The 144,179-nt window shown below is 41.0% G+C and overlaps 3 protein-coding genes and 1 long non-coding RNA gene across 6 annotated transcripts; 2 read left to right on the forward strand and 2 right to left on the reverse strand.

Annotated features, from left to right (window-relative positions):
• Positions 1–202: 202 nt before the first annotated feature.
• On the forward strand, positions 203–19,863 carry TM6SF1 (transmembrane 6 superfamily member 1). 3 transcript variants are annotated; one of them, XM_071568687.1, is made up of 10 exons: positions 203–366; positions 2,318–2,421; positions 2,938–3,035; positions 3,989–4,092; positions 4,936–5,018; positions 6,422–6,543; positions 9,274–9,378; positions 11,345–11,437; positions 12,229–12,348; positions 17,996–19,863. In XM_071568687.1, exons 1-10 carry the CDS (start codon positions 275–277, stop codon positions 18,089–18,091), a joined length of 1,017 nt encoding a protein of 338 aa, XP_071424788.1. In that variant the 5' UTR covers positions 203–274; the 3' UTR covers positions 18,092–19,863. The 3 variants fall into 3 exon arrangements, with proteins under 3 accessions (XP_071424788.1, XP_071424787.1, XP_071424789.1); XM_071568686.1 differs by having other exon boundaries at positions 17,862–19,862; XM_071568688.1 differs by lacking the exon at positions 2,318–2,421 and having other exon boundaries at positions 287–366; positions 17,862–19,863.
• On the reverse strand, positions 8,721–56,544 carry HDGFL3 (HDGF like 3). Its single transcript, XM_071568689.1, has 6 exons — positions 55,984–56,544; positions 34,512–34,588; positions 31,144–31,282; positions 29,686–29,844; positions 28,023–28,169; positions 8,721–20,780 (listed from the first exon to the last, which is right to left on the reverse strand). Exons 1-6 carry the CDS (start codon positions 56,065–56,067, stop codon positions 20,775–20,777), a joined length of 612 nt encoding a protein of 203 aa, XP_071424790.1. The 5' UTR covers positions 56,068–56,544; the 3' UTR covers positions 8,721–20,774.
• LOC139678108 (uncharacterized) lies at positions 55,633–61,505 on the forward strand. The gene is made up of 3 exons (XR_011698956.1): positions 55,633–55,707; positions 58,363–58,506; positions 61,416–61,505. It is a non-coding gene; the product is annotated as an uncharacterized lncRNA (long non-coding RNA).
• Positions 61,506–81,375: 19,870 nt separating this feature from the next.
• Positions 81,376–102,164, reverse strand: BNC1 (basonuclin zinc finger protein 1). Its single transcript, XM_071568588.1, has 5 exons — positions 101,979–102,164; positions 89,955–90,057; positions 89,553–89,788; positions 86,409–88,333; positions 81,376–84,381 (listed from the first exon to the last, which is right to left on the reverse strand). Exons 1-5 carry the CDS (start codon positions 101,985–101,987, stop codon positions 83,700–83,702), a joined length of 2,955 nt encoding a protein of 984 aa, XP_071424689.1. The 5' UTR covers positions 101,988–102,164; the 3' UTR covers positions 81,376–83,699.
• Positions 102,165–144,179: the final 42,015 nt, after the last annotated feature.

Genomic DNA, 144,179 nt, shown 5'->3' on the forward strand with positions numbered 1-144,179 from the left:
CTCCGGAGGAGCACCCGTCCCACGACGGCGGGGCAGGGGCGAGGGCAGCGGCCCAAGCCCCGAGGGCGGGGAGAGCCCCGCGGCGCTCCCGGCACGGCTCCGGTTTCCGAGGCGGATTTAACCTTTCCCGCGCGGGGCGGGGAGGCGGCCGCGGCGATGGGGCGGGCGGCGGGCAGGGGCCGGCGGGCGTGCGGGGCCGGGGCGAGGCGGTGCCTCGGGGCGGGTGCGGCGCTCGGCTGGGGCGCGCAGGGCGGCCGCGCCTCCCGCCGCGGCGATGAGCGCCTCGGCCGCCACCGGCGTGTTCGTGCTCTCGCTCACCGCCATCCCCGTCACCTACCTCTTCAACTGCCTGGCGGCCACCGGCAGGTGAGGGGGCGGTCCGGGGGGCGCCCTGCGGGTTCTCTGGGCGGCGCGGGGCTGAGCGGGACGGGGCGGGCGGCGGAGCGGGGCTGAGGGGCGGACGGCGCGGCGTTGCCCCCGCGTCCTGCCCGCGTCCTCTGGGATGCAGCAGGGGAGCGCAGCCTGGGTGCTGATTCCGGACCCTCCCGCTGCCCGTGCCCACCACCTGGAGCGCGTCCCCGACCTCGGGTCACCGCGGCGCGCCCCGGGCTGGCGGTGCCGCCGAGGGGACGGAGCGGCCCAGACGGTGCCGCCCGCGCTGGGACCGGGGGTAGCGGGCACCGGACGCAGCGGGCACCCCGGCCTCCGTTCGGCTCCCTGTCCGGGCATTCTCGAGCAAAATCCAGTTCTGTTTAAAAGCGAGTGGAAGAACTCGCCAGTCTCGGAGAGCTCCCGCAGGCGCCCTGCAGGCACCCCTGAGCCTGCGAGTTTTAACTAATAATGACCCTGTGCCCTGCTCTGCCGAAACACGCGATCCCAGGATAAACGGCAGGTCTAGAAAGGAAAAGTCTTTCCTGATGCAAAACTCACTTCACTTAAAGGTCTGTATGGTACTTGATTGTCCCGCAGCCTGGGTGTTTTGCAACTACTGCACAAACATTTGCTTCATGTTTTTAAGGCTTTGCTACATCTGTTCCTTCCTCATTTTCCTCCTTCTGGCTGATAACTAAATTTTTGGTTTTTCATTGCTAGAGTAATGTCGAATAACACATGCTGATTTACTTGATTCATTGCCAATATTTATTTCAAAATGATAGACTGCAGTAAAAAGTCACTGCAATATTAACAGCTGTAAGGGTATGAAGAAATTCATCACTGGGAAAACAGACTATCAGAAGATTCAAACTGTAAAATAAATCAACAAGCAAGTACTGCTCATCCTGACTCAGAAAGTATGTGTGTACATATTCTGAAATATTTGGTCTTGCAAATTTTTTGCAATAATTTCAGGTCAAGTTTTATTAAGGCTGAAATTGTCATAATATAATTTGTTTGTACACAATTTTTTTTTCTTGACACAGAGTGGTACTATGTATAAAATGATGTACCAGATATTTTTAGCTTATGTTTCTGTACTTTACCGAATTTTCCCCTCCATTTTTTTTCCTTACACAAGCACAAAAGTGAACACTGAGGACAGTCTTAGAGAACAAAATGTAATTTACACATTTAGAACTATAAAACAATTTTAAACTGATTTTCCTAGCTTGTGTTTGGAGACAAATTTGCTTTGTGTCAAAGATTTTTTTGTGCTTTCCACTGCCACCGCTCTACATGCGTTAACATTACAGCTCCATCTCCAGGGAAAAGATCTTTTGCACAGAGCCCACCTGCACTGATTACTGAACCCCTGCAAATGGTCCTGCCTGCTGGGGCCAGAGACCTCTGTAGCACTTCCAGCATTAAACCTCGATCCATCGTAGGTGCTCCACACTGCTACTCCTATTCCATGGGACTGATGTGTTTCATTTTTGAATATGTCATTTCCTGGCTAGATAATTTATTGCTGAGGTTAGACAAAATGGCCCCAATGATCCTTTTTGGCCTTGAAATCTCTGTGGGTTTGCTCTTCACCTCCCATTGGCCTTCTATTTTCCCATGATTTTTGTTTATTTTTGCAGATACCAGTATGAAAACTGATTTAAGTCTGACAAATCTAGACTCCTGGATAAGTTGTTTATGTAGCTATTTTAGTATTTTCCTTTTTTAACTGATTACATGTGAAAATAGAGGCACATAAATTCTGCGGAACTATAAAATGGTCTATGCAATGAACTTTAAAATCTGCCTTCTAAACTACTAAAAGTTACTTTAAGAGTATGTGTGCTTGAGGATAGCTGGTAAGAAAAGGTGAAGAAGCAAAAGTCTGTCTTTCTCTGTCTTTCTTTTAAACTTTTTTTTTTTAATACCATTGCAGTTCCTGGGTAATCGTTGCAGTTGGATTGCTGGTTCTGGTTCTTATTGCTTTGTTGGCTCGTGTTCTTGTCAAAAGAAAACCACCAAAAGACCCACTGTTTTATGGTACGTCCTGGTAGCGATGAAGCTGAATTTTCTGTCCCAAAGGAGTGATTTGCCCACATGCCAGCAAGGTCTGCTATGGGCTGCTGTGGCTCTTGCATTTGCCTTCTCACCTGCAAAAATGTCATTTCCCTCTCTGCCTCCTTTTTGTTGTCCTTTCTTCTTTCCAAGTGATGACTACAGTCAAGGCTGAATAATTCATGTGACCAAGAATAATTCATGTGATGAAGATTTTTGAAAGGCTACATAGTCCTTTCTGCAGCACCTGACTTTCCATGGAGAGTGTGCCTACAGCTCTACAGAACTTCATATTCAGAAAAGCTTCCTAAAACTGTGTTGACTAACCACTAATTAAAAATACTGAGCTTTGTGAGAAAGTCATATTGTGTGTTAAATATCTGTGACCTCAAAATATATGAATCTAGTTCAAAAGATCTCTGCCTGACTGAAATTAGACTGTGAAGCAACTGTGTGATTCCAAGTCCTTATTAATTTTTTCTGTCCTTTTTCTTATTACAGTTTATGCTGTATTTGCTTTTACCAGTGTAGTGAATCTAATAATTGGACTGGAACAGGATGGAATTATTGATGGATTCATGACTCATTACTTGAGAGAGGTAAATAATAGTTTGGCTTACAAATGTAAATAAAATCTTCACTATAAATAACTTGGTGTAGAATTTGTCACAGAAATGTAGCCACTTACACATTCAAAAGGGTCCTCTTAAATTTTGTCATTGACCTGCTTTGTTACTTTTATGGACAAAACCTTCACTGACTTGAAATCACTGATTCATTTGGGAAAAATAATGTACTTTTCAGACTCCAACATGATTTCACTTGTTAAAGTAACATTGTTCTGTATTAACTTCTGGGAAATGAATGGACTGCATATGTTTGCAGAAAGCCATCACCCAGGAGTGGAGTATGGCAGCACCTAAATGGGTTACCAAGAAGAAAACAAAATTGCTCCTTTATTTTTGCCTAATCACTTTACTAAAAGGAATTAAAGCGGAGTTAAAAAAAATGATGATACCAGATACTTAGTCAGCAGAATCTGTTGGCTGCTGAATATCAACATCCACCAAAAATAGCTCAGTAAGAGCTTGATCTGAAAGTCACTGAAGTCATTGAAAAGATTCCATGAACTTAAGCATGAAATGAGTTGGACCTTGCAAGGTTATACATTGTCATCCATATATTCTATACTGTTGTAGATCTCTAGGTTGCTAAGTATATCTCTATTTGTTCCATGCTAAATGTGTCTTTATTTTGTAGCTTTTATCACTAAAATATGGAGAAGTTCTATTTCCATAGAGTAGCAGAGTAATGCTGACAGTCACACATAGGAGTTTTCTCTCACATCTTGCCCCGTATTTTGCGACTCTAGAACTCATTTAATTATACTTGATCCTGCCTGAATCAAATCTGTGCTTGGAAATGTGCATTGTCAGTCAAAAACTCTAGCAATGGATTGAATGAACACCATTTACTTTTCTGAACTTGTTTCTTGCTGTTCTTGTTAGTCTTTCTCTAATCACTGTATCTCTTTAAAATACATGTTCCCCAGGGAGAGCCATATCTGAACACTGCGTATGGCCATGTGATCTGCTACTGGGATGGCTCTGCTCACTATCTGATGTACCTGTTGATGGTGGCAGCTATTGCATGGGAGTAAGTCATCTTGATTTGTGTGCTGTTTACTTTGCTCCCCTTCTCATACAACCTATTTTCTTTTCTAGCAGCGTTTAGATTTTTCTTTCAGGGCGGTTCTATGTCTTAGGTCAAAGCAATGCTGTTAAAATTTCATTACTTTGAGGGGTTGTACCCTCGCCAAGTTACCCTTTCTCTCAGCTGACTAAGCCCAGCAAAGGCATGGAGATGTCTTCACTCTGCAGCAGAGTAGCAGATCTGCATGCTTGGTGTTAATGACAAGCTTAAAGATGATGTGCATTAAAAGCATGTGTGAGAAAAACATTCTGTTTTTGAAATAACAAATTTATGATAGCAATAATGCATGGGTTAGCACAATGATGATCTCTCATCCATGTTAGAGAATGCCATGAAGTTTAAGAGAAAACTGTTATTTCTAGAAATTCTTATGTTTCTTGCAGTTGAATAAAGAATTTGAGAAAATATTCACTTCAGTTCCAGAGGCTAATGTACCTGCTGGTAATAGAAGCATTAACAGTATGAAATTAATTATTGATTCTTTTACAGTCTTGTACAACTTGTGATGTGCAAACTCATGCAGTCAGCCCTTAGAGAAGTGAAACATGACAGCAAATGAGTATGCCCAAAGCCTGTACTGTTCATGTGATAACCTTTAATCTTCTCCCACATGAATGCTGGATTTCTCCATATCACTCTCTCAGAGGCAAGAATCCACTCTTGACTTGTGGTACAGATTTTAAAACCTTTACTTACTAAAATACAACCATGGCAATGAGTATAATATTTGGGGTAGGATATTTTTAGAAGTGGTGCAATAATTACGCTGTTTTCTTTTTTAAACAGACAAAGCTATAGAACCATTGGTCTCTACTGGCTGGGTTCCATTATCATGAGCATCATTGTCTTTATGCCTGGAAATATTGTAGGTAAGGAAGTAATTTATATGACTAACTTTTTTCATGTGAAACATTTTCTAAATTCAGCATTAGGCTATCTATATTTTACTGCAGTCTTGGTTCATTTCTGTAATAATATGAAAGAGGAATTTTAGGAATATCAGTAGAGAGATGCAAGATATTTTGAAGTTTAAATATGAGGGAAGATGGAGACGAGGGAAGAGAAAAACCCTTTTAATTTACGTTGGTCTCAGGGTAAAAAAAATAGCATTGTATTTTGTTATATCTGTAAGGCTTTCATCTAAACTATGTTTAAATAATGAGACAATAAGTGTCTCTTAGTATAATAAAAATATAAATCTTATTTTGTGTAAGATTTTCAGTTTACTTGAAAGTCTGGATTTCCAGCAGCTCACAAGAGGCATCCAAATCAGCTTTAAAAGTAAATTCTGGAAGTTACTCTATTTTCAAACAAACTTTAACATTCCTAGATTTCTAAGGTAAATCAGTGCATAGTTGTGCTGCTAGAGGTGAGGACTGTAATAAAAATATTTACATCATTATTACTGACAGGTGATCCTTTAAGGGCGCAACCCTCCTCAGCAAGAGATTTCCTGTTTAGTTAAGCTTAAACTGATGCAAAGTTGACAAATGCTCAACTGAGGAAAATGTTGATGTGTCTGAATCCTGTACTCAGCTTTAGGAAAGCTCTCTCTGGCCCTGCTTTTTATGGCAGAGGAGGAATATTCAGGGTGCAGGTTGGAGCCAGCCCATTTCTCTTCTTTGTAGGTACACACACACCACAGAGAAAAGAGCAGATTCAGTGTGACAGAATTCTTTCCTCTTCCCTCTAAGGATGGCCAAGAAAGTTGCTCTCAGGAGCATTATTGCTGCCTTCTTTTCTGACACACAGAGAGAGCAGCCACTGTAAAAGACACAGATTTCCCTGATTCACCTGGGCTGAGGATGGCTCTCTGAGTGTTTTGTCCTCAGTACAGGCCTGCAGGAGAAACCAAGACCTTGGAAAACAAGTGCAATATCAGATCTTGCAAAATGGATACGCTTTTTTATTTCCATTTTTTAAAAGAAGGATGCCTCTATTTGAAGCAGGTTGCATTGAGAGATGTCAAAGCTGTCCCACCCTATGGGATTACCTAGTGCAGAGTGACAGGTGGTTTTCCATCTCCCCCCAGAATCCTTGATTTCTAAAAAGGCTTCCTGTCCAACAGGCTCTCCATTACCTGTGACTCTACCAGTAATGAGCATGTGACTTTCAACAAGACATGTGTGTTCCTTTAACAAACAGTGATTTCTAGTGTTTTGTGCTTACATTACTGTCGCTGCTTCAGATTTGATATTAAATAGGATATTTTTTAATTCTTCTGCAACGCAACTTACAACTTCTCATAAATCTCACAATAATTCTTTAACAGGCAAATATGGAACTAAAGTGTTTCCTGCTTTTTTCCTGAGTGTACCATATATCTGCCTCCCCATATGGGCTGGGTTCAGAATTTATAACCAACCTTCAGTGACTCATGACACTCCAGTCAAGGTAATTTTATTATATTTTAATGCTAGCTAATGCTGAAAGCTGAAATATGCTGTTTCTGGTGGGTTTCACAGGTCCCTCAGTGAGCATGGAATGTACTGTGGCTGTTATGACAAGTGCTGTCGGGCTGTGCAGACACTGTAAAAATCTCTATAGTGGAGGACTATTTCATTATGGTGGAATAGAGAAAAAGCAAAAGAATCTCATGTTTAAAGAACCCATTTGTAGGTGTAATTCTGTTTCTACCCTTTATTCAGTTTCTAACTGTTTTAGGTTTTTAGCTGATGAAAATACTGACCTACACCAGCTTCATAAAGCACCATGAGATCCTATAGAAACACCATAGAAAGTATTCTTCTGCTGATGACTTACAGACTTCATGCATTTAATAATTTTTGTATATGCTTTATGTGATATTAGATTTTACAGGTGAGATGTTGTACATAAATTGATAAGAAAATTATTTATACTTCTAATTAAAAGAAGTGTAAAAATGTTTACCTAAAACTCCCCAGACTCTTGCCTTTGAATTTACTAGTTGGGTTGTAATAAGATCAGCTTAGCAATCAAAAAAATGCATTAATAGTTCATGCACTGTATTATTAAAAAAAAAAACTCGCTGCAGTACAAAGCACAGAACAGATCATTAACCCTTGGTTGCTATAAGCAAGTTTATTGCCACAGCACTTTGTATCAGTTGTAAGCAATATAATCAATTAATATTTTTGCATCACAAGAGCTCCTGAGTCTCAGTCAGGTTCATCCTGTAGCTGGAAACATTGACAGAGCTGGAGGATGAGTTGCTATTCCATAGCCAGCAGCAGTCAGTGTGACAGGCAGAGCCCGTGGCACAGAGTCATGCAAGTGATGCACAGAGAGAGATGTACGAAAGAGAACATTCCTCATCCATCCATGATTTTTCAGTAGGAAAGGGAGGTACAGATGTTCATATCTCCTGAAGTTTGCAGAACCGCTACAGAATCACAACTTTAAGGGCAAATCCCTATGGAAGGCAAATTAGGGGAGTCTTCAGGTGCCAAACCTTCTGCTCTCCTGCACAGGTTTATAGGAAACCACATGTCCCATCCCAAAGCAATTTGAATTGATTTATTCAAAGGAGTCAGTAATTCTGGTCAGAAACACATTCTTTAGAGTCATCAGGGTAGAGAAGTGTAGGTAGAGGTAGTGATGGCAATTTTTGCTGTCTGTATCAATGACAACAACCTTTGCATGGACATGGGTGAGGCCTTCAGTTTGTTTTCCTTATACTAAGAACATCACAGAAATGGGCTATAGAAATGACATGATGAACTGCTCATTTGCTGAAATACAGCCACGTCTCCTGTGTTTATCAGGAGCTAAACTGCTTACCTAGGTTTCATATTTTAATTTGGTATATATTTCAGAGAAAGTTAGTGTTATGAAAGGGATGGCCTATGTGATTACAATAGCATTATTTTTGTTAGCCTAGAATTCAGATCTTGTAGTTTTTACTCAGGAAAGGTGCTTGCAAGATTGTTTCTCCTGTTTCAGTAACTTCATTGTGAATATCTTGATCCTGAGTGCTTTTAACTGTGCCCCTGCATCCTAATTATTGTTTTGCACTTTGGAGACATTTCCACAAGTGTATAACAGGAAGGAAATTGGGTTTTTCTTTGCTGCCTGCATGCCAACACACAGCCAATAAAAAGGAAGAGGAAATGAGTAACACATATACATGGGGAAGTTTTCCCTGTGAACTACAGAAAGGTACACTGATGTGTCTGTAACTTTGCCTGTGACTACACAGTGCAGAAAGTGCACCTCAAACTGTTTCCAAGGGGCTTGTAGGTTTTACCATGCAGGCAAAGGGATGACTTTGGTTCTTCCAGACCACCTTGTTAGATATCTATATGGCCTTTGCTACCATAGAGTGTGAGCCCCTCACATGAGGGGGATTCCTGTTGTGAGCTGAGGGAAGGAGGTGCAGATCAGAGCCAGACACAGCGAGAGGTGCTTCAGTGCCCGTCAGAGGAATCCACAGGATGAAGCGGTACAAGAATGAAAGGAAGGTTTTCCACATGCTCGATACACACACACACACACACACACACACACACACACATATTTCATTCTCTATTTCTGCATTACATATTGAGATACAGTATTTTGCTTACTGAACTCAGCAGAGGACTCACCCAGCCACAGAAAAGCTTTTATTTTATGCCAGTAATAGTCCATTAATTTCAATAGTGTTACAAGCTGTTGAAAACCAGCATTCGCTGTCAGTAATGAGATGGACCCAGACCTTTTACAAAGCATACCGGATTAAACTTCAAATGTTTGAGACAAACCTATGTTTCCAAGGCTTTTCTACATATGGACATTCAGGAAAATTAATTTATTCCAATTAACAAAAGACAAAATTTTGAAGACGTTAGTTATGCTGCTTTAAAGCCTTAGGTGTTACTTTGATTTAGGTTGCTTTGAAATGACACTAATCTGTATTGAAATGGCTTTAGTTGGATACATCCATTTCTACAGTTTATTCAGATTGATTTTCCTGCCTACATCCTGTAGAGTCTGAAGTCACCTTTTTAGCTGGGGAAATATTTCTGTCTCTGAAATCAGTGGATAGAAATGATGTTTCATGATGTTTCACCACTTTGCTCCCTTTGTAGTGACTGATCTGGAGTTAAACATACGTCACATGTGGAGCTGGGATGTACCTACTGAACATGTTCTGTGTTGCAGGTGGTTCAGGAAGTCCAGAAGAAAGGACTCTTAAGACGACCAGTAGATTTAATGTTAGCTGCATACCTCATCCTGGCAACGGGGTTTTGCATATTTAGGGGCATGGTAAGTTGAACATACTTTAATACTCTGGCCTCTAATTTTTCAGTCAAACTTCTGAATTTGAGTCTGTATGAAAAAGCATGTACATTGTGGTCAAGGGAAGTCCTGTAACATCTGGGGATCAATTAGGCCTCAGATATAAAAGGACAAATTATTTTGCTTCTCCATTTAGTGCTGTGTGAAGCATGTTCTTCTAAAGGAGGTACACAATCATGGCAGTAAATAGCATCCCAAATGCAAATCAACACGACCTAAAACTGTTTTCATTGGTCTGTTGTTACATTTACAGCCAAGAACATGGAGACAAACCAATTAAAGGAATTTTGTATTCAACAGAAATGCATATGTAAAATTATATAGGAAACCAAGTTAACTTACACTGCATGAGATAAAAATGTCCACCTAAAAGGAAAAAGAATTATTCAAATTACCTGGACAACACATGCTGTTTCTACTTACCAGTAGACAATTTTTAAAATGTTTGCTCTCTTTTAGTTGATTGAATTAAAATTTCTAATGGAAGGAAGCAGTACTGAAAATGCTTTCAAGAGATAAATCCAGTAGCAGGTAAATCTAGTCCCTTGTCAGCTCTAGTGCATTTTCTATCTTAAGCAGAATGAAACTTGTGTACCATTCAGTGAACAGAGCTTGAATGTTTAGGTGTCTTAGACAACGGCCTGCTGGCTTGATTTGTAGATTTGATCCTTTCTAGAACTCAAGTAAGAGGTGGTGATAAATACCCAAGCAACATTTTATCTACCTAACAGAGATTGTCCTTTTGTTGTTGGGCTGCTCACATTAGTCTGCCATCTCCTGCCGTTTCTCTGAAAAACTGCCTCTCAAACACACTTTTTTCTTCTACTTTATCACAGACTGCTTTATTTCTCATAGATCATGCTACTTCAGAGCACCACTGGTATAGGTTAAATCAGCTGTTTCACCTCTAATTTCACTGTGGGAAACATGGTCTAACTTGGTTCTGCAAACCCATTTAATTTCTCAGAATTTTTTTGTTGATTTTGAGCGTGTGGTCATTTCCTTATGTATTTCCTTCACCAAACAGGAACTGCTCTCTGGCCTTACTTATACATACAGAGACCAACTGAACATCTCTGTGTAAGCTGCAGGAACCATGATTTTGTGAAAAAGCTAATAAAACATAATCCAGTATAGTTCATTCAGACCTGCTTCTTGTATGCCCATGTTGGAAAAGAGCAGGAAGGAATAGCCAGTGTTTGTAAATCTGTGTATTTCCCCCTTAGAGTCAAAACTTACTCCTCATCCCTGTGGCTCAGGCACTGATGATGCCATAAACACACAGTGACAGCTGCTGACATGGATTGCTAACTCATTTCAGAATGGTGTTTTTTGTAGTAGTCTTAAGGGCTGCTATGAAAAGAAACTATTTTTACAACCGTGTCTTTCCATGTTTATTTGGAACTTGTTCTTTCTATGGGAATGTAAAATTCAATAATCTCTCCTTTGCTACTCCCTTAAAATGATTACTTCAACTAACACCTGTTTCATTGCATTGCTGTCCATTGCTACCTTGTCCCAGTGCAGCTCTTGTTGGATTACATTCATAGTTTACTATCCTAAAACTGGGTGCTTAACCTGATGTTTCCACACTTAAAGCAATTTTCCATTGGAAAGTTCATTTGCTGGGATCAAAGGCTGTTCATCAGAGCAAATCAATTGCAATTATACTTTTACAACAACACAGTCAAGTGACCAAATTCTCTTCCAGTCAAGACCTTCAGGGCAGGCTGCCAGCACCTCCTCGCAAACCCCAGAGCAGGAGCTGAGAGGGGCCGCATTTCACCTTTCCATTGGTGATCACAAGGATCACCTTTGCAAGCCTTCAGGGCAGCAGTGCTGCAGACTAGTGTATCTTTAGGGCTGGTAACAGGTGTCAGGGTGGCTGGATTTAGAACAAATTGTTCACAGGAAGTTGTAAAATTCTCCTCAGATTGCCCTGGACTGCCCTGCTGAGCTCTGCCGCCTGTACATTCAACTGCACGAGCCCTACATAAAAGACCCTGCTGCCTATCCCAAGCTTCAGGTAAAGCATTGACCGTGGAGCAGAGTGTGTTAAAGAGTGATTTGTAAACTGGTGCAAAGGAGAAGCCATAGGTTTCACAGATGAAGTAATGTTCATGGCAAGCTACAGCATTTCCTATTTTCCAGTACAGCCATTACAGGGTCCCAACTCCTCATTGTGATAAACTTAGATTCAAATTGGTTACTTAGAGTAACACATCCTGATTACTCAGGGTTCTGAACACTTTATACAAAGAGCATTGAAGATAAGGGAATATGGTTCTTCAGTTATGTAGTATTTGAAGTTGCCATTCTTTCCCAAGCCTGGCTGCTGCATGGAGACAGGGCCTCAGGTGGTCAGAGGATGCAGAGGTGAGGCAAGGGGAAACCAAGTACCTCTGCTGGGCCGGTTCTTTCTGGGAAAGGGGTGGTGTGGGTGTATCTCCTACCTCCCAACTGAGAGCGCAATAGAGCCTGAAAAATGGACACCCATGTTGTCTTGGACAGGGAGTTAGGTCAAGCCATTGTTATTGGCAGAGTCTCAAGATGACAAGGGGTAGGAAAATGTGCTGAAACAAAACAAATATGGATGGGGCAAGGAGACAACATCCATCAATATTAGGGGGAGGCCTTAGGGTAGCTGGATCCAATTAATAGTATCCAGGTGTGAAATTCTTTTTCAAAGAAGCTGGAGCTGCAAAAAGGCCTGGGAATCGTTGCTGCCAGGAGTGTAGTTTGAGTAGTCATCTGGCTGATTTTTATATGCATCTCCCTCACAGTGCAAAGCAACTACTATTTCTATTTACAATGCAGATGCTGGCATACATGTTCTACTCAGTGCCATACTACGTGATTGCTCTGTATGGCCTTCTGGTGCCTGGCTGTTCCTGGATGCCCGATATAACCCTCATACATGCCGGAGGACTAGCTCAGGTATTTCTTTGCAAAATGTTCTCTTTTGAATTACAAGTTACTAAGTAGAGACCTATGAATAAATAAAGGGTCCAGGACTTGATCTTCCCATGCAGGTTTTATGCTGATGTAACTCAGATCACCTTTTGTATCTGTTAAAACAGCTTAATTTAAGGGAGTGGAGAATCAAATTTGTTATGTGTCTCTAACGACCACGTTCTTGCTTTAGCAGATTTCTCTCCTTCTGCACAACGTTTTTATTGTGCTCATTTTAATCTTTTTATGCTCCATACACTCTTTAGCTGAGACAATGAAGGAAGCCTGTCTCAAAAGCTGTGACAGTCAACCATGAAAAAAACCCCAAACACAACAAAGCAGCACAATATATTGTTTCTATAACATTTGTTGGCCAACCAGGTAGTTGAAAAATATAAATGGAAAATAGTGCCTACAAATTGCACAAAATGTACACTATCAGTTGATGATGTTGGTCTAACACTGGGGAACTCCTGGGCCACAAACCACAGTAGCCCCCAGATGTGCTTGTGTTGCCAAAGGCAGATCAATGATCACACTTCCTTAACTCATTCCCTTCTGATTCTCTTAAATAAACAACAGTGGTTAATTACTAGATAGTGCTGATACTTATGAGAAGATTGACCAAAACAAAGCAATTCAACAGGAACTGGTAAATGACTTCTGGTGACATACAGATGACCATTAAACAGTTGAGACACAAAGACAATTGATTGGTACTGTACCTAGGAAATGAAATGTGCTTTGAGCATCCAGGCAATGCAGAAAATATGCACATAATCCTACCACAATAGTGACAGGGACACAGCAATAAGTGTAGTTCAAGTACCACTGTTACACAAAGACAGACCAACACTTTGTTTCTCAGGCCTGAGATAACAGTCATAAATACAAACTAAATCCACTCTAACTGCCCACTAAGGATGACAGAGTGACATTTTCTGTTTGTGACCAATTACCACACAGACTAGGATCCTTTTTTCCCTCTAAACAGTTAATAGAGGATCTTGAATTATCAAGTGGTATCAAAACAGAATCTGCAAACATTAATGAGGTTTAGATGCTCAAAACATATCATAAATATTATACAACTGTGTTTAGCCTAAACCTAATCTAAAAAAAAAAAAGGGCACAAACTAGCTAAAGGAGACAAGGCAGTATCAGAAACTTTTCTTTACTGACAGATTACTCAGGTTTCATAAATTCTCCAGACAACCAGGAAACAAACTACCCCTTCAAAGATTTTTTTTAGCATAAGGAAAAGTAAACCAGAAGTCAGAGTGCAGTGACTATCATAACCTTGCAAAATTGCCAGAAAGCTCAGCCTCCCAGCCTGTAGGGGATTTTTTTTAATGTTTCCTGTAACAAACACTTTTTTTTTAAATGGTGCTTTATACCTTTTAGACACTTGATGTAACATTTTGTTGTTGAAGTCTAAAACCCCTCTGTTGTTGTTCTCTGTGGTTTGGCCCCAGGATGTCAATTTACACATTAGATTAACACTCAGAATTTCCCATTTTGTTCTTTAAAGCTTGCCCTGGCACCAGCAAAAACTGTGGGCTGACAAAAACTGATTAAGAGAGCTGTATGTTGCTGTGCACTCCCCATATTTTATCTTGCTTTAAAAAACATTTTGTGATGTTTGGGAGGGAACTTTTTTGGTAGTTTTTACTTTAATGCACCTCAGGATGAACTTCAGTCATCCCCCAACTGAACATGATTAACTGTTTTGACTTGGTGAACTGTGAGCAACCTGGGATGTAAAATGCAGATGACAATGAATTGAGGACTCCTTTTATATTATTTCTGGGGTTTGCTGTTTTGAGGCACAAAACACATTTCCAGGTTTGTCTGCTGTCTTCTCAAGTTGAAACACTGTAATTTATAATTAAAACACACATAGTTACTGAAACACATTTTGCTTCCTGTTATGCACAGAGGTCCAACAAAGGTCCACCTTTTGGTGGAAGCAGTGGGCACTGCTCCCTGGGAATGAACACTGCTCCTACAGATGGGGAACGTGGAGATTTTAATTAGTTTTATTTCTGTAATTTTGATGTACTTTTTACAAAAACAAGTCACAAAATACCATGTGATGCATCTAAACTAAGAACCTCCAGAAGTGCCTACTAGCCTTTCACACACAGAGACATATTTATTGTTTTTCAGAATTACATATAACTCTCAACTTGAATTACTGTTACTAACATTTAGACTCCAAAACCAGTTATGACCCAATAATTATTAGTTTCTGAAGCCCCAAAAGGAGCTCTTTAAATTTCACATGAGTAAAGTACCAGGAGCTCTGATTACACAAAAGGGTTGGAACAGCCTCTGAACTTGATGAAATTGGTATTTCCATAGGTAAGTGAGCCACATAAGAAGGGATGAAGAGCCACAGCCTTGCTATCCAAAACCATTCCATCTCATCAACTCTTGGTAGCCCATTTCTACTTTCTCAAATTTAGAAAGTTTTCCTCTACTGCCTCTCTTAGTAGTTTACTTAACCCTGCAGTTTTTGGTGGCTGGTTTTTGCAGTGTCTCTTGTCTATAAGGGACCCTAAACCCAAGGAATATATTTTTCTAGGTTACTCTCTCCCAGCTCTGATGGCTTTCCTTAGGCTCAGGAGAGCTGGTTCAAACCTTTCCAAAGTTACAGTCTTTGCCTGATTTTAGTCAATCTTAAAGAGAAGGCACAGAGTGAAGGAGGACTCCTAAACTGTTTCCAGGTCCTTCTCTATCCCCAGCTGGAGGGCTTTATTGACTGCAGGGTAAGAAATATTTCAAGTACTGCAACAAGGCAAAAAATACTGTAAAAAAAAAACAAATCCAAGCTACATTATATGGACAAGAAGCTTACTGAGCAGCAGGCATAGAGGAATTGCAGCTGTCAGGCTGGGCAGTGCCACACCAGCACCAGGCAGCTGCCACACTGCAAAGGTGCCATCAGCAGGTTGGCTGAGGCGCTGAGGGCAACAAAGGCTGTAGGTTACACGTGTCAGGCTGCCCTAGGAGGTTACCTGCACCACCTCATTTGGTTGATTCCTCAAGCCAAGGTTTAGGAATTGGTTTGAGTCTCCGAATTGTCCACTTGAAGAGGGTTCAATAACAGAAAGCACCAAGGAATGGCTTATTCGCTGGGGTAACACAGCAGAGAGGTAATGCAACAGACTTTTGGTTGCTCTCACTCAGCACAGCCCCAGCCTGCTGCACACAGGCCCAGAGCTCTGCAGGCACTCACAGCTCTTGTCTTACTGCTCCAAAGTGCGGATTTGGTGCAAGTCTGCCTGGTGCTTGAAGGAAGAGCAGGACTGGGCTACTGGTGAGTGAGAGATCTGCTTTTAAGACACATCTCCTGCCCCAAGGGGGGGAAAAAAGAGGGGAATAGAAAACAAAGGTAGCAGCAGAGAACAGTCATGAAAGTGAAGCACAAAAGATTGAAGACATAAAACAATTTCCACAGAGGGAAATCAAATAAATTAATTAAAAAAGTGACTTTAACAGACATAAATATCCTCTCTGGTAATGAAAGGAAGCAGCAGTGTGTTCCATTGAAAAACAAGTCTAATAAACAATATCTTCATTATATATATTGCATCACTGGCTAGTAAAAATCTTTGTGGGCTACAGACAGGACCACATGTTGCTGCTTTTTGGTTTTACAAAGCTCAAAGCTCACTAATGTGCCACTGTTCTTGTAAGAGACAAGACCACACAATAAGGCTTAGATACTCAAAGGCATCTTGGAGTCTTTGAGAGTTCTGGGTCTCTCAGAAGCATCCCCTTACAGTTCTTTCTGACAAGGTTTATAATGAATTATTAGGAATTTACTATCAACTTCCTATGATGCATGGCTGGCCACTCTCAGGGACAGGCAGGCCTCACAATCCTCCACAGAGAGCAGATAGTTTAGTGTCTTATTCACCCAGAAGAGACTCTAAAATGCTTCCACGAGGGTCTTAATGTCCAGGCAAGCACCAAACAGACCATACCTGCTGCAGCCTGGTGGTGGCTGGTTACCTGCCTGGGAACGTGCTGCCTCAGGCAACAAGAGGGCTTTGGTGCTGAGCATTAGTGCTCTGGCTGCCTGGGCTGAGAGAGATCCCCAGGCCAGGGGAGGTAGCAGGGACCTCAGCAAGCCCACCCAGAAAACAAAGGCAGGTCTTGCCTGAGACAGGTGAGAACAAACAGGCTGCAAGAGACAAACTGAATTAGGAGGCCAGTATAAAAAAACTGCTGACAGTGTGCCCCTGAGCACCTGTTGGCTGTGTAACAGCTATTTGCAGAAAAATGCTAAGAGGCACTCTGCTGAAGCGTGTTTGTATTTGATTTCCTTGATTATTTCATTTCCTGGCTCAGGTTTGCTTGATGAGCTCTCCCCATTCAGTGGAGGTGGTTGGAAGCACCTGAAAACCAATTTCATTTAGTTTTGCTGGATGGTCTCAGCATAACCTTTCGCTGGGGTGGTGTATTGAAACACCTGCACTGTATTTCCCTTTCTGCCTTGCTGTGACCAGAACTGTCATGACTTCAAAATGACTCTTGCTGAAGCCAGAACAGAGGAAGTGATTTAGCCATAGTGTACTCCTCTGTGTTCCTAAAATTCTGGTGTGTCAGTGTTTTGCTTATGATCAAATTGATATTTATCTTCTCAGATCTCCTCCACTGCTAACTAACTAAATAATAATTTTAAAAATTGGACACCTAATAGTTAATGTGAATGAGCTGTGGCTTGAAATAGCAGGTAACAAACAGATGGAAACAAAAGACAGTGACTATCCTGACACTTCTATCTTTAAATGTTTGTTTATGCTAAAAATATGCTTCAGGCTAGCAAGCTTGTCTGTGCCTATAACCTTCACTGCATGCTCAACCTATACTTCAGAACCACCCCAGCCCAAAGGCCAAATACTGCAGAAATTTTCTCAAATCATCAGGAGTTCTGGGATCAGAATCTCGAACACTCTGGATTTAAGAATAAAAAAACAAACCCAAATTCAAACCAGAACTAACAGAGCTTCCAAGATTTTACTTTCTAACTTCATCCAGACTGAGTGTCTGTCTGCTCCCACTGAAGCCTAATGCAACACTCCCAGGCAGGTGGGTGTGAGTCCCACCCCTGTCTGGGAGCACAGGGCTCTGCAGGGATGCCACTGCAGTGGCCAGTTGCCTGGGGAAGGACTGTGGACCCTCTTGCACTAAGTATGACCCAGAACCCAAAGGTGCAATCCTATACCTGACTTGTCAGTGCCACAATGTGCATAAAACAAACTTCCTCCCATGCCATTAATGGTTCCAGTTATGCCTCTTATACCAAGATATTAATGGTTTTACTTTAGACAGTATTTTTATACCACTGTGCAAATGGATGACAGATAATTCTGGAATAAAAGGGCTGGCTTGGAAAATGTCACTGGAGATGCAGCCTTGCATGCAGATTATGCCATCTTTCCAAAATATACATCAACTTTACCTTTTTTAATATATACACACCACAGGCTCAATTTTCCCATATTGGTGCTTCTCTTCATGCTCGAACTCCTTACATCTACAGAGTCCCTGAAGAAGCAAAAGAGTTTTTCCTGATATTGAACATAATGTATGGGATTCTTCCTCAGCTGTTTGCTTACAGGTGTGTCAACAAGCCAGAGTTTTTCATGAAACCAAAACAAGAAGAAAAAACAGAATAACAACTGTTTTCAGCTCCTCTCCTTGGCTATGTATATAACTGGGTTGGGATGTAACTGAACTGCTCAAATGGAACCCAAATGAAGCATGTAAGATGTGTAAAATTGCACAACTGTGTAAAGTTGCACGGTCTGTTTTGTTTATCCTCCTCAAAAAGGGAAAATAAAGACAACTGCCTTTAGCACCATTTCTCAACATTGTGACTTTGCGTGGCAGTGGATTGCCAGTTCCCACAGCTATTTTTAAGTAAGCTGCTCTGACAGTTTTAGAAATACTGCATGAAGTTAAATAATAATAATGATGTCAGTGTTTAGCCTCCGCACGCAGCAGAACAGCAGTGCCAGCAGTCCCTGCACAGCTACTGCGGAACATGAAGGTCAGCACTGTGAAGCGTGAAAAATTAACATACATAACTCTGTCACATGCACATGTTTTATTTGTCAAAAAGTATGTCTTGTGGGTCAGTCTTGTTAAAAATCCCAAGAAATCTTTAAGAAGCAATCAACTCTTATAGTAAGACTCCATATATGATAAGCAAATCATATAGTTTTGTTAATTCTCTTAAGGATTCACCTCTGCAAGGACTGCTCGTCTGCCTGAAGCTGAGCAGGTGCTCAGCAGCACCTGTGGGTTCAGGGCTGTGAACCCCTGGGCTCACACACGATGTGCATTTTCAGAGAGGAGGGGTTTTGGCTGTGCTCTCTGCAGCTACTTGTGCTACTGCTGTTGGGTAATAAACAAGCAGCAGCAAACACAGCAGCCTTGGCAAATTTGGGCAGCTTATGTTTCTGTTTGCAATTATGGGCTATTTCTATGCCTTCTATGTGTATTTATATTAAAAGCAGTACACCTAGTGCCTTTCTCATGTTTGAAATCAGCTGATACATTTTAACTGGAAACGCTTTATTTTGGGATGTTGACTTCTGGGTGTTTTGATTGAAAGAATTTTTAGTTTTCTGCTTAAAACTAATAAGTAACAAGAAAGCATCAGTTCATGTGCCTTTGTGTAGACCCTCTGCACGAGGGACCTTCAGAGCACTGGGAAATCCAGGCTGCGACGGTCTCCTGCTGAAGGCTGTGGTGCGATTCCCAGCAGCACTCAGAGGGGAGAGGCCCCAGGTTTTACACCTCCAGCCAAAAGGGCAGGTCCAAAACAACCACAGCACATCTCAGGCAATGCTTGTAGGCACCCAGCATCCCTGGTGCAAGCTCCTTCCATGAACAGTACACTTGGGGATAGCTCCATCCCAGTGCATCCTCCCAGGGAAACAAACCCAGAGCTGTCACAGGACCTGCTGGCTCACGAACAGGTATTGGAGCCTCCGATGTTACTTCTGATGTTTTTAAAGAAACTTTGAATACATTCAAGGTGAATTTAATGACCTCCCATTATCCAGAAAAGGCAAAGTACAGAAAAAATAAAGATCTCACCTGCACTTGTATCTATTATGGTCAACTCATGTTAACAGAATGTTTTGCTTTAATACTTGACTTACATTAATACCTCACATTATTACACGTATGAAGCCAAATATGACGCTAACTTAGTTGCTTACAACCTCAAACCTTACTCCCAATACACATTCCAATAAATTTATTCTGTAAAAACAATACATTTTTTTGTTTCCTTTTTGTTTTGTGTTTTTGTTGTTTTTTTCTTGTGTGGTTTTTTTTTTTTTTTAGTTTTTTACAGTAAACTCATCAACTACAAACCTTGAATACGCAAAAGATGTTCCAAGGACAAGCATAACAAGGATTGATAAAACCAGACTAAATATGTTTTCACAATAAAAGCTGGCATAAAAATAAATAAAAATCTCTATTATCACAATAGCAACAATAATGTACACAGAGTAATGGATTGGAATGCTTACTTACTAGTCTAGTTCTATTTCCAAAAGGAAAAAAAAAGCCAGAATGACAGTATCCTTTTTTAAGCCTTTCATTATTTTAAATTGATGTTTTGTTTTGGTTTCCCATAGGGTTCTATATCACAGTAAGCTTAAAATTGGAAAGCATCCAAATGAATGATTTCAAATTGTGTTGGCATTAGAAAAAATCCTTGTATTAATCTAAAGAAACACAAAAAGACTTTCACTAACTCCACATATAGGAACTAAGTCAGATAGTGTACATTACATCATGGTTTGGAGAAGTATTAAGAGTATAACTACCTAGGTACTTCTAATAAGGAAAGGTATTTTATTACATTATTGAACTTGGTGGTGATCTCAACTGAAGAAGAATTTTTCTTTTATGTTGTAAACTGATAAAAAATCAAGAAAATGGATATAGGGAAATTTAAAATTATGTTTATATGTGGAAGATATTGTAGCATTGTATGGAGGGGACTCATTTCTAAGATTTAGTTGTGTTTAAAAAACACTGATTTAGAATGGTATCATTTGGAGTTACACCTTTTCTGTCTAGAAAAGGAATCTAAAACATGTTCAAGTATGCGTTATCTTCATAAACCTCAGCCACTGGTAAAGGGCAACTTCATGCAACCAAATAATACGAAAATCAAAAAGTAACCCTTAGAAAAAAGGGTAAAAATGTCATTTCTGCAAACACAACAGATAGGAATGTGAATAATGTGCATACAAACTGGGATGCTGTTGATGGTACTAATGAACAGATGTGGTGACTCATATCAAATCCAAGACAACCAAACATGTAACCTTCTTGTGTTTTCCCTTAATATTCAGCAGTCATTATGTTGGTTAAGTCTGAAAGAGAGAGAGAAAAAAAAATTACATTTAATGTAAGAAATAACATGCTGCAACAAACTTGATACAATTAACATCTTATTCCCACACTTCACAGTCACAGGTACAAGTAAACATCTGGTCTGTTCAAACAAATTTTTTTCTAGTGAAAATGGCTTATGTTACATCAACTGAATATACCATTACAAAATATTAAAGAACGCAGTTTAAAAGTAAACATTTAGGGCTTTACTCAAATAAGCAGCTCCAGTGATATATGGGGGTGGGTTTTTGTTTCCCCAATGACTCCATTATGAATCTTGTAGCACGCTTCAGGCACAACCAAAATTTGCATTTTTCCACTGCACTAAATCACTGATGGGCTTCTTGCAGCAGCTCAGGCACTGCTGCATTGCTGGATGCCCAGCCACAAGAACACCCAAACACTTAGCAAGCATGAGGAAAGATGAATGGGATCAGCTAAGGGATCCCTGATATTAATGGGATCAGGATCTGAATGTCCTTGTGTGATCACATCAAGTACCCCCAAGTCTTGGTTTCCTCACATTGAACAGAGAAGGCAAAGCTCACCTCCTGGCACTGTGATGCACTACTTTACCCAGTAACATGACACCATGCAGTGTGCCATGACTGCCCAGCCCTGGCCAAGGCATCCCTTCTCCTTTGTAAAGAATTCAGAGCGTGAATGCTTGTCCACCCACACCCTGACACACAGAAAGAAACACCACACACAAGCAGCATGAAGAGACTGTTATGTATTTGGTGTGATCATCCAAGATAAAAATCACTATCCAGGAGTAAGTGTGTGTGTGTGGGTACCCGTTAAATCCACTGGGGATGATGGAATTTTCATTTTGCACAGGATCCCAAGGAGGATATGAAAAGAAGGCATTTTAACATCCCTGCACTAAGTGCTTGTTGCCTAAACTCTCTCCTGCTCTGGCCCATAATACCTGCTGTGTGTGATGCCACAGTGACAGCAGACTTGCCTACCTTGCTTCTCTGGCTTAAGAGGACAAGAACATTGGCACTCTGGGATCCTGATCTGGTTGTTGCACCTCTGAGCTATGGCTGTGTTGGTCAGTCCAGTCCTTCCCTCCTACGATAAGTACTTTGCAAACAGTAAAGTAATGGAAACCTGCCTTTTCCATGTGGGAGGTCCTGGTACATCCTGACTTATGACACATGATCAGGGGTAATTATAAAACGCTCAGGCATGCAGTGATGACTTAGAGGAACTGCCTGAGCCCTGCCTCCCCCAAAAGGTGTAACCCTGTGCTGCTCATCCAGCACACTGCACTTCACTGACCTCTCTCCTGTAAGTCAATGGGACCATGAGATCATACTTACAGATGCTTTGGAGATGTGGCTTGGAGGGGTTCACTGCTGTTTCTTTGCCTTCTGATGCAGATACCCATTAAAATAACTACACATGATTAGTCAATCAAACCTTGCCTTCTGCCAAAGTTCTCACTGACAGCTGCTGCCCAGCACTGACAGGCAGGATGGGTGGTGAACAGTCCATCCCTTAAGTGTCACTGTCAGATCCAGTACGGAATGCTGTCCTTCTGGAGTATGAAACCTTTGCACTTATTAACAACAATTCCCCTCTAGGCTAAGGCCAGAAGCTTGGGTAGGCATCATTCTTACGTGGGGTGTTGAGAATATTAATACTTCCCACTCTCTGTCAGATGTGGCTGCTGGGCCACAGTGTGGCACAGGAAGGACAACAAAGACCCAGGTATGCAAATCATCTTCTAGGGCTGTCACAGTTCCCAGGGCCATCTTCCAGCACAACGCACACTCGCAGGTGCCCCAGAAGCCGACAGGTCTCTCGTCCCCAGCCGCAGAGCCCCCGGGCCGGAGCTCCCTCCCCTCCCCTGCGGCACCGCCGGGCTGCGCCGCAGCCGCCGCGCGGGGATGCGGCAGAGTTGAGCAGCTCCATGGTCTCCATGGTTTCACGTCTCTTCAGAAACAGATCAGCTCTCATCATCTTTGTTTGAACAAGTCTCTCGGCTTAACTCTAAGCCGCGGTACAGCGTGTGCCGCGCTGACCAGCGCTACTGCACACAAAGGAAATGGCACAGGGTCTGACTGACTCCAGTGAGAAATTTCTGCCATCAATAAAATGACACGACAGAGACACAGAGCAAAGAATAAAACAAAATCCACAGTCTGCTGTGTTTTTTTTCTGGCACTGAAAATTCCTTCCTCAACAGTGACTGGCAACTAATTCAGCCATTCTGTACTTTAAAACACTGTCATTGGATGGGCAGAAGAATAATTATTTACTTAAAAAAACATTGTTATTCCACATTGGTTTGAGGTCAAAATGCTTACAAGATTCAGTGTACACAGAGATGCAAATATTTCATCTATCCTGGCTGCTTTAATCTCAACTTGCATTCAGACATGTTCCTCCTGAGTTATGTTCCATGGCCTTACCCAGCTGTGTTTTTCCTGAGCTACTGGAAGGCAGCAGACAACACAACTCTTTACACAAGAGACTATGTCTCTATTTGATTTTTACAGGGAAATTTTACTGTGCTATAGTTAGATACATTTTTTTACAAATGTTATATTTTTTGGAGGGGTAGCTTTTAACTGGCCTCATATTGCAGAAAAAAACCCCAGACAGTTTCCATTTTTTTGAAAAATGCCCACAGAAATGCTTTTACATTGAATCGAGCCAGAAATGCTGTGCTTTCAGTGCTATTAAACCCCCAAAGCTGTTATGCAGCCTGACCAATGTTATTCTTGACAAGTAAGGAAGAGTGAAGGGACCAAACATCTCAAAACCATGTGAGAATGCACAGGGAATTTTGTTTCTCTGGCCACGTTGGCCATTACATTTGTCCTTCACAGCAGCAACTGGGATTGTTGCTACCCCAGAAGAACATCATAACAAAAAAGCCTGGACACAGGCTGTTTTAAATATATTCTCCCAATTGCAATAGTATCAGATGGCAGTAATTTTGGACCAGACTTTGATGCCCTTATTCATGCTGGCAGTCACCTCCACAAATAGATCCACTGACTCAGTAATGATTGTCAGTGTGAGTAAAAGGATCACAGTCCTTTACCCCACTTTAATATTCAGGCTGTACCAGGAGGAAAGAAATGTATTTTATTTCCAACAGATCTACTATTTCTCAAAGACAGTAAAATCATTCACCTCCTGACAGGCAACCACATGCATCTGTACACCATGAGAATGCCTCCTTTACCAACCTGCTGTCCAGACTGTAACTGCAATAGTGAATACCAAAAGGAAAACTTGCCACATGCCCTGTGTGCTGACCCTAACGCTCAAACACTCTCTAATAAGGCCAGAATCACAGCGAGCTTTCAAACATCACTATGTGGGCATCCACAGAGTAAAAGTAAAAAGGAACTTAGGTGTTCAGTTATAAAGATTCAGAGTTATGCTAGACAAGAACTAAAGGTACAAGTCACCAGAGATTAAATGTGGAATGGAAATGTGCTGCCATGAATCCACTCATTTATGAGCAATTTTATACCATAGAAAGTAAACAACACAGAGCCACGAATACCTTTCCACCAGAAAATTCTGTTATGTGGTATTCTGAGAAAGCCAAAGCAATTTGTATTTAACAGCAGAGGATGCTCGCAGGGAGATTCTGTGACTCAAGACTTCAGCAAACTCTGGGATGGGCTGTCTTAGCTAATATATTATTAGTTAATAAATATTTGATGATTAACCCCTGAGGTTCAGGCTCTGCATCTTTCTCGGGAAGGAATCAGCCAAAGAACAGCAGTGAGGGAAAGAGCTTGAGGGAAAGAGCTTGAGAAACAGGTAGTGACAGGACACAATCACCAGCTGTGGCTGAGGCTGAGGAAATTAGTGTCTCTTTCTTGAGGGTGCCTGTACTACTCAAGAATAGTTGAGAAACTAAGGGCTGGAGATAAGAAAAGAAAGCACCTTTGTCCACCCAAGGGAGAAAAAAACCCACAAGCTGAGCCCTTGAACAGTATGAAATTTGCTGAAAAAAATATAATAGCTTTGAAAGTACTTTTATTTGCTCTGGGTTTGAGTCTTTAGGAAGCCACACCGCATTTTCAAGCTTAGCTCTACCACCTGGAGGTTAGAAATTTCATTAAAAAATATAGGTGAAGATGCTCCTGCAATCATTTGACTTCAGCCGTTAGCCCTTCAAGAAGATCCCTACAATGCTGAGGGTAACAGTGTGATTAAAAGGCAAGATTCCCTCTGATCTGAGAAGGGAAGATGTGTCTTCAGCCTGCAGCCCAGGTATTAAAAAAGGTAGTTACTAACTCATTAGTAGTAGTAGTAGTATTAAGAGAAAAGCTGCTTGTCTCCTTGAGGCAAACCTTGCACGGTGCAAGGCCTGGGAGCTGCAGAGCACGGGAGCCAAAGGCACTCACAGCATCGGGGGGCCCTCCAGGCAGGACCTTCTGCACCCCTGCCTTAGAGGTGGCCCAGTCTTCACATCTTCTAAGCTTTTAAGCAGCCAGTCACAGTGGCAAAACCAGGGCAATGAAACGCCTGTCCTAAAGATCAGGACCCTGAAGTCCTGTTTGGTTTGTCTCTTTGCCTTCATGGTGCCTTTCTACAACTTCTTTCGAACTAGACTCTGCGCTGGTGGGTGTCAGCTGCCCCCCCCGCGCTGCCCGGGGGGCAGGTTTGCACCCCGGTGCCCCTTCCAGCAGGTTCCTGGCGCCCTCTCATGGCCACAGACGCGTCCAAGTGTGGCTGGATTTGGGGAGAGAGGAGCGGTGGATACACAGCTACTGTGCTGAGCACTGCAGGGGAGGAGGTTCATCTTCCTCAGACCGTGTGCTATTGGTTCACTGCTCTTCTCACAAGAAAAATTGTTTTAAAGAGTTCATTATCTCATCTATGATGGTGTCTTTTAGCAGACCAAGACATTCTTCTGAATTCAGGTATGTGAAGAAAAGGACCACATGCCAACTTTGCAGGCTTGTGTTTGTCTTTTTTGACCTCCTTTTCTACAGAAGAGAAGTTCAAGTGTGGTGGGCTGGAGAAGCTCAATGCCCTGCAGATGAGCCCTGATGGGTGTTCATCAGGATGTGGTCACAGGACAGCTGGCCCTGTACCCAACTCACCAATCCAGACATGCTGTTTAACTCTGGCTGTTTAACACCAATTGAAAAAGAAATCTGATTACTCTTTCCCCTAGTGCCTCGTGTCTTATAAAACTCACCTCCTAAAAAGACACCTGATTTGGCTCTGAGGAGCAGGAGATGGAGTGTCCCCTCCTGGTCCTGAAAGAGAATTGCACTACTGACAAAAGCTCAAGGAAATGCTGAAGATTCAAATGTAAAATGCTGATTCTGCAGCAGAAATGCCCAAGGTAAAATATTTGGATCAGGATGTGAATTTGTCCCAACTTAGTTCTTTTATGTCAAGTTGCCCTTCAAACCATCTCCTCATGTCTCCATAATCCATACTACTACAACTCCTCCTTTCCCATAATGCAAGCCCTGGTTAGAGACTCATTGTCCAAGTGTGATGTCAAGGCCAAGTGCTGGGGTTGCAGAAGTCAGAGCAGAGCCCCTCCTCACATGGATATGACAGTGTTGACTGTGAGTATTTCTGCGAGTTGGTGCTGGCAGGAAGGACACAGATTGTTGATATTTCAGTACAGAGGCTAAAATAACTGCAATCCTGAAAACACTGAGGAAACCACAATGTTCTAGCCTGCTGGAATCAACTTGCTAGTGGTTACAAGCTTGTCACACACAGAAGGAAGAGCTGTATGAATGTCACCAGCCACAAAGCCAACATCCTATGTGACTTTTAGCCACTTAGTCTGTGACTGACCTAACTCAGTAAGGATTTTGTCCTTACATGGAGAATGTGCCTGAAGTTCACGGGCTACTGTCACTGCTATTGTCACTGTCACTGTCACTGCTATGATTACAGAAAACACAGCAGGCCCTTCTGAACCTCTTGCAACCTCAGATGGACCTTACTAACAGTTTTCTCACTCAAATGAATTAGATATGAAGTGTCACAGAGTTCACAGAATGTGGGCTACACATGCTCTACACATGCCTGACCACACTCACCAGCCCCAGCCTCTGACATTCCATGGGTGAGGGGCTGGAACGGCACAGCTGGGCAGCGTCTCCTTGTGGTCAGTCTCTGGCTCAAGCCAGCGGCTTGTCCAGAGTGAAAGGGAGACCCTTAGGGCGCATTATCCTCCTGACCCCATGAGCCACCTACTGAAGTCTTCATAAAGCCAAGAGCCACAAAACACATACACTGCACTGCAGAGAAAGGAAGCTCTGGGAGGGGTCTTTTAGAAGAGAAAACAGCAGCTCCCCAGGGGTTGTGCTGTGAGAAAGGGCTGAGGTTGAGCATGCAGCTGGGTGCTAAGGCACCTCAGCAGTGTCAGATGAGAGCCTGTGCTGGCTGGCCTCCTCTCACACCTGGGGATTCATGTCACTCAGCTCCTGTGACAGCCCAGCCCAGCTGCTGGCCACGTGGCACAGCCTTGGCATGGTACAAGGACTAGTTCTGAGCTGAAGCTGTAAGTGCTGGAGCAGGGAGGCTTGTGCTGCCTCAAAGGCTCAGAAATAGGAGGGGTTGTTAAAGGTGGCTGATGATTAACCCCTTGCCATGCTAATCCCCCTGCTCAGCAGCCTTCCTTTCTTGTTGTGGTCACAACAAAATAATACTGATATGAACACACAACTGACACAAACACACAAGGAGATTGTATGAAGGAGCTCCAGAGCAGACTATATATCCCCTTCTCAGAAGGTCAGAGCCCAGGACACAGATCTGCCCTGAAACCACAGTGTGCAGAGTCTGCAATGTGCACATGAACCTTCCTGAACTCCAAAGAGACAGTGGGACAAAAACAAGTGTAAAAGGGTAAGCAGGCTCTCCCTGTTGGTGAGCCAACATGCATTATACAAACAGTCTGATTCTGCTCTCACATCAATTTTGCATCATTCCAGCTCATGTTTTTCAGTACCTCCTCTCAGCTGACATCAAGGCAAGTGTTGGAACAAAAATAATACTTACAGTATCTTTTCTTATTCAGTCATATCTCTAGAGCAAAATTTGTACCAGGCCAGGGACCAGGTCCAAATGTCTGTTCCAGACACATTCTGAGCACTGAAATGCAACCCAAGAAGACTGTGTGTGGTACACACAGGACACCCCTGACTCCAAAGCTCCCTGGGAGCAAACTGCATGGGAAGTGAATGACATTAACAGAAGATTACCCCTTCACTGGTTTTCTGCAAATCTGAAGAAGTGTTTCTTGTGTCATTGCCTGCGTCCCCAGCATCAGAGCTGCTCTTATTTTCTTCCTCTTTGCAGTCCTTATCATCTTCATCTCCAGGAGATTTCCGTGACTGCTTGGAGGATTTCTAAAATGATCAACAACAAAAGTAAAATTAAAAAATTTCATTTCAGTCATAGAAAGGCACTTCTGAAATACAGGTAGAATGCTATCTGATCATGTGGTTCCCTGTTCAAGGTGAATGGTGGGGAGGATATGTGGGGTGAAAAGCACTTTTCAGGTGAAGTAGCTGGTGTTACTGCCATCAATAAAGTAAAAGGAGAAATGCTGTGTGTTCAGCACAGGTTGGCAGCAAAATTGACTGAAAGACAGACACAGTAATAGGAGCTGGGTATTAGTGTTGGGTCACCTGTAGGTTTTGTTAGTTAATAAAACAGATGGTGCCAGCTTGACAAAAGTTTTGATTAAACACAGAGATGTAAAATGAGAATAACATTAGCAGAGCTGCTTTCCATACTTTTATTTAGTGCTGTCAGCTTTAATATATTAACATTAAAGCCATGTGGAGCCAATACATCTTTTCTGCTCTCTTTATGTTATGCAATTCTACAGTACAAAAGGATAAATTGTGGCATTAAGCCACCATTTTCCTACTCCTCAGTTTGTCCAGAGTCTTCTGGAAAGAAGATAGTACACCAGACCTGAATTTCTAATGGAAAACACACAGAGGGGGTGAAATTACTTAATACATTTTGTTCAGTAGAAGAACCACAAAAATTCACTCTCTCCCCCAAACTGAGCCTGGATCAGATTGTTTGCTTGATTATTCTCATTTCAATTAGTTTTCCCTTTCAGAGAAGAATAACACAAGCCACACTTCCCACAAATTTTTAAACAAAGTACAGACCTGGAGGCACACACAGAACCAGAAATGACCATAATGTCACTTTCACCCAGGTAACAAGTAAAAAGTCTGTCTGAACCCAGAGATGTCACTACTCAGGTGAACACCTTCACCAGCCATTGTGGAAACATAACTCACAGCTTCCTGATCTACATTCTTACTTAAACATTATCTGGGTGGCAGGTACTACAATGTAGGTCTTTTATTACAAATTGAGCACCCTACTCCTTGCTTACTGAATTAGTCCCTCCTCCTTCCCATTCTGTGTGTTGTATTGAAGTATTTTACACTCAGATACAAGAGGAGCAGCTGAGCACATCTGACCCTACCAGGTCTTTCAACAGCTCAAGTGCTCACATTGGAGATGGGATAGGGAAGCTTGAATTCTCCTGGACAGAAACCAGAGCTGAACTCTGACTCCCAGGGGGCACACTCCTAAGGCTTTTTTTGTTCCTATCTAAGATGACCAAATCTATCAATCCATCTTTGCACGGATTTTCTTTCCAGTCCTTCTGAACTACTTCACATTCTTTCACCAGCTTCTCACAGTGTGGGCACTAGAACAGGGCAGAGTATTTCCACTGCTCTCTCACCAAGGCTGTCTACAAAAGCAAGAGCACTTTGCCTATTGGAACACCATTGCAGTGGTACTGAAATCAAAATGCTAAAGAAGGAAGAACAGATTGCCATGAGGTGGACAGTAGTGCATGGATAACAACAGGAAAGCTCAGAAGATAACCTTTGAAGTGTAGGATTTTTTCCGTTTTGAGCCAGCTTTTTCATTCTTTCTTTTTCCTTTTCCATCCTCTTCTACCCGATCACCTTCCTCCTCACTGCTGGCATCTGCTGTATTTCCACCTTCTCCTTCAGTCTCTGATGAGCTCTGTTGTTGAATTGCCTTTAAAATAAACAATAATAACATAAACAACAAAAATATTGCTAAAATCTATTGTTTAACTTTTGTTCTGTACTGAAGATAGAAATACTGGAAATGGACAGCTTGCACTTTAACTGGTATAGTCAGGAAGAGCCCAGGTTACTCTTGCAATTATCAAGTAAATGGCCTGCAAAGGCAATTTTCTGTCACCACTTGAACACAGTTATCAGATGCAGATTCTGGGATAGCATGTTCTGAAGGGTTTATACAGAAACAGAAGATCCGATAACAAAAATGTGTTTGCTGGAGAACTAAGGGCTGGTCGGAGGAGAGACCTGGCATGTTTAACTTTGGGCAAAACTACGGAAACTTTTAGACTTTGTCTGTAATAGGAGAGACTTATTCAGGACAGAAGATGTTTGTTACATGCCTGTAAAGGGCAAGATCTCTGTGTTTTGAAAAAGCAAACACTGGGCCAGAAGGCTGAGTGCTCTTTGACAGTCCATCTCCCACAGACTATTCACTAAATTTTTTTTTAAATACCCAAGTGTATGCAAAACATCTGTAGGGCTGAAAATAAGAAACAGGAACTGAGAGGGGCAGCAGCTTTTCTGCAGGTGGTCTGTATATCTGGCTTGTAAGGTTTTGTGATAATAATGTAATAGGTGTTTGCTTTTTTTGGAGGCGATTTTTGCCTTCAAAGGATCACGTTTTTTTTTAATGAGAAAAGTTCTTTGTTTTTATACAGCCCATCAACTACTCTTCTCCCCCTCCAGCTTCACTGACTTGCTGCTCTGGACACCCAACAGGGAGAGCTGTTGTACAGCAGCAACTGTCTCCTGACAGCAGCTTAACCCTCCACCTCCTCACCCCTCTCAGCTTTGGCAGCTGTGTCTTACGTGTTATACATTACCAATGTAAAAATCAAAAGTGTAGTGACCTTAAAGTCTGTGTAAAATACACTAAGCCTGATACAAAAATAAACAGCAGAAAGAAGAAGTCAGAAATTATTCATGTTTATACTGGAGCAAACAAAGCCTTTCGTTTTTAATTCAACTAAATATGCTGCAGAACTTTTCACTTCACCACCCCAGAATATCATAGAAAGCAAAGGGCTTTGCAGTACAATTAAAGTTCCATTTGTCATAGAGTGTGAGACCATAGTTGTCCTTACATCACACAATTATCAAAGCTGTAAAACTTTCTTGCTCCACCAAAACCAGGACCTTCCACACTACTCACACAATGTTCACATTGACAAGAAGTCTTCAAAGAAGAAAGCAAGAAAGATAAGGAGGAGTAGATGTGAAAGTCATTTACCTGATATCCAGTAAACTTTACTCCAGGGTTGTTTTCTATTTCCCACAGGCCTTCATTAAATCCTTTTCGCTTGTTCGACTTCCCAAACTTATCTTTATATTCTTTATATGGGAAAAGGTCTTTGGGCCCCAGGAACGCCCTGCATTTCAACAAGGTAACATTCAAAAAAGGATTAAAAATCCTTTTCTCCAAAAAAATCAAAGCATTAACAGTGCAAATGTTATCCCCATTCTTCTGCTCATTCCGTAATTTCTTTTCCAGTTTAATGTATTTGTTTGTTTGTTTGTTTATTTATCACACTGGCTTTGAGTTACTGCTGTGAATCTGATTTAATGGATTGGCTCACCATCCTGATGTTTGGTGTAGTAAAATCATCTCTAGAAACAACTAAACCATGTCCCTTGATTATATTAACTACTGCTGGAAACTGGCACTTAAACAGTTTATGAAAGGAATTATATGGCATAATTGCCTGTGATAGAAAGGGACCAAACTTCCAGTCTTAGTGTTACAAATCCAGAAAGGCCTACAAATGTCATATGGAAAGTTAAAGCATGTAAGGTGTGCCTGGGACCCATGGGCCAGAATTTATCCCTGGTACTACAAGACAGAAAAAGCAGTGGCATTTATTAGTTTCTATACTGCCAGTAAGCCTGGAAGCTTCTTTTTTGGAATAAGCCCCCCACACACTAGATTCTGTGCAAGCACAATAAAATGCTCTTTCCCAAAAATCTTGTAATTTCATTTAAGACAGAAAACAATGGATGAATATAGGCAGATGAGTAATAGAAGGAAACAATGAGACACACAGGGTGCTTGTGGCCAAATAATTTTTTAGACAGCACAGCAAAGGAGGGATTTTGTGCTCTGCTGCTGCCTAAGTCAGCTACACACTGGACCAACTAATTTCAGGCACAGGCACCACAATGAAGGGAAAAATAATTACAAAAAAAAAAGAAACAAAAAGAAGAGTGATGTTTATCCTGCTTTTTCTACATCTGTTACAGTAAAACTTGAAATTCATCTATAAAACTGAAGAAAGTATAACTTTCTTTTTGTTGGATATCTACATCTACTGCATTCTATAACATGGTATTGAGATGGCTGATCCCAAGTTAAATTAAAACACTGAAGGCAAAAAGACCCCTTCATTGCTACATGGGAGATTCTGTGTCATCACTGAATGGAGCTGAGCAAGTCACAGCGTCCTTCACTATAATCGCTGTCCTCCTTCCCTGATGATTCTTGCAATTAACATTAACTCTCTCGTCTCCACTACCATGGGATGGTGGAGCTCTAGAATGTACAACACATTTACTGTTGTAACCTCACCACAAGGCTGGGAAGTTGCCCTTTTTTGTAGATGGGCTTCTGAGGCACTAAGATTTGCCCAAGGTCAAACTCAAACTGAGACTGGAGTACAGAGGAAAACCCAATGCTGTTCAGTCTCAGTCTAATACCTTAATCACAAGATCATATTTCTTCCTTGCTGTAAAAATTATTTCAGATTAATGCCTGGTTTATGCCCAGCATTTATGAATGTGCAAAGTTCCATTCACTTAAATCGTCCCACTGGCCAAGCAGTTTGCCAGTACAGAGCCAATTGGTTGCTAAAGGCATCAGATGCTAAATCCCTGAGGAAAGAACTTCCCTCTAACTCCACATGAGTGTGGGATCCACACACAGCTGGCTCACTGAGAAATATCTCAATTATATAATTACAAAGCCAAGAATGCATTTCTACCTGAAAGTGATTTCCCAACTAACAGATGTCACGTTAATATTAAATACTAGAGTAGAGCAAGGGATCTGAATAAATTATGTTACCTGTGCTTTTTCTAATACTAGATGTCTCCTTGTTGTCAACAATACATGCAAACAGTTCTAACTCAAATAACAAAGGAAAACTGTATGAAACTTACCATGAGCTACCTTAATTTAGCTCAACAGTAATGTATGGAAATGTTTCTACAGACTTTTATGTACAGTAAACACTAAAAACCTGTCTACCTCTTTGTTTGAAATACATTCATTGCCACTGGGAGAGTATAAGTTCCCACTGCTCTGCTATAAAACTACAGAGCTGCAATCCACAGTTCATTTTTAAGTTAGGCTTTTTAAATTATTAAAGTATTAACTACAAACTGCTTTGCTGTTTCAGATGCTACAGTCAGATCATGGGCTCACAAAATCCAGAACAAAAGAGACTATCAGTTAGGGATTCATTCATTTCAGAATAAAAGTGGTCAGTGTTTTTCCCCTAATATGTTTCTCAAGAATAATGTTTTCATTCAAAAAGTAATTGCATTTTGGTTTCCAATTTGAAAACAACTAAATTTATTTGAGCTTCATTATTTTCAGATTATTTTGTGACACTAGTAGTAGACCATAATATATTAAAATATCAGTTTGTTTCATTCCAGCAATAGGAAGAAATATTTTAACTAAAGAGAGGCTATTATAAGCTTTATTAAGCAGAAATGGCCTTTAAAAGTCTTTTTAAATAAAATGTGATGTATGAGCTATGGGGTCTATCATGTTCCGGAATAATTTAAAAACGTAAAAAAAATAATAAAAAGTAAATATTTAATACAGCTTCAAGACTCTAACAATGAATTTAACATATGATTAGAATTTCATTTTTTTCCAGTTTTAAAGGAATTCTAGAAAACATATTCTCTGCATATCAGAAAGGAAAAGTTTTAAATCTAAACTGTTTCATGCAAAATGGAAACTGTGATTTTTTTTAACCTACCTTTAGCTATAGAGATATGGACATTATAATCTTGAAAGTCTGTACTTTGTAGCAAATACTATGAGCCCTGGCTTCCTTTCTTTCCCTATGAGCTCAGCCAGCTTGGTTCTGCCCCTTCTGTGAGCTCCATCCTACAGTACCCCCAGCACAGAGCTCCCAGGAAGGCACATATTTCAAAGCTATGTGAGGACTGTGTAAGACTCACAGGTCTGCTTCCTTTCATTACAAACCACCAAGCGAGTTCTCACACAGGCCATGAACTCAAATGCGTCCAATTAAAACAGCTTGATTTCTGCTATCAGACACATCCAAGTAAAAAATGTTTGCCTCTGTCTCTGAGCTCAGATGACCCTTTAATAAATTCATGCCAACACATTTCTTTATAGGCAACACAGGCTTTTGTGCTTGGAGTACCCCATGCAGGCAGCAGCATTCCCATCTACTTGCAGGTTTCACTTCCATTTGTTGACACAAATGTGCTGGGCTCATAGGACCTATCTCTAGGCTCCCAGTGGCTTCAGTCAGGATTTGTTCCAACAAAATCAGTGGAGATGATGTTAGTTGCACTGGAAGGAGACATTTTCAAAGGAAAAGATCACATTCATTCACTTACGTTTCATGAGTCCCAAAAAAGAAGATGGGGTATTTATTTGCTGGAGGCTTCACAGCTCCTTCAGGGAGTTCATCAATCTGTAAGACAGGAAGCAGTGGAAAAAGGATTATTCCCAAAAGTGATGTCCTTCATCCAAGAATCCCTACCAAGCCATGGAAGTGCTAGCCCAGTTATCCTGCAGCCCTGGGAGGTCCCACTGTGTGCTGGGGAGGGGAAGGGAAGACAGCTGCTGGTTTTTCAGGCAGGCAGGTCACGCAAAGTCAGCATAGGACTGAAGTACTACAGGGAGACAACAGAAGACCCAGGAGCAGACACAATGTTTTAATGATTTCATGGGCATTATAATACACAAAAGCAATAAAATCAAGTCTGCTTAATTTCAGTGTTAACTTCAGATGCTGCCTCATCAAAGGCACTGAAGCTCAGAGGGTAATCCTGCCTGTCTCACACAGCCACCTCAATAACTTCTGCAATAAATGGGGAACAGATGGTATCTCTGAGACTGCAGCTGGAAAACCGGACCATCTCTCAGTAGTGCTCAGTGATGATGGTGGCACACAGTGTAAAACGCATGATGAATGCCAGGGAGTAAGGCCAGGGACTTCTCTTCCCCTGCACCATCCTGATAACTGTTTTTGGTCACTGCTCCCATATGTACTCTCTCTCTTCTTTCATGTTTTACCCCTGTCCTCTTATTCCTCAAGATACAGCTGCAGAGAAGCGAAGGGAGGGATGGTGAGGGTGTTCTCCTGAGATACAGCTGTTATTAGGACAAGCCCTCAGGCTGAGCAGTGCCCAGACCCCTTCTCCTGATGTCTGAGTGAGAGTGTTGGTCGTGAGGCAGGCGGTGAGGCCCAGGACTCAGTCTTGCCCATATCTAATTTTGCAATCCTCTGCAACAGAAATAAGAGAGTCCAGGTGCCTACCCACATAAACCAGAAACACAGCACAGCTTTAAATAAGATCTAAGAGCCTGCCTCCCCAGAAATGGCACTTCTGAGCATATGTGGGTGTATGAAATTAAGTGTCCAGAGAACTCTCTGACTAAGAGAGAGCATAATGAATCTAAGTATCTAAAGGGCAGCACCAGTGAGCAGGTGAATGGTTTGCTGCCTGGTCTAAGGCCACTCAGCCTCAACACAAGTATATCAAATCCTGCCAAATGTCACTGCAACTGAGAGCAAACTGCTGACATAACAATGCTATACAAAATCTCCTCCTCAGCAGCACACAGGGATGAAACCTGCATGTTTTCACTCAGGAGGCCAGGCCCACATGTGCTTTCCTTTTCTTGCCAACAGATCCCAAACACCGGTTTCTTGTTGATTAATAAGCAACAGATTGTTTTCAAAGGACGTCCTCTTTCACTGTGAAGCATCTGCTGGCTACGTAGCCCTCAAAGGAGTATGAGCTTTTGTAAGAATTCAAATCCTTTTGGTCTTTCTGCAAGGACACCCCTTGGGGATGGAGAAACAAGAGCCACATATGGAACTGTAACATCACAGTACTCCATTCTGCAAAAGAAATGGATGCCTATCTTTTAGGTCTATGTAGGCCATTTTCTGAAGATTCACCAAAATCAGGGGATCTACGAGCACTTCCAAACTGTGCCCTGTCTCCTTCCTGTGGCACAGCTCAGAGGAGTGGATGGTGAGGCTCTGGCACAGTGGGCAATGTGTCACTATGCCCCCACTGGCCAGAACAGTCTGCTGGAGACAATCTGTGATGGTCAGAGGTGTCACATGCATTCTGGACACAGCAATTACCCAACCTCTTTTACTTAACAAAGCTACCCAATGGATACATAGAAGAGGAATGTATTATTTAAATCCACATTGAAGGAAAATACAGGCTGGTGGAAGATGAATGCATGCATTCACCTTTAGCTCAGCTGTGTTTAAGAAGGAACTGAAACAACATGACAAGCTTTTTGGTGTCCTCTTCCATCATCAGGAATACATGGAGGAAAGACTGTCAAAGATAGTATGTTAGAGCTCATTATTTTCTGATGTTAACTAGTTGTTTTTTAAGTAAGTGCCCATAATGTTACTATTTGCTCACTAATTCATAATTTACATAGATTAGACTATAGGGGTGATAAACAGACTGCAGGGGAAAAAAACACCAGCATCTCCCACTTTGCAGAACATTTTATGCCTCCGGAAAGATGGAAGTATCTATGTGTCAGACCAAAAAAGGCTGTGCTGACAGTTTACCAAGTACAGGGGTAACACACCTCAACTGCCCAGATGCCAGAGCCATTGTCTACTTTATTACAACAAGGAAGTTGTGCAGAAACCAGACCCTCGAAAAATGAGGACTCCTTTGACTGTGATGAACAGTGTCTGCTGGGACTTGAGTGCAAATCTCATTTGGCCACTTGAAACACGGCGCCAGTGCCGGGCTGCACTACAGAGCAGCCCAGTCCAGTTACTGCCTCAGCCCTTTCTGAATTTCTCACGAAACACGGTGAACAGCTGTAAATGATCAGTAAAGGGGAGGAATGAAGACATGCTTAGTAGGGAATGCTGATCAGAAGGGAATGGGGATCTTACATCACACAACGTGCTATGCTCCAAAGCAGCAAGGATCTTCTTCTAAGCAATATTCCAAGTGGACTTAACCCTCCTGTCTTATTCCCAGCACTTAATACTGTCAGCTAAGGAGTAGCACCAAATCAATAAAGGACAGCACACACATCTGTCACGTAGCTCACCTGCTCCCCATTTCGTGGCATATTTCTTTATTCATCCAAGTATCCCCTCTGACTGTGTATCATCACAGGAAACCATAAAAAAGCTTTTCATAGCTTTTGAGAGTCGGCATACACATACAAATACATGCAGTATAAATCTGCACTAAACAGCTCAAGGATAGACTGTTAATGCTCCCACTCTAACATTTCACTCTGCAGCTGAGGTCAAGACTTTTCCTGCCTTCACTGATGTTGCTGTGAGCTCCCCAGCTCTCAAGCTTATGTTGCCAGTACTGTAACAAGGTCGGATATGAGCTGAGGGTGTTATCTTAGGGCCATTTAATTCTGTGGCATAAACTCCAGGGAATGCTGTGAAGGATGAGACTTTCTCCGCCATTAGGAAAGATCTCTTCTGGTTTTACCTGTTTCACACAAACCCCTGCATTAGAGACTGTGAGAGGAGAGCTTTGTACAGTCCACCCACTTCCAGAGAAGCCACCTTATCCCTCTGTGCATGTGGAGACCCTAAGTGCTTGTTTAGCTGCAGAACAACCCCAGCACTCCATGATGATTGCTGCTGTTTTGTTGTAGCAGAAAGCAAGCAGGACAAGCAACCATACTGCAGCCTCCTGGTGCTGCACTCAGCCACAATTTATTCCCATTCTACAAGATATTTTGGTTAAATATGCTGCAGATTTGGATCTGATATTTTCCCCCGTATCAGCAAGATCAAAGACAGAGAGAGGGGGAGGAGGGAGAGAAAGAGAGCGAGCGCATGAGCACGAGAGCAAGAGAAGCACCACTGCTTCAAACCAGGAACAAAAGAGAGAAGTGCACCCATACTAGGACACAGTGTGGTAGTCACAGAAACCTCACTAATGACTAAAGCATCTGTCTATCAGAGAGTCAGACTGCGACTGCATTTTACTCGTGGAAGGAAACAAACAGATTCTAAAGTACCCGTCATAACCTGCAATCACACAGAGGCTCCATCCCCGCCTGAACCAGAGCAGACAGAGGGCTGAAGCTGCCACAGAAATCAGCGAGAGCAGCGCATGGCGTGCAAATCTGATACGTGCATCAGCAACACCATGGGCAGCCGCTTCAATTATGGCTAAAATTAAAGCAGGTGGTTTCAGATTTCGAGTTTTATCCCCTTAGCTCCCGTTGCTGTCATCTGCTTAATGAATAACAATTGCTTTCTTTTTGCACAACCTCAGCGGAGCTGCACTGCCCAGCGTTTGTTTGCCAGTCAAGCAGCAGAGCTTTAAAGATGTAACTGCGGGGTTTTTTTCAGTAAACAAATGCCAGGCTTCTAGGGTCAAGAACACTGAACAGAAAATCCACTGGACCTCTCAAACCAGAGCAGGGCTTTATCTGGCAATGTTGCTCTGTCTGGCGATGTGCAAGCAAGCAAGCCGGCAGGATCCCCCACCGCAGTTACAGGCGAGGATGTATTTGCAGCCCGCATATTTTGCTCTCGGTGGTGCTGAGTAATTGCTGACTGCTCAAGGAGTATTTGGCGCTGGTTGTCACAGGCGGCTTGGGCAGTGCCCGCACTGCACCGATCCCTCCCGGGCGCCAGTAGGTTACGGACCCCGGGACAGGCCCTGGCTGGGTGGGCTGCGCTGGCACTGCGGAGCCACAGCCCAGAGAGTAGGAGACAACAGCGGCTCCCAGAAGCACAAATCGTCCCCGTGCCTGCCTGTGGGATAACGTGGGCATATTCCTGACAGGCGGAGGAGCTCCCTGGGAGGGCTGGTGCAGAAACAGAGGAAGCTGCACCCCCTCCCGGGTGTTCCGCTCTGCAGAGCTACATTCCCTGCAAAATGGGAAACATGTCTCTCTGAGCCACGGAGGAATCGCACGGCTTTGTCCCTGCTGTTCCGGGCACAGCAGCTTTCTGCGGAGGCTGATGTTGCTGCAGCAGTCGAGGTAGAGGCAGCTCTGCCCACCAAGGCGGAAGGGCATCCCAGATGTGTTTCCTTCCACTCGGAGGGGCAGCAGGTGTCATGTTGCATGGCATCACAAAATCTCTCTGCTGTGAATAAGCTGCTGTTCAGAAGCAGGAATTCCAGGCCGTAAGGGTGGCTTTTGGACTAGACCTTGTTCTACTGTGCTCCAACAAAATTTTACACTGATATGAAACAGGTATAATGCACAAATAGTGATCAGATCCCCATGTACAGAAAAGAAAACTTTACATCAGCATGCAGAAATGCTTATGTGGGCACAGAAACCACAAGAACAAGTCCCTTTATTTTGCAAAAAGAGGGAATTAAAGCTGCAGAGCAGTAATCACTGATGGTTTTGACATACTGTAAATGCCTTTGATTGGCAAAAGCACACAGAAGCATTGCTGAGATCAGTATCTCCCACTGAAATCCCTGGAGTCACTGCACAGCAGGCGAGCAAAGGCCTATAGTATTTTTGCTGGAAAGTGGTTCAAGTTGCTTATTATTGCCCAACACATGCAAGCAGCTTGATCTTTTGCAGTTAGCTTATTAGCAGAACTCTAGATGGATAAAAGCAATACTCTTCAAAATCCATTATTAAAATAGGATATTTAGCTTTTCTACAATGTTTTTATTCCAATGGATTTATTATGCTTTTTAATAGCTAATGCTCCTGAGAGTCAGCAGTATGGCAGTATTTTTTCTAAGCCATTATTTAAAATACTGTTCGGTAAAATTTAAAATATTAATTTTTTTCCCCAGAGGATCCCAAAATGTGAAAAAAATTAAAAATCCAACCTGCTTCAAGCTAAAAAATGTGACTCAAATTCTGTAGTACTTAAATTGAAGAGCAATCCGACTAAAGCTGATTGGAGACTGCTGACTGTTTCTCTCATTTATCAGGACTGATATTTGAAGTAGAGCACAACTCCCCAGTGTACATCACATACCTGAGCTGCTAGTAGTGTGGAATGCTGGCATATGCACTTTTGTACCCATTAAAAAAGATTACCCTGTGAAGGGTAAGACTAGAAGCAGAATCCAGCTTAATAAGGTGGAATTGCACAGCTACAAAAGTAAAAATTAAAAAAGTCTCTGGGCATGGAAGAGTGCCACCAGCAAAAACAAAGAGCAAAACAAGATTAAAAACAGCAGAGCATACTTTTGAGCACTGCTGAAAATGGCTGAAGGGTATCCTGCAGACAGCCAGAAATGACAATATAAAGACATCAATACTTCCTTCTTTTTTTTTCTGTGCATGCTCAGGACCTCAACGAGATAGAAGACAATGAAGGGTTAGTTGGAGTCCAAACAATGCTGGCAGCAATGTCTCACCAGCAAAGATCAGCAGTCTTGCAGCTGAGTTCAGCCCCTTTACATCCCTAATTACCAGCATATTTTTAAGACACAAAGTTGAAATACACTTTCTGCAGAGCTGCTTTAATCTCCAATATGAAAACAGGGCCAAAGCTTAGTTCTGCCTGACTGGTATCTATATGCATGACTTTGGAGATAACTGATCTGTTCATGTGATTCAAGTCCTCTGTGCACTTTCAGGGCTGGTGGACAGAAGACTGTCAGAGGAGGAGACTCGGGGAATACAAAGACTAGTCCTGTCTCTGCCAGTGGCCTCTGGGATGACCTTGGCCACATCACTGCATCTCCTTCAGTCTCACTTTTACAAATGGGGACTGTGGGACTGTTCTCCCTACAAAACACTTGAGGTCCATTGCTAAAATAAGAGGCATTACTAGTAACACACACTTCAAGCTCTGTCAGAGTTGCATTTCAGGTTACCAAACTGAAATCCTCCCAGGGGGCACACCCCAAAGTTAGACTGCTGCAACAATGCTGCATGTTCTCCAAATGAAGTGTTTTCCTGCCACTATGATTGAAGCAATGGTGCTGCCACTGGGATTCTTTTTCTCCAGTCTGTTTCCTAAGGAAAGAAAAGGATGTGATCACACTATTCTCAGTCTGACTTCTACCTGCAATAACTCAGGGACACATCAGACAATTTTGCCAAACCAGAGAAAAGGAGAAAGCCAAAGAGATATTGTTTCCCCATGTTTTGTGATAAATAGGCTGTCCAACAGAAGATGGGCAGACAAGTAGTCCATATGTTGAGAGACAGCTTGCAATGCAGGCTCAACCAAAACATCAGACACTAGCAAATCCACATAAAGGCAAGTCAGAGAAAAATAAACTTCTTAAGTTTCATGGCTCACAGAATTACTTTTTATTTGTGTATGGGTGGGGAAAGGTTATTTATATTAAACAAATATTGCCAGCTCTGAGGCATTTAGCATTTACTTTTCTTCCCTTTAAGCACAGTAAAGCTTAATTCTCCTTTTTCTGAATTATTTCCCAGATATCAAAATATTGTTTGCAATGTACATCCACCCAAGCAAAGCAGAGTGAGTCCACTAACACCAAATTCAAGCAATTTTTGATGATACAATTTGACCATTCTACTTTACCATCCTTGCACAAATGGTTTTGTCTTGAAATACACAAGTCTGCAAGAAATGCTCATACAAATATGTGTTAGGAAGACAGACAGCAACTGGAATCAATTAACCAGTCAAGACATCAATAAATGAGAAATTGTAGGGACTGGACATTCACAAACACGTATTTCTGTCCTGCCACTCTCTTCTTGCAAGCCAAAGGGACATGAAAAGTCGTACAATCTTCCTCCCCAAAGTGCTCAGATAAACCCTGCCACCTTCTGTATTTCTGCTAGGAGGAGGGGATGATGGTACCAGAACTCTTTGGACTGAGGAATAATTTTTGGCTTTCCAACTAGAATTTTACTATTTCATTGATTTTGTTTGTTTTTAAGGAAGAATGTTATATTCATGAGGTAGGATTTTTTGGCCAGTCAACTTGATTGAAACCTTTTCAATTAGATGCAGCTGGCCGAGAGCGTTGACATTTGGTCAAAAACACACAACCAAGTTTATACTTGAGGCTCATTTGTTCCACATATCCAAAGCTGCATATTCCACTGTCCAAGCTTTTATTAAAAGAAGTGTTGCTAATCCTTATACTCATATTGGCATGCTTAAAGCCTAAAGGTAAGCAATTTTCTGGAAGTTGTGGTCTCCTAGAGTTGGCTGGCTTAATTTACCATTTCTTTTCCAATGTAATTTACTCCCCCAAAAAGTCAGTTAAAAAAAATTGGATTGACACAATATTTCCAGGGTGAAGAAGGCAGAGCGTCCCTGTGCCGTATTTGGTCCAACTTCCCACAAAATACACAAAACCCTGTTGACACTACACCTTGTGGCTAAAATTGTTTTGGGTAAGGAAATGTGATTGATGGAGACAGCAGGTCCCAGAAGACAACCTCCAGTTTACGACAGGGTGGACACACACACACGTACTAGAGACAGAGAAGGTGGTGCCCTGGGACTCCTGAGCAGGGGAGAGGCCTCAGTCCCTATTTTGGGACTGTGGGACATGTCTAATCACTGAGCATCACTGGCACACAGGCCAAGTATTTTGTGATGCAAATGACACGTGTAACAACAGCATGTATGCAGTCTTGGGGGGACAACAAGAAGCAATGAAATCTAATTGCAAAGGCAAGGAAATAAGGCAAAGCAGTAATTGTGCCAAGGCAGGTTTTCCTGTTTACTCTGCTGACAAACTGTGAACTCATACCTGCAGAAAGGCTCAGTGTCTCACAGACACTAAAAACCTAACAAGTGTCTGTAAATAATTGTTTCCATTGCTCCACAGCCTCAGCCACCATCTACGGCACAAAACAACCAATTAACTCCATAGACTATTTTGCCACTATGAAACTTTTGCCTGTGTCTACTTGGTCACTAAGACCATGGAATGAAAAGAGATTGATGGAGTCAGAGTAGTCTCTGTGCAGCAGTTGGGCCCAGCTTTGGTACTTTTACTGGGTTTGCTTTCAAACTCTGCTCAGGTTTCCAGGAGCTGTCATTACAATGTCAAATACCTTCTTTGCAAAGTCCCTCAGTCTACGTTAAACTCTTAGGAATTTTAATCTGTCTGCCTAAAGAGACTCAGGAACAAGTTTTTCCAAGCCAAGTCATACCCCTCCCCACCTGCCTGTTTTTCTGCTTCCAAAACCTCAGAATGAGAGTTTTCATTTAGTTTTGACTCAAAGTGTAATGTTGCTGAAATTTACTTAGATAGTCCCTAAAAGCTTAACAACCTTTTTTATTAAAATGAACATTTTCCTAAAAATAATAATAAAAAAACTTTAAACCCCCCCAACTCAAGTAGCAGCTCATACACAAAGCACTCCATTATGTACATGCAGACCTATGAACTTAAACCCTAATTACTAAACCATGTTAGGAAAAAAATAAATGAAATAATGAAAACATGAAAGAGAAAAAGATGTCTTTTTAGAGATGTAAGTGGCATTAATGTCAGAGACAGGATGAATACATCAGTGTGGTAGTGACCAGATTTGCTAGGGTGGCAGCCCATTATTGTGAGTAGTATTAAGCCTGTGAATACTCACTTTTAATTCACATGGATTAATCATGGGCTTGAAGTTACCTATGTGTTTATATACTTGTAGAATAAAAAGTTACTTTTTAACACACTTGCTTTCTATCCAGTATGTTAAACTGAGTATGATGTGTGTGTATTTTGTATTACTCTCAAATAACCTCTCAGAATACTGAGTTGCCATGAACACAAGTAACCTACAAAAGCCAGTAACTCCGCTGCAGTTGTGTTACAGAAGTCACCAAGTTTACTCCACAATCTGCTTTCTTCCTCCAATTTTCTCTAACTTTGCTTCTCTAAACAAGACCAAAGACTTCGAGCTATCACTGTTTCTCATTTTTATACCAGACTTGGAGGGTGCAACCAGAAGATTAATTTTAAGGATACAGGTTGTCAAGGAACAAATTACACATGTGGAACTGTATTAGCTATTTTCCCACATATATTAATATTAAATTCTTAGAACACTTTACCTATGAATCAGGAATGGCCTCCATACTAAGCACGTTTTAAATTTAGGTAACCATTTTGTTTTAAAAAGCAACTATAAGGAAACAGCATATTATTCAAAACTCATATTGTGCAAATAAATGGGAAAAAGCAAATTAAAAAAAGTGGACTTGGTTAGTGATACCATATCTGGAACTAGGAAGAATATTAGGGAACACACCACATACAAATTTATCTTGGGATCCAGACTGAGTATTTGTATACACCTGACACAAAACCAAAAGGCTTTCAGTCAGTATTCAAAACTTTAATTCTGTCACTTGCCTTTACTTTTTAAGGCATTGGTGAGGACACATAATGTGTCCAAACCACGCTCCACAGCCAAAGAGTTTTAGCTCACACTGCTTTGACCTGTCAAGATCTGCAATTCTGCCTCACATGTAGCACTCATGATGGCATCCTTTTCAATAAATCTGCCTTGGCACCAACCCTGACACCCCTCTCATTATACTAGGCTGCTGCATTGCTGACATTTGACAAACAAGTAAACTAACACCATCATCCAGCAGCAAATGTTTCAGAAAAAGTATACGCTTCACATTAAAAAATTGTTCTCCTTGCTCCCACATCTGCTGAAGAAGCTGGCATTTCTTCTGAACATATTGCCACTAAAATCTTTATTATTATGGGCTTCTAGAAAGTTAACAGCTAGAGGCTTGATCATGCAAGCACAGCTGGGCATACAGTTTGGCAGCATAAACAAAGCCATTGTCTGTGGATGATCAGATCCCATCCAGCACAATAACATGGCAATTATAGACACAGGTGAATCCATCCATTTGTAAGGCAGGAGATGGCATAAAGCATCTTTTAAAAGATAAGAAGAAAACATTTGCAGCATTTTAATGCTGAGAAGTCCCTTCTGACAAATGGATCTTCTCTAATCTGTTTTCATCTTTTAACAAGGAGTTCTTGTCATTGTACCAGAAGTACCAATTCACAAAATCTGTTCACAAAACTGCCCCCTACCTTAAAAACAATAAAAAGCTCCAAAGCAGAGTGTCTCAAATAAATGCAAAGAAAACAAAATATGAACAAATAGAATAAGCTTATTACTGTGATATTTCTTTGCAGACATTAATATTCTAATCACAAGGCTTAATAACTTTATTAATGCCACCTTCTTCTACCAGCTGTGATAGAAATACTGACTGTGACAAAGAAAAATACAATTTGCACAAGAGCAAGATTTTGAAACGGAACTCCCAATAAGAAGCAGCAAAAGGGATACCTGAAAATGTGCACATATGTGAGTCACCTGATCCAGACACCATACGAAAATAATTATCTTTTGAGTTTGCTGCACCACTAGTATCTTACAAAAGCCCCTGGTATTTGGAGAGGCACTGCAGTAAGGAATGTCATCTTTTATTTTTTTCTCTTTTAAGATGAACGTCTGCCTTCTCCCTTAGGCTCTGGTCCTACTTTATGTTTCTACAGGCACGGCAGCACACATGTAAGCAGTTTTATTGAAATCAAGGATTCTTTATGCAGTTGAACTCATTCAGTGCCTTTGGGATATAGTCTTTAGAGAGCAAACTCACAGGCTAGGTATCATCTTCCTTCCGCTATTCCATACAACCAGGACAGCAAACCTCCAGCCATGCAGAGGATCTGTGCAGGGCTACTCCTGGAACACATGAAATGCCCAAGGCTGTGTCTGCTGGGGCATCATGAAACATAGCAGTAAGAGGACACTGTTAAGAATACAGGAACCTCAGCTCTGCAAACACTTCCATATGTGATTAATCCTGAATGAACGCCACTTAATTGGATTCCAGATAATAGTGTCTGAAGAAATCCTTACAGAAATACAAATTTACACTGGCTCAGATGGAAACTGTAACATCTGGGCTGAAAACCAACTAGCAACTAATTAGTTTAAGAAAAAGATGACAAAAACATGCCACTACAGTAGGACACAATGAGATGTCTTGCTTAGATGTATTCCCTGCCAGGATCTGCCTCCCATAACACATTTTTTCATGTTCTGGAAGAGGTGTTTGGGATAGCAAGGTGGGAACCTTTGCAGATATTCAGACAAAGATAGTCTCTTATGCTCGTAGGTGTGTATGCAGAAACAAGCAGTCACTTTCCTACCCTCAGTGATTGTAAACCCAGTGACAACTGACTCACAGTTCTGGGTCTGTGAGAAATACCAGCTGCAAGTAAACTGAAATTCAGCCTGCAAAAGGAAAAGGCTAACACATCTGGGAAAAAAGACTGGCAAGTAAAAGAGAGAAAGCTGGAAGTAGCAATACTACAGTAAGCCAATGGTGAACCACAAGATACATTTGAACAACCAATGTGCTGCAAAGGTCAAGGCAATCTGCAGCAATCCCCACATACAAACACACATCTTGCCAGAGAGAGGGCAGAGAAATCCACGTGGTGCAAGCACACTCAGGAGAGTGATCCAGGTCCTGTGCAGGACATGGCCATACAGGCTGGGAACACATTGGAGGAAGCTGAAGGAAAATACACAAATATTTATGGCAATGCACACCCCAAAAGCAATCAATGGGGCCCAGTGGGATTGATTACAAACAGTGCTGAGTAACAAATTTACCCCAAGGAAGGAAGGCAGGCCATGCATGGACAGCTTCACTTTTGCTATGGAGTGCAAAAACACACCCTTCCATGTCTGCTGGCTCTGGAGCTCCCCCTAAGCCATCATGCTTGGGTGGTCTCCGCACAAGGACTAGGAAAGAGAAAGGCAGAACTCAAGAGTGGGAGGGATACAAATCTCCTTTCAATGTACAGTGCTCTGCTTTCTGGCACCACCTTATGTTGCTTTGCTAGGACAGCGAAGCCATGGCACATGCCAGTCCAAACATTTCTCCATTGATGTCTCCCTCCCTTATTCCCACCTCACAGCTGCTGCAAGGGAAGATACTCATAGTGCCATAGGAAAGGGTGAACCATAAGTGGCCTACATCTAAACTTTTCCCAAAGGATAAGTGGAGGACGAGGTGGAGGAACTGCCTCCTAGTTACCAAACAATAGGTTAGGGACTAGGCTCCAGGAATGGAGGCCTGAAATCTCGTTTTCCTCATATGGAGGAGATTCCAGATGAGGAAGATACCCCATCCTCCAGGAGCTAAAAGAAGGGGTTCACAGCATTGCTTTCATGGAGACTTGAATGCTGTAAAACATAAGATTTGTAGAGCTGAAGAAAAACTAGCAAAAAAGAGCTGATTGAATTCAATTACTTTGTATGCAAAACACATCAACATATCAAGGGAATAACAGCAGCTCCAGAACTGTTCTTTGCAATGATAGCATTTGCTCCTCTATCTGCACTTGCCTGCTTCTTCCACCTGTATTGCATCTCCAGACTGAAGCTACACATCTCTGTAAGGTCACCCCCTATGTTATTATTTTCAACATGAACTTTTATTTGGTACATTTAGTAATCCAGTCTGATACGGGACTGATTCCCAGAAATGGTTCACATTATTGGGCACTTGTGTCTTGAGCTCTCCCAGACTTCAAAGTTTCTTCTACTCGTTGCCTCAGTGTGGTTTTTTTTCTCTGTGTTGTAAGTGGCTTCACAGGTAGGTGCCTTCCAAGCCCAAGGAGAACAAAGTTAATGACTTTAAAGGCTGACACGCTGTTTCCTAGTTGACATCAGTGACACCACAGTGATGCTTGTAAGGGCCCTACAGTCTGGAATTTTTTCCTTCTTCCCTGGCCCTATTTACTCTGCTGCATGTAAGATACTTTGTTAACTTATGGTCTTAAAGAAATTCTTGATGTATGATATTCCTTGCTCTGTTTTTCCTCTTTTGTTACATTATGACTTCTATTGAAGCAGCCAAGCCAGAGCTGGCAAACAGCCTTTCTCTACGTTTTCTACACATTGCTGCAAGGCAAAATAAACAGTTGTTTCCAGTTTACATTGTGGGGTTACAGATGTATGCTAATTAACCTTTCAGTCTGCTAATGGAAAGCTGAAAGAGATTTAAATGTATTTTTCTAAGGCAGAGACCAAAGCCTATGGACACCTGTCCTTTTTTAATGCTGGGCTTTGTGCTGCCCAGAGCACAGTACGATGTCATCTCCTCCCTTTATGTTGACTCCAAAGGCATTTTCAGATTTCAGCAGAACTTTACAAAAGACCAGGAGGCAGAGATAACATCCTTCTGAAATTCAAGGACGTTATGTGTCTTTTTGGAGCGGCAATGATGCCAAGGATAATATTTGGGTTGAAGGATGGGGAACTTCAGGGGCAATAGGAACTGCATCATAACATGGGAACTTCATTGGTTTGTTAAGATGCTGCAGTATTTACTCAAATTTCTCACCTTCCTTTTGTTTTCTAGAACAAAACATTAATATAAACAAACAAACAAAACAAACTCCCAAGGCCAGGTCTCATATACACTTCAGGCAAAAGTATTATCAAGCCTGTCATATCAAATAGTCTGAGTAGAAGAAAGAAAAACTGGAAACGAATCTGCAGTTTATATCCAGTTTCAGTGTCAGGTTTAGAACTGGTTGCTACACAAATGAATGAAACAATCTCAATGTGCAAAGCCAGTACTGCAGAGACCTTCCCAAGAGGAGGAAGCAAGGATCTGTTTCCTTCTTTAAGTTTTAGAAGTTTTACCTCATGATTCTCTTGTTTGCCAAATATTTCATGGAATCTTTCAAATAACTGTTCATTATTTTTGCTACTTTTGTGCTTCAGGCAAAATACTGGGCCCTTCTCTGTTGATGCCTCTGTTGGAGTCCAGAGTCAACTGATGTCCTACCATGGCAAGGTGCTACACCTGTTTTAAGCATCTGATCTTTCCCGTGGGAGCCTGTGCACCTGTGCACAGAACAGGTCTGTGTATACACACACATCAGAGATACAAGATGACACAGGGGCAGACTTGAAAAGTACCATGGTACCTAAAGAAACAGTGAAGTACTGATAGTCATCTAATTCCTAACACCTTAAAAAAGTTGGCTCCACAACCTCTTCCTGCCTGCTCCACACAAACTCCTTTCCAGTGTTTGTTGCTATATTTATCACCCAAATTACAGTATTACTGAGAGGCCTGAGGCAGGCTTGTTCCCCTTCTGTCTCCCGAGCACACAGTGGAGAGGTCTTTACTGCTCAGACACCACCATTTCAAACAATTAAAATGTCCAACCTCTTCACATTGTCATCACTTCTCCAGCATTATCAGGAAATCCTTTCATCTGTCCTCAAATGACAATTCTATAAACTTACTGTCAGCAACCACTTGCTTACAAGATTTCTATTACCCTAAATGCAGGAAGACTTATTAATGCATTATTATGATGGGAAAATCAGGGAACAAAGAGAGCAAAGACTGAAAATGCAGTCTTCATTTTGCTACCTACAAAGAATTCATTCCAGCTGGGGGTCCTAAAAGGTTCTTTATGCAATAATAACAAGAAGAGATCTGTCAATTAATGAGAGGAAACTAATATTTCTCCTATCTTTTTGTAGTAGGAACACACGGATTGACTTGACAGGCTACAGATTTCACTGAAAGGGGCACCATTCCTTCAGCCAAAACACATATCCAATGATTTCCATGAGATCAGTTGATGAAAATTATTCAGTGGCTTCAAAGCAACAACAACAAAAAAACCTAACAAAAAGTCTGTAAAGCACAAGTATGAAAAACTTTAGTTTCTTATTGGCTCAAAACTTGTGAGACAACTCTCTTCATTCTGGGTTAGCTTCATTTGGACTTAAAATCGTGACACTGCAGGAGAAAATGCATTCATCTATTGTCATTTACACAAAAAGATCGGACTTGAACATTTGGGGCTAGTTATTTAAACTCATTAAAGAGGGAAAAAACCAACAGAGGGATTTAAAGAACTGAATTTTAAAGATGTTTTCCCATATACCCCTTGCCGCGCTAACAATATACACAGAACATCTTGGCCCCAAAATGATTCCTTTGCCAAACAAGAGCAACTGGAAAGTTTTTACTCTAAGCTATGGTTCAACTTTATATAAAAAAAAGACATTTTATGTTACAATCCTTGGACGGAATCTTGGTTTAATTCACACTTTAAACTGAATGCAGGAGGACTGAGGAAGACCATCAGCTGCTGAAGTTCCCTACTTTCCAAACACTAGGAAAATTCATACTTCACTCCTTGTTACTTTTGTTTTAGGAAATGAAGGAATTAGTACCTGAGGAGCTGATGAAGTCATTGAAAAGGCACTCACACCTACTCTAGAATATGACCAGGTATCTGCAAATAACAGTTTAAATGATTTCTAAGCAACATATGTCAACCTGATGCAGAAGGTTTAGAAAGTAAAAACAATTCCATAAAGGACTGACTGCCTTAAACACGCCCTTTCCTGATGCACCACAGCAGAAGTCATGGGAGTGCTGCCTGAAGAAGCCACGACCTCTCCATCAGTTCCCGGGATAAGACAGACCTTTGCAGTAATCATCAAATCATGTCTCATCTCAGAAAGGAACAAACAGAAACCTGCCATGAAAAATTGCTTGCAGATCTCCCAGGACTAATGTATGAGTGAGGTACATAATTAAAGAGGGAGGGAGGCTGAAGAAGCCGAGTTGGTAAAGGAGAAGTCACAGGAGACTCATATTTATAACACGGCAAAAGTGAGGTCATAAACCGGAGCAACCAAATGGGAAAAAGGAGAAGCACATGGTGAAGGACTGGACAGGTCCCAAATGGCCAAGAAGAAAAGCTCAAAAGACTGCAGACTGAGTTTTGGCAGAAAAACACAGAGAAAGATCTGTTGTCTATTTCTGATGGACTCTTTGAAGTTTTCTGGATCTAATATGATTTTTGTCTGTCATTCTGTGCCAAAAAAGATAAACCCTGCCAGGGAAAAACCCACCTTCCCTTATCCTTACACTAATACAAACCCAAATGGTCTGTTTTAAATATCAAACACTTAAAAAGCAGAATCTTTCTTCTATGATGTGTTTGAGATTTTGATATTTTCAAGCTGTCATACCTGCAATTATAACAGACCAAAGTTGTTCTGGATTAAGTACCTTGTATTTTACCATTTATATTTATGTCAGAAGGTAGGCCTTGGTCCTACACCTACAGCTTCACCACAATCAACCCACCAGCTCCAGCCATACTTCACTGAACAGGATGTGATTATCTTTAAACCCTTCCCTTGAATTATTTGAGTTCATACTCTCAGGTGCCTTACTTTCATGCCTTGTTGGATGGAGAACATAGTCAACAACACTGAAAACAGGCACTCAGCTAAAAACTATCATGTAATCATTACATTTATGATGCTCAGCCCACCTGAGACACTACTTCCCATTAAAGTGACAGCATTTACTATGTATTACTCTAAGCAATAGACAGAAAATTTTACATCCATTTGCAACTCTAATACATTGAAGGGCCCCAAATACCATTCTGCCATTGCTATTGGCAGATGATTTTAATAGTGACATTCATATAAGAATAGCTAGCTAACTAGCAAATTTGGAGTTCAAGTATGTCTTAACTCCTAGTAACAATAAAAGAGCTGGATAACAAAAGCAGAAGTCAAAAAAATAGGAAAGTCACCCTCACAAGACAGTAATGCACCTTCATAACATTTAGTGTGACACCAAGACTTTAAAGGCCATGTTTTCCTCCCAACACAAAGTATTCTAAACAGATTTAAATATCCTTGTGTTTTACACTAAAATATGTTGTCTGACCTGCTTGGATCTTGTGTATTGTCCTAAACCAACTTTACCATCCCTACACAAACTACTCGTGTTTACCCAAATACAAATAGTTGTCTCCCCAGCTTTACAATCCTAGATTTCTGTATCATAATGGCATCAGCCACTTATTTGGGCATGTTCTTATTTTATTGAGGTCATTCGAGACTTTTTTTTCTGTTCTCTACAGTTGCATTAGCAGCTTCCTTCCTATTTTTAAATCAGCTGCTAATTTCAGCAACTAAGTGCCTATTGTTTCTTCAGGGTCACTCATAAAACAAACACAATTATTGATCTTTCTGAATCTACCACTAGATTTTCCCTTTTATCTCATCTGAGAGACTATTCAAGGGGCAATTTCTCAATAAACCAGGACATCTATCCCAGATAAACTAGGGTATCTGAAGAGACAGATTCTTCTGTCTGTGTGTGCTAATACAGCTCCTACCAAAGCAGTAGCCAAGCAACTCATAAACATTAGTGATTTTGTCTCCACTCTACAACTTTTAAAAGGGAAAAGTGTTGTTCACTGTCTTTTACCAACAAGGAAGTAAGACACAGAGGGATTTAGTGCTTCAAAGGCAAAGACCACTCATGAAATGTACGATGAATTGAATTCTTATTTTCTACATTTTAATCACAATGGCATCTTCCCTCCAGTTTTGTAGGCACTCTGGAGACACTATTGCTTGTTTGCTGGATTACAGCAACAGATGACCTGGACAGTTGGTATTTATTCTGCATTTTTGATGAGCATCTGAAGACAACAAACATCAGAGACTAACAGAAAAATCATGTTAAACCAAACTGTTGCATTTCATCTATCATTATTACTAAACTTCAATACAATTCTTGAGCCTAAACCCTACACCTACTTGCTGTCCTTCAGTCAAGCTAAAGAAAATTTTGCCTTAGCACAAGAAAATATGATACCAAAATGCAAAGCAGCCCTTCCAGGCAATGAGGCCTAAGTGACATCTTTCAGACATCAAGTGTCTGGCCATTACCACTTTGGCCAAGTGTGGCAAATTTGGTCCCTTTAAAATTAATTCTAGACCAATTCACAAAGAAACTTCAAGTGCAGTTTGTCTGCTATAACACATCATCAGTTATTAGAAAAAAATGTCCAGCAGTTCACTGGTGTATCATCACTGTCTAGGCACTTTCAGCACTGTTTCTCTCTCTTTACTCGCAGGGATGGAAGTCAGTTTTGCTGGTCTTGCTGTTGCTGAACACTGGATCAACATACCACCAAAGAGAGAGGGTGGGCAGCTAATGGTGTAGGACTAGAGACTGCTGCCTGTCCTGGGTTTGTCTGCTGTGCTGGGCCACAAGTGTGACCCCACCCAGAGAGAGACAGGAGACACTGAGTGGGGTCCAGCTCTTGTGCTGCAGCCGCTGAGCCTCTGGGATCTGCAGAACCTTCTCTGTGTGATGTGACCCATGCAAACAAAAATACACAGCTGGTCCTGTGCCAGGTGAGTTATGTCTGTGTGTTTCAATAAAGGGCAGACAGAGTACTTCTGTCCTGCTCTAACACTTCTCAGGTTTATTAAACACAGTTTAAGAAGTTTGTTCCTAGACAGGAAATTCATGCCAAAGGTCTCAGAGATGCCAAACACCATTTGGTAGGGACAATAATACTGCCATTTAAATGTATTGCTACTCATATTATTAAGCCACTGTATTAGCATGAAATATGTAAGTTTTTATGAGAATACAAAGATCAAACACACTAATTGCATAACAAATAAAGAAGTAGCTAGAAACCACTCAAGGATCTGGAAACAAACGAATCCTCTCGATAAAAGGCATTCGTTAATCAGAGTATCTGAGTTGCATTCTCAATTCAAATATTTTTCTCCTTATTTGTACGCAATAGTGTTTTCTGGGAAACAAAATAAAGACTAATGTCCCCAGGAGGTTGTTCCTTCACTTGAGGAAGTGTGCATCAGGCAAAACTTGGCAACCACGATGAAGAAAACTCTGGGTAAAGATAGCACAAACTATAGTAGGTGAGACAGACATCAGACTGACCTACCATTAAGTTGTATGCAACTGCATCACAAGTTACAGGAGCACATTCTGTGCCTCTTGACACGGATGAACGAACACCCAGCATTAATGGTCCCCTGACCTGACAGCTCCCTTCCTATCCCATGGTAGACTCTGGGCCCTCTACAGTTTCTGCCTCTACTTGCTAAGTTATGTTAAAACTAGAGACTACTTTGCCTTCACTTGAACTTTACATCCTGTTAATCTGCACAAAGGAAGTGAGCTATGTGAACAGCACACCTATTTTTTCCTAGTGAAGATGCACTTTGTTGAATATTATTGTTATTCAGATATCTATTTAGTAACCCAGTCAAAGGCTATGACCAGCTGAATAGCATATAATGATTTTTTGAAAGGAAAGAAAACGCCATTAAAACGAAAGGCCCCGTTCTGCTTCTAAGTAAACAAATGGGAGTTTTGCAAAGGCTCAAAAAGGAAAGGGATTAACATGCTTCAACGTGGTAATGGTCTCAACTGTTCACATTAAAATTTTCACAGTAAATTAAACCATGACAGAGGTAGCAAAGAAGTCAATTTTCAGTGGCTCATGCTGTTCTGCTGACATAAATTGCCATTTTTTAGGTAGTATATCCACCAACTGGTATAATGATAGAATTATAAAACCACAACCCGTTGTTGATTATGCTCAGCCTTTTGCATGCTAATTTTAGCCCACTCTGCCAAAATAATTGAATGCAACACCTTATTTACAGGCTTCTAGATATTTAGCACCCTTTTGCTATTCTTTTTTCACCAACCTTTGCTTAAGCTTGTAGTGTTGGCCTTCCCTCCTTGTACAGTGTCCCCTGTACAACACCACTTCTCCTGCTTCTTCAGTTCTGCTCAGGACACCTTTCCAGCACTTATACCCACCCTTTTCCAGGGCTTTCTTGTCAAGGATAACACTAAATGTCAGTTCACCTTTATCCTGCTAATCAATGTTTCCCTGCAGGACCTTCACGCTCTTTACAGTCCCATAAAGACCAGCAACTTGCCTTGACTAGAGAGTGATGGCATGAAGCACCACCCACCCAATCATCCCAGTAAGACTGGAGAAGACAAGTAAATACAGACTCACTGGCTGATGCCTGCCAAGAGTTCCCACAACACGTGTTACTCAGTGAGTTTACACAACAGTGACCAAAGAGGAGAGAAGGGATGGGCAGTGTAAGTGTGCCAGGGTACGACCCCCTGGAGAAGGCTCTGCCCTGGGTTATTGTGGCAGCACCAGAAGAAGATGTTTAAACACAATCAGCGCTTATCTGACCGCCAAATGCCTACCATGCCTTTGCATCTCAGTTGTATCATGGCAGCATAAAACAAAAAATGACAAAGGCCTATGAAAGAAAGTCAACCCAGGGAAGGGCAAGGTGCAGCGAGAGGCCCGACACCCGACCCGCCCGGGTGCGGAGGGTGGCACCGGGCTGGGGCTGCCACCGGGCAGACCCGTGTCACTCTGCGAACCTCCCCGCTCCGAGCCGAGCCTTCCGCGCCCACCGGCCCCGGGGACACCTGCGAGTTGACCCTGCGCGTCGGCCCCTGCACACCTGTCCCTGTCCCCGTCGCTGTCCCTGCCCTGCGGTGCCGGCTCGCACCGGTGTCCTCGCCGGGCCGCGCCGGGCCGGGGGCGGCGGCCGCGCTGCCCTGCCCCGGGCCGCGGGGGCCCCTCTGCCCCCCGGGGTTGCCGCGGGCCGGGGCGAGGGAGGGCGCAGAATAAACAGCATCGTTGTCATGCGGGCAGGGCTCCCGGCTCCCCAAGCCTCCTCCCCGCGATAACAACCCAGGTACAGCCCGCGCTCGCCCCCCTCCCTCCCTCCTCTCCCTCCTCCTCCTCCTCCTCCTCCTCCTCCTCCTCCTCCTCCCGGGGGGCCGGGGAGAAATCTGCAGATCAAAGAAAAGATGCACAATAATAGTGGGGTGGGCGCGCACCGCGGCCCCCCGTCTGGCGGGGCCGGGGCCGGGCCCTCCGGCGCTCCCTGGTCGGGCCCGGCCGTGCCTGCCCGGCGGTGCGGGGCGAGGGGGCGGCCGTGCGGGCCGGGCGCCCCCGCCGCGGTACTCACCCGGGCCGGCCAGTGCGGGTACCCCTTCATTTTGGCGAACACCAGGTCTCCAGCCTTGTATTCTCGGGGCCGCGGACGAGCCATCGGGAGCCGCCGCGGGAGCCGCCGTGTGTCCCCCCGCCCTCCCGGACCCCCCGCCCCGCGCACGCCGCCCCGGGGGCAGCCGGGCGAGCCCCCGCGGGGTGCGATGCGCCCGGGCACGGGGCGCAGCCGGGAGCGGGGCCGGGCCGCGGGCGAGCCCCGATCTCTCCGGCGGCGGCGGCGGCGGCGGCAGGAGGAGATGGGGTGTGTGTGTGAGTGTGTGTGCGTGTGTCTGTGTGTGTGAGTGTGTACGCGGGGGAGGGGGAGGCCTTGGACACAACCCCAGCAGCCCCCGGTTCCAGGGAGCGGGCTGGCCGGGCGGGGGCGGCCGGGGAGCCCTCGCCCCGCGGCGGCGGCGCTGCCCGCGGCCCCCCCGTGCGCGCCGGGCTACGCCGCCCGCTCCATCCCCGCCGCAGCCGCCGCGGCCCCGGGAATATGGAGCCGTCTCCGCCGAATTACTCCTCGGGCAGCGACCGAAAACAGGATCTTCTCATCCCCCCCAGCCCGCCCGCGCCTCCCCCCGCTCTTTCCCTTCCTGTTATTTTCTAGGTACACAGATCGGTTTCTATGAAAATAGGAGAGCAGAGAGCGCTCCAGTCCCGCCCGGCCCTCCCTTCCCCGCTGAAGCATGACATGGTTCTTTATGCGCGCCCGACATGGAGGCTGCGCGGCACGGGGACCCGGCTGGGGTTTACAGCCACAGCTCTGGGGCCCGGGAGTGCCCCGTGCCCCCTCGGCCTGGCCCAGCCCGGCCCCTCGGGGTGCTGCAGACCCCTCTGGAGCCCTCCCCGTGCCGCCAGGACCTGGCCCTGAGCACACCCCGTGCAAGGGCCTGCCTCCCAGACACAGGGTTTTCCCAATTTCTGTACCCAACCCCTTCCCCACCGCCAGCCCCTCCACCTGCGTTAAAGTAAAGCCCACGGCCACCAAGCCATGGACCTCGGAGCTGCACAACGGGGGCTCCCTCTCGCAGGGATTTGGAATCTGGCACTTGCCAGACGATGCCAGTTTTTACAAATGTGCACCCCTGTGGAAGGGAAGCACTAGGAACTCACAAACCCCAAATATTGCTGCTTTTCCCATAATGTTACCAGTTCAGTTGTAATGTGCAGGCATCAGTTATTATTGACAGTTGTAATACTGAAGTATTGTCTGATGAAAGTCACCTGCAAGGTGGGCTGTAAGTGGAAAAGTTTAGGACAGGTTTTTCTGCAGGTCTGGCTGAGACTGTAGCAGTGAGTTCCCCTACCACTCCCACATTCAAGAAAGCAACTGTCCTCTTTGGCTTTAGGGAGACAGCTCAGGCTGGGTGGTTCTCTGAGTCCCAGGGAAAGCACCTGGCCACAGGCAGTTCCTGCCGATGAAGAAGGAAATAGATGGCTGAAGATGGAGAGAGAGTAGATGGACCATAGAGAGCACTTCCAGTCTGCAAGGGCTGGTAATGGCAGAGAAATAAGACAAATAAATCCTTCTTCTAGCACCTGTTCCTGGGCTGGAACAGGACCAAGAATAGTCTTGCTGTTTATGGTATCCCCAGATGTGGGTCTGGTACCCAAATGCTGCTGTTGCTAGTTTGTAAGTCAATAAAGTTTGTCACTCTGGGTCATAAAATGGATAAGCAGTTCCCTGCTGGTGGAAGCACTCCTGTAAAGTCATTAGTTCAGGTATCAGTAGCAGACTAATAATGGGAAAATAATTCCAGAAAGCCAGATAAACATTTAGATGTTTAGCCTGCACTGTGCTCAGTTCTGTTATCTGTTCCTGAATTACTGAGATCAGTGACAGGGTTGCCAATGCAGCCACCTTCAGTACAGACATGTGGCCAAACAGCTCACTTTCACTTTCACATCAAATAGGATATTGTATCCTTTTAAATTGATACTTAATTTCAGTTTAAATTCTTAAGACAAATGTAATATAAAAATCTCGGAATATAGGAGTTGTGGACTCAGATCTGAGTCTATCCAGAATAATCCTATGTGCTGTCTTACCTCCCATACCTATTACCAGCCTTACTTCCAGAATACTTACTAGAGAGGTGGAGCTGCTTTTTTTTATATGCATTATTTGCTTTTCATCTCAGATACAAGTAGCTCTTTCTAGTACCTTACATAGTGACCTTAAACCGGAAAGGAACAGGATGTATGCCAAATTCTTCCAAAAGGAAACTATATACACACTCATGCAACAATGTATTGCTGATGTCAAAATAGCAATATTAAGAGTAGATATAGAACTGAAATGTCATTGCAATTTGAATATTTTTACTTCCTTTTGTCCCAACACTCATGTCTGCAGAGAATGCAGTGAACAAATGATACAGTCTGCAGTGAAGATAATCACATACTAGAGCTCCAAAGAAAACTCATCCCATGGACATGCAAGGACGCAGCTCTCTTTTCCTCTTGTGAATAGACCACAATGGATAAATGAGTTGCTAAGGTAAGAACTCTGCTCAGGTTTGGCCAGCTGAAAACTCTTAAACATTCTGCAGACAGTTCCTCCACCAAGCCATGATAAAGATGCTGGGAAGGATGGAGAAGAAAAAGTAAATTTTCCTGCTGATAAATGAAAAACCAAATCAAATGTTTCACACATTAACAGCACAGAAAAGCACCTCAGCACAAAGAGCAAAGGAGCTTTGTGGTGTGCATAACCCCAAGCCAGTCATCACAGCAACAAAGCCAGAGATCTCCTACTCTGTCACCTGTATTCTGTTCCTTTCTTTTCTGTTACAAAGGGAAATTCATCTACTCCTTCTACACAGAAGTGGGAAAGGGGAATGAAGAGAATTTCTTCCAAACACTTCAAGAGCAGTTTCAGATCATAACAGTGACTGGAGGGGTGAAGAGGCTTGCTAATACATGCACTGCATGGACTTAGGCCAGGTCCTAAGTTTGCAGAAGGCAACAGCTCTGTCTGCTTTAGGCACAAAGATCAGCAGGTCACAGATGCAACAACAGCATGTCCTTATGGAGCAAGGGAGGGTCTCTCCTTCCCCCTAAACTCCCCAGAGTGATAATACCAAGTTCTCTCTCATCTCTCACCCTAACAGACAGGTGTTATATAACATTTCCAGAGCAGGGCAGTGTACACAAGTACGAGCAGGAGGTAAAGGCAGAGGTGCAGCAGGACAACGCAGGGAGGTGGCAGGGCCAGAAGCGTGGTCAGTAGTGAAACCCTTAGTCACCCAGGAGAGACGGTGTCTGAGTTTAACTATTATGAAGTCATTACCACATCACTGAATTTTGCTTTCCCAATAATTCACAGGAAACCATGTTCTTAAACTATTGAGAATCTTTGAACTAGTCTGGTCACTTCTCCCCAGTTCATATGAGGAGAAAAATAGCTACACATTCCTGGTTGAAAACTTTCATAGTGAAAGAATTTCATTGATTCAAAAGTGTGGATCAATCTTCAAGAAGAGAGCATGCAGACATAAAAGGCCTCATTTCAAAAGAACCCTCCAAAGTCATGAATAAATTTTTAAACATACCTAAGTTTTGCATTAAATACTCCATGATCATGATCACCTATTTGTATGTGAACTATTCATGCTGCTATCTTACACTTGCCATTTTGTGAGAACCTGCCTACATTGTGTCTGTTGAAGCCGCACAGATTATTACATTTGCCTCTGACATCCCATCCCTGACCGCCTTACAATTTTTGCTTTCCCTGCTCAAATCTCTTCTGAGATTCTGCAGCATGGACCCTTGCACAAATAACTTTACTGTTAGATACTGAAATAAAATTATTTCTTTTTACTTATCTATCTATAGATGGTACAATTTTCTTTCCTTCTGCATTTCCTTTTCCTGTATGTAAAAATGTGTCAGTGATGATTACAATGATTAGTATTTTGCCTATGTCCACAGTAAGCTAGTGCTTTTCTGTTAAATATTTTAACAGGAAATTGTTCTGGATTACAACTGAGCCGTTCCCCTGTGTGAGATGTGTCTGAGAGTACTGTCTGAAATCACAGAGCTACTTCATGTCAGGCAGAAAGAGGCCATGATGGTGTTTTATGTCCATCCCAACATGCATGGAAAGGCACTTGCCATGCCCATTAGGATTTTCTTAATTACTGGAGATAAGAAGATCACTAGGGCATCTCAAGCCTTCTCTGTAATAAGCTTAGAAGGGAGAATAGTGTGTATCATAGCTGGAGCAAGTTATCTGTACTCAGTTTCATGAATCTTCTTATGTGATACACTCCTAATCATATTAAATTAGACAATCTTTAAGGTGATTGCTTTACATGTTGCAGAGGTGTGAACATGTATCCTAGAGGCAGAGGAGATGGAAGCACTTCAGTTTAAAATTAACTTTCTCTCTGGTTGGTGGCTTTCCACTATAAGCTGGAAAGGTTTGTATGGGATGGAAATGTTATTAGCAAGCATATATTGCTGCCATTCCCTGTTCTCTACAGGCATTTCAGCTGAAGCTACAGCAGGCAAAAGATGTTTACAGTCAGTGCTGCTTAATACTCCAATTCCAATTCAAACCTCTGCTTTTAATTGGTTACATATCTTTCCTAATTTAACCATTAGAACTGATATTTTCTATGATGAATCAAAGCTCTTCTGACAATGACTGTAGAAGAAATAATTTTAAAATTGCCAAATTGCCAGGTACCATATAAATGTAGCTGAATTACAAGAGTTTGAAAAGCATTCACAGACACTCAATAGGGATTGATAAACAAGTCTCATGTTCTGTCTGGACTAAACATGCTTTAGGCTACAGTGAATGTGATTCAGCTCATGACTGGAGATGACTATGGAAGCAAAGCTCATGAGAGGGAAAAGTGCCTGTCTCCCTATGAGTACCTCAACAGCACCAGAGTGGAGTGACCCAATCGACATGCAGAGAAAAGGGAAAAGCTGGAAGGAGAGCAGGAGTTAAAGCCTGGGAAGGATGGGAGAAGGCAGAAAGTGATTAAGAGAGAGAGGTAAAAGCAGTCATGAGTATAAGAACACAATGATTTCAGAGTATCTTAGTATATATCAATAAAACCCACACATTATCTACCAAAATTCTGTGACCCAGTACATCTCATTCTCTGCTGGCAGCTTCTCCACACAAAGACTAATGACCTGTACTGTGCTGCCAGTTGGCTCATCAGTTTATGTGGAAATCCCAACACTGAATTCAAAGGTATTGCACTCTGTGATCTGCCAGAGTCTCTAAGTGGTAATCAGACTGAGGTTTTCTATGCGGGGAAAAAAAAAACCAAATCAGAAGGAGATTATTAAAGATTGTATCAGAAACCTTTCAAGAAACCCGAGTATTTCCCAACATTTGACAACCTGACTTTGTAACTTCACTGTTTGAATTTTCTCTTGCAGCACGTGAGATGCTTTAGCAGCCATTGATTGAGAAAGACTCATCAAAATCTAGTACTTCCATAAACATTTCACATGATACGAAGATTATCTTGATGGACAGAAGTTGCACAATGTACTTTGCTGTTCCCATAATTTTAAGTGTTTGTTATAGATGTCATTCATTGCAATGAAACTAGTGATTTCTCATTTCTATTTGATATACTAATCTGTAAAATGCCTCTTCAAGTGGCCAGGTGAGAAACTCCCTCTCTAAAGCTATAAAGCTGTAATACCTAAGAAAACCTGCAACAGACATTTCTCCTCTGAGGAAATATTTTAGATGTGTCATTTAAAGCCTCAAAGATTTATTGGGTGAGAAGTATGTTGAGAGTTGAAGGAACAATAAATTTAATACTAGATTCATGACACCCCATCACAGTTTCCCCTCATAAATACAGAGAAAAGAATTCTCTCACATGCCCTCTGGTACATTCATCAAAATGCCTTTTGAAATGTGACTTAATGAATAATTACATCCCAACATGGACAACAGAACATATTTTTTTAAGGAGATTTGTAACTTCACTTTTGTGTCACCTGAATGACAGTGTCAGAAGCCAGGAAACAGAAGGAAATATTGTGGCTAGCATGGAACTTCCAGACATTGTTGCTGCTTTGCACCACAAAACCGCCCTCAGGGGCAGCAGTTTGATGTTGGGATGTACCTATTGCTCCAGAACTCACACTTCCAGAACCCAAGCCCTGAATCTCATCTGTACTGCAGTCTGATATGTAAGTGTTACCACAGAAAAAAACAGAATGAATAATTCAGTCAGGAGTTTCTTCCTGGATAGCCTAGCATCAGCAAGAGTTCAATGGAATTGAAACTGAATGACAAGAATGTCATCCCAACTCTCCTGAAATCAGTAGAAAAACACTCAGCATGCCACTTCTGAAACTTTCTTCAGATCATCCTTCTCTGTCCCAAGGTCAACATCACCAAACTCTCAGTTATTCAAATCAATAAATTGGGTCTTATGCTCATCTCCCTCCACATCTTTTACCCAGGCCATATCCAAATCTTCCTATCTTACTTCTATGAGCAGTTTTTTGTTCTCTGTGAAGGTACTTTTTCCAGATATGACCGCTCCAGATCTTTGTTGTTCTCTCCCATCACATACCCTCTTTCTCCAGTCCATGTGAAGCAGTGCCTTTGAGGATATGGCAATTCTTCATAATCACTTCGCTTTGCTCAACAGTCACTTGGGAACATCCTCTTCCTGTCATACCTGTGTTTTACACCTTGTCTTCACTGGACTGAGCATCCTGATGCTTCCTTGCTGTGGGTTAACCCCAGTAGGCAACTAAGTTCCACACATCCCTGTGTTATCAACACCATTTTGGTCTCAATTAAAAAAATTAGCATAATAGAGCTACTGTGAAGCAAATTAACTATATCTTGGCCAAACCCAGAACTTTTTTCTCACCTTTCCACCCCAATCCTTCCCCAGACCTGCTGCCTCATCCCCCTCACTCCTGGATGGTATGAGTGCTCACTGGGTTTGCAGACATTGAGGACAGTCCTGAGTCTGTCTGGCTGTGGTGATGCTGAGGGTCATGATCATAATGAAAACTGGCATGAAGAAATTTCACACAGGGATGTGGATACAGATGGTATAACACCTGATGGGCTTCAAGGGAAGTAAGCAAGTCAGGCAGAAACAGGGTAAGTTATTTTGTCTCCCTCCCTCATTCCTAACAAATAAGCACTCAGCTCTCTGGACAGCCACTCCTTTCCTCTTCAGGGCATGAAGAGAAGCTGGAAGGGGGGGACTGAAGTGGCTGAATCCACCACCACCACCACAGCTGGTCTGAAATGCTATTACTTCAGCCACTGTGAAAGATCAGCACACCACCCTGTGCAGTGCGAGAACTGGTTCCAGCTGGCTCCCGTAAGAACTTCTTAAAAGCACATTTCTTCACACATTCCAAATGCTCACTACCTCCAGATCATGTTTCTTGTGATGGCCTGCAAGACTGCCCCTTCCCACTTACATCTTGTCATGTGGCAGCCACATGTTGATTGTTTCCCCATTAGCCACACCAAACCTAATATCCTGCTCACTTATTTGTCTCTCAGAGATCTCCTGCCTGTACTCCCTGCTTGTGACATGTCCTTCTCAAGAATCACAACCTCATTTCTTTTGAATTCCTTCCTCAAAACTTCATCCCTCCCAGAAAATCTGGGACAGTTGATTAGCTCTACCATGACTCTAATGGGTAGGGGTTAGCATAGGAGCCTAGAATCAAAATGCTACAGAGGATGAAAAGGTCGTGAATAGGAGGAAAGGAAGTTAACATATTTAATAACAATTAAGATTATAACAATATTACCTTGCCAGGCATTTCAGTGATCCCTTTGTTGTATAATGCATCCCTTTCCCCACAGTCTGACTTTGTTTTTCTCAAGACTGCCCTCTTCAAAGAAGGCATGATTTTCTTCTTCTGAGTTTGGAAAGTTATATGTTTATAAATAATAAATATAAAAATAAAAAATCAAGGCTACTGCACTTGCTAGCAAACAGCCAATATGGACTAGGTCTCTGAGAAGTCAGAAGTCTGTTTCTGCTACTGTTTGTGACACTTTATCTACTTTGGATGCGGTGAAGTTGCTCCTGATTTTATCACTGAGAAACCGTGTTGCTAAAAACACAAAATCTCAGTAAGATACAAAGACAATATAAATATCACAAAAAGTTTTGCAGAGACAGTATTATAAGCCAGGAAAGGTACATATTTCTAGAGAAGTGACAACATTGCTATGTAATTAAAACACAGCAGCTTGGTAAGGAAATGGCTTGTTTCTGGCCACTTGTTTATTTTCTTCTTTAGCTGTCACTTATGTTTAAGTGGATGCTATCTTATTGAACATGAACCCTAGTTCAAACCTTCCCATTGAAGTTCAGAGAACTACAGTGTTTCAGAAAAAAATGTTTTCAGAAGAAAAATGATACCTATCTTCACTGAGTAGCAGCAAGGGGCTTAGTACATTGCTGGAAGACAAGCATAAAATATTTAGGCTGGTTAGTATTAGGAAAGTCAAAGAGAATATTATGAGATGAAGCAGCCAAACAGAATTGGCAATGATAGTCTTATAATGGACAGGTATTAATAGACTATTTCTCCCACTGGACATGCATGATGCTCCTGTCTCAGGCAAACCGCTCACTGAAACTTTCAAAGGGCATATTGCCAGTCCAGAGCTGAGCAGGGACCTTGGGACAAAAGGATATCCAAATCTTCTGTCCATTCATGTAATGCTTGTGGTAATTGCTTGTACTGCATCCTCCCTCTGCAACTACATGGGGCCTGACAGCTTGCTGTGCTGAGCAGATACCGGTCCTGCAAAGATAAAAGTCAGTCTTTGTTGCCTGTGGCCCATGATGCCCAAAGAGGAGAAAGAGTTTGAACACTCGCAGCTGCTTTTTGTCATCCAGTGATCAACAGTGAATTTCTGGAGCATGGCTAGCAGAGGAGTAGTAGAAATGCAAGAATTGGTACATCTGGTTAGGAACCACAGACCTTTAGTTAAAATGTGCTGTCTCACAAGCCTTGGTTTAAACAGAGCTCTGGACTTCCATGTCATTTTGGACCCTGCCAACAGGAAAAGATCTACTTTTCCATACAAGTCTCAGGCAGCAATAGCACACAATTGAAATGAGCTGCAGTTTGCATCCCTATGCAGTGTCTTCCTCCGCTCACTACCAGCCGTACAGGACAGTCTTCACCTTACAATGATGGCTTAGGGAAGTCACAGGATGTAGACTTCAGCAGCCAATATAGAAGCATTTGAACCACTATAAGCTACTTACCTAGATGTCAGTAATGTCCACATAATATAAAATCAACATTGTTCTCAGGGGATAAGAAGAATTGAGATTCAGGGCAGTAATATGAACAAGTAACAGCAGGCTGTTCTATAACCACAACCCGTAAGTTGCTTTACATCTGGTACTGGCCCTTATATAAACTTTGTGCAATTTGTTTGCCTGTTTGTTTCAGCAATGGGACTTTAAATGGACAGGCAAAAGATTGTTCCATTTATGTGCCCATTTCCCAAAGTTAATAAACTGACAAATTAAAATGAGGCATACAAATTAAAGTGAGGAATTAATTTCTCAGTAAATATGCAGTTTACAATAGTTGTAGTTGTACCAAAGGTCATTAGGCCAAAGGCTCTTGGTCCAACTTTGCTGGCAGCAACAGAGGAAATAATTTGGTCACTGTGTGCCTGATGTGCCCAGTCCTCTGCTACACAGGGCAATGAAAGGAAAAACACTCACGCAAGCCTGCTGAGTGTAAAACTCCCATTAATGCTGATTGCTCTCTTGCATAACCAGCAAGATCCTGCACTTCAGTTCTCCAGACAGAATTTCAATCTTACAAATACTATGTAGTTCTGCACATTTATAGGCTACTAATGAAAAACTGGTAGATTAAATTTATACTAAACATTACTTACACTGTATGTATATATATATCATGTAAAATTTTATGCAGGAAAGTATATCCATACACACAGAGCTGATGTAAACCCTCAGATATTCCTTTATTTCACTGAATATGAGCTCATTTTCTCTCTCACACACGGTCTCACACACACACCTCCCATAACAAACCTACTGGTTCTCACTGATCCCGAGCATCCCTGAAGGGCTGGGCACAGGTCCAAAGAGCTGTCTCATAGTAGATCACTCTGCCATATGTTTGCCTTTCTATACAAACATTTGCCAGGAAATCTATCACCGTCAGTGCAGCACCATCATGTGACATGATAATAAAAATGTTTATGTGCAGTCTCTCTCCGTGTTTTGCAGACAGGGAAGTATCTGTAGGATGAGGATACTGCTGTACCCTCTCTTTTAACTATCACATATTTTTTTTGGCAGTAGCTTTGATCCTCTCAGTGTTCTTCTTCTGTCAGTTACCACTCTGGTTTAGATTAAGGACAAAAGCTCCATTTCTCTCATTTTTCTTAGTGAAATGCTTCTTCAAGCTCCTTTGTTTGAGGCTTGTGTTTCAAACACTGAAGAACTAGGGCTCTGAGTCCCTAAATGTTTGCCTTCAGATTCACAGCATGTAGTTCATTGCCAGGCATGTCAAAGGCTGTTGCCCCACCACACAGCATGCCCAGCTCGTGTCTTCCACTGAATGGGCAGTGGCATTTGGAGATCCTGCTACAGGAATGAGCAGAAGCCAAGTCAGAACATGTACAGTTGTTATTACTGCAATTGAATCTGGGTTATGCTGTGATGCTCCCAAGGCCTGGAGCTGAATTATTACTCTCTGTCCCTATACTGACTGAATCACTCAGAGCTCCTATAGAAAACTCCAAGAATAAATGACTTGAGTAGAACAAATGTTGTAGAAGAGACACCTCCACATGTAAAATCCCATAGAGGCAAACTAAACATTCTTAGTTTGAAAGACTGAAGATGTGATCTCCTGGCTTTGTGTCACCATGCACTGGGATATGTCTGTGCAGTGTCAACAGTGGAATCTCTACTGGATTCAGTGGAGCCTTCCCTTTCCTGGTTAACAAAACTGCTGGGGGTGGATTTGCTTTTAAAATGTTAATTTATTCCATCTTTAAGGCTTAGTCCTAATGCTGGGCTTTTGTTTTCTGGACAGTCTGAATTCTTCATGTAGGAGAAAGTCTCAATATGGTTTCATTTCTAATCTGTAAAATCTACACAAATCACACAACTCCTCTATTACAGCACACACACATGCACACTCACTGACACATGGCTTTTTTTCTACATTTTGGTGGGTTTTGCACTAGAAGTCAGGGGGGCCCAGCTGAGGGCTCCTGCACTATTTAAAAGGATACCACAAGGCTGTTTTAGTGTAAAAGTAAAAACAGATGACACTATGTGAAAAGGGTGTCTCACTGGCTTGCCAAAATCTCTACAATTGCAAAACTCATCTATGTATTTTTTAATACTTGTTTCTGTGATCATTTATAACATAAAAATGCTTTTAAAGTGGCCCCCAAAACAGACTTTCTAAACATTTTTTTTTGTCTGTTGTACTTCTTATCATATTTGTAGTGTGAAAGGAAGATAATGTTGGCTTTCCCTGAAGTTGGTTTACTTTGAGAAATGTATGTACTATGACTCTTACTTTCCTTACAATGCTAATGATGTGCATGGCAGGTAAAAATACTGATAAAAGCAATGGGCATTTTTAAGGAGCTGATGGTCTACATGTTCCTTCCAGCTGCAATATCAATTATTTCATCAGGGTTGAGCACAATAGTGTAGGCAAACTTTTCCCTACTGTTTGATCCTCGGTGAAATAATGCAGGCAATTTGCAGCTTTGTACTGACTATCCTAAGCTGGTTACGTTTCTTTATGAACATTGCCTGTAGTGCCAATTCCTATCCAAAAATGTTCAAATTATTTCCAGTTTGGATTATTAGACCTTTTAGAATATTTTTGAGGGTGACATGGAAGGCAAGCACTCAGAACATCTTATTTATATTTATTTTTCTCCTTTGACACAAAAATGGCCACCAAACTGCTTAAGTTACTTAAAATGTCAGTGCATATTGGCAGGCTCACAGGGGTAAGCAATACAAAACTCAGTTCAGGCATGGTTTTGGAAATGTTATGGTGGAGTGTATAAAAAAAAATCAGAAAATTTGTTTTGCATATGTCTAGCACAATAGCTCAGCAAAGCATATGCCAGTAACAAGTGTTTGTCACAAAAGCCAAGCAGCTCAGGAATTGCTAAGATACATCTAGAATTGGTGCAAGAAGTTATTTGTCAAATAAGAAGAGGCAGAACATGAAAACTGACTGAGAAGGAATGTTGAACAGTAGTTACATATAGAGACTGGACTTTGGGGTGGGCTGCTGGATGAAAGAGCTTTAGGCCAAGATTATCTCATTTCTTCTTTAATCAGAAAATTGGTGACTCTGGATATTCTTTCAAAAGAAGAGAGTTGTGTGAACTGAACCGGTCCACAAGTATTCAGTATTGGCTGGTTTTGATCATAGGAGCAGAAATGTGTTTGTATGAAAATTAACTGAAAGAAACACTAGTCAACAGAATGATAAAACACTACAAAGCTGAGATTTCTGAACTGGGCTTTGGTCTGAGGATAAGTCAAGAAAGTTTTGGCAATTTTTTTTTTTTTGAGAAAAATGGGAATTCCACTGTGAAGCTTAAGTTTAGAAATTAATATCTGAACCCTTCCAAGAAGTCTCTCAGACTGCCACTCACACTGAAAAGTTCACTACCATTCCTTGCACACATGGCCACCAGCTACATTCTGCTGAGTTTCAAGCAGAGAAAACTGTAGTTGTAAATGTCCAGGGAAACTGCTGAAATATAATCCATGAAATATTCGTACTATGCAGCTGGTGGAGATGCTCTGTTTGAGCACACTCAAAAACTTGAAGTCAGTAGGCATCTTTCCATCAACTAATAAACTTTGCATGAGGGCCACTTCATAGCATAATTAGCTCCAAATTGCAATGATTGTACTGCTTGTAACTGTACCATAGCAGTCTAACTGATCAGCTATACTTCTAGATATTTTGTGGTGACTTTTTACAAATTTTGGGGAGGAAATAACAGCACATACTTATGAGTTGCAATTTCCATTAGAAGTGTTCTTTTATTTTTGAGCTCGAATCCTATTGTCAGGAGACAAACTTGGGATTCTTGAATAATGTCTGGTGGTCACTTGTGGAACCTCAGGGACTTTGCTGGTTTGTTGTTTCTGGTGCTGTCCCAGAGCAAAACCAGTTTCCTTTTCAGAAATGACAGCTACCAAATTTTGCAACCTAATGGAAAAAGCTATTGGGTCAAGTCTTGCTTTAGCTTTATTCAACTTGCCCTGAGCTGAGAACTGTCAGTGTACTGAGAGCTGCACCATTGTGTCCAAAAGCACCACAACTATTAATAAAAGAAAGCATCAGTGAGGGAGCTTCTGTAGGACAGACCAGCACAGGGACTGTGACTTCAACATTTTACTGACATTTGTTGATGCAGTTAAAAGCTCTCTCTGAAGCTACTTAGCACATGGTGGTGTTACTGCCATGGTGGACTTGCCAGAAGGACTTGTCCATCTGGGCTTCCTCCTCTCCCTGCATTAGCTAAAGGTGCATCTCCAGCACAGCTACTGCCAACACCACGGACTTGCTGCTGTCTGCCAAGACACTGCTGGGTCAAATGGACTGCTTCTTCCCAGAGACAGCTTGAAACTGTTGCCACTGTTACGCTTGTGTACAGATCCAGGTCAGATAGTTTATCTTCTCTAAAGCGAGTCAGTCATTCAGCTCTCATAGAAAGGACACAGAAAAAAGCCACAGAAAAATATCTATGCTGCTGTTAATGTAGTCCTTTCAAGGCCTCTGACCTTTCTCATCAGGAGGGTTTTCCAAGCTTTGTTCCAAAACAGAGACCTGTATTTCCCTGAAGTACTGAACAATTTCCAGCAGAGGTCTCTGCCTACTAATAATTCCAGTTTGCCTGACGTGCGTATGCACCGCAGGGTTCAAAAGTCAGTATTAGGCTTTGTCTTTTCACAGGAGTAAGAAATAAACCCAAGACTTCACAAATCTGAGTGCCTGGAAAATCATCATCTATTCTGCAGGGCAGTAATGCCCATCTGTTACATACACAGAGATGATCTCAAGAAATGTTTCCTTATCTAAGTTATTTTAAATAACTCTCTTGAGGTTTGCACAGCATGTGTACCCTACCTACCAAACCCAACATGTTTCAGAGAATTTAAGAATTAAGAGCCCCTTACTGTCAGATAGTTCAGAGTATTATTAAACTGTAAATATCACACTTCTGCAGGTAAAACAGGCAAGGTCACGTGAAACAAGGAAAAGAAACTCCTCCTACCCTCTCAGAGTGTACTGGGATCCCTACGTTGAAATCTAACCATGCTCGGGGGGAACTGCTCCAAGAGACATTTAGCTTTCAGGCTACAATCTCTTTGCATTTCCTCTGATTCTAATGCAAGTGTACCATCTGCTTATCAGAAAATTATTTATTTTTATGCCTACACTTCCCTGTCTTTATTTTACTTATTAATCTACTTCACTTGCATGAGATGTACTCAATAAATGCAAGGTTCTAAAAATAAGGATTAAACATTTCTACTTTTAGGTCTGGTCTCTAATTGCTCTGTGCAGCACCTTAATTTACTATGAAGCATTTGGAAGTCTCAAAGAGAGGCTCTTTTGAAGCTCAAACAACAGCATCAAGGCAGGGCAAGTTCCCTTCCCTCACCTCAGGAAAGAGTTACCCTGTGCCAAGCCGTTTACTGGTGTGTATGTTTTGTTACAGCAGAGAATGGTGTGACATGAGAGTCTTGCAGCAGAGCCACCCCTCTTTGCCCAGCTCACAGCACAACCACAACTGCTTGTGTGCCACACTGCACTGAGTACAACAACAAATGCTGCAAATGGGTGCTTACCCTGAAATCTTCTCCATAAACATGTCCTGATGTAGTCTCTCAACTGTGATGTGAAAGGTGCACATTCCCTTCATCTCCAGCTGTTCAAAAGGCACAGCTCTGTATCTCAAATTGAAGCAAGGCCAGTGACCAGTCCAGCACATCTGTGTCAGCAGCACCAGCTTCTTTAAAGAGAAGATCACTGGGCAAACACCACTGGAGCATGTGCAGGGTCTGATTCTACCTACTGCAGTGGGGTGACTCACAGCAGTGTTTGTGGGGAATGCCTGAAGAATCACAAGCCAATTTCTTAATAGCTGTTATTCATGCCATAAAATCTAGCATTATTGGATGGTAACTCTACATGCTTACATGTTCTCACCCCCTTCCACAAAACATTACAAGTTGGGGCATTGCAGCAGTACTGGAAGCTGGGAAAAATGCTGAAAACAAATTCAGCCTTAGAACACAACAAACAACAACTGCAAAATGAGAAAAGGTATTAATGCTCTTTGCAACACACCTGGCACAAGGCCTACAACTTACCTTAACACAGGAGCAAAATTTACTGCAACCTACACCACCGTAATCATACTGGATCCATTAAGGTGCCATTGTATGGATGTGATTGCAGGCCAAGTATTCCAGCAGCACCGTCATTCACTGCCCAGCCTTGGCTCCCTCCCTCCTACTGAGGCACAGCTCACAGAAGTGTGCACAGCTCACAGAAGTGTATGTATTGAAACTTGCTCAGTGTCCACTACTATACCAAGTCCTCTGGGACAAAGTGAAAGAGGAAGAAATGCTTGTGATTTAGCACAAGGAATTTTAATCAAACGGCAAAAAGTTCCACTGTGTTTCAAACTGAATGTTTTAGTCAAATCAATGCCTGCACCTGTCTTCTGCTTATAATTCACCATGAGACAGAAGTCCCTTGGTAATCTAGTAGAAATTCTTGCAGTCCTTTGAAAAAAAAACCACTTGCAACTCAGTAGTTCTTTGATTTGCAAACTCTGGATAGAATTTGATCTATGTTTCACTGCCTCTTTCCCAGCAAATACCCACATTCCAGCTAAAGTTGATCCTTGTTTTGTTAGTATTTCCTCTGATTTAAGATGGTATGCTGATTTTTTGGGGAAGATACCATAATCTTATCTGTCTTGCTACCTTGCATTTAGCTGAAGAAATGCCCTATGATTATGATACAGGGGAGATGAGAAGCAGACCTGGATATCAGGGTTCAGTTCCAGTTCCAACACTTTGCAGTTATTCTTCCCTCCTACACAGCTGTTTCAAGTCTGGACAACAGCATAGATAAAACTCCCTCCTCTCTCTACCCTGTCAGATAATCTAACTGAAAAACCCTGCAAGAAGCTACAATGGGAGAGAGGATTGTCTGGGAACAACACAAAGATTTCATTTGAAGGTATGGATGTTAACAACCTCTGAAAATTACCTAGAAGTCATAACAGAATCAGAGACTACATCTGAGAAGATTATCCTTCCCTTCTCTGAAGCCAAGGACACCAATATCCTCATTTACACCAAGAATGACAAAGACTGTTTCATTAACACTTCTAAAGCTCTGCAGGGACCACACAAATATCCCCGTGGTCTGGAACAGTAAGTACAATTGATCATATCCCCTCTTTCTTACTGCTTTTTTGTTAGTTTTCCATAAACATTCTATTTTGTCCCAAAATGCTTTCCTGAGCCAAGATCTTCAGACCAAGACCATTCCAAAATCTGACATTAGGAAGAAATGAAACAAGAGGCAAGGAAAATGAACTCACACTACAAGATCAAAGGCACATTTGTCATGTTTTGTACCTGAAGAAGCTCAAAGTGAGTCTATGGGATCACAGATTAAAGGTCTGCCTTGAGCTCAGCTATTTACTGAATTTTGATGCATGTGAGGGACCAGGATGCAGAAGGAAAGTATCAAGTAAAGATGAGCAATAGAGAAAGAAGAGAGAAGATGCTTTGGCCCTGCTTTGTGTTCAAAAGAGGCTCTTATGTTCATTGCACATGAAAGAATTGGAGACTAAGGAACTCCCTGTCCTTGTTTAGGTCTCTAACTAAGAGTTAGGTCCCTCCTTTCCTGCTGCTCTAAAATTTATGGCATTTCAGTAGCCTACAGCTACCTTCAAGGGATGAAAATAGGACAAGAACGGACCAGGGACCCAGCAGAATGTGAGGCATAATCCAACAAGTAAAGAGAGTTTATGGGAGTTTTTTCTTGGCATGTGGTCTTTTTAGAAAAATTCCAGCATATCAGAGAAGTTCAGAGTCTTCTTACCACACCTTTCCCCCCAACATCTATCCTTCTGCTTTACATCTGCTATCACAAAACACTTAAAAGTGTCTTTCCATCGAGAAAGATTGCCACTGGCCTGGAAAAAAAAGACTTTTCCCCTCTACTTATTGACTTCAGCAGAGATACACATTTATTATGTGAGAGGAAAATCTGAGAATAACAGAAGACAGAAACAGAAGTGCACAAATTATCCAAGATCCTCATTTTTAAACTTGGGATGTGGTCCAGCTTTTAACAAAGCACAAGAAAACAGCAACAAAAAAAAAAAGGTCAACAATAGAAAAAACCCCATTGCTGAACAGTGTGGAAAAAAGAGGAAGCCACAAAATTACAATTCTTTACTCTCAGTTAATGAGATCTCAGCAATATTTCAGTAAGTGCAAAAGAGAACTCACATTTATTCCACCTATCAGATATTTGGCACAACACTACCGTTATTTAGCTGTTTTACAAAACTGAATGCTATTAATTCAGTTACCTGCTGGTGCAAATTCAAGGCTTTCAACTGATGAGACAACAGAATTCCAACAGACACTGTCAATTTCATGCATGATAAAGTTGCACAGACAGTATTCATTTCTAAAAATTAAAAAAAAAATACACTTTTGCTGTGTACTGCTACTCAAAGTTAGCACTTTAAAGTGAGGGTCACCTTTCCAGAGCAAAAGGCATGAGGAAATAGGAGGGCAATGATTTGATTACATGAATAATCTTTCCTTATGTCACAGTCCACATGGGAAAGATCTCAGAACAGAGTGCTTGAGTAAGGATGCAACACTGGGCTTGGTTTTCACACTGTAAACAACAGATAAAAATGGACTATCAACAACACTCGGAATTATAATGTATTATGTTTTGGCCTGGCAGGCTGGAGGAGTACAATGATGAATATCTGAGCTTTCCCAAACCACATTTACTGTCATGTGCCAGTGGTAGCAATTTCTTTATGTTTGGGTCCTTTTTTCTCACAATTCTAATTCCCACTTAGCTTTAGATTCAGGACTGAGTTTTCCTTTCATTTAATAAAATCATACTCTGAAGTTTTGTACTGGTGCAAGGAAGCCACAGAGCTGCTAAGGAGAGTGCGACACTTTGTGTCAGGACCCTGGGTTGGAAAAATAGGATGAAAAGATCATTGAATTACACTGAAAAAAACCAAAAGCACACTGTATAATTGTGATACATCTTAAGCCATGAGGTTTGCAATGAGAATAACCTGGGTGCCTGCTCTTGTATGGATCTGGGCACTAGTCCTTAAGACCCAAAAAGGCTTCAAGTTGAAACTCACCCTAGGATGGACACAGGGTCACACACCTGCATCCAGACACTTGGACTGTCCTCCAGATTGAACACAGCTCCTGCAAAGCTTACAACTATCTTGAATATCCAACACACCCCTAGCTATTTCTTTCATACAGTAACCTCCTTCTGCTAACAGGGCAGCATATAATTATTTTAACAAAACAGCAAACTGTACTTGTGACTCAGTCCTGGGACTTCAGAGATTGCAAAGTCAAAGCTCTGGGGAGGGAGCCTTCTCTTCCCAATGTATGTTTCACTTGAAAGCATTTTCTGTATGCAGAATTGAACATTTTTTATCTTAATTTGAAATGCCCCAAGACTCTGCTTTGATGTTAGGTTAGGAAAAAGGTGCGCTCTGCTGTTCACAGAATTTGTGTAATTTTGGGATTTTCCACTTACATCCATGTTAAAGCACAGGGGAAATCCATCTAAGAAAGAACTGTGATTTCACATATAGAAACTTTAAATATAAAATGAGGAACCGGAAATCAGAAAGATATCTTTTAGTAATGCATCCCTACTTCATAAGGTACTCTGAATATCAGGAGCAGGGCACCGAGCAGGGCACCAAGCAGGGCAGTATTTCTCCTCTGCTCTGCTAAACCGTGTTCTGCAGGGATTTCTGGGATAGCCTGTACTCGCTTTAGCTTGCAGGATTCTTTGTGGTATTTATATTAGTGCAAAAGTTGTTGATGTAATGTCATGATGGTGGTCTTCTACCCAAATCCAACATGTAATTCACGTGATTAAACCCACAACTTTTCAAAGAAACCTTGGCATGCTTTTCTAGAAGGATATGCAGACTTCTTGAGTTTTCGGTACACATCTGAATGCAAATATGCATGTTTGATTTCCCCTGAGTGCTCTGTGAACAGTTATTATTACTGACCTGGAAATTATTCTACTTTCCTTATTTGACTATTGTTTTTGTCTGGGTTAATGCATCACTGAAACCAGATGTGCAACACTGGATATATTTCCATTACTTAACATGATCATGTGTATTTACTATCCCCATGTTTGAAGTAGTAACAGTTGATTTGTGCTCTACATTTCATGATCTTGGTCTGCTACAATGACCAACAGGCCTCATAAGACAAAATAGAGGGTGTTGTAAGGAATCCATGTGAAGTGAGGCATTGCCTGGGATATTCCTGCCATGAACCGCTTGAAACAAAAGGAAGGAAAAGTTAGATTTTATACAGGCATCTACCATGTGGCAGAACTAGCATCAAACTCCCATGGTTAGCAATGAAAAGGCTGGTCTGGCCAGTTCTAATTCCAGCCAGAAGAGTGCAGCAGGATGTACATGTGCTGAATGAGTCCTCACAGGGCAGAGTCAGAAAATACCTCAAAAAATTGAAAAATCACCCCCTCCCTGACATGTAAAACAAAGTAAATGACAGTTTAACAACAAATTGCTTTCTTTCAGTCACAGAGAAGGGTAACAGAAAGGAATTGACAAAACAGTGGCTATTACTCTTTAGCTCTGAAAACAGAGTACTTTATATTTCTGTAAACAAAAAGATTAGTAACTGAGGAAGTGATTGTCTGTGAATGCTGAAGATTTTTTTAAAATAAGGAATTAAAGAGGGAGTATAACATCAGCCAAAAACTACCTTTGCAATAATCTTCCATAGGGACATAAAAAGAATTTTATAGAACTGAATTCTTAAATGTTCTGCAATATCACAGCATACATCCAAGCCTTTATCAGCTCTCCAATTATGTTACTTTCACAATTTTCTTATGAGGTTGGAAACTACTGTTCTGACTGTGGCATTAAAAGCCTCTGCAGATCTTTGCTTAATTTTAAACAGAAAGTTACGAGTTATGGCTGGAGTTTTCCTGCAGGTCTCCTGGGCTCCAAATCAGACCAGTCACCTGCAGATCGCCCTTCCTCTCCTCTGCATGAAGAGCACGTACCACACTCACATCTGCTCAAGGGCACCAGCAAGAAAGCAAAGACTGTGTAATGCAGGGCTGGCAGCTCTATGTGGGAACAGGCATTGGTTGTTTTGGTTTCTTGTTTCCAGCTGAATTGCAGGGTCTGAGTAAGGGGAAAACCCCCATGCCTTTACCATAAAAAGTGTTGCAAATACTGGGTGAGAAATTGAGGCTGCTTTCCGACTGTATCCTAAAAGAGGGGTTTTTTTATAGAATCTAACAGAATACAGGAAAAAGAAATGAGAGTACCCTTCTCAAATGCAACAGGGGAAGAGAAAGTGAATCAGAATACAGAAATTTCCCCTTTCATTTAACCATGCAGGTATTTCTCTATTCCTCCTTCATCTCCCACACTGGCAGTGGCCAGTGGCATCACCCACTCACTGGCAGTGGCTGCTTACACCTGCATAGCTTCCAAAATGGGTTCTACTCCATTCAGTTCCTACTGTTTTCTTCAACAAAGATCTCCTCCCTTTCTGCCACAAATAATACTCAAGAAGGAACTCCTCATAAAAGAGGCAACACATAAAAGTGCACAAATGCCGCCCACGTTATTAGTCACTATGTGCTCCATGCACTCCTTCCCTCTTTGGAACCACCCTGTGGTTGCTCTCCAAATTACAGCCCTCAAATTTCATTCCCAGCTACTGCTCTTCTTCATTCTTGTTTGTGTAAGATAAGGCTGAGAAAAAATAAAAAGGTGCCTGGAGAATTTTGTCAAACTCCACAGCAGTTGAGAAACCCAAGTGCACCATCCCCCCGTGCCCTGGAACAGAAGGAGATGAAGAAACAAATAAGGATGGGCACAGCAGAAGCACTTCCTACTCTGTCCTTTGTATACAGAAAGTAAGAGCAGGGGGAGGCAGATTACTGGGAAAGCAAGCTAAGAAGATGGTTTCACTCAGTGAGTTTGTCCTGCATATGTCCAGGAAGGCAAAAGGGGCTCACAGTCTACAGGACATCAACAAAAGCTGAAAGCTCTGCACAGTGAGTTTCTGAAGAGAGAGAAGCCTTCATTTTTGCAGGTATTATTACCAAGCCCTGCACTCCCTTACACAGGATAGTATTAGGCAAGTTGCAAGTTTGGACACTCCATTCAAGCTGTTTGCAGCCTGAGAAGCCTGCATGTACCTCTCACTTCCACGTGGCCTCTCTGTGCTCAGGAATCCAACGTACGGTTTATATCATCCCACACAGAGGTGCAGATGTTGGCTTCCCAGAGCAGCAATAACATGTCTCCTCTCAAGTAAGTTATGTTGTTTTCCTCCCGTCTCCTCTGAAGTCACTCTGGCTGCTCCTAGTTCTTCCACAGCTTTATACACCACACACTCTCACATTTCAATCTCTCTGAGAATTTTTGGCTGGAGATTGTCAGATGTCCTAAGGCATATCTGTCCAGATTTTGCACTTGCCCAAACTGGCAGAGCTCACCCAGAACTAGAGTTTTGTATCTGCACAGGATCTGTCTCATGCTCTCTTACTAGCAAAGATAACACTAGTACAGTTGTTACACTGCTCATGAAGAAATACAGCTGCAAACTAGTCATGTACAGTGGAGCTGGGGGTGTAGAAATTAGCACAACTTATTTGTTCTTTTTAGTGTTACATTTTGGCCTGTTTCAGTAAGATAGCAGTTACAAAGCAGTATAAACAGCCAACATGAGCCTATGTACTCACACATGTAAGTAACAATCCTTGTTGAGACATGATTCCAGTATTATATGCCCTGTTCTACAGAATTCATTGAAATTATTCCCAACTTATATTACCATAAATGAAAGCAGAATTAGGTTTAACATGAATATGCAGCCCTATGCATATGCAATTTCACTATGTACTGATATATGTGTGCATAAACTACCTGTGCATGGAGTGCATATATATATACTGTCATTCTTATAAATCAGCAGATTCAAATATGGTATTTTCCTAGAAAACAGCTTGTATAATGACTATAGTTAATAATTTGGGAATTAAAATGAGAACTCAGATTGAAATCTTTTCGTCTGCTCAGTTTTACTGCAGTGCAAGTTGCTCAGTACAGATCTTAACAGTGATGTGTTACTTGCATCTCAAAGATCCTCTTTTCTAAAAAATTAGGAAGCCATTGCAGCTTATTGCTATGACTGAATGAATGTAAAGACTAGCTGTTTCTGAATTTGAATGGATAAAAAGAGGAGCTGAAAATAATCGCAGATAGTTCAGTTCATCCTTGACAGTCACCTCACTGGTTTTAGGCTTCAGTGAGAAGAGCAGACTGGGCTTCTGGTCTTGAGAAACACTATTGTGGTAGGAGATGTACAGACTTGGAATGAGTAGGAAATGTGTTACACACCTTGGAAAACTTAAAGTCTGACTCAAAACCTGAAAAGTCAAGGCAGGGAAACTTCCAAAGTCCTGAGTTCTCTCACTCAGTACACAGCATGTGCATCTACAACCTTTTTTCAAGCAGCACATCAATGTGCTTTTCTAAAAAGTGGTAACTAATTCTTCAGTCCAACCCTGACAATTTCTCAGACTTGCAACTACCTGTGGAGTGTATAGTCTTCCCTGAGTGCCTCTACTTACATTTGTAAGCTTCAAAAGAGTGGTAGATGCAGAAACTAACAATAACAGCAATATTATGAAAATAACACATTACGGAAATCCCTACACCGAGCAGAAACTGTAGAACAAGAAGACTGGTGATCAAATACTTAAAAGACAGAAGCAAAGAAGCAGCTCACACTTAAGATATGTTTGGATTGGCCTTAATTTATTGAAAAGGAAAAAAAATCCTTTCCAAAAATTGCAGACTGATGCTCATCTATGGTACTCCTTACAATCCAAACTCATTAGAGTTTTCAAGAGACTTCAGCAAGCACAAGTTCGACACACTCAGCAGTCAAAGAAACTTCTCTGCTTATTAAACACGTGCATCTGCAGGCAACAATGGGTAGCAATTCACAGTCAGTTCTACCAGTTTAGGACAGGAGCTACAGAGACAGGATATAAAAGGCTTCCATGAAGCTTCAAACCGGTGCAGAAATAGAGGAAGTGCTCACCAGAGAAGGACTGTCACTTCTCAGCGTTACCTTTCTTTTACCTGTTTCTAAAACACATGTGAGAGCTGCAGGGAGTTCACAGGGAACGGAGCTGACAGGGCTGGAGCTTAACAGGGTGATGTTTCAACAGTACATTTGCAAGTTAGAAATGTCATATAATCCAAGGAGTGCCAAAAGGCACAGGGAGCTGGGGGAGAGGGGGTGAGGGCAAGGGGAAATGAAAAACCAGTCTGCCTCCAGAAACATGCTTGTTGAGGTTACATGGAAATCTCTCTAGCCAGCACTCTGTCGAGAGTTTTCCCAGTTTTCCAAGTCATTCAAAGCTGACTTGATCACACTGTGCATACTTAATCCAACTTCAAACCTTTTCCTTTTATATATTGTCTTGCCCTCCTCTCAAATCCGGAGCACTGGCAGTAAAAGCTGCTCTGAACAAAACCTTTGATCCAACCTTCTCCCTCTTAATGCACTGTTGTCTCCTTCCCAGTTCAGAGTCAAACTCATTTCGGCTTGGAAATGAATGCTCACTTGCAGGCTGAATGGAATCCTTATGGGCTGCATCTCAAACTCCAAAGGTGTTTTTAGTTCAGCTGCTTTTCTTAAATCTATGCTTATTGAAGTTGCTTGTGAACCCTTTTCAAGGAGGACCTGGCACCCTATTTAAAACCCCCTGGACTAAGTCCAAGTAGTTTAGCTGTTTTTGAGGCTTCCCTATTCAATGCAGGGCATCAGACAGGTATTTTCAGAACTTGTTTCTCCACTTTGCTGGATTTTGCTGTGACTAACTTCAGTAAAGGTTCATTAGAAACAGCCTCTGGTTTTGCTGCAGTTCTTTTCAAAGTGCTTAAAAACTGAAGCTATAAAACCAGATCGCTTACACTCCATTCCAAGTAGATTTCTGCAAATACTCCTGGTAAGTACTATGACAACTCATTTTCCAGAGCCATGTAGACTTTCTATCACAATTATTCAAAATACCTGTGTTCTGAGACACTGGATGCTCAAACAGAGTGGCTACCCCGCAGTGTGCATCTGTGCCTTCTCCTTTGGGGTCACAGAAAGATGACAGGGTCTAGTTTTTGAGGCTTTTGTTTTCTAAGGAAGAAAAAAAAAAGATACAAGTAAAAAAATGAAGCAACATACTTGAGTAGCAAGGGTGGGAACATCCAGGGCCAGTTCAAATCTCACACAAAGATTTGAGCCCAACTGCACATACTCACAGACCACAGATGTAAACATCTCTGGAACTAAGTCTCAGTCATAGGGAGCTGCTTCAGCTTTCCAGACCAACTCTGAAAAGCTCCAAAAATAATGGTACTTCTATTCTGAAGTTACTTCCTTCAACATCTGTGGTGAATATGTGATACTGGCTGCTATAAGTATCACACATATTTAAAACTAACAGGAGATGTCAAGGCTTGGTCCAACCACATTGTGGTCATTAGGAGGAGGGAGCTACACAAATGCTTCATGAGATACATATGCTGTTCTGGGGGTGCTAAGGCTTACTCTGCTCTGAGAAATTTGCCATCCTGTTCAGATTTATGAGAAATAACAAAAAAACCCTTTACAAAATATAAAGTGGGCACAAAATATCTATTTTTTAGCACAGTTCTTGGTGATATTTACCTTCTGTTTAGCTGATGGCATCTAAACTTATCTCTACCCTTGCCTACTGCACAAAAGAAAAAAAAGTTATCTGGCAACATTTATTACATTATTTCTAACGGCTCATTAAAAAAAGACACTTCCTTATTACAGAATATGAACAGTTGTCAAAACAGTGCTCTCTACAGATGGAGTGTGTTTTCAGAGTTTTTTTTTAAATAAAAGTTAAGAATAGTAGTATTTTCAATCACAAAAGCCTACTTTTCTGAATCAACCAGAGGCATTATTATTTGTTTTTATTAACACATACAAAATTATTAGGGTATACAAACGTGTTTCCTTTTTTTGACACAGTGAAAACTAAATAAATGGGCATTACAGCATTAGTTTACATCACATTTTGATTCAAAAAAACACAGTTTGTGATTAAACAAATAAGTTTATATATATATATTTAAGAAAAAGCTTGAAATAGCTGGATAACAAATAATTGATTTATACTATCAAAAGGCTGGGAGCAATTGTGTCTCCTGTGGTTGTGCCCTTAGCTTGCACACTGTGACCTCCACTGATATGAGTTTCTATTAAAAAAACAAAGAGAACAACAACAAAAAACCTCAACAAAACGAACACCACCCAACTCCCCCCCAAATACCCCAAACACCAACTCCCCCCAAAACACAAAACCTCAAAGCAATGGCACAACTTTCCGCAGGATAGTAACTTTTCCTGACAGCTTCAAGCACAAAAGAATTATTTTAAATATCACATAAACCTACAGTAAATTAAAAAAATAGAAGATTACTTTACACAATGCATGGAAACCATTTCTAGTGAGCACAAACATTTACAACTGTGTCAGGATTTTTCCTTGCATAACCCAAACTCACACACAAACCAGTTTTCAAAAGAATTAGTGAAATATTCAGTCCACTTTGTTTCTTTTATACAACATGAAATGGTTACAATACCATAGTATTTTTTTTAGAATAAGTTAAACATCAACACATATGGCAATAGCATTGTTCTATTCTTTCTACATATATCCCAAATTTCAGTCTATTTTTATTCAGTCACAAAATAAAGACTTAAGATCCAGTTATACTGGAAAACTAGACTAGTTCTAGAAACAACAAATACTGTAAGCACTTTGGTATAATATGTACAGATTGTGCTGTCAGTGTCATGCTTGCATACTGGAATTGATCAACAGATTTCCAATGGTGAATTAAAGTAAAAAACGTACTGTAAGACTTGCCTTTTTATTTCTTTTCCTCTTTGGAAATGATTCACTCAAAGAAGACACATCACAAGCACACACACAGCATTTGTATGATGTGACTACAAATTAAATATTAAAGTATTTTTTAAATACAATGCAAGGCCAGTCTTCTTAAGTGCATAGAATGTAATGCAGAATACTGTTAGTTACAGGGGCAAGAACAAAGATATGAAACATTTTAACAGATATTGAACAATGTTCTTATTAAAAGGAGGTGTGAATAGGCATTCTTCTATTGTTAAAAAGATCAACATGTTTTATCCCCCACTGGTAAGAGAAACACTAAATGCTGAATCATGAAACATATCTACTGCATCCATTTTATCTCTTTCTTTCAAAGGCTTAGAATTGCACCTTCAGACTGTTAAAGCAGTTTGGATATTTGGTTATGGGCTTTTCCCTCCTCCTTTTTTCCCCCATTTTTTTCTTTTCTTTTCTTTTTTTTTCCAATTTATAACAAAAGCTTTTCCCTTCCTGAAAGTGGAACTCAAAAAGTGCATTTTAAATTAAAGGGTCTAATTTCCACACCCCTCCTCTCTATTTTATGGATGCATTTGTTGTGGCTTAGAAATTTTAGCTCAACCTATTAATTCTTTCTATCACTATAATTTATTAGAATGTCTCAGATTTATTCAGGCAATCCTGCCCTCCTCTTGCAAAACAAATAGTATTAAATTCTAAGAAATCCAAAATACTGCAATTTCTATTCAAGGGAAATGCAACAAGAGTAAAGACTGCACAATTTTCAGAAGATTTGGACTGTATGCAAAGTTGTCCCAAATTTTTCTCTATTTTCTCTTTTGGATTTTGGGATATAGTAACCTGCAAATATGTTCCACTAATACTGCAAGTGAGCTTCAGACTAAGGTCTCAGGAACAAAATAGTAGACCCAAAACTCTCAAACCAATCAGAGGAAACTCACCCCAATTGTTACCCTTTTCTTACATAGCATAACAACTCATTTAACATATAAACACAAGGGATGATGGTTCTAACTTGAAGCTCCTATTTTTGGCAAATAATACTTCACAGGTATCAGAAATACTTTAGTTAATGTCTCCATATTTCTCCCATTTCTAAGATGTCTTCTTTTCCTTACAGAAGTTTTAGCTATTCAACATCAACCCAAACAATTGCACAAAAACTACAGCACCAAACTTTTGGTAACTGAGACTGCTGGAGAGCACACACAGGAGAAAAGAATTTGACTGTGGTTGTTGAACGGGCGAGAAGTCAAATGAGTTTCAATAAAACAAATGTTAACACATTCCTTAATTGAAATGATTAATTCTTAGCAGAAATAAATTAAGATCAGTCTGATCTTACTCTAAACTAGTTGGTGACCCAGCCAGACTTTTGTGCAGATTGGGGTTTTGACTGTGCCTGTTCCGACTGCGAACAGATGAAAACATTGTGTTGCAACCTGGGACTTTGCATTTGTGGAGCTGGCGGAGATGCACAGTTTTGTAATGAGCCCTGAAAGTTCCTTTATTACTGTATGTTTTTTGACATATATGACAAGTTATTGGCAAACTGGAAGGTAAATTTGTAAAGTTTTGATTAGCTTTCTCAATTAAAGTAGAGTCTTGGTAGAGTTCATCATTAGGCATTAGGCTGGGTCCTTCACAGCTTTCATCACTATCATCCAAGGCCATGGTGCACGTTTCACTTCCTCCATCAGAATCCCAAGAAGAATGAGCACTGCTCTCAGATTTAATGCTGGAAGTAGTGCTTAGATCCAGAACAGCTCCATCATTTAATGGATCGTATCCATAACTCTCAGAACAGGGTTCTCTAATTTTGCTCATTGGAAAAACGTAGCTGCCTGTTCTGTTCATTCCTTTGAAGATTACAGAAGTATGTCCAACATGTTGTTTTAAAGAGACATCTTGGCAAAACTCCTTAGCCATGTCTTTCAAGAGGTATGTTGCATTGAAATGGTTGTTGAATTCCAGTGTATCTTTAGTCAGAAGCTTATGATGAAGATTTAGGTTTGAACTATGTCTAGAAGAACAAAGACAAGCTTAGCAAGAAAGTGTTTTGCCTCACTTAACAGCTGTTTCAAAATGACCATTAACAAAGAAAAAAATCAGTATTTAGTAGCATGCATGAACTGTATACTTCTAATCTGACCAACTGCCACACTGGGAGTGCACATGGACAATTTACACATGTGACTGGGTTTCTGAACTTGCTCACACGGGGATGTATCAATTAACTCCACAGAAATCAGTGTTTCAGATTCTCTCCTGCATTGTGGACAGCTGTCTGCTCTGCTAGATCTAGTGCTGGGCCTAAAAGCGTTGGGGGACAGACTAAAAACCTGCAAACTGAACTGAGATCAGAGAATGGGCTGAGAGGGATAAGAAACAAGATTCTTTTGCAATGGACAAAGCAGGAAAGGAGTGACACCTGAGTCTGCAAAACTGTTGATGATCTCAAGTACCACAACCATGTGCCAGGATGCAGCTGTACCATCAGTACACAGCTTTTCCTTGAAAAAAGGTATACTGAATTATATGCAATTTGCCACGTTCAAACGGGCATCCCTGGATTCAAAATCACCCAAACATACAAAATCACTACTTCCCATTGAATACTATCAATCAGCTCCTGGGAACTGCCAGGCTCTGTCTAGAAGATTGTAAGACTGGCAAAATATTTGTTTTTCCTCTTGTCATCATGGTTTAATCAAAACCATGAAAAGTTCCAAAAGGCACAGAAATATTTCGCACTTGCAGTCACAGTACATTAAAGTCTAGAAACTTCTGCAAAGTTGTTCCAAACAACTATTGTTGTGTACAAAGCTTGTGAACTTTCTTCTGAGTTAACTTTGCCTTTTTTTCCCCTTAAATAAACCATCCTCCAAAAGCACCTATGTTAAAGCCTATCTGAATATATTGGTGTGGGAAGGAATTTGTGGCATGTGGATGCAAATCTTACTGCTGGCTTTCTTTCCTGTGGCCCATATCGCAATTACAGGGAGAGGAATTCACATCTGGGAAGATGCAGGCAGCAGACCAGGGAATGAAGCCCTGCCAGCAGCAGATCAATCTGTGCATCTCAGATGCAGCGGCCAGTCCTCAGAGACCGGCCCATCCTCTCTCTGGACTGCATCAGCTGGCTCCAGCACTCCTAGCAGATTACAGACAATCTAAACCTTGTGTCACTCCGAACTACTATCCAGGCGTGCTTCTTGCAGCCAAAAGTTGCTTTAACACTCTTACAGAGACTTGGAAAACTTACAACACTTTGTTGTACTTGAATAGGTTTGGTACCTATCACTGACGGATTCAGATACACAACTGCTGGTGAACAACAGAACTTCAGTTCTTGTTTCTCAGCCTACATGCAGAAGGCTGAAATAAAATGAATGCAACACAGTACATGCTGCTCACAGGACACTGAATCAAGGCTGTGATATAGTTTAGGAATTAGTATGTAACCTCACAGAGAAGCACTAATGATGTGGACACACACCAGACAGTGTTAGATGCAGACTACCACTGCATAATGCTACTTTTATACTGACAAAAGACTAATCTTGCTTTTCTTATGGACTTCTTCTCACCAGGCTGTTGCAAATCCTTGAGCACAAGCAAGGACCAGGGCAAGTGAAGATACCCTGAATTGATCTCATTGCTTTTCCATTAAAGAACATTGTATGCATTAAAATATACATGAAAGTACATATTAAACATGTAAGTCCACACATGCATCTACTGGAAAATTGCTGAATTCATACCCTTGTGGCTTTCTTTTTATGTTCTAAAGTATTCTTTCAACTATTGCAGTCTTTATCAGTTATGAAATTTCCATGGCTTTATTTAATACCTTGTAGTCTAGTGGAAAGGAAATGTTTCTTTCAATGAATTTTCATTTCATGAATGTTCTGATAAGCTATCATACCTGTTATACGAGGATACACAGAAAATATTTGCAGGCTCCATTCCTCAAACACTCATTTTAATTTCAAGTTAGGCTCCATTGTGATGGTAAAATAAATACAATTTTGTTTATAATTTTCTTACCTGTCTCGACTTCTACGAGAAGGGAAAGCAGCATTACAGCCCTCAACTGTGCAAATATGCATTTCTTTGAGATGTACATTTTTAAAATGCATTTTTACACTGTAAGGGTTTTTAAAAGTCTTCTTACAGATGTCACAATGAAAGCGGCTTTCTTCCTTCTGAATCCCTAGTGCATGTTGACTGACATGATCCATATCTTTAGAGTCTTCAAAACAAGGAATGGCAGCACCCCTGTTTGACAAAGTGCTGAAAAAGCCCCCGGTCAGCAAGTGGTGTTGCAATTCAGGGCAGTCATTTTTAGGAATCCTGTGCTTTGACTGCTCTTTAATATACATGGGGGGTTCAGTCATTGGTTTTATAACATCATTGTGGTGCTGTTTTGGATCTTCATATATAATCTCATGGGAAACTATTTTTAATGGTTGGTTTTCTTCTGGTTTAGCCTCTTTCTCACACTGTTGCAATTCATTCTCAGAGATATCCTCGATGTATTTGTTATTTGCCGCAAAGACAGATTCAAAATAATTTGGGCCCTCTACCCCAGAGAGAGATTTCCATGAATTACCTGAATGGGGGTGCTTTTCCACCCTGTCGGTCACTCGCTTCTCTATCTTATGCTCACAGGTCTCAAGCTCTCCATCGCTTACCACTTGCAGACGTGTGTCATCTTCAGAACTGGCAACATCACTACTTTCGTTGGGTGTCTCAACAGCTTCTTTCTCTATCTTGATCGGCATGCTCGATTTTCGAGACTTCTTCTTGGGGAGCACGTCAAATGGCAATTCATTTGAAACAAGCTGCTCTGGTATTGAGGAAGAAACAAGGGGCAGAGAAGGAAGAGTACCTGGAGTGTTAGCAAGCTCAGCTGGTGTGACTGGACTACGGTAAAAAGGAAGAACAGGCTGTACTGTCTTCAGGTTTGGAAAGAGAACACCATTATGCCCAATACTGGAAAATCCAGCCTGACCTTTTGAATCTGTACAAGAGCTGGCATAGCTGGATATAGTTCTGCTATCCGGAGTTAAAATTGTAAATTCTGTCCTTTTACTGTCTCCAGGTCCAGCAATGGTCAAACTATTTCTCAGATCTTTATCCCTGTTATTTCTATTCATTGGCATATGAAGTCTGGGGTTTGGATTTGCACTGTGACGATTTCGGCTGCGCAAAGAGCTAAATACCATATTGCAGCCCTCAATGGTGCATTTGTGCTTTATCTTCAGATGAACAGCATTGTAATGTATTTTCAAAGTACCTTTGTCATAAAACGTCTTTTCACATGCAGTGCAGAAAACACGCCCTTTCCTTGGCCCAGCACCATTTTTTTCAACGGATTTAATTTTGTTTTCTGGAGATAGTGCTGCCATTTCAAGCTTTGCTGCTGTATTATGTGAACTGGATTCACTTAAAAGGGCATCATCTTCTGTTTTAGTGACATCCAGACCATTTATGCTCCTCTCATTTTCAACTTGAAATGGTGCAGAACTAGAAGTTAAGAAGCTGCTTTCAGAAAATGGTATCTGAAGATCTTGTTTGGTTTCATTGCCATGGTCTTGACCTTGCTCAATCAAATGTCTTTCTGGTGGTGAACCTATCAAGGGTGGAGGCACTGGACTGAAAAACTGAAATGGCAGCATGAAAGCCATGTTATTGACAAGGTTCTCAAAGGGATGAATGTTGGTGGGACTCATTTTGTCCAAGGAAGTAGAAAAATTAGGACTGTGTGGATTGCAGCTCTCAATGAATGCCCTAATATCCAAATTGGCAGTAGGTGGTGGTATTATAATTGATTGCCCTTCTTTCTCTTGAATTGCCATTAACTCTACAATGGACTTAGTTTCTCCAAAGCGAAGAAACTGCTGCAAAGTAGCCAGTTCTTCTTCAGTGGTCATTATGCTCCAGTGATCCAGAACCTTTCCTGAAGCGTCCTAAAACCAAAAATACATTTAAATGAATCACATATCAATTAAGGCAAATGAAAAATGCCTCTCCTCAAATCTCTCATTTTTTCAGGGACTAAAATTTCATCTCTAGAGAAATGATAAAAACATTCCATCTAATGAGATTAATGCCAATTCTGTGCTAATTTCTTCCAAATTTTACCACATGGGTGATACTGTTTCTTTCTGAACTGACAGTAATACCTTCCAATAAACTATTTTTTCCACAAAAATTAAGACACGTTATTTGAACAACAGTTAGTATCCTGTAAGTACAGACAGCAGAGATGGAGCAATCAGACCAAGATTTAGCTCCTCTTTTAAGTCAAGTATTCTTTCATTGCAAGTTTAATAATCTTCCAAGCAACTAAGATCAGAGAACAAATGAACCTGTATTGATCTATTGCCAGCGTTCACAGAGCACAACTGTAATTACACTAGTGTTGGAGTTCTTTCAAACTCTAGCTATGCCTAACTTTTCCCAATAACTACAATAAATATTTTATCACAGAACATGTATTTGATGGCCTACTGAGATTTTTCACAGTGCATGTAAGAGTTGCTAAGATGATGAAGAATGTAACATTATAAATTTTTCATGTGGTAGAGGTTCAAGGTAATTGATTCCATATTTTTAATCCTAACACTAAAAAGCAAGATTATCAAGACCATTAAATATTGATTCGTGTCATAATGTAAGATCATAATGTTACTCTACATAAAAGGTAACTTCCATAGCAGCAAGGACTAACACCAGTGCAAGCACACGGGCCCAAATACATCCCTGCTGTAGCTCCAGTAAGGTCAGTAGCATTACACCAGAGATGAATATTTTCCCTGGTGTTTAAGATGATGGCAAGTTTATTTCTTGATATATTATTCTGCTGTATGAAAGCAAATTCACTGTTTAAATAATACTGGAGAAAATTCTGAAGCCTTTACTTTGGTACATTCCCAGTAACTTTTTATCTTTGCATACCTTTCTTCACAGATTTGAGCAAGTAGGAAGATTTCAATTAAGTCTGACCAAAAAGAAGAGAGTAATGACCAAAAATCCACCCTTGTCTTTTCTGGTGTTACGCCTGTACAGGTCTATTACTGCCTTTCAGATGTGCCATGCTGTTAACACATTGTAAACCACTGAGAAGATTAAGCTAGAAAAACTACTTAACAATCATATTTATATTAAAAAAGCTCCTCTGAATACCTGTAGCACATATCCACGTATATAATCCTGTAGTGTCCAGTCCAGAGCATGGAGAATCTGTATCACCTCTTCCTGCTTCAGAACACTGAAAAGCCGATCTAGCAGAATTTTAAGGCGCACAGGAATGGCTTGGGTTCCGTATAACATGAGGCTACTGATATCAAAGACAACATTGGATTGAACTATTTCTACTTGGCTTGATGGGTAGAGGTTGGGAATCCTTAATTTGCTCAGGGCTGAAAATAAAAATCACAAAATATAAATAAAACTTGAGTCACATGAGAGAGGTAAAATTTAACGTAACTAATATTGCAGTGGGAGGGTTGAGAGTTGACACAAAAAGCATGTTAGAGTGAGGAGGATCCTAAATGGTTTTCTATAGATTGCAAAAACAAATATTACCATGTGCTACCCATCCATGCCGGCACTGGTCACATTGTCGCTGATTTATTTTCCCAGGTTTGAAACATTGACAACTACAGTTCACGAGAGTGCATCGGATGGCCTGGAGATCAATAAAAAGGATGATATGTGATATATAAGCACCATTTAGAGTGTGCAGATTATACACAGACAGTACACCTATAAAATCCATATGAAGATAGAGTTAATATACCAGCACGTACCTACCAACATGCAGTGTAAGTAATCCAGGCAAAACTGGAGTTATACAAGACTATCTCTGATGAAACAGAATTGGTCACCAGCTGCAACACCAGAATATTACAGAATATATTTAATGATATACACAGCAAAACTTCTGTGGATTTATTTAGGCAGAAGGATCTTTATAACACTTTAAAAGTGCCAGAAATTATGCATTCATCTAAGCTATGATGCTCATGTATGATCACTTTTTCAGGAAGGTTTGAAAAGAAAGATATACTGAGGAAATGTCCCCCTCTCTTGCAGTCTTGCTGGAACTCCATACTGCAATATAGGAAGATGTCATGCCTTACACATGCAGGATCCACATGGAATAGATGTATTCTGGCAACTACACCAGAGCTCCCTAATGCTCCTCAGCAACAAACCTCACCAAAAGGTACCGCAACTCCTCAAAGACTAAACAATCACATTTTGTAAAGGGAAATGCTTGAAAGCAAAATAGAGCACACAGAGAGCAACCAGTCGCACAGTTCAAGTTGTGCATCACTTTACTCTCACCATGGTCATGTATAATGTAAATCAAATTAGTATTCAGATATCCCTAATCAACAAGGTGATGCAAACTTGCTTCCTGGAGTACATGCCTTCTACTGTATGTGCCCATCTGCTGGAGAAGGCAAACAGACATCTTGGAGGTCCCAGTTAAAGCTCTGTAGACCAAAGCATTTTAGGATTCTGCATTGCCTGGTTTTGATACTGAGAACAGTTCCCACATAAACAGAATATTAATTAAGGGAGGCAGAAGAGGACACTACATACATAATCCTACTACAAACAAGCACGTTCACAACATTTGGATGTCTAGTGCTTTATAGTAATGGGTTTAGACTGAGATTTTAAAATCTCAGTATCTGGCTTATCCAGAAGGTGGTTTACATGCAAAACTCCAGACTGCAGTGTTTGGTGCTGAGATTCATCTGTATTTCAGGGATTGGAACAAGTGGAAACAGGGCTGTAGAAATCTCTGAATCACTTTGCCTTTAATCTTTTAAAGGAGACATTGCAAAACACTGAATTCTTGAGAAAAGCTCTATGCTCCCCATAAAGTCGTAAAACACACATCAATACCCTGCACAGTGTGAATTGCTTCACTTTAATGGAGGATGTATTTTCACTTAGATGCTAAAATACTTCCATATAACAATAAAAAACCATACCTTTCTTAAAGAAAGGTTAGAGAGGAAAAAATATGTAGTTGGCTGCTGATTTACTTCTATCACAAGACATCAAACAATAATGCAGTTCAAGCCTTCTACTTCTGTTCATACACAATATTCTGTAACTTGTGTGGACACAACACTTTCCACAGGCGACCCTGCTAGGTTTGGTGAGCTACAGTGCACTCCATAAATGCAACTTCTGCACTTCCTTCAGACAAATTACAAAGGAGTGCTTCCTTTTTCTGCAAGAAGTAACACAAATATGCACAATGAAAAAAGCTGTCATGATGATAAGTTAATTGAGATTTCAAAATTTTTGTCATTCCTTTTCTTCTGGACATGTTCCACAAACCACTGACCTTTAAAACTATTTTTTCTACTTAATTTTTGTACATACATAAGAAAGGTATGTCACACCAAATTTTGCAGTTTTGTGTAAGAGCTTGTATATGGTAATGTATTTATTTTGCTTTCGCATGTATGTGTAGAAGACTGCACATCCAAAAACCACAACAAGTAAAAGGAGGATATTTTGTTTTACATACATGAAAGTGGCTGTTAAAAAGGGAGTAGAGTTCCCTTCTATTTTAAATATTGAACTGATCCCCTCTAAAGTCAATACATTATTGCTTCTGAAAACTAGTCTTACACATAGTTAGCTTGCACATTGCTAACATATCAAAGGTGTACCCTCAAATCAGGGATCTGTCACTGACTTAAAAAATTACTTGAAAGAATCCCTAAAAGAAACAAGTGTGATTTTCAGGTTTGTAGCATTTCCCTTCATTTGCGCCTGTCATAGTCTGTCTTCTAAAACTTTTCTAGCAACATTTGGTTTAATATAGTCACAGCAAATGTAGAACATGGCAAAATTAACTTCTAAAATAATGAGTCACAATTTTAAATTGTCACTCACTGTACAACTTAAAAAAGTATTTGTAAAAGATGCACTTTGATTATCTCCAAAATTCACTTATATCAGACTTTAATGAAGAGAAATGTAGCAAAACTTCATGACAATAATACCCTTGCCTTTGGCCTGTTAATCCTCAATACGCCTATTCTAAGGTACTGTAATTACATCAAGTCTTTTAATAAGCTTTATTTTCCCAACAAGTGGAATGTACACACAATTTTATCCTACAGAACAAAGGACAACTTTCTGGATTGCATACATGTAAAGCCTGAAAATTGTAATTAAAGGATTGGAAAAGGTAGATGGAAATTAAAGTGGAATTTTTTAAAGTACAAGCCTTTTGTTCACATCATTCTTTAGTTTCATTCTCCAGAAATACAAGGTAGAAGTCTAAAAAAGTAAGTCTTACGCTGTCATCAAGGATCTTGTTACTGCTTTCCAGTCACACTCTCCTCCACAAATGGATCTTTCCAAATCCATTTTCAGCTACACTTCTTTAATTTTTTTTTTAAAAATAGAGCTGAAAATTCTGATCAAAATTTTCTGTGGTTTTACCAGTGTGACTGTGGGAATGAATCCTGGACTTTTAAAGACAAATGATTCCTCATTACAAGAGACACAGACCAACCACTGAACTGGCCACCGTAAAACATCCAGCTACTACTAATCACTGAATCTTAACCTCTCCTGCCCGAAAGCCACTCCTGCTCACAGCTTTGTTCGCAGGTATTGATGCGGCTTCGATTATGCTTCAAAAGTTACGGAGCGTTTCTTTGCAACCCACTCCCAGCCCTCACAGCTAAAGAAAAGCCCAAGCTAGTGGGACACACTCATTCTGATTCTGGGGACATAACCAGACTTCATTTCCTAAAGCAAGTTTGACACCATCCATGCACTCCCGAAGCCTTTTGGGACCTGAGCTCACTTGCAGCACACAGCAACAGGTTCAGGAAAACGCAGCAAGAGAAGGGCAGTGTAAGTGTATCAGATCTCATTCAGTGTTAAGTGGGTTCTAGTTTAACAGCACTTTGGCTCGGGAAATAAATTAAAAAGTAAGCAAATATTGAAGTCCCTATCAGGACTGAGGTAGAGATCTTTGCTCATGCTGGAAAGCTGGTCTGGCTCTGTGCACGCAGTGACACCTGCAAGTGCAGACACCAGAAAAATAGAAGAGCAAGTCCCAGGTTACCCTGGTGGTATTTATCCTCAGAAATGCACAGATCAGCATTTTGGCATTTCCTGGATCTAAGAAAAAACCTTGTCTTTTTAGCATAAGGTTGCTCCCCACTTTGGAAACTCCTGCCTTTCCTCCCCCCCCAGCTACTGCCATCACCTGAAGAGCTCAAGAGCTTCCCTGCTCTGCTATGAGGATTACCAACAAAATGGCGTAGTTGATGCCAGGTTACAGGAACAAATTTTGCAGGCAGGGCTTAGAAATTCCTATCAGTTTAAAATGCAAGTTTGAAGCTTGAAGAAGAAATAGGAGTTACTTAAAACAAGTATATGAGAGAAACAGTCATTACATGAGCTATAACAGATACTGCTTTCCATGGTCTCTATTGAGAGCTTCTTGCAACAGCCACATCTCCTATGGCCATCACACCATTTCCCAGAAAAGGGAATCCCACTGAACAAATCTAACCCACCATGATACACACTCTGGTGAGCACAAATCCCATGGGAAAAACTGGGACATGTCCCATTTCTGCAAAATAAGACTTTCAGTGGCTCCACAGTAAGGATGCTTATGGAAGAAGAGGCAGGATTTATAGCAGGGGAAGAAATAAAATTAAACATGGGACATAGGTCTGGTTATTTGGAAATATTTTCTGGCTTTCCCCTTTTGAAAGATTTGCAAGGGAAGTCAAGCGCTGGATCTCTCTCCCACCTCTTAAATTAAAAGTACAGGCCACAACTGACTCAGAGTCCAAATCCAAATCTGTGTGCATCTTTTAGTAAAGAGAACAGTAACTATAAGTGTGTGTCAAGTTGTCTTTCTATCAATTTTTCCTTCCTGTTTTTACTGTTATCCACCAGGTTTCTTGTGTTTGCAAAGTTCAAGTAAGTCTTCCTTTTTCATCACTGAGTTACCTTTGATTACTTCTGTATTTAAATCCTTTGCACAGTCTCTGAAAGCAGAGACAAATTAAAACCCTCTTATCTTAAGCATCTCTGTCAATACCACACTTTTCCACATCATACAATGAGCAAAGCTTTGCTTTGTCCATTGTTTGTCAGGCAACTTTTGCCACTTTCCCTAGGGACATATTCTGCTGATAACTGTCTGTCAGTTTTGTCATGATTTAAAACAAGTTCTCATTTTACATTTTGTCCATCTTATTTTCACTGTATCACAACACAGCTGTGCTTACCCATACCAGACTAATATTTGGCTTTTTCTCCATCCCATATGTATTTGTATCCCCCCATCCACTCTGTAGTACATATTTAGCCCTCGTGTCTATCCTTCCTGAAGACAGACTTCAGTTTTACATACACTGTTTAGCTCCCTATAGTTTACTGAAACTAAAATATATTTCAGCATATGCGAAGTACAATCACAAAAAGTGCTGGGCTGCTCTGGATGGTGCAGGTACTTTATGTAGACATAGCCCAACAATTTGGCCTAAAATGCACATTAGTATTATATCTGCCAATTAAGCACCTTATACTTCTAATTGTTCCTTGAAAGTTTCCATGTATTCCACATTTAATAAGGCTCTGAATCCCATCTGCCTGTAGAGACCATTAGGAGGGCCCTTGCAGCATCTTCAAGGAAAGGCTCTGGGCCATTTTCTTCTTCCTGACATGCTCACTTCAAAGAGGTAACAGGATGCCTGGAGGATGGACAGAATATGGAACCCCTTTGCTGCCTGTGGGGAGGACACACAGGGAATGGGGAAAAGGGAGCAATTGTGCACTAAAACACACCCACGTGCACAGGTCTGACAGCAAGGTCCCTTTGAGAGTTACTCTGCACCAAGACTTGGCCCGTGCTACAACTTGCACATGTTCTGCTCAGGATTGTGGTGGTTACTTCTGCCACGTGTTTAAGGTCCTGCTGTGTTCCCCAGGACCACAGCACACACCCCCTGCCTGCCTTTCACAGCCTGAGCCCCTGAAACAAAGGGCTTTCCATTCCAGTACATTTCTGCCTACTCCAGTATATTTGGTTGTTGCAAGTTCTGCTGTTTCTATAATAAAGTTTAAAAATACTTAAGACTAAAATAAACAATTACATAAAATTATTAAAACAAGAAAAATGCCCTTCTGAGATTTCTAATTATACTGGACTGAATTTCACACATTATTTCCACAGTCTTATCTCAAAAAACCTGTTTCTTACAAAGTAAAAGCTGCTAATACAGTTATTTAATAAATGTCACTAACAACAAACAACTTTCATGAGAAGCAAACAATCCTTACAGCTTGTTGTATCCAGAAAACAGTCTGATATCTTCAGTATTTTGAACTGTTAATTAAATAAAGTCAAGTTGTACTTGGATGAGACAGACTGAAGAGCACCCACCTAATTGCTCCAGCCTTGTCCATTCAGACAGACATGTTTAACATGCTGGCCTAAGCTGATTCATTTGACAAACTGCCTACTAGTAAAATAATTTAGCAAAATTTTTTTCTCTCCTCCTGCTTAGGAGACAGATGGGGAAGGTGGGCCACAACTTGCTTCTTACAGTGCCACTAAACACAATGTTACACTCACAGATCAGTCCCTAAGCTGACGATGACTCCTTGGTGACTGGGCTGGTTTTCATTCACACCAACCACCTACACTACCAAGCTCAGGAGCTACAAAAACCTTTGAAAAGCACAGACAAAAAGCTTTTGCTCCAGAGGCCAAACACGGATTTAAGAATTGAACTTAACACCTATTGTACTGAAAATTTTGGCCAGTGCTGATACCACTCAACTCCCACTTACCTCTTCTCTGTGGGGGAATTATGTTATGATTTCTCTCCTAAAAGAACGCATAGGCCACAAGTGGAATACATTTTCTAGATTAGACCATGGAACACAACCCATTAATTATCTGGCTCCTTATGTATATATTCATCCTGTTTATTTGGGGTCAGATACCAAAACTTGACCTCCTTTTAAACAGCCACAGCCTGAGAATACACGGGAACAGAGTATTTACAACGCAAATCCTGCAGCAAAGCTGCATCAGCCCATCACCCTCTCCCTCAGCGGTCCTGAACAGAGCCAGTCTCAGCCTAGAATTTGACCGAATCTCTCTCTTGTGGGTGCAGCGGAGCACCTTGAGCTGAAATGCTAAACTATCCTTGTAATAATTGACTAAAACATCTCAAAAACATACAAAAAAGTGGGGGAAGTGAAGAAACTCAGTAAGGAAGTACTACCTTCATAGGATAGCCCCAATCTTGCTTATGGATTTACAAGGCAGTTCGGGCTGGCTACTGAGTTACGGACCAGGAGTCCGCGTGTCGCCACTTCGCTAAGGTTTTCTAACTGAGAAGAGTCCTAAGAGCGAGGAGCTGAGGCGGGGACAAGCACTGAGCACAGCCCCTCCGGCCCGGGGGCACCGCACCGAGCACAGCCCCTCCGGCCCGGGGGCACCGCACCGAGCACAGCCCCTCCGGCCCGGGGGCACCGCACCGAGCACAGCCCCTCCGGCCCGGGGGCACCGCACCGTGCACAGCCCCTCCGGCCCGGGGGCACCGCACCGAGCACAGCCCCTCCGGCCCGGGGGCACCGCACCGAGCACAGCCCCTCCGGCCCGGGGGCACCGCACCGAGCACAGCCCCTCCGGCCCGGGGGCAGTGCGGGGAGGTGCGGGCTCCGGCCCAGGGCGCTGCGGGCCCCAGCTCGGGCGGTGCGGGCCCCGCGCAGCTCCGGCGGCACAGGCAGGAACTCGGGGCAGGCTCGGGCACTGCACAGGGAGCGAGCACAAGGAGCCCATCTACAAGGCCAAACTTTAATCACAGCATAACTTGTGGGATGAAAATCACTCCTCATGCATGTCACTTACCCTAAAGGGCCCCTTAGGGCAGCTCTTGTTAATGGCACTGTCAAAATAATTATAAAGAGAGAAGAATGTGCATGTGTGTGTGAGCACAACACACTCAGGCCGCTACTCTTTAAACAAAAAGTACTGGACAGCAAACCTTAACTTTGCCATTCAGCAACACACTTGTAGATAGACTGGCTGATGCTGTAATTAATCTCAGTTGTTAACAACAGGTGAGTGCTGACAGACAGTTTGGTCCACCCCGGGGACTGTATTTAGAGCCTCTTCTACCGTTTGGTTTGAAAATTAAAAGAAGAAATACAAATTGAGAAAGGAAAAAGAACACATTCTCATTATCTTATGGTTGCTATTTACTTTTGATTCTAGAACTGACTGTGATGCTCCAGTTCCCACAGCATACCTGCCCTAGCCGGCATGGGTCAAACATTTTATTGGTACTAAACAGAGTCTATCACAAGATATTAAAGTAACTTCCCTTTTTAATAAATTTACAGGAAAAATCATTCTTATTAATGGATTTAAAAAATGAGCAAAAGATTGCAGCTTACTGATGAGAAAAACTGGTCAGGTTTAGGGCTAAAGTCACTGGACAGAAATGGCTTGAAACTTCTTATGATAAAGCACTAGCTGGTATTTAATTTAACAAATACATTGTGCACATACTACTTGTCTCTGCTGACATGCTAAATAAATGCTGAAACTACAGACCTAGCCATGAACTGCGTCACAAATCACAGAATCAGCCGAGTTGGGAGTTTAGTCAAATCTTTAACTCCAAGCCCCATGTTAACAAGAAATAAGTGTTATTAACACAAATGCTCAAATACCAGAGAAATGAGGAATATTAGTATAAATCAACCACAGGACTTTTAAAATATGTCTTTAACTATTTTTACCTAGTTTATAAAATGTTGTATGTGTGCAATGTGGGTGAGTTAATGTTTCAAAGACAATTCTAAATTTTCCAGCTCTTCACACTGCTGTTTAAGTCTCAAAGCCATAAAATATGCATGCTTAAATCTCTTCCTTTTTGCTGTTACAGAGCAAAGACAAAAAGAATAAAAGTAACAGCGCTCTGAAATATTTAGTGTTACACAATTCCATTTAATGCAATTTCATAAATTTTAAACACAAACAGTATTTGTACACATACATGATACTATCTGTGGTACTCTAGTTATGCAATATTTTACACAACAGTGTAGCTCCATTGGTAATTTCACAATTTAAAACTCAGTATCCCTTTTTACTGAACACAGGTGAGGAAATTTTTAACTGGCTTTCAGACATCAGCTACTGTCAAACAAAAAAAATACCGATTTCTCACAGATAATCCCCTATATTTGAAATATGAAGTAAAACATTTGCATTTTTTTTCTTTTTTTCTGTTTGTTTAAAGAAGCCATTCTACCATGGTTTTAAAGTGTGGAATGAAAATGTCATTGTTCTTTACTGTAAAATGACTGAAGTCTGTTAAAAACTGCCAATTTTCCTTATTCCCTCAATAACGTTTTTTCTGAGTCTGAATATTGAAATTTCAGTCCCTAAGCAGATTTTTTAAAATGGCCACTAGCAACAAAATAATAAGAAATAAAACCTTAATTTAAAAAAGTGATGACACTTGTTGTAAAACTTCAACTGTAGCATCTCCTAGGTCAAAACCTGCTGGCTGCCAGTACACAGGAATTCTGAGAGTTCCTGCACCACTGAAGCCAGAAGGGGCAGGAGATGACCCAGAGGGCAAACCCCGTTCTTCTTCCTTTCATTTGATTGATATTTTGCTGGAAGAATGAATTCAGGATCCATACCAAAACTTTAGCTCAAATCTGCATGAAAAATGTTTACCTAAATGCCTAATCATACAAAAAGTGCTTTTAAAACATGTGTATATAACAAAAGCTGTAATCGAAGATAAAATAAGAACATTTCTGTTCTTATCAGAGGTATATTTAATATTATCGTAATGAAGGCTTTATTACTGCAAACCAAACAAAGCACTGGCTTGTTGGATTAGCAATGGAGGGACATGCTCAATGTGTATGAACAGGTCTTTGAACTGTGTCAGGAACAGACAGGGAAGCTGGAAGTCAAGACATTTGGTATCAAAAGGCCAGGCCTTGCTGCAGCCTCAGGAGTCAGAAGTTCATCTTGGCTAAAGTACGGCCTGTGAAGAGGCCAAACATTTGTAATAATTTTATCCTATTTCTGTGAAGATTCAGCTCTCCCACAGGTTTGGATATGCTTGCAGTTGCCATTATTTTTAGGGTTCTGAATAGGTTCAGTATTCAAAAAAACCCCAGAACAATTACTTAAAAAGAAATCAAGCAAGCAAAAGTCCATATGTATTAGGTATATAAAAAAAGTATTTTCCATAGCATTAGTTACTTTTTTGCATGTTCACTTACTGTTAGAAGTCTGATTAAGCTGCAAACTTCTCAAAACTCTAGTATTTCATTCAAACAGAATTGCACAAGTATACTGGTTACAAGGAAAACCTATCAGCAATATACACAGAATGGTAAATAATTTAACTGAATATACAGTATGTGCTTCAAAAACCCGTATTTTCCCTCTTTCTGTAAAAGAAGCAATTAGAAAGGTATTCTTCAATGTATATTGTTCTAATCACTGGTACAAGGCAAACCAACACTGTTGTTAGTACTTAAAATAATGTTAGCCCCCCCTTTGCCCCATGACCTGGAGTGGAGTGAGACTCCCCACCTCCCACTCCTCCAGCACTGAGAGCTGAGCCACAATTCCAGTGTTTTAAAATCAAAAGTACAGAAACAGAGTCTTGTCTAACATAACACTTGCATATTTTACAGCAAACTGAACTATATTTTCCAAAAGGATGTTAAAAATAGAAGCATATGATCTTTTCCCACCCAGAATTGTATCCTTACAATTAAAGACTATTAGCTGGCATCCCTTTTAACCGTCAAACTCAGACAGTGGCAGTTCTATAGCCACAAAGAGAAGCAGTAAATGAGAAGAACATGTTGCTACACTGCATTTGAGAAAGTTTGGCTCCAAGCTATGCACTGATTAATATCAGATCTCCTTCTTTACTTGCCTCTTGACAATCTTGTCACATCTGGCTGACAAATCCTTACAAGCTTATCCAAACCAAGGCAGCCCAGATCATGCTCCGGGAGTAGCTTGAAGGAAGCGGCAACACCAGCCATGCACTGATGTGCCATCATGAAACTAATGAAGCTGACTTCACTTGCAGACTGCAGGAACACGAAGAAACACAACATGCCCCAAGGTTTTGCAACATAACGCAGAGTTAGCTCACCAAAGATAAGACAATCAGCTCCCGAGGTTCAAGAAGCCAAGTAGTTACACGAATTACAAAAAATTATATAAAAATTGCTTGAATGACAATCTCAACTAAACGAGCACAGTAAAATCCAACTTTAGATGAGATGTGAAATTTGACTGTTAAATGCCTTTCAAACAATGGTTTGTTTTAAATTAAACCAAAACTATTTTATTTTCTCTCTCCCCCCTCCTCAAAATATCAGAATGTTGCCTGGCTCCCAGGTTATTAAACCTGAAAAACATTTAAAAAAATAAAAAAAAGGAAGACAGAAAAAAAATGAAAAGAAAGGAAGGGGGGGAAATACTGTCAGTTTTTATCCATAGGATTTTACAGAAGGATAAACCACAGCCTGTGTATATCAGTAGTCCTCCCCTGGGTTACTGATCTGCCCTCTCCTCATTTTTAAAGCAAGAATTTGTTACACAGAGGACTGGAAGTATTTGACCAATTAATAAACCAGAAAGTAAATGCTGTATCTTAAACACATCTAACAAAACCTCATTATGTATGAGCTGACAATTAAACCATGTTTGTTTTTCTATGTGATGAAAAAAAATCAAAATAAATTAAATAAGAAGTTAAATGCACAAAAATACAAGACACTTAATTAGCTCAATGTATTTAAAAATCCCATACCCCCCCACACACACATTCGTACTTGCCCCCCCCCCCCCCCCCCCTCCCCGCCCCAAAATACAAACAGACTGATCCTAAGAAAAGAATTACTGGCCTTATTTTCTGGATGCTAAATAGTCAACAATAAATAGTATATAAAGGTCATACGTTAGATTCCACTTTAGTGGTAATTTCTAAAGAACTTCATAGTGAAATTACATTGTTGTGTGCTCTTCAGTGCATTTGTACGTCATGATAATGATAATGTATCTGCTTAAAGCACTTGACTCAGAGCACATCTGAGTCACAAATCACGGATTTTATTGCTATTAATGTATGTTGAGGAATCGTACAATTAAACATTGTCAAGTATTTATGATTTACATGCTCCTACTTCAATTGGAAAACAATTACATAAGTGATGGCTCTGCTTATTATAATCAGCCTGCAATTCTGCATTACTTACTGTAGAACAGAAAGTCATACAGTTGTTTACAGTGCACAGCAGAAAGAAAAACTGGATTTTTTACAGAAACTAGTTTTTCACTTTCCCAGTATCTTTTTGTAATTAAGAAATGGAGACTCCAGCTCCCTACAGCTCTCATCTCCATTGTTCATTACCCAAAACAACATCATTGCAAGATTTTTTTATATCTCCACAGTGCATAGCCACAAGTAAAAGTTGCACAGTAAAAACATACATTCATATAGAACTGCAAAGAACTTTCCTTACCTCAGACATTCTTACTGTGCTTATGTTTCCAGAGCTATAAAACAGTTTCCCATTCCCTCAGTGAGTTGTACAAAGAAGTACTGGAAACACTCCTGCCTGTACAAGTACTAAGGCAGAACCATCACACGCCTCTTTACTCTTGTCTGACTCTGAGCACCTCAAGGTCTGATGTATGCTCAGGCTGTGCACAGGGGAGTGAAATAAGATCCTCCCCCTTGGTGTTCTCCAGACCTACAGTACGAAGTTGTGTCTGCCTCTCACCTCTGCAGCCAGCTCTCACCTCGCTGCCCCGCAGTGCTGAGCTCCAGCGCGCTCCTCCAGTCGCAGGGCAGTCCCCTCACAGCTGGCTGGAAGAGGGCATGACACTCATCTTTCACAGAGATTTGATCAAAAGGAGTCACGGAGGCTTGAGGCGCTCCTAATGCAGTGCGAGGAGATTCTACCTCTGCTCTGGCAGCCTAAGTAATGCATTAAATCAATGCAGCTGACCTAAGGCCTATTACAGGTTTTTTTTTTCTTCTCAGAGTGTACAACTATCTGCAAATAAGCTCTGAGGTACCTACAAGTAAAATTACTTATTTTTAGTGTCAAAGTGTTGTTTTTCAAATCGCAGCTGCTGCAGATTTTTTTTTCTTTTTAAACATTTGCAGGTCTCAAAGGTTCACTGAGTGGGGTGTGTATTTTTTAAAGCTAAAACATTTCCCCTTATCAACTAACTTCTGAGTTAGGGCTGAATTTTATTTCTTTTTATGAAGTTGAAGCTTCTTATTAACAGAAGTACAGGTCATAAAGACAGGAGAAGAATTACTTTCTAGTAATTGGGCCAAAATCTGGTTTCAGTTATTCAGGTGTTGGGTTGCATTCATGAGTTAAGCAGGATTTTTGTCATAGTCCTTTCTCACCTATTTAAAAAAAGAAAACAACCCCCCAGGACAAAACACTTCTCTCCCCTTTCTCTACGCTACTTTTAACTCCTGTAGATAATTTCTTTGTACTCTCTAACTCAGGAATACCCTGGACTATACCAGACAGACATGAGCAAATTGCACTGCATTCAGAACAAATCCTTGTAGGAACGTACCAGGACAACATTTGACCAGATGAATACCTGTAATCCCATAGGAAAGGCAGCAGGAAATAAGATGGCTGTAGGGAGAAGACAGCTAACATATTATTATTGTTGGTTTATTAGTTGTCTTCTACTAATCCTATTTACTATTTGCTAGATAAATGCACAATGCTTAAGGAGAACCTAATTTACATTTAGCTAAATAGTGGAGTACGCTTAAGGTTAAGTCCATGGCAGTAACTAGAAACAGGTCAGGATAAAGCCAATGTGATATCAGAAACGGGTCCTACAGAGCATGACATGCTTGCCTAAATCCCTAGGTTTCTCTACTCTATACCTTCTTTCTCCTGCTAAACTATTGAACAAGATGGAAGAACAGAGAGGAGGATTTAGTTTCATAGAATGGTCTGCCAGATACTTCTGGGAAAAAAACACTGACGTGCGAGAAGAGTCAACCATCAGTGGTGAATCGGTCCCTCTCCAACAGAGCAGCACATGGAGGCTCCAGTGCCACCTCTGGCCTTGGGCACTTCTCTCTCAGGGACCCAGGACAGTTACACACAGATTATCACTGGTTTTGTCAACTGTGGGAAAAAGTATCTGAGAACTCACAGCCAACATCATGTTATTTGAGGTTATTCTTAACAGCAGTGTTTTAGAAGCATCTGTTCTGTGATGAGGACAAAATCTAGCTGCTCTCTCAAGATAACTCAAAGCCAAAGGCACACCTTGTTACTAAAAGCATATTTCCTTCTTAATGAAATAAGCAGAGATATAAGTAAAAAGGGCTCAACCTGACTGAGAACTCTGCAACAAAGGTGGGAAGAGTGGCTTAAGATTACATAAACTGCCAGAAGCTCTGCATTGACTTCAAAATGATAAGTGACTAAAACTTAGATGTGTGGAGAGCTGCTCTGCCCTCTAGCCAGTTCCCAGGAAAAACCTATTTACTAGTTATCTGCCATTCGTCTGGAAGATGATAATTCTTTTAAAATGGGCTAACTATCCATAGCAAACAATTTAAGACTAATTTACTTTATTAATTAATTATCTACTAAGAGTCATTTATTTTAAGCATTGTTTTCATTATTCAAGCTTTTTCAATGAATATTTAATAGGAACATATTCCTGCCTTGCTCTTTTTAAACTATTTACTATTTCTGACTAGCATTTTTTCAGTGTTTTACTATCTGTGCACCTTTTAGCCAAACCGAGTGATCACCACCATAATGTGACGTGCAAGGCACAGTTTGTATCTACAGGTAAACTCCGGAAGAAATACTGGCATATTAACAGTGTTTTCAGTAATTTCAGCTGATTCATAGTTCAAGCTTGCCTGTACAGAACACTTACCAAGACATCTCTTGCAGAATAACCAAAATGGAAACCAAGGGTGACTTCCATAACTCTTTTTCAAGCAACAAAACCTAATGGAAAACCAGCTTCTCATGGAAAGAAACCAGCGCTGGAACAGGGCACCAGCCTTGAGCCAGAGATGCTGGGCTTCACCTGGGGCTCTGCCACTGAGTTGCATTTGACCTCAGGCAAGCCACTTAATTTCTATTTCCTTGCTTCTGAATTATTATTTAATTTTAAAAAATCTATTTGAATTCTCAGCTTCTTGAGGAAACTGTGGCACCTCATTGTGTTCTAAGGGACAGTGCTGAGGGCAAACAAATAGTCCCCAGGGCTGAACCCCACGTATGCCATAATGTAAATACCTAAAATCACAGTGTAACAATGCAGCCCAAGGAAAGCAGTTTTCTCCTCCCACCTGCCCCAGCCTGTTCCTCCTTCTCCATGTCTCAGCGTGTGTGTTCTGAGCAGCATGAAGGTAGTGAGATGAAGGGCAGTTTGTGAAGAGCTAGAACTACTTAACCAAATACAAGAGTATTTATAGTTTTGAGAAGAGCTACAATACATGGAACTGACTATAAACAAAAAGCTGATGCTCTTAACTGATTTGATTATCTATGATATTTTAAAAATGGGAATTAATTCTAGGGAATCACTACAATGGCAACTGAGTGATATAACAAACTGCAATGGAATTCACAGGAAAAGATTTCTCCTGACTTTTAAATTTCAATCATGACCTGAATTTTTGATTCCCAAAAATCATTCTAAAAAGAGTATCAAGAAACTAATCAAGCACTGACTAAAATGCTGGGAGTAGGTTTGGTCTTGGCTCTGTGTTCTCTGGGCAAACGGGTATGTAAATCCTAAATTCCCCAACCACACACTACTGCTTCACACCAGAGTCAGCTGCACAATGGCCTTACCCTGCTTGGCCTGCATTCCAAACACACAATACACCATGTCCCTCTTACTTAAATCAGTGCTGGCAAAGATCTTAGCACTAATTTAATGCTTTGCTCGCTTATTGCCTTGGAGAGATGTGTGGCTTAAACATTTCACCTCTCAGAAGACACATGAAGCAATGATCAGCCCAGTGATCTTATTGCTGGGTACTGGGTCACCATTCAGGGAGAAGAGCCAACAGGAGTAGGAATTGCTGTCCAGGACTGAAGTGACACAAGATTTTGGGGAGGTAAGAAGGGAAACAGAAAACAGACCTTGAAAATAAGGAGAACTGATGTCCTGTCAGCAAGATTTAAAGACAGTTCTGTGTTTCAAACAACTCACAAGTTCAATGTTTTTTAAAATTTAACAAATCTGTGTGCATGAAGATGAACATAGATTTAAACTTAGTGTGCTGCAGCATAGGTTTTGACCACTAGTCAAACTACAAATAGGCCTGCTAAAGGCATGAAGTACTTGGTAAAGTTTTCTAAAATCTGTTGAAAGACATGTAGGGCACTCCAGTTCTCATCTAAGCAACAGAGAACCCCAAATCTCTTGTTCCCTATTTCCAGGTAAGCTGATTTTGTAAGGTGGCCCAACCAGGTAAAACTGAGCTATAAAGCATCCAAAACTATTTTCCACTAACAGTTTAACCAGAGTTCATGTGTTTATCCCCATCTTGCTGTTGACAGCCCATTTGGTGCAGCCATTGGACATACTGAACCCAACAAAAATAAATTAGTCCCTGTATTTGAACCTCTGCTTCAGCAATAATTTTCATCTCAGTGCTCACTGCGTTACTTTCTTCTGTAGCTGAAAATAGTAGTGAAGTGAGAACAGACCATTACAAAATGCTAATATTTAAAGCACTGGTTATGGCGAACCCAGAGACACAATCAATGCCAGCACCACTGACCCATCCCCATGAAACTGATTCCCCACTGAAAGTCACTGGGATCGAGAACTCTGCCCATTAACAACTACGAAAAGACCTGCCTGGACAGAAAGTTTCTTTTTATGATTTACTAATAGTTGCTTTATACCACAATGTACTTTCCTCTAAAAAGTTTGAATCTATAGCACTTTCTCATCTAATAACTCTCAGTCATTTGGAAACTCACTGGTTGTTCCTATTGTTTGTTCTGTCTTTTTAACTAAGCTAAATTACCTTTTGCCCATTTGCTTTGTAACTTTCTGTACATGGATTTCAATACATACAAACAAAGACTACAAGGAAAGAAATTAGAAAGAGCTTACATAGTGATATTATTGGCTTTAAAATGTTCTGTAAAGCAATATTCAAACTTAGGAACAGAACTTCACAACCCAAACCTGTATTTGTCACTAACACTTGCAAAGAGGCCAAAAAAGTATCAAAATTGAAGTTGTATAACCTCTAGAAAGATATTTAAAAATACAGAAGTAGAAACATTTTCTATATATATGCAGTGAATATTAAGATTGGAATAGTTGCTACAAAAGTAAGAACCCCAACACATTGGTATCCAAAGTAAATGTATTTAAAGTGACTTGCCTGAATTAGAAGTTTCAGACATGCACTAAAGGACTCTTTTTACTCCCTCCTTATCATCCTAGGCTATGAGATAGAAAACTAGCTTAATTTTTGGTTCTGTTCTTTCTAAATATTTTTAACTGCAATGAAGCATGCAGCTCCTGTTTAAATGGATGGCAAAAGACTGCATCATTTTTTCATACACAAATGTCATATGTCTGAGATACCCACCCAGCCAGAGAGATGGTTCTAAAGAGATGGGAATGCTGCAGTGAGGACAACACCCACAAGGGCTCTTGGCAGCTCAGCCCATCTTTCTTTGCATGGTCGGTCTAGTTTGGGGTGGGCTTGCACAAAAGTGCCCGCAAAGAATAAGAACCTCTGGAATAGATGAAAGAGAGTATCAAGTGAAATGCGATTTTCAAATATTATCTAATACCAAACAGTAATGGGAGTCAAAGTCTTTCACTGCCAGAGATTAATGTGAGAGCTGTATTGGCTACACATTTCCCCTCCTGCACAATTCTACTGACTGCTCTCTAATCTTATGAGTCCTGTGAGGAGTTTAAAACATTTAATTGCTAACTCTATTATTAAGGAATCTACTTTGTCAGACTGCAGCTCCTAACAACGTTAAGTCTCTTAGAGCAAATCAGTTTTGATACTGGTGTTTCTCTGAGGTGCAGCATTTAATCCTCAAATTACAACACAAGTTTTAACAGGCACATTCTGCCTGTCACCAAGATGTAGTAATTAAAAAAAAACACAACCCCCTTCCTAACACTAATGGTTTATCACAAGAATACCAGTAATTTCAGTTAAGATATACAGATGAACCAGGCAGAAATACAATGGGGAGACAGTCATGTTTTTGCTATCTGATTGAAAAGGCTGAGACAGAATTCCAGAGACTTAGTGTTGTCATAAGAGGAACAGTCAGGAACCAGGACTGTGCCCCTGGGCCAAAGGGTGTGACATTGGGCCAGAGGTGTGTCAAAGAATGAAATGCCTGCCATAAAACTGGTAGCCACTTATATTCACATGGGTAAAGAAGAGGAGAGCTGGCAGTGTGACACCTGAAACAGTAATGCCCTTGGGGTTTTTTTCCTAAAGACAAAAAAGTCCTACCAATGCAGGAGACCCTTCACCTACTTTGTGGAGCTTTGTATTAATTTTCACAGCCTCCAGCATTTTCCTTCCTTTTGATTGTGGGTTTGTTTTTTTTCTGCTCTCTTTTTTTTCTGTCCTTCTTGTTCTTTAATACTAGGTAGTGGTTTTTCTATTGTTTAAACTATGGCATATAATAACCGATGAGTAACAGTGCAGTAATACCAGTGGTGGCAATTTTGTTGTTTCATGGGAGTGTTAGAGTATTAGAGAGATGACTAGGACATGTCTCAGTGGCAGGCTGATAAAATGAAAGATGAATTTTCCCTGCCTACAACTGTTGCCAAGTTTAAATCATAAACATCAAACAGGTTACAGGACACCTTTTCCCAGGCAATAAAATAAACAGCAAACATTCTATATTTTTAAACAAATTTTTGGATGAAGAATTATTGCAAAAAAAAAATTACTACTGTTTATCTGATGAATATTGTTTTCTAAGCGCATAAGCTACAAATTTCTGACCCAATGGTTGATTTTAGCAACCACACCTCAAGTGCTGTTACTCCTGGGACAATCAGTGCTTCTTATAGAGGCATATTTACCAGCTCTCCCACTCTGCTGAAGTGTTATGCTTTAACCAAACCTTTTATTCTCCCTTATCTTTTCTCATCAAAATCCTCTTCTAACTGATTGGGAGGAAATTTCAGTTCCTATTTTACAGTGACATTCCAAGAAGACTTCCTTGAAAGGGTCACCCATCCTCCACTTAGATGGCTTTAAAACTGCCTCTTTTTCTAACTTACTCCAGACATGTGCCTGTTCTTTCTATGTCTAAAATACATGCTGAACTTTTGAAGTTTATCCAGGAGTGAAAGCAGAAGGTGTAGCAATGTCCTGGGGTAGCATCTGACTACCCCCTCCAACCGGGATAGCACATCGATACCAGGATGGTTTGCAGAGAGCTGGTTTTAATGGACAGCTCCCAGGTGACACCAGACAGTGCTGCCGCAGCAGCTGCAATATCATACATCCTTGATTGAACTTTGATTAATTTTCCAGACCTTCAGAGCCTGTGGCAAAAGGATCCACAGCGGTAGCCGCAGCCATTAACTCCATCTTTTGTGATTTCTCCTTCTTCATTATGTTCGGGTCTTGATTGAACTTTGTTCCAAGTTAGTAGCTTTTGGCTATGGACAAGGGAGATAAGAGTTTAGAAATGGAGGGAAGAATAATATGTGAGAAACTTGCAATGAAATCTGGCTGGATGGTTGGTGGTAGCTTTCGATATACCTTGATGATGTGAGTGGCATTAACAAAAACGTTGGAATTCTGGCTAACACTAGTCTAAACAACACAAACCATCACTTTATGCAGTCATAGTGCAAATGTATTCCAGCATTTGTGCACAGTAGATGCTATTTTATTATGCTTAACCAATTCAAAGTTGAAGCATTGACATAACAAATAAAATTAGCATTGCTGGACAAAGTCCGAACTTTACAGAAGCACTTGTTACAATAAATTAGTCTTAATGGCCTCTAAAGATGATTTACAGAGTTTACTGCTAAATGGTGCAAGCAACTATCCCCCTGCTGGTATGCTCAATAGGACAAGTTTACACTGTTGGGTCAACCTTGTGTCTGTTATACACTATCATATCCAGTTTCTTGGAAAAAAATAAAACTGACAATACTGAAAATATTACACTGAAATTTTCCAAAAGATCCTTTAGTTTTCATTACATTTCTCTCTTCCCCATTTTAGGTCACAGAATATCTAAATACATGTCTGGTTTTCTTACTCTTTTTACAGTTAGTGCTTGAATCTACCACTGTGATACATTCTCAGAATTGCTCATTTCTAGTTTTATTGCTTTGGTATTTGCCAATGGTAGTCTATAGAAATTGTATGCAGAGGTGGCTGTAGTGATCTGTAGAAATTTTTGCCTGAACCTAGAGAAGCCCTTTCAAAGCTCCTTTCAAACCTTGAAAACTGAAATTTACAGATGGGAAAAAAATATTGAACTATTAAGGGTGATTCAAAATCCACTATGAATCAAAGATATACATGATGTTTCCGTAACATCTGACACAATGGGGCTTTGTCCCTACAAGAGGCCTCTGGGCATTCCTGTGATACAAGCAATAATAGATTCGTCTCTGTGAAGCTTTGAGTTATTGTGGCACCTCCAATAGAGGCAAGGTCTGAAATAATTTAAAACCTGGAAATAAGAGAAACCTTTTAAAAATAAAACACATACACATATACATCTACGTACACACACATATATAAATAAATATAACTTTTCCTTGCTTTAACCTTTTTATTCATTGCCAAGAAAAGCTGGCCGAGGAATCGGCATCTGCCGTGAGCTCTCATTTATTTTCCAGTGCTGCCTTGCCCCATTGCCCAGGCAGCCTCCGCACTTCCCCTCCTCTCATCCCCTCACCGCTTTGCCTTCCTCTGAACCCAGGATACAGAGCAGCCTTCCAGCACAGAGCCCTTCTCCGCTTACAGGCTTTCCAGCCCCTTTCCTCCTTCTGCCAATCCCTGTCTCACTCAGCTTTCTGACAGGAGACTGCTTATATAGGAATAACAGAATCCCTCTTCTACCTGGTACTTTCAGGCAGCACTAACAACAGACTTTTATACTGGAAATTATCAGCTTAAATGTGTTCAGACTGGAGCTAAACCCCTGTCAGCTCAAGGTGTATCTCTCTGGGTGATCTGGACACTAGACTTGGTTGAAGTGGCTGGCATGCTTACCTTGACAGCTAGCAACTTTGGGAAGTAAATAACTTACGGGAATGTTTGAATGTTGCAACAGGTAGAAGCAATTCAAGAAACACAAAATTGCTGTGAATTAAGTATTGCGTTGCCACCTATTGAGTTCCTAAAATTTGAGCATCCATGCTTCCTGACATGCACTTGAACAAGCACAAGCCTAGTTTAGGGTGAAACCAGAGCTGCCCTGTTAGTAACTTTGAAGCCCTGGACTGGTCACCAGGGCTTTCCCTCCATTAATATCATGGTTTAAAATAATAGTGAAGTATGCATAGCACGAAAAGTGGGAAAGAAGAAAAGTGCTTCAAGACCAACCACTTTTTAGTGGACATTTGGGAACTGCTTGGAGGAGTGCCAGGGCTAGAACAAGGTGCGAAATCATACAATTATAAGAAGGGTGGCAGGTGTAAAACAGAAGTCTCTTATGGAGCAGTGGTTTGGGGTATAATATCTGCAGGAAGCTGACTGCCAGACTGACACAGCAGTGATTGAAGAAGGAGGCCTGGCAGGATTACCACAAGGAAGTAACGAGCCTTCAGGTATACTAAACACACACATGGTTTGTGTGAGTTTTCACAAACCTCCTTTTCTCTTTTATGCTGTCCCAGTGTTAAAGTAAGCCAAGCAGTGACGGTAAGAAGGAGCCTGAGGCTCCTGGAGAGAAGAGCTGAACAGTCACTGCCCTATGGGATATAAAGGTGGCTATACTGCAGCAGACCGTGCCGGAGCAGCATGGGGTTAATGGCAGCCCAAGATTACTTTTGATGCCTTTTTCAATGGCTGGGACAGGTGTCCCCTCCTGCTGAGGGTCTCCACAAGCTGAAAAACTTTATCCTACCTTTGCACAGCCAAGGTGACTTGTGTCACTTGCTTGAAGGGAGGCAGGATCAAGCCCTGTAGCAGGAACTGTGAGACACTTTTATTAGTCCAGCCACATGCCTTGCTCCAAAGCCCCTGGCTTATCATAAATTTTTCTGCATTAAACTCTTCACCCAGATATGGCTCTACCATACACTACTTGCTCAACGGATTATTAAGAGAATATTCTTTTTGAACTGTCTCTTCTACAAACAGGAGATGCAGCTGGTGTCCAGCCTCTGTGACTTTTGAGTAAAGGAGCACTAAAACTCTACTTTGATCAGACAAAAACCTGAATAGGAAAGAAATGCTAAATTCAACATAAATATTTAGTGCTATCTTCTTTTGAATCAAATCACGCTAAAATGAGGCCATGATACTGTCAGCACAATCTTTGTTAAAAAAATTGTTGCAATTTCAAATAGAAATTAAATACCTAGTGTGATCTTTAAATATCTTTATAGTAAAGAACTACTAAAAGAAATGCCATTTTATACTCTGAATATATTCAAATCCTCATTGGTATGAATCAGTTTAGTTCCAAGAAATGCAATTTATACTAGATCTGTAATGAATTCCATATACCTCTGAGCACATTCTTTTCCAGTAACTTGAATGTAGTTTATTAAAAAAACACCAATAAAACATCACAATCCTCACTGTAAGCATCATCTCCCTTTTACAAATGGGTAAATTTGTGTTTTAAACAAAATTACAAAATGAACCTGTGACAGAGACAGCCTGTCAGTCAGTTCTGTGCCTTCATCCTCCTCCCAAGAATAGCACTTTCTCACAAACTCCATTTTAGCAAGTGAGTGGCAAATGCTGTTTATGAAACCCACAGAGTACAGGTACAATTCCTGCCTTTACAAACTCTTCCTCTATAGACTTGGAAAAAGATGTCTTTGTGCCAAACCATCATATTACACTGGCCAGTCATGAGAAACAGCAAAGGCTTAAAAAAAGTCTTTTATTTAAAAAAAAGGGCTTCTTTAGAAAGCTCTGAAAACTCATTTCTAGCCATAGAAATTGCCTATTCTGTTTATCAAGATACTTTTTCATACTCCAAACTACGTTATCTGGATGACATTCATCGTAAAGCATGTGCCTCACAGAATATGAAACATGTGCTTACAGGGAAGGAGGGATGCAAGTTACTTTCGTACCCAGGTTTTATGATGTAAATAAGTTGCTGGAAAGCAAGTTTGTGACAATGCCAGTATTTGGAGCTTCTTTAGTCTAATTAGAAACTGCCCTACACAGCCCAGCCATTAGCAGTGGAACATGCTGCTTATTTTATGTACCAATTAAAGTGTTGCATCGCACCTTTGCCAGTCATAATTACAAAAACTGGCATGACGAGGACAAATAAACAACAGTTGTGAATAGGAGTACAGCCATACCTAATTTATTATCTCTCTAGTAAACAAATGCAGTTTGAAATAATGAGCACTTACCAAAGACCTGCAGTTTGCAAATCTCAGCTGACTAACAGCCATATCCAGGACTGAAAATTACCCACTGGCCCCTTACCTTCTGTACCAAGCTCTGAACACTCAGCTAACTTTGAAATGTGCCTGACAAATAAATATAAAAAGAACAGTAATCTTGGGAAAAGACAGACATCCATAGTAAAACCAGCATTCACTTCTCCTCTCTGAAATCAAACGATTCATTACTAGAAAGCACAAGTATCACTCGAGTGTAGGGAATGCAGAAGGGACACCAGGCCCAGCATCCTGCTGTGCTGCCTTAGGCAACAACACACCCAATTACCAAAGCCAGTACCTGGCATCAAGCACTTAGGGCTGCCTAGCAGGAGGGACATTTGCACTGATCTCCTTTTAAGTTGTCTACAAATAATTATTTTTTTTAAATTACAAAAATTAAATTTTTAAAAACAATGAACTTGATTTTCACCTAATATTGACAGTAAAAAGACTGGCAAGTTATTTTCTAATTACAAATTGGAAAGAACTATTTGAGTATCTCTTGGATCAAACTGCTTAGTCTGTATCAAAAATATTTAATTTCAGATTCAGATGGTTTCTTTAAGCCTAAAAGGATTGTTACTGTTTGTTAAGTACTTAGGTGACTCGTGTGTCACTTTTAAATTTTCACTTTACAGATGAAACTGCACAAAGGATGCCATTGAACCTCCAATTAAAAACCCAAATGAACAAACTTCAACCATGTGAGAGAAAGGTTTTCTCTACCTCTTGCAAAAAATTTGGCTTCTCATACAATAAAATCACAGGCCCTAGGACAGCACATATTTAAAACTATGTCTTATTTTAGCTATGAGGAAAGGCATCCAATAGATCTTTGGCAGGCCTGCAGACACCAACTAGCTGTGCCCATCTACCACCCAAATCTAGCTCTGGAGAGACCAATTAAAAAAAAAAAAACATGTTCACTCAAATCCTTGCTTTCCCTGATCCTGCTGAGTAGGATTTCATTTATCAGGAGGGGAGGAAAAAAAAAAAGCTAAAAGAAGATGGCAGTCCTAGCAAAGTGTACAACTTCCCATGTGCGAAGTAAACTGAAACCATATGGGAACTGAATTGAGACCAGTCATCATTACTGAGGTTAAAGCAAGACAGTAATCCATCCCATTTTAAAATTATCTGCACTGTATTTTGCAAAATCTGTTCTGCTGTGCAATGATCTCATGTAGAAGAGTGATGAGCCACACGTTCTCTGTGGAACAAGGATGGTTTATAGCTGAAAAACACATTTTTCTTATCTTTTTGTATGGCAACACCAATTCACTATCAGAACAAGTGTCATGTTTCTCTGTTCACTTATATAGCCATACAAATGATTTTAGGCACTTCTTTCAATTACACCTGGATTACTAATGATCTATTAAGAATAAGTGAGAACAACAGGAGAGTGAACTTGAAAGTGAAGCAAAGCAGATTTTGGTGAACCATTAAATACCTTTATGCTTATGCTCACCCATTTTACTATCAGGAACATACTTTCATCACTTCCATCAGGAATACATTGAGGACACCAGGTTTTTAAGTCTGGAGACAATAGCTGATACTGACTACAAAAGTACACAGGAAAAGGGAAACAAAAGCACTGAAGAAAATAAATTACCCCACTGATGTATCTGACTTGCAGGTTCACTTTATTTATTTATTAGGGCTTTTTTTTTTTTGGAAGTTCAATTGCCTCTCAGTGAAAGTTCTTTTTTGTTTTATATATGTGCTAAAACACACATACACACACTCCCATTTTAAAATAAATGGTGTGCTCCAAAGCACACCCCTAGGCAGCTGTTTGTACCCCACAAAAGTCAGCATTCCTCTGACCTCCCGACTGTGTCTGTAAAGGCTGCTCCAAGGGATGGGCATCTATTTTGATCTGCTGTGCCACATTAACAGGCAGAGGATGTGCAATCATTGATCCATTTCTCAGTGTCTGACAAAGACAGGGGACTTTATGAAACAATCTGACTGTGACTCATTTCAGATTAGCTAAAAGAGATTGGGGTTTTTGGCTGGAGGAGTATTTGGAGGACTGAGAAGGAGCAGTGCCTGCTATGCATATGCACGGACTGTTCTTGGCTTGCAGATTTATCTGCAGCAGGGCTCGTCCAGAGAGCTGCCTGTTTATGACTGGGGAAGAGACCCTGCCGATTCACCTTGCCTTGGTCACCTCTGTGCAAGATTAATGCAGTGCATTCTTCTGAGCTGGGCTGAAAGTAGAGCAGGTGCAGAAAAGCATCTGTTTTCCCCCGGAGCAGAGAGAACCTATGTGAGCAGGCAACACCTGTGCACCGGCCATTCGCTGGGTTCGGAGGCTTCCTGGAGCCACTCCCTGCACTACCAAAAGTTTCTTCCAAGTCCCGTGTAGTTCTAGACTCAATCCTAAGTGATATCCTTGCACTGAAAGTACTGTCACAGCTATTAAGATCTGCCAGGAAGCTCTTGTTCTAAGACTGAGGTAAGATCTCCTGGGACTGGCAGGCTCTCAACTAATAGTCTCAGCCTTTGAAATTCATTCCCTTTGGCAGCTTCCCAAAGCCTGATGCTAATGACCTTAGGCATGATGCAAGACCTTTTAACTGGTGTAATTTTATTATTTTTTTTAATTTCTGAAGGAGCAATGCAGCCAGACATTTCTTATCTTTTGAGCAAGGGTCCATTTCAGCATTGCAGATAACTACGTAACTTCTGCAGAAACATTATCTGAATCAATCCTACATGTAAGGGTCTCTTGCTCATTAGCATTCAACAACACAAGTTTTTGAATGGTTCTTTACATAAAAATATAAGACTTTTTAAGGCAAGTTTAAGCCCAAATACCTTTGGACTTATCCCTTTATTAGTCAGTTTTCCAGGGAATTTGGCCCAATGGCTTAAATGCCGACTTAGGATCATATTCCCAACCTTCTTCCAGGGCAGGTGATATCATCTCTCTTTCCTCCTTGCTGCCTGTGCAGCAGGATCTGCCCTATTGCAGAAGCAAGAAAGAACCTTGGGCTGCCCTGCTAAGGGCTGTTTCAGAGCCAGCCTTGTGCTGCTGTGCCATCAGTTAACTGCTTGGGAAATTTTGAAAACCATACATTCGAGTGAATGAAACTTGAGTAAACTTTTTTAGAACAACAGTTTCCTGACTTCTCTGATAATTAGTAAGGATGAACAGAGGATATTCTGAACGTTTATTCTGTCCAGGCTTCCTCTATCTCCAGGGCAGAGGGAGAGGCTCCTTCTGTGGGTGTTTCAAAGCAGGAGCCTAATGCAGATACCCTGCCAGCTCTGCACAGCACTCCACAAAGATGTTGATACATGGGGCCTAGGAAGATTAGCTCAGCAAGCATCATCTTTCCTCCCTTCCTCCTCTCCTGCCTCCAGACATACCAAGGAAAACACTACCAAATCAAGGTAATTTCAGAAAATGACAGATTTCTTTGTTTAAATTCCCTTTAAAATGTACTTAAAATTAGCTTCTACTAAGTTACCAGTAATAAAAGCAGCACTCAAGAGACTATACTCCTGCACAAAGATACAGAAAATAATAACAGGACACTAGTGTTCTGTGGTAAATAAATTTTAGTTTGAGACTTTTAAATATCTCCACTGTTTTCTTGGATAGGCATTTTATAACAAGTCCACAAATGCTATGAACCTTCGCAAAAGTGAGCTCTTGCTCCATATTTCAATCAACTGCCATAAATATAATAAAAGCAGCTCTGACTCACAAGAAACTAATCACAATAAACAGGTTTTTTTATACTGTTGCAGGGAACTTCAACTTCTAAACAGATAGACCACCAAGTAAAACAGAACAGACAATGAAGGAATTATCTATGTATAAATCTGATCTGCAGCTCTAATCAGAAACCACATCATTGACATTTAGCTGTTGTCCAGTTTTAAACTTAAAGGAAAATCTTCTTTTTGAGGTACATTGTTTATCATCTCAACATTAGTGCACAAACCCTCAGTGCAGAGTTACAAGGATGCAGCGCTTTTGGTGAGCACAGGAGGATGGAGTGCTGCACACACACCACTCCCTCAATCAGAAAATCACTTTCAAGACCAAAGGGAGGAAGCAAAATATGTTTACAAAGCTTCATCTCCAGAGATTTGTACCTGTTGACAAAATCTGTATTTTTTTGAATGAGCAAATCATTCATCCAGTGGCCTCTCTCTAAAATTCAGCTGCACAGGTATCAACATCGAGCTGCAGTTAAAGGTTGGGAAAACAGCTACCACATTAGCTGTTATCTGGAAATGAGGTGAGATCACAAGCTCTGCACTGGAGCCAAGGGATGGAGCCTTACACCGCATTCCAGTGGCAGGCTCCTGATCTCTGTGCATTAGAGAAATGTAACCTCAGCGGAGCACTGGGGTTAGACTGGACTTCCTGTACTTCACTACGAGAAGTATCCGGCACAGTTTGCCACACTAATGGTATTTAAGCTCTTTGCAAAGGTTGGTCCCCAGAGACATGACCAGGGACTTGTCCTGCCCTGCTTTTATACAGGCTGAAGGAGCTGATGGAGCAGAGGCAGGCAAGCACTCGCTGTTAAATATCCCCTCCCTGACAGGCGCTGCTGCAGCACTCTGTAGGATTCTGATCAGCCACACTGCTTTTACAGATCAATTGTGGATACTTTCAGAGTATTTCTAATGATCTATTATTAATTGCCAAGAATTACATTCCAGTCTTAAATTCAGAAGGGAGAGAAACAGCAACTTTCAGCTGTCAAGGACAGTAATTCAGTACTTAAATCATAAGTGTCAAAAGCTGTAAGTGGACTGATTTATACTAATTTTAAAAACCTTGTTCATGTAGATGAATAATGAAAGAAAAGCAAGGAAAGGGCATTTGAGTAAGCTGGTATCACTAAACCAGCATACAAGTGTGTAACTCAATGAAGTAAAGATGTGCTGGTGTTAGTATTTTAGTGAGAAATGAAGACTACAAGATCTCTCCAAAGTGTGAAGAAACTGTATTTGAAAGAGGTCAAATTAAGGGAAAAATTCAGATTTATAAGCCAGATTCTTAGTTCACCTCAGACTGAGATCAGTTAAACCATGACATTTCCTACTGACTTGAGGTTTTGTCCTATGTTTGTACAAAAGAAAATGTCGATGTTAAATAGTAGATGTAAAGTAAAAACCTGACAGATCTGCCGAACAGTCTGCTGCTTGACTTTTTGGTTAGGGTATGGATTCCATGGCTGCCTAAAGAGGGGGGAAAAAAAGAAGGAAAAAAAAAAGAAAAAAGAGGACTGGAAACTCCACCTGGATGCTATCAGTCTTGCCCAAGTAAACAGTACTGACATTAGTGCTAGCCTGCTGAGTGGTACAGGTTAGGAAGGGTCACAAAGGCAAAATGGTGACCAAACGTGCCTTGAGGTGGAGATGCTCTGGAATCTGTCACAAAAGGAGAGAGCTGAAAGCTCATTTTATCTAGAAGTCATTTCATTTTAGAGTTCAAAACAATTAAAGACATTGAAAGAATTGTACAAACACGGATTATAGCAAGACAGAAACAATCTCCTTTTTCATATAAACATGCCCTCAACTACATGCATACAGTGTGATGTGTATTGTTCTTGAGATAACAGTGCAGCACACCATAAAATGACAAGGGAATGTATAAGAGGGACAGCAAAAAAAAAGGAAAAAATCACAGGAAGTTTTCCTCATAATACTAAAACAATACTCAGATCCATAATACAACTACACATTTTTGTCTAAAAGAAATAAAAAAAGGAAGCAAGCAAATGCCAAAGAATTTAATTTTCATGTCCCAGTAGCTAAATGAAGTTTTTTGCTGAAGAACCTTGAGATTAACTTTCTTTTGACATTCAACTTGTTAAGTTGCACCCAAATTTGCAAACCACAGAAATATCTATTAGTATACAATAATCACTGGGTTGTAATAACTATTTCATGAAGATTTTTTCCACATGGCTTTAAATTCACTTGAAAACCTTTTAAAGGGAAACAGCCTACAATAATTACCCACTTGAATTTTCTAGTTTGCTTTCTTTCTCTTCTGTCTACAAAAACACCCCTGAAACCACACCTAGAAGACCAAACTCCTGGAAAATAAATTTTACCACATTTTTGTAAGAAAACCTACATCTATGAAGGATTTTTTCTAATATCACTTTCAGTTTTATCTCAATGTATTAGCCTATACCAAGGAAATAGAACAAAGTGGTATTTGCATGTGGCATTAAGCAGCAAGATTCAGTGTTTTGACAACTGCCTATATGCACAGCCAGGGTGGGAAGCTTTGTCCAACTCAGAACAAAATGGTTAATGCATCTTAAACATTGATTCTTTTCCAGGCATGTTCAAATAACACAGAAAGAAAACAACTAAGAAAACAATCCCTGAACAGTAAAGTGAAGAGTTTTGAACTAATTTTACTTCTCCTACATCATGCCAGGAAGTGTATTACATGCCATTGGCGAGATACCAAACCTGTGACTCTGGGGGGATGACTGAAGGAATCCTCACAATTCTACAACTTGGAAATAAATTCTGTGCTAGAAGGGAAAGCTCTGTAACACATGCCATCTGGTACCCTTTGCCTTCCTTTTATGAAAAGGGAGTAGAAAGAGAGGCTGCTTCCTCACATACAGACCAAGACATGGTGGGCCAAAACCAGCTTGTGGTAAGAGCAGCAGAAACAGCAACTCAGCTGGTGCTTCTCTCTCCCAGTTGCATCTCCGCAGAACAGAGTATTTCCATAAATCTCAGTATCAATCTGAGTTGTCTCAGATTTATATCAGGAAGCTCATTATAATAAGTGGGAGTGTCATTTGGCCCATTAATTGCAGGAGAATAGCACCTAATTGCATTGTAAATGGAAAGGGTTATGCTGAAGCCACTATATTGCACTGAACTCAGCTCTCAGCTATTGTATGATTTTTCCTTTAAAATATAAATTGCAATATATCTTAAGCAAAAGCCAAAACTACGTCCAAAAGTTAAAATCAACTACTTTATTTAACCTTAAAATAAGTATGTCAAAGCTCAACTGCAATTAGTATTATATTCAGAAAATCCAGATGAGAAGTAATTACTGCTTCAGGATTACCTAAAGGATAGTTCACTAATTCTTTGAGAAACACTTCCTCTAAGTAGCTGAGAAAAATTCAAATACAGATAAGACTCATATCCAGACAGGTAAAGAACTGTCTACCATTAATTCCCAGTGCCCCCAAAAGCTGTTCTAACTCCTTATCCTGCTAGGAGTTAAAGTAGAAATGGCTGTGAGCCAGTGTGAATTAGCCCCAAGGAAATTCCTGCAGAATAGCAGGAGGCATACTGGGGACGTGGCTTGAGCATTTCTGCATTCCAGCCCTTTCCAGTGGCTGCAGTGACCCAGCAGGGCCATCTGCAGCCACATCCCAGCCTGGGTAACAGCCAGGCTGCTCTGCCTGGGGTAGAGCCCAAAGTGCCTCATCTGCCTGAGGGAACAGACACTGAATGACACAAAGCCCCTTTCCATGTATATGAACTCTACTGATATAGTGATTTATTTGAGTCATTCATTAAACTGTTTTAGGACTTGTCCCATATAAATTAAAGTTTCTGTTCAAATCTCATAAGACCAAGAACATGACAGGAAATCACCAGCATAATAAAATCAATAATTTATATGATAAAACCTTACAGTAGTATTGTAATAGTTTACTCCATAATAAGGCAGTAAAAGATATTAAACAAGGAACGTTTATTTATATTATGTAATATAAGCACAGTTTGTATCATATCTGGGGTCTATTTTCCTCTGAGTGCAAATATTTAACTCCCATTAATGTTAACAAGAGGTTACCTAGGATGTACTTTGGCAAGAGAATAAAAACTGAATTTTAGCATTAATCTTAAGCAAGCTTTCCACTTGAAAGGATCTTGAGAGTACCTTGTATTAACACTATCTTAATTGCTCTGAAATCTGGATTTTGCATGAAGCATATACACAGATAAAACTAACTTGTGTTAACTTTAAATCGCACATTTTAGGATAATGGGAAATAACTGTGTGTCACCTTTCTGTAAACTGCATAGCTTGCTCTGTGAAGGCACTGTTAGCAGAGACAGTGATAAAATCTTTGAAGAAATCTCTCCATTTCTAAGAACACTTTCTCCCTAGCCTTGCTTCACAGCAGAAAATTAACTCATACTAGTTTTCAAAAAAAGAATAGTGGCAGAAATTCCTATTACATTTGGAAACAACACAACTTTTTGGCATTCTCTATTTACAGTTTGGGGAATCTCCTTGTTCACATTTGTGCTCTCTCTGAGGACAGTGAGGCACCATAGATATGTAGTGCAAGTAGAATGTGGCCCTTTCCATTTTGTGAAACTGCTTTGATCATGACTCTCTCAAGACATCATTTTAAACTCAAATGCAATTGACCGCTATTGCACCATATGTTCCTTATGTGTGAGCTCTGTCTTGTTCATTAATTTTTATGCCACTACTGTTGGAATTCAGCCAGTGTAATGTGGAGGCAATTAGCAATGTCAGAGTGTTCATGCCAGCATATAATGAGAGAGAGAAAGAGAGAAACAGGGAGATTATACTTCCTGCTATAGGCAAGGGTCCTCTTCAGAGGCTTTTCTTTTTTTTAAATGCTATTTGAAAACTGAAAAATCTAATAAAAGCAGACAGGTGACAAGAAATAAAAGTCTTGGTATAGAAGTCAAATTTGCTCACTTATAAAAACTCTCCCCCATAGCTTTTTAATATGTTCACCTATTTTCAGAGAATGAATCTGAAGATGCCCTGTGGCCTGATGACCTCATCTTCTAATCTTACAAACACTGTGGTCTGCTAGAGCTCTGTATCAAAATCCTTAGTTTAGGCCTAAAAAAAAAGATGCATGCATATACCAGAACAGAAGTGTACATTAAATAATACGTATTCCAATGACACGGCATTTACTGACCAAATCTGTGGCTTCCTGTTTCCTTAAAATACCCTACTATTGCAAATCCTGCCATCTGAGACTTACACTATTTGTCATTCTTTATTGCTATTTGTGTTCTTCAAATTTTCAAGATAAAAAGTATAATATAGGACTCAAGTTCCAAGGAGTTCTGGAGATATCACTATAGTCTCCACCATTTCCCATTCCAAGCATCACACACACAGATATCTCTCTCCACTTTCCTTCCAGTGAGGAAATAGGCCAGTTTCACAATATAGTTTTTGCCCTATTTCAGAATACAAATGCACCTAACACAAGTGCTGCAAAAATTCTGCACTATTAGAAATCTTATGCCCATAATTCCAAAAGTAGGACTGGAATTCTCTCTCTCACAGTATCTTCCAGTTGAACTCTGTATTATTCTCTTACAAGAATGAAGATAAAAACCACTATAGACAGAGAAACCCCTCCATATTTCAAGATTGATAGAATTTTGTTGTACTTGTGTAAACATCTATATGTATGTTTACAAAGGAGATAACTCAGAATAACCTGAGTAATCAGAAGATAGGCTCAAGCTGCAGAGTCTAAATCCATATTCCCCAATGGTTCCTTCTACTTTACATCCTGGATTCAGACCCAGGCTTGGCTTTCACAGTCCATTAAGGAGACAGACAACTTTGAAGTTCACTGGGGACACAGTTTTCAGTTCTATAGTGTTAAATGGTTTAATTATCTATTTGCCTGTGAAGTCATTAAGCAACTCTGAACTAGTAATATGTTTATTAAGAGATACCTCCCACTGCAAGCATTTAAATAACAGTCAGAGCAGCAAGGTGCTGCTTGTTGTAAGGGTCTTGTGGCTTAGTGGCAGCCTTTCACTTTGGAAAGCTTGGCAAGCATACAAGGGTAGTTTGACTAGTCCACCTTAATTCCTACTGGATATTTATCCTCATCATAAAATTCAGAGCATCTGGCCAGCTTCATGGTGTACAACTAACTTTAAAGAATCCCACCCAGAGGTTTGCAAAGGCATTTCTGCCCTGAATTAACACACACAGAGCCTGCTCCAAAGCCCACTGAGATCCAAGTCACGGCTTATTGGGCTCAGAAGACATTTATGCAGTTTGGCAGCACAGCCTGCCCAGGATCCAGCTACTGTCATTTGTTCAAACTTCATGAGCAATAGAATTCAGAGTTTTTAATAAGTTCCTAAAACAGTTCACAGAGGTGTCAAAAACTCTCTAAACTGGAAGCATTTTAGTGAAACAGTCAAAACTCAATGTTTCAGTAGCATGACATTGAACATTTTCATTGAAAATTTGGAATTAATCACTTGTCTTGAATTGAATAATTTTTTCCAATTAATTTGGAGTTTTATCTTGTATTTACTACTGAGAAATAATTGTGGAAGAAAGCTGGTAACTTCCAGGAAGGGCAGTTTTCTGTAGTTTTGTAGCTTCCCCATACCTGTTTGTGTCCTCTTCAGTGGATGAAGTAAGAGACCTGCATGGGTATTTAAAGCAAGAGAAACCTTACCTTTGTATCAGAGACAAACCCAATCTGATCCAGTCCTTACTGGACATTTACTTATTCTGCTAGTAAGGTGATAAATCACATGCTGTCATTAAGTCCAATCAAGTCAATTAAATTATCAGAGAAATACAGTTCAATTGATAGGAGTGAGCAAAGTGGTTACATTTGGAAGGTATGCTCTTTGCTTACTTTCATGTTTTTTGCAGTAATAATACAGGAGAGTTTCCCTTTAAGTGCATGTTAAGAATAGAAAAGGGAAAGCTTAGAAAGCAGTCATGAGTAGATCAGATTAAGAATCCCAGCCCTACTGAGTAGCAGAGTAATTCTTCAGTCAAATGTTATTAGAACAATTAATATAGCCCCTTCATTGCAAACTAATCCAGAGCTTTCAGTTTCCCCTGCTAAGACTTTTTTAAAAGTTGGCATGTTTGCATGTTGCATGCAAGACCAGTTTTAGTAAAAAATATTTTATATCTTTACAGAAATATCACATTAGTAGCTAGATTTTGCTCATAGATCATATGAACAAATGGTGTCTCCAGACATTTCCATCAATTTCAACAGACTGTCCTCCAAGTTTCTGACCACCCAAGAGAAGCGACAGCGAACTCCACTCGCTGAGGCTGTGCATTGTCAGCCCCGTGGCTCTGCTCCTCTGGCACTCACTGCCAAGGTTCTCTTCCCCACAATGTTCCTAATGTGTTCAGACACCCGGGATGCAGGGAGAGGCTGTTCATTCAGCAGGAGGCATGACAGAAATGCCAGCTACAGTCACAAACTTGCCCTGACCAATTCTGCTTCCGATATAAATTGTGCGTCAGAGTTGGCAGGAAGCAGTTTCATAGGGAAAGGCAACAAGGGCAGTGGAATTTTATTTCTGAAGCAAATCCCTACTCTGTTTCCTCCTGTCTTGGTTAGAGCTCTCTCCAAGGCCAAAGCAGTCACACAGTTTGAAAGAAACTCCAGTATTTCTGCCTCAAAATCTAAGGAATGTGCTGCATGCTGCAAAACTGCAAGTGAGCAGAAACAGTGCAAGGAGTCTGATTCCTGAAGACTCGGGCAGAGCACTTCCCTGAGAATCCAGGCACAGATAATGTTTGGTTGCTGAAAAGACACCTCCTTCATGTAATGTGTAACCCTCCCAAATGACAAAACATGCACACAATATGACCCTGTCACCCATTTGGGACAGCACAAGTCTTCCCAAGCTTACACAATTGGGATTCAATCCTTAACTGAAGATTCCTTTGTAGCTGAAGATTTGGAAGCAGGGGTTCCTTTCTCCTTTCTGAGACCCTCAACTAACACACACATACAGAGCAGATACACTGCATCTGTTCAGACAGGTTGGCTGAACTCCAATCACTTCTTCCCACTGCAGGATTTTGTGGATCAGGTCTCCAGCAGCACTGGACACTACCAGTAGTTCACTGAGCAGTGCAGTTACAATCCCAGAGCTACCGCCCAGGAATCACTGCTATGGAGATGCTATACCTTCCAAATTTATACTCTGGCCTCACTTTCCAGCTTCCCCTCCTCAAAGACCAGAAGGATGCTCAATTCAAAATATGAGCTGAAATTTGGAGGTAATCAATCAATTTCCAAAGATGTCCAAGGCACAAAGTGATCTCTTTCCACCTTAATGTGATCCACAGAAGCTGCCGGCAGAAGAAAAGAAATTCTGGCTCCAGAGGTCATCCTTTTGCCCACAGATACCAGAGGAAGGAACTGTGGCATTTATCTTCCACCCTAGTTCTGAAATTCATCTGCCATGCACTTCTGAGCACATCATCTAAAATTTCCCTACTTTCCTTTTCTCATATTCAAGGTAAACAATATTATCTATCAGCTGGCCCGCTGACTAGGTTGAATTTATTTTTTGTGAATAAGTGGAGATTCTTTGGGATAAGGTGCTGTGTAAGTGAAAATTATTACTAATCTATTCTTGTAATAACTCCAGGACATCCTGGGGAGTCCAACAGCAAAGCTCTCCCATTAAACTCAAAAACATCTTTACAAGAAGTAAAAAAAATTTAAAAATAAAATACTGAACATTCAGGAGAATTAAATTAGAGACCAGCTTGTAGTTTTCATGTGCAGTCATCTGAGTCAGCTCTCCAAGGAGTGCCAAGGGCTAAATTCATCCCTGAGCTATGCTGGCTTCTGCCAATATAAACCAGGACACGCAGCCTCTGCCAGCAGAGCAGGGAGAGGCTGCAGCGATGGAAAGCACCCATCGCCTTCCTCTTTGTTGGGGGTCTGAATGCAGCAGCAGCAGCACTGAGAGAGCAGCCTGGCCAGTGCAGGTTCACAGCTGTGACACCCCAAGTTGTCCTGGTGTGCATGTGGGAGTGTCTTTTACTCTGGGCTCTATTACAGAGGTTGGAGCAGATTTTAAAGCAGTGTTTGGCAGAGCCTACTGTAATGACGAGTAATGGTGACCAAACATCTTGGCAACCCAAGGCAGGGTGAGCTTACAATGGAAGTGCCACTGACTGACACAAAGAGGAGTAAACTCTTGGAGGAGATAGGATTTTGTCCATCTTCAGATTTTTCTGTATCAGCGGACAAGTTTGCCAGTTTTGTTGCATAACACAATTTAATGTACAGTCAGATTGAGCCTGTGATTTAACTGGGAAACAGCTGTGTGACTCAGATGTTTCGAGGCAAGGGCAGAATACTGTGTACAGAAAACTGTCCTCATTCCACCACGAACAAAGAGTGGCAAAAACACAGGCACCTCCACTATGCCAGCTGTACTGCTGCAGTGTAGCAGTCTTCAGTTGGCAAGATATAAAAAACGAAGATTAACAAGTATAATAGCATTTTACTGTGCTCTTTGGAGTGAAAAATCATTTGTATGTTACCACTACTGATGGTCCAAAACCACAATGCTGAAACTAAACAGGGAATACAGATCTGAACATTCATCCAAACCCCACCCCTCTGGGTCCAGTTCTTTGTTAGATCCAAGACTGGAAGGTACCTATTTTTTGTCTTCTGGGAGGCTGGTGTTTTGCAAGGCCCCAAATTCATACACTTCACAGCTGAAAATCTTGGGAGAATCTCAGTTTTGATTGCCACAAACCAGACTTGCCAACCCAACTGGTAACCCCCAAAGTAAGCCTCAACCCAAAGCATGCACCACAGCCCAGTCTCTCCCAGGCTGGAGCTCTGCCAGCAGATGAGGCCAGCAGCCGCCCTGCTATACCATTACATTATGAGGACGGCTCCAAGTATAATCCAGAGGAATATACAAAGATTTGACTTTATGTAAAGGCTAAGTTTGTGACTGAGTGTCTCATCTTGGTCCCCGTTGGAGGGGAGCCCAAAACCACCACACGCTTTGGCACTGTTTGTTGTACTTGGCAACCTTCGCTCAAGCGAGGTGGGTGCATTGGCAGGACTTGTGAGGAACCCCTCCTCTTTAATTGGTGGGAATGTACCTGTAAGGCTAAGCTGTGTTTGGTAAGGCTAAGTGTTCCCGCAAGGGAAAACGACTGGAGACAATGCAGTTGGTGTTTAGAGTAACAAGACAGAGGATGACTGAGGCACTCTTTCATGTTACCTGGAGGGCCCTGTTAAGCTTTCTTACTGCTTTCTGTTGTTTCACCATGAAACTGTGTCCCTTGCTTTAGCTAAAGGGAAAGCTGATGAAACAGTGAAACAGCCCAAATGTTTTTTCCCCAGTAATTGAGAGAAACCTGGATCACATCTAGCTTCAGTCACTTATTTTGTTCCATGTCAGAGGTTAAAAAACCAACAGTTTTTGCCATGAATTGTCTAAAGGAAAGAAATGAAAAGATACAAATGCTGCTTTCCTTAAATTATTAAAATAATTTCTTACAGCCTGGAAGATCACATGAAAATTAAACTTTGTTCTACTTACAGGCTGCCTAGTGACTTTTTTTATGTAAAAAGAGTTGGGGACAGTATTACATTTCCTAAAACTGAGCATACACTCCATGCATTGACTTCACAGCTATTAATTCTACAAGCACAGAATATAAGGAGTTTAAAATATGTTGCAATTTTAACATTAGTAGGAGTGTTTTCTCCAAGCCCTGTGCCTCTGCATCAGATGACAGAAGGCTGTATATCACTTCTTGCACAAAATTAAAGATGTTCAGAAGTATGTGACCTCTACTGTCTCATATAAGGGAGCCTCAGGTACCTCAAGACTGAAATTATTACAAATAGATAGCTGAAAAGTCGTATCTCATATTCTATTCAGCAGAGGGCAGTGGCAGATAAAAGCCATGCACACCTATTAACCTGTTTAAAGTCCTGTCTCTAGTTGGCTGTCATAAATCTAATGGCAGCAAACACACTGGGCAGACAGACACAGGAATGGCGGATTCAGTGCTTTTGGTCACGTTCCTTCAGTGACTCTCTCTCATTTTCCCTCCTACCCCCATACCCCTACACTTTTTTTTTCCTTCTGCCATGAATATTACCACCAAGGCCAAATGCCTCCTGCAAGGTATTCCCCCTGAAAAGGCTTCAGGAAATAAAATGCTCAGAACTTTATGGGATCAAGTTCTTAATGACTCTAAATGGGAGTAAAATAAACACATGCACATGTGCATGCATGCACACACACACCCAGCACCTATTTGTCAGACCTTTTCACCAGACAAGGAGAACACAAGCTGGAAGAAGACTGTTGACTAGTGGCAAAGGCACTCAAGAGTTATGGGGGAGTAAGTTTTAGTGCAGTCCCTGCACTTAGCAAATTGAATTAATCAATTCATTGTTATGGTTAGAATTAAATATAAGTGCCAAGAAACACAGCAAGAACATTACATTTTGCTCCATTACCTCACAATTACACATGCAGTGTCACTTCACAAACACTCATTTCTCAGTCTGTGCAAGTGAGCAGAAAAAGAAGGATACATACATTGTTAAAGGCATGCAGTGTTGTACATCTACATTTAAGCACATGAATAAATATGAACAACTGTATATATAACTTCCTGATCAAAAATACCTCATCTTGGCAATCAAAGCATAGAAGAAAAACCCTGTTGAATAATAGAGATTCCAAGTGTGAGAGCATAAGGCCAAAGACATGAGGGTCAGATCGGGAACACTGCAAACAGGAATTCTGGAACAACTCTTCCTGTATTTGTTTTCAGGAAAAAACCTTGCAGGCCTACTACTTTTAATGCAGGTAAGGGATAATTCTGCCACCATAGAGTGTATCTATGTCTTATTACAGTTATCTTCAAGGACAATACTCTTGAATGCAAGAAGCATGATGCTTGTATGTCTTTATATTCTTAGACAAGCTGCTAAATGGTGACTGGCAAGAAATACCAATTCATTAAAAAAACATTCCCTGCACCTTAACTGGTGTGGAGGGAAAAAAGGCAATGACTCCTACATGCACAAATTGTTGTAGGTGCAAGTTACTGCAACATAACTAAAGATCAAAGAGGCTGCAGAGTGGACAAGACAGGCAAGTGGCACACAAGTCTGACTGATGAGTACTGTCCTGTAGAGCTCTGCCTCAGCACGCCGACACCTGCACCCTCTCCTTGATTCAGTCTGGTCTACAGCCTTCCCAGAGACCCATCTGCAACTGTCAGACTTTATAACTGCTGAATGACACTTCCTATCAGCAGCTACTTAATGAAAGAGGCTTTCCAAGGGAACAATCAAATGGTAGCCAACTTTGTCCTTCTCCTTCTCTTTTGGAGAGCCATGCAGGCCCAAATGGGAGCCTATTTAGCTGTCCCATCACAGGATTCTACCACAGTGCTTTAAATGTGGCCCAGTTTCATCACTGGGCTGTTACCTCTTCAGCTGAAATGGATTTACCCCACAGCACTGCAGAAGGCACTGCCTGTGTCTTGGCTCACATGGAAAAGTCACAGCAAAGTAGTTCCACCAACCCACACCTGAATGATGGCTGCATCCAGCCCTGCTTTTCAGAGCCCTGTCCTACTGCCTTCACCAACAGATTTCATGAATCAGGAATACATTTGGGAAAGATCTCAAGTGTGTAATGACTTCTTAAAAAATGCAGATTGTGCTTCACCCTCAAAGCAGTGAAGTACAGATTTATTCTGCTCTCATTTCGAATATTTGGTATTTTGGGTTAAATTTAGCTTAGAAATTTCATTTGCACTGAGGAACAAACCCCATCTTTACTAGGCTAGATGATGCTATTTTGCTTACATATGTGTTTGCATATAAGCAATAACATCATTTACTTTTTATCTCAAATAGGTTTTAAATTAAAAAAAACACAAAATGCACACAGGTGCGATGCACTGAAACAGACACTGAATTAAGGTGCCTATAAAAGCAGCAAAGAGGTAAAAAGGCATGAAAACAACAACAGAGAATTAGACATTTGGTTCCGAGGAAGGTATGACTATCTTTGCTAGAGCACTGAAGAAGTTTCTTGTTAGCAAGTTGGCAAGATTTGAAGTATTATTTCCTGATTACGCTGATAGCTGGTATTCATTGCAATCACTTGAGGATATCTTAGTATCCCGTGCAATTTTAACTCCTCCATAAAAATATCTGGAAGGAAGCCTTGCAGGCTATCTAACATTGACTCAGCTACTTGGTGACCAGCTCCTTTGCTGTGGTAGCAGTAAACTGCAAAGTCCTGTACTTACAGAACACTAAACACCAAACCTTTGTTAGGTACAGAAACAACACACTCAGCAGCTATTTATTTGCTGCCTTGTCTCTCTGGGAAAAGCCTTCAACTTTCTCATAGCCTGCCTAGCAAAATCCCTGCATGGATTTCCTTTTACATGACACATGGGAACCTACTGCTTTCTCAGAAAGAGCCGTAACTTGTAATTGTTGCCCAGATTTGGACATCCAGCCACTGGGCTGGGGCTTGGAAGTGGTCAGCATGCAAAATGCTCCCACACACAACTGACCTCAGAGGGAAGATTCATAGAGAACCCAGCCGGTGCAGACTGCAGAGGCAAAGCACAGCTGTCTGCAGCTATCCCAATGTCTCAGGCTTGGTCATCTTGATCTTTTTAATGACCTCACATATCAGTGGAATACAGGCATCTGTTCAAAAGAACCTAGCAGCTCCTGACAGAGCAGAGCACACATCAAAGACGAGTGGGTCAGATTCTGCCCTCACTAGATGCATTAATTCAGAATAACTGAAATAAAATCAACAGAATTGCCTGTCATTAACACCACAGTAAGCAAGAAGTAAATTTGCACAGTTCTCTTTTTACTGTAATTTACACAGAGGTGCTGAGTTTTGTACTTCAAAATATCTAGATGCTTTATGACCTAAGTATTTTTCATTTGCCTTTGGCAAAATCAAGGGTAAATTCCACAAAAGGCAGAGACTGACTGTATTTCAATCAGAACTTTTGTCACTGGCATTACTGAAATGGCAACAAATGCAACAGATCTGTAACACATCTCAGGACGCAAAGAGTTAATCTCCTTTCTTGCAGATCATCTGTATCAGTCCAGATGCTTGGTTGGGAGGAAATATAACCCAAAGTGCCTGGACTAGTGCAGCAGGCTAAAGAATAAAAATTATTTTTAGGTACTGTGCTTATAAAATATTCTATTTGCTGTGTAGTACCAGTTATATTTAAGGATTCCTTCAAGGATTTTCTTTTCATATTGAGAAAGATAGATCCATACACTCCTTGTTAAAAAACACCTCTGCCTAAATGTCTGACCTCTGCTGTGAAAACCAATCCTTGACTGCTGGTCTGTATCTTTATTGTGCCTTCAAACTTCTATGCTAAAATAAAACCAAGACAATGGAAATCACAGTGCCACTTAAAGTCAATGTACAGTTCATAATCCTTTGCAGTCCATTCTTCCATTATGCTGATGACAAGTTAATTTGGGTGATAAAATGGAAACAAAAAGCAAGGAAGTAATCCTATTTTACAAAATATTATTCAAACAATAATAACTTCCTTTTCATAACACTTATTTCATTCCATCATTACTGCTATTATTACTACTATCTTAAGCTATGACAGATTGTGAAGGGTCAGAGATAATTTTTATCAATCAGCCTCCCTTTGTCTTTGGCAGGTTTAATCATGTCACTTGGAATGTAGCATGAGGGGCCTGATGAAATTGGAAAAGCATGTGAAGATAAAAATCACTCTCAGATGAATTCAGACACTTCCTGCCACTCTGCAGATGCCACAGTGCTGCAAGCCACCCTCCCAGGAGAGATGATTCACCTGGAAGGAGGGCCAGGCTCTGCCAGATGTGTAGGAGGCTGCCTGAGACCCACATGCTAACACTGTCTCAATTGTATGAAGCATATGCTTTCAGTCAAGGGTGAAAAATGCAGGCACCAGCACATGCCAAAAGTCTTTCAAGCATGGCCCACCAGTCAGCCTGAAGCTTAATGCACTGATCCATCGAGTCAGCAGATGTGTGTCACCACAGTACAAGTTGAAGCTGGTTAAAGCTATAAAAGAGTGAAGTGACCTAATCCAGACATTCAAATCTCACAAAGAAAACCATATTGTTGTCACTTTGGGGGCCTTAAGTGTGGGACTTCAAGCACAAACACTGAAAGCCTTCTTGGAATAAAAAGGTATGTTGCTGCAAAAGCATAAATCCCAACCCTAAGCTACACTTGTACTGATTTCAAGTTGATCTGATAAAAGCATAGCACAGCTTTCCTTTTTAGTACTGCACATACAAAAAAGAACATCTGCAGAATTTTATTGCTAGAGCCATAAATGCTCCTTATCCGCTTGGTTTGAGGCACAAGTCCAAAAATACCTTGATAGAAAGTTTATTTGCAGAGTACCACTACGTACTTGGTAGAGCCAGTGAGTTATACAACATATTCTTTTACTCCTGGCAAAGTGCTGTCAGTGTCAGCTCTGAGTCCAGCAGGAGAAGCTGGCTCCATAATGCCTGGGAACTCCTCCCTCCTTTCCATTTAATAACCATTTAGTGGGCACACTATTTCCCGACACACTCAAAGTCAAAGCACACTTTACAACGAAAATATTCACCTTGTTGACATGCAGAATGATTTGTTTAAAGAAACCAGATCTCCTTAGCACTCAAAGATCAGCCCAACACTGGACATGTGCAAACCCACTTCACTGTCAACAGCAGTTGTTTCAAATAGCTTGTTCAGAGGTAGGTGATAAGATGTAGTTCTCACTGGGCAAACACAATTAGGCAAAGATTTTTCTTGAAGTCTTTTCTGTCTCTCACCTGCAATCCAGTTCACACAGCTTTTTTAAGTATTCCTGTCTGTAATAGCCAGGTCTCTGGAACAGTACTGATGTTTCATAATGACCTCATTGTGCTTTGACATAGCTTTCCTGAGCTGTGGCCTGTGGCAAACACACACCTGCTCCATTTATGCCCAAGAGGCCAAAAAAAAAAAAAAGGCAACTTCAAACAATACTCAAGTTCAAACAACAAGCAGGGTTCTTCTGCCTTAAGAAGAGTCCATCCTGCAATCCACTTTGCGAAAAATGATAGCTGGTCATTTAAAAGTTAACTCTTAGGAACCACCATAGATCAGACTTAAGAAAACTCATGTCAGTTTAAGGGGGAAAACACCCACCGTGCATCTAAAGTTCTGTCATGTTCCCCCCTCCATTTCTCAGTTTCTAAGCCTTGACTATTACCATTGCTCCATAGCAGAGCTTTCCACAGCCTAAGTTCAGGACTAAGCCAGTAACTGCACTAGGAATCACATGCAAGTACCATGAGAAGAAGGTTGCAAGACCAAAATCTGTGTAAGTCCAGGATGAAAGGCAACACAGGTATGTGACACAGATGGCAGTGCCAGGAGCAGAACTCAAAAGTGTGAATGTAAATACACACACACACAAATACACACGTACACTCCTGCCTCCTGTGTTGCTCCTATCCAGAGAAAGAAGAATGTTTTACATTAAGTTTATAAAAAAGATTTTTAATTAATTGGATTGGGTTTTGGGTTTCTTTTTTTTTTCCAGTTCTCTCCTGATTTTTCCATTGCCCTGCTCACCTGCAAGTTATATGAGGCCAAAAAGCATTTCTGGCAGCTGCCCGTATACCAAATACCTTTTGTGTGTCAGCTGTACAATACTTTGCATCATCCACAGTCTCCATTAGCAAATTTGCCCTTTCACCTCAATAGCACCCATCTGACATTTCCACAGCTTCAGAGGCTTTTCCTCCTTCACCAAAGCACACTTGGGAGTGGTTTTAGGGCATATTCTTTGATTCTGGTGCTAGAGCATTAGTGAGAAAAAAAATAAAATAGGAAAATGAGCAAAGCAAACTTAACTATAATTTTTTACAACTTCTTCCCTCAAGTCTTTAGTGAAAGAATTGCTGCATGCTATTTTCCCTACACAAAAGCTTTGTTTCTCAGAGGAATAAATGATGTGCTGTGGCTCCTATGGAAGAGTAACTAGAGCCTAACAGAGGGATGGAAGTGAAGGGACCTCGAGACATCCCCTGTGGTGCTTGAAGGTTTTGTCTTTAACTGTCATGCCAAGTCTCGATTCTGCAGAAGCCAAAATAACATTATCAATACTTGTGCAACATCCCAGACGTGCAAACAGACAAAAAGGAAAAGATAGCAATGAAACAACAGAACAAAGAAACAGCATATATCAAGTTGAGTTTTCTTATAGCCTAAGATAAAACATGGCTTTGCACTACCTAAATGCCACTGAAAGCTCACTTGACGGCATTTGTTTTCATGGTTTATATAAAATCACATATGCTGCCTCATATAAACCATATAAAACCATCTTTAAAAACTATATAAAACTGTATAAATTCATATAAAACCATATTCTGCCTCAGTATTAGGGTAAAATGAAATTATTCTTCATTCATAAGATATTAATTTTTCTGCACTATGTGCTGTAGAAGTATTCACTGCTCATTTCTTTTTGGGGACTACTATGGACAGAATAAACCAAGAGGTTTTCAAGCTTTATCCCAAGTCACAGAATCACAGAGTCTGCCAAGTTGGAAGGGACCCACAAAGATCGAGTCCAAGTATGTGGACACGAGCAAACATAACAGTTGTACTGCTGTGACCTTGCTATCAGCTCATGCTCCTGAAGAGTTTCAGAAGAAATTCTGCAGAACAACAAAAGTGCATTGATTGAGATATGTTCATGCCTTTTTTGCAAAAATAACTGTTATTAAAGAGTTAAGCCACTGTATGTGTGGGCGAACTGCCTTCTATAATTGCTATCTATCTACAGATCTTGAGAGAGATGTTGATCTTCTGAAATGAAGGGTGCAGATGCAAGTCTTTTTAAACCAATAAAAATACCAACATTTAAGTGGGTTTTTGGCCATAGATCCTTTGTATGCAAATCATTCAGAGCAGATAGAAAATTAAAGACTTCTCTTTGGACAAAAATATTGTCATTTGAAGTTGGGAAAATGCGTGGCCACCAATAGAAATCTAAACTGTATTTGACAAAGCGCTCCACCTTCCCATCAGTTTCATTATATGATTTTTATTGGGAATGTTCACATACTAATGTAAAAAATAATAATGGCCACAATTTTCCTGCTTCTTTGGAGTAAGCCATTCTGTAGCACTATGTATGTTATATCCACCACTAAAGTCCTCTGGCTTTGCACTGTTGAAAATCTCTCTCCATCCATCAGAAAAAAAAAATCTTTCTAAAACTTGGCCACCTCACATCCCAACCAAAATATGCTGGTGTGTGTACACAAGTTCAGAACTATTTCAGATGGTTGTGAATTATCCTAAATAAATGAATTTAAGGTCCTGTCCTAATTGAGGATGTCAAACACTATTTCTACATTGCAGTAGGATAACTGTTTAGAAAGAGGTAAAAGACTGAAAACTAGACTTGACTGCTGCCAGTGTTAGAATCTCTCTTAGTGCTCTGTTTTCCAGAGTTTTCCTTGTGTAACACCTTATTCAATACAACTTTAGTGTAATACATACACACCTTACAGGTCACATTCAGTGTGTCCACATGTTTTCCCGTCTTTGGGCTTAACCTGCAAAGCTTTTATTTCAAGGAGTAACCTCCTCTCACAAAAGACACTCAAGTAGCAAAACTACTTCTGGGGATGGAACCAGCACACGAGTGCCAAGTAAGCAGCTGGTGGCCTTACTCCTGCGCAGTATCTCCTGGCCCATGGACTCCCCGCGAATGTTGGCTCATGTCAAACCCGCAGAGCGGTGCATAGGGAAGAGTGCTGACTCACACTGTAAGATTTCACAGAGCTCTGCAGACCTCTCTGCAGGTACCAGTTGAAGCCTGGAAGCAGTAAAGTCACATTTGCATTGAGTCTTCTTCCCAGGGTTTAAGCCAGGACAAAACTATGCAAGGGTAGCTATGCCATTTCGCCAAAGCAAATCAGCCCCAAACTGGTTCAGGCAGTGCCAAATATCAAGGAGCAGTATATTGGTATTCAAATTTAGATTTTATCTGTGTATAACCGTGCAGAATTTTGTAACCTTGCTGTAAGTGGTCCTTCTACACGCCAGAACTTAAAGGAGATTTGGCATCTTTGGATCCCAGATCGGTGCCTGCAGCCTGCAATTCGAGGGTTTGCTTTGAAGCCTCAGCTTTTTTCCCTTGCAGTGGTTTGTGAATGGTCATGATTCAGCATATTCAACATGCTTAGGCCAAGATGGCTTTTCTTTGTCATTTGGAATTGAAGGAAAACAACAAGGCCTTTTCTAGCCCTTTCTGTCACATTAATGGACCAGTTAGATTTTACAGCCCTTACGCTCTTCAGAGGACACAAACTAATTCCTGCTCCTTCCTTGCACCCCACGAGGAGTGTTGCAATCAGATAAAGATATGGCTCATTTTTCATCCCAACAGAACTATGAAATAGACAGAAGATGGAGCAACTACTTGTGTTTCCCAGGAATGTCAGGCAATATTCAAACAACGCTCAGTAGAACCACCCTGAGGTGCATTTGCTCCATATTGTTCCCAGCACCAAAATTAACTGTGATCCATTATTTCATTGAATCTGAACATGAGGTCAGTGGGAGTTGTCAGGACCAGCCTTCACATTAATTCCTATGAATGAAGCTGTGAATTCACTGGTTTGTTTTAGGGGGACCTTCTACACTTTTGAATGCTGGGGGTGCAGTTAGGCCTAATATATATTCTAGTGTTTCTAATAAATTATTTGCATTCTTATACACAGACTGTTCCTACAAAATGTCAAAATTGCATTGTGGGCACCAAAAAGCTGTCCTGCTTCCTTAGAAATTCTCTTGTAACAAGAAAGAATCTGTGGGAGGAGACAATTCTGGGAGCAGTTAATGGTTTGGGGGCTTTTACAGTGGTCCTGGGGATCAGTGTTTCAGTTTGACTTGCGTTTCACTTAAGCTTTGCAGAGTCCTTCATGACCCAACTGCAAACTGAGTTCTCACAGCTATGCTGGTCCCACAGCCAGGCAAGCTACCCCAGCTTTGATAGAAAAGTCATTTTTTCCTCACATACTATGATGAGGTACAAGTTTTGAAGTCAAAGAATTATTAGAAAGATGCCAAAATTGACTTCACTCCCTGCTGAATGCCAGCCCTCCAGGTATATTCAGCAACTGCTATAACTAAATGCAACTGGCCATAGTTGGCACGCCCTGATGCTACATTTGTTCAAACAGATATTCCACGTAGACTGATGCCAGAACACACGCATGTTCCAACAGTGAAGGCTGGGAAACATCAGGTTGTGACAGCTGGCTTTAAAATAAAAACTGTCCAATGAAATATATGAAAACATAAACAAGAGGACTCTTGTTAGCACAGGGAATTCAGTCATTTTCTCAAGGCTAGTTTTAACTTTGCTATGTTTATCAAATTTATAACTTTAATGCATACATAGTTCCACCTACTTATAAAGTGAATGAGTACAAATTGAGGAGTACCTTCTGTGCAGAGAAACAGACAATAGCATCTCTCAGATTCCCCATTACTTTAATCACTATAACCTGCAGAAAGCAAGTAAAGAGGTCATCAAAATGCTCTGCCAGTGCTTTGCATTCACATCATAAATCCAGAATCAGTAACTTCAAGGTCAAAGTGCTATATTCCTGCTTCTCTCAGTTATCTCCTTGCACAAGCCAGAGAAAGTACAAGATGCAGTCATCCACAGTTTGAGAACTACAAGACAGCAAGGAATTTAGTGAAGAGCTGCAATTTCTAGAAATAATTCCCCTGCAGACAACCTAGAGCACAACTGCTCATGTGATATAGAAGGAACCACAAGTCCAGTTGCTTTCACTCTAGAAATCTCTTCTATTTACTAATCAGAAAAAAGGAAGTTGCTTGAAAGTTCCTGCCAGTGAGATCATGACTGCAGTTGGGAAACCCATGACACTCCTACAGACCTCTTCAGGAGAAAGAGCTGTCAGGTCTCCAGTTTTCCAGGATCTCATTTCAGCCTGTGATATGAATCAGGTCTCTCCAGAGAATACCTACACGCCTTTCTTCATGTTGCAGTACCTTTCCCCCTATATAGTAATTAAAAGTAAGGCTCTAATTTCTATTAGATGCCAAAATTACTTTTAAATTTTTCTCTTTAGCTTAATCTTTCCTGTGCACCTTGTAAATGACTGAGTGCTACAAAAATCCCCCCAAAAAGGCTCTTCCCCTAGGGCGTAAAAGACCAAAGGAAAAAACCCACCAAATATCCTTAAGTCTTAGAATAAATAATTATTGTAAAAGGACACACTTAGGCTTAAGAAGAACAGTAGATTCAAGGGATAAAATTATATAAATTACAGTCTTTTTGTGATTATTTTTGTCTAAAGGTGGAGCTCTATAAAGAAGGGTGATCATTAAAGGAAGAATTGAGAGAACTCTGCATAATTATTTTTTCCTGTCTTACAAGCCCCTTTAGTCCTCATTTTTCCAGTCATGAAATGACTATTTGGTAATTTTTTTCATGTAATATGCAAGAGTGCTTTTTCTTGCCTTATAGCATCATTCTAAATGAACCACCTGGCACTATTTGATTCTTCAACATAAACAAGAAACATACACATCTCAGACTTCTTCAGCCCACAGAAAAAATCATTACACAGTATCCTGCTAAGCTTGATAAGTCATTACCTCCTGTCTGTCCCATTCCAGTTACCCTTATTTTCCCACTGCCATGTCCTCCATTTACATTCTGAAAACATAAATATGTACTTTAGGAAGGTTATTATATAATTTTTTTTGTAAATATAAGGGAATCTTAAGAGAAAACTTCACTAGGAATCTAAAAGAAAGCTTATTGCTTGTAAGTTTTGATAAGGGTAAGTCACATAAACTGTCGGTTTGAAGCACATAAATGGTTTATATCTTTGGAAGGAAACAAAACTACTACATCCCAGATAACAATTTATTGAATTAATTGATTCTAAATAATGACCTATTAACTGTTAAAATTTCTTCTAATATGTATCTTATTAGATTGCAAGCTTTGTTCTGTATACACATGCAAGTATTATACCTGTGTCCCATAGATACAACAAGAGTCTACTGCAAAAGTTATAGGTGATGGTTAGAAGTGAAAAGAATGCCTTCCTAGAGAAAAATTAAGCTGCCACTGTGGATGTATGAGGGGTAGGAACAGGGCAAATGGTCAGGTTTGGCTTATCCAGTTAATAGACTTGAGGGCAAATGTTTTCTGTTTGGTCTGAGTCCACAACAGCTACTGTTTTCCCTGGTGAAGTGAACTGCTCTGGGTCTGCTGTAGCAGGGACTCAGGCAGGCTGGGGCTAAGCTGCCTTCCCTTTGGGGTCCTAAAGTCACATCAAAGGCACACAGCAGAGGATGGATGCAGTATTCCCCCAGGAATCTGCAGGCCACAGAAAGCCCTGTGTGAGGCTCCCAGGTGGTGAGAGAGCTGTCTGCAGAGTACTCCTTCACATCTGCAAAAGATGAAGTCCACATCCAAAAAACCTTCTGTGGGATAAATCATATGATACAGCAATTCCCAGTTCCTGATTTACATCAATTCAGCTTTGATGACAATGGAGATACCTTGGCTTCAAAATGGAGTGCTTTGACACAAGATCTTTACTAGACGTAGTAAGATGGACTTTATGTGCTTTTATGCTGCCACTGTACAGTGCATTCACTAACAGTACATCTAGAAAACCTAGTTCAAGATTTTTAACTTTGAAGGACTACCAATTACACTGTAAAAATGCACTTACTAGAGGTCTGTTGCTACAAACTGTAAACTTCCTTTTAGATAGTATTTGTCAATGTGTATTTCACAATAACCAATATTTATATAAATCTTTTAAATTAAATCAGACATCACACAGTCCTTACATTTTATGCTTTGAACTGCAAAACCATGGCATGGTTTTGTCACTGCTACAGCAGAGAGAGTCTGGTATTTCAGATCAAACATGGTATGTAGTCCAGATGTGTTAGCTGTCACACTGTGAGTAAACACTTCTGATGGACAGTGTGTTAACAACAGATGATTACTCATGATGTTGCGTGATGGTTACAAAAAGTTAGACCAAGTGTCAGAGATAACACCAGGGAGAACTGCTGGTGGAAGTGATGCAGACTGGTATGTTTAGTGATTTCTGTCATGTGCCTCACCATTTACTCTTCAAGGGAGAATCAAATATGATTTGAACACCTCCCCATGGAACACTCCCCACAGTGGAAGCATGGAGCTATTTGATCTTAGGGACAGGATCACACTGAAGCAATAGCTATCAAGGAATGTTAAGCAATGCAATATTAAATCTATCATTGTGCAGTTAAACCATTAAATACATGCAGGTTTGCCTGAAGTCCAAAGCACATTAATTTACATTTGTCATTTACGTGCCCTTTTAAGAGGATACTCGTGAGGCTTCTTAGATTAACAGGTGTTATGTAACAAAATGTTTACCAGTCCATACAACAAAGGCAGTACAAGAAATAGTAGCTGCAATTTAAGTTTCTCTTTGCACAGTCAGACCTCAGTTTGGGGCTGAAGAGACTTGCAAGACAGGGTCATCATTTATCTTCTATAAACACTCACCTATCAGTTTCCCTTCTTTCACAGGGAGAAGGGAAATCCAACTGCTAACAAGGTACTGTGCCTTTGTGTCCTTGGCACATCTCTAGAAAAACAGGATGGAGGGATAAGGCATGGCATGCAGATCTGCAAATTCCAGCCGTCGTGCAGTGGGCACCTTCTGTTGTGCACATACAGCCCAAACAAACACAGCTCTGCTGGACTGTGCTGGCTTCCCATGGGAGCGCCTGCACCACGCTCCGCTAACCAGAAGCAGAGGCAGCAGAAGCTTTGCTGGCAATGGCAACAAAGGTTTATAGCAAGTGACAGAAGTGCCGAGCAAGGGTCAGCATCCTGGCAAGGTATGAAAGGCTCATTTTGTCTAGTCTGGTTAGACTTCAGCTAACCGAGAAGTGTCAGTAAAGATCCCCAAACCACCCTCACCGCCAAGACTTCTGGCTGCTGAGCTGAATAGCCATTTCAAAGTACTTTTTCTCCCCCCCCCACTTGTTAAGATATGACTGTTTTGATACTCTGCTCCACTTGTCACTCCTGACAACTGAAAATAACAAGCAGTATCTAATGTGCAATTATGTGCCTGCCAAAGACCTGGAGTCCCAAGGCTAGACGTGTTACACCACAGAGAATTGCAGGTGATTATATAAAGAACTGCACATTCATATGCTAACAAGGATCATGAGACATGCATGACACTAGTCTATCTTCCTCACTCATATCTGTCACTACACAAAGTAAAATCTGAATGGCAGGATACAATCTCTTTCGGACCACCCAGCAGTTCAGGCCACTTAGATCTGATGTAAGATCACAACCCCAATTCTTACAGAATATTTTTATTTTCTTCAATTCAACAACTCACAAAAAAGAAAGTTGTGCATGAAATGTGGTTAAGGAAGCTGCCCCATATTTTTTGCTGAAGAGATGTTTCCTAGTACCAAATGGGACTTGGAAATTTCAAACCACTTGCAGTATTATTATACACAAAACAAAAAAAAAACATATCAAAGGTACCCAACTATTCCATCTGAGAAAACACAAACTCCCTACATGTTACAAACACACACTTTTAAAATTTATTATGCCACTCTATCACCTCAGGCTAGTCTTCGCAATATCACTGTCTCCAATTGAATCATACTGATTTATGCCAACTGTAGAGATAGTTAGTCCATCCTCAATGCCGCAAATTATAATTCTCAGATTCTTCCAAAAGAGGAACAAATTTAGAAAACTGCAGGAAGCATAACGTCCACTGCCTAGCATACTAGGGATTAATTTTATTCTTAAAAATTGCAGCAATGTATGCTTCTGGTTATGGAGGTGTGCCAGTAGTGCTACAATTAGGGTTTTGCTGTCACTTCAATTATAAACCCAATTTTTTGAGGGTTTACTAAAACTCCAGATTAAAAAGAAAAGCTTGCTGCAGGCTGAAATGTTTTCTACAAGAGCTCAGCCAGGGGATAACTTGTTTCCAACATTCTGGAAAAAAATTAATCAGGTGCTTCAAATGTTAGAATTTAAATATGTTTGAAGAGACAAAACATTAAAAAAAAGAACATTTAGTTACAAATTCTCAGTGCAAAGCAAGTTGCTTCCCGGTTCCTATCAGGAAAGCTATGCAAAAACATGGCTGCAGATTATGCAAGCAGAGAAGAGGAATAAGGAGAACAAAATCCCAAATATTTGGGAATTTTGTGTTGGGTTTTTGTGTGGTTTGGTTTTGTTTTTTTTTTTTCCCTTTGGTTTGGTTTTTGTTTGTTTTGCTTTTTCAAACAAGCAACAAGCAGTTTTGCAACTGGGATTGGCTAGATCAAAAGAAGAGACAGTGGCCTATGCAGTTGTAAGGACGGAGAACAAACCACCTTTTTTAGAAGTGAGGAGTAGGGCAAAGACCACAGGGATAACGAAGCCTTCCCTCACCTGAGCGAGGGACGAGCCGGGCGTGAGTTTTCCCATGTGCACACTGTGTTCCCTGGCACTGGCAGTGAGTGTCAACACACATCAGACTAAACTTAACCAAAAATAATGTAATGGAAGATGCACAAAGCTGAGTGTGGGCTACAAATCTGAAGTGAGCAGGCAGTTTTATACTGACATGATTATCTTGCTATGAATATCTGTAAACACCGTTATCTGAATACATCCCAGTTAAATTTCCATTTTCGCTCCTGACTGCAGCGTGGGCACACTGTCCAAGGCTAAAGACCATTAGTTACACTGAGAAATGGTATTACACATTGCATAGTCGTGGTTTCTCCATGCTGCCTTTTCTCTCTTCTACACACACTTCTTACAGAGAAGGGATATCTCTTTTGCCCTGAAAATTTATTCCTTGATCTTTCATGCTGGCAGGCTGGTGACACTGACACCTCTTTGCTATTGAAAGTACTATAAAACGTACCCATGCATTACAAACAGACCCTTGTTTCTGCATCTCTTGCAGTTTAGAAAATTCCAGGTCCCACATGTTCATTTTTTGCCAAATTGGCAGTTGCCAGGAAGCAAAAGAAAAATGCTGGCAATGGTTCCGTGAGACTGGGGAACATGCAGGCAGTTTTCCTGAAGCACAGGAAAGAGGCAGGAATTTTCAAGTGACTTTCCAGGCCAGAGACATCCAGGGACGTCTACTAATAAGCAAACCAAGTAACTTCACGGGGGTGATGGGGATGGGCTAAACAATGATACACCTTTTGTAATGAATTTAAATTGGATCCCTTGATTTACTGGCCTACTGTACTTGAAGTGTCTGCAGAGGCAGGGAAGTTAGTTCAACACTGGTAGTCTGCACACCTAACAGTGCACAGCAGAAGGAAGTTTTTGAATGGGAAGTAGTCAGCCTGAGCTGAAATAGGAAGAAATAAATAGCAACTTTTCAATCAAAGACTCGCTTAATACATGAGAAAGAGTTTAAAAACTGCTCAGAAAATAAACCAATGCTACAATGCAGCCACACTGTTGCAGTACGTTCTCTTCCTACAGAGAGGAAAACGGCACCAAGCAGAGACTGTCAGAAACTCACAAGGTTAAAGGTATACCAATAAATGGAGAGGTCAAGAGACTATTTTTACAGAGCCCCAAGCCTAGCTATTTACTGCTTTGTACTTTTGGGAGAGGGGAATGTAGAAAAAAAAAGATAAAACCTCCTACCACACACAAGATCAAGAAACTGTACTGACTGCTGCTTTCTGAAATACTCTTCACATACAATAATGAAGAATGGCAAGGGCAACTGCACTGGGGAGCACGTGAAGTGCAACAGGATTCTGCCCACCCAACCCAATAGCAGTGTATTGCAGAGGTGAATTATTTTAACTTAAATTAGACACCTTAAATATCGAAAAGATCATTCCAAGTCTCATTATATATGGACTACATAATGTACTTTTTTCTTTGATCACACCATACAGCAATTGATTATACCCCGTCCTCTACCAGCAGGAGCCTTCATTCCAGCTGCCTGATCCTTGCAAGAAGGTCCATCAGGGCTCTCAAAGGCAACCATAAGCTTCACACTCTGCAACAGCTGAGATTTTGCTCAAGGTGCTTAAGGATCTGCAGAATTAGTTTTCCCCCCTCTCCACTTCCTCCACGGTGCTCATTTATAGTAAAA

This window comes from Pithys albifrons, chromosome 13, assembly GCF_047495875.1.
Source record: "Pithys albifrons albifrons isolate INPA30051 chromosome 13, PitAlb_v1, whole genome shotgun sequence".
NCBI classification, from domain to species: Eukaryota; Metazoa; Chordata; class Aves; order Passeriformes; family Thamnophilidae; genus Pithys; species Pithys albifrons.

Excerpts from the sequence above, each read along its gene's own strand:
- HDGFL3 (XM_071568689.1), bottom strand. The coding sequence starts at position 56,067 with ATGGCTCGTCCGCGGCCCCGAGAATACAAGGCTGGAGACCTGGTGTTC. Across the intron at positions 31,283-34,511 it reads TTTTTTGGGACTCATGAAAC|GGCGTTCCTGGGGCCCAAAG; the intron begins GTAAGTGAATGA and ends GTTGAAATGCAG. Across the intron at positions 29,845-31,143 it reads TAAAGTTTACTGGATATCAG|GCAATTCAACAACAGAGCTC; the intron begins GTAAATGACTTT and ends TTTATTTTAAAG.
- TM6SF1 (XM_071568686.1), top strand. The coding sequence starts at position 275 with ATGAGCGCCTCGGCCGCCACCGGCGTGTTCGTGCTCTCGCTCACCGCC. Across the intron at positions 2,422-2,937 it reads AAAAGACCCACTGTTTTATG|TTTATGCTGTATTTGCTTTT; the intron begins GTACGTCCTGGT and ends TTCTTATTACAG. Across the intron at positions 4,093-4,935 it reads GTGGCAGCTATTGCATGGGA|ACAAAGCTATAGAACCATTG; the intron begins GTAAGTCATCTT and ends TTTTTTAAACAG.
- BNC1 (XM_071568588.1), bottom strand. Across the intron at positions 88,334-89,552 it reads TACGTGGATATGTGCTACAG|GACGCTTCAGGAAAGGTTCT; the intron begins GTATTCAGAGGA and ends TTTTGGTTTTAG. Across the intron at positions 84,382-86,408 it reads TCTCGTAGAAGTCGAGACAG|ACATAGTTCAAACCTAAATC; the intron begins GTAAGAAAATTA and ends TTGTTCTTCTAG.